The sequence below is a fragment of the Malus sylvestris genome, chromosome 14 (assembly GCF_916048215.2).
Source record: "Malus sylvestris chromosome 14, drMalSylv7.2, whole genome shotgun sequence".
In the NCBI taxonomy this organism is placed as follows: domain Eukaryota; kingdom Viridiplantae; phylum Streptophyta; class Magnoliopsida; order Rosales; family Rosaceae; genus Malus; species Malus sylvestris.
The window spans coordinates 20,467,037-20,593,601 of NC_062273.1; the positions used below are offsets into that span (position 1 = coordinate 20,467,037).

The 126,565-nt window shown below is 36.3% G+C and overlaps 5 protein-coding genes, 1 long non-coding RNA gene and 1 pseudogene across 9 annotated transcripts; 6 read left to right on the top strand and 1 right to left on the bottom strand.

Annotated features, from left to right (window-relative positions):
• The first annotated feature begins 488 nt into the window (after positions 1-488).
• LOC126600757 (uncharacterized) lies at positions 489-9,808 on the top strand. The gene is made up of 2 exons (XR_007615581.1): positions 489-1,307; positions 9,706-9,808. It is a non-coding gene; the product is annotated as an uncharacterized LOC126600757 (long non-coding RNA).
• Positions 9,809-19,795: 9,987 nt separating this feature from the next.
• On the bottom strand, positions 19,796-23,710 carry LOC126600753 (probable lysophospholipase BODYGUARD 3). 3 transcript variants are annotated; one of them, XR_007615580.1, is made up of 5 exons: positions 22,789-23,708; positions 22,367-22,707; positions 21,740-21,939; positions 19,939-20,498; positions 19,796-19,897 (listed from the first exon to the last, which is right to left on the bottom strand). XR_007615580.1 is itself a non-coding variant. In XM_050267400.1 (4 exons), exons 1-4 carry the CDS (start codon positions 23,315-23,317, stop codon positions 20,171-20,173), a joined length of 1,389 nt encoding a protein of 462 aa, XP_050123357.1. In that variant the 5' UTR covers positions 23,318-23,710; the 3' UTR covers positions 19,796-20,170. The 3 variants fall into 3 exon arrangements, 2 of the variants coding, with proteins under 2 accessions (XP_050123357.1, XP_050123356.1); XM_050267400.1 differs by having other exon boundaries at positions 19,796-20,498; positions 22,367-22,698; positions 22,789-23,710; XM_050267399.1 differs by having other exon boundaries at positions 19,796-20,498.
• Positions 23,711-53,527: 29,817 nt separating this feature from the next.
• On the top strand, positions 53,528-54,143 carry LOC126599096 (GDSL esterase/lipase At5g41890-like; annotated as a pseudogene).
• Positions 54,144-59,572: 5,429 nt separating this feature from the next.
• LOC126600755 (beta-carotene isomerase D27, chloroplastic) lies at positions 59,573-61,874 on the top strand. 2 transcript variants are annotated; one of them, XM_050267402.1, is made up of 6 exons: positions 59,573-60,109; positions 60,593-60,685; positions 60,759-60,820; positions 61,121-61,227; positions 61,356-61,451; positions 61,512-61,874. In XM_050267402.1, the coding sequence occupies exons 1-6, from the start codon at positions 59,729-59,731 to the stop codon at positions 61,577-61,579; spliced, it is 807 nt and encodes a 268-aa protein (XP_050123359.1). In that variant the 5' UTR covers positions 59,573-59,728; the 3' UTR covers positions 61,580-61,874. The 2 variants fall into 2 exon arrangements, with proteins under 2 accessions (XP_050123359.1, XP_050123360.1); XM_050267403.1 differs by having other exon boundaries at positions 59,592-60,109; positions 61,530-61,874.
• A 20,289-nt stretch (positions 61,875-82,163) lies between these two features.
• Positions 82,164-83,893, top strand: LOC126600754 (protein CANDIDATE G-PROTEIN COUPLED RECEPTOR 7-like). The gene has a single exon (XM_050267401.1). It carries the CDS (start codon positions 82,303-82,305, stop codon positions 83,626-83,628), a length of 1,326 nt encoding a protein of 441 aa, XP_050123358.1. The 5' UTR covers positions 82,164-82,302; the 3' UTR covers positions 83,629-83,893.
• Positions 83,894-108,599: 24,706 nt separating this feature from the next.
• Positions 108,600-110,072, top strand: LOC126600759 (protein BRANCHLESS TRICHOME-like). The gene has a single exon (XM_050267405.1). It carries the CDS (start codon positions 108,681-108,683, stop codon positions 109,734-109,736), a length of 1,056 nt encoding a protein of 351 aa, XP_050123362.1. The 5' UTR covers positions 108,600-108,680; the 3' UTR covers positions 109,737-110,072.
• A 4,612-nt stretch (positions 110,073-114,684) lies between these two features.
• On the top strand, positions 114,685-117,036 carry LOC126600760 (uncharacterized). Its single transcript, XM_050267406.1, has 2 exons — positions 114,685-115,122; positions 116,448-117,036. Exons 1-2 carry the CDS (start codon positions 114,895-114,897, stop codon positions 116,568-116,570), a joined length of 351 nt encoding a protein of 116 aa, XP_050123363.1. The 5' UTR covers positions 114,685-114,894; the 3' UTR covers positions 116,571-117,036.
• The last annotated feature ends 9,529 nt before the right edge of the window (positions 117,037-126,565 follow it).

Below are 126,565 nucleotides of genomic sequence, written 5' to 3' on the forward strand. Positions count from 1 at the left end.
ACTGCAATTCAATTCAATGACAATCATTCCGTAAAAATTCAAGTTGACCCACTCAAAAACGTCTTAATTCAAGTGAGCACAATTCATTTTCTTACTAAGTTTGTGGTTCAAAGAAGTTTTACATAGTTAGTGCTTGTGATGAAGCAGAATAGAGTTTTCAAAGTTCCAATATTGAGCATGAAATGTGAAGAAGATCGTAGCAAAAGTTAGACATTGATCGGATCATATTTATATATATATTTACTTCGAATTCACTCATCTTTTCTTAGTTAGTTCCTTATATTTTTGAGCTATTTACGTTATTTTTGTGTTTATAGGATTTGTTATGCAAAGAAAATAAAAATGGCACAAATGAGTTTTTAATTATTATCTAGTTCTTAATTACTTGAATCTTGGCTAAATTCATCTTTTTAAATTATTAATTGTCTGCTTCCCATCAATGAAAATCACTTATTTGTTTCTTTAATGGATTAATTAATTTGTGTAATGTCACAGACTAAACAAAAAGTGAGGAGCTGCCTTTGCAGCTAGGAGGAAAACGTGAGCCTTGGCAGTGACAAAAAGATGGAAAGCTTGCATGGACAACACATGTGGAAATATGTTGGGGCAAAGCGTGAAGTGGAAGGCAGCAAGGCTGCCAAAAAGAAAACAGAAAAATAATAGAGGGAGTTGGTGGAGGCGGCAAGCTTGAAAAATGGAGTGGAAGGAATAAGAAAATAAAGAAGTGGGAAGGTATGGGAATAATGGAGAAATAAAGAAGTGCAGTGAATGGAATAGGGTTGGTGAAGTTAAATTGCAGCCTTGAAGAGAGGTTACGGGGGAACAGCAGGGGGCTTCGGGGAAGAACAGAGACAGTGGGGCGCGGGAGAGAGCTGCCCTTGGCAGCGTGAGTGAAAGGAGAAGGCTGCCTTTGGGCAGCGTGAGAAGGACAGGAACAGAAGCAGCTGAGCTGCGTGGAGAGAGAAACCGAGGGAGTCCACACAGACAGCCACACGGACAGAAGAGCGCAGGAGAGCTGAGGGAGGACAGACAGCTGCCCTTGGCAGCGTGAGTGCACAGGAAAAAAGGCAGCATAGGCGAGAGGTCAGCAAGAGGAAAGCTGCCATTTGGCAGCATGAGAATGGGGAGGATGGACAGAGTGAATACTTGCGAGGAGCTGCGGGAAAGAAGGAGGTCAGAGTCAGTACGGGACAGCAAGAATAAGGAGGGCACGAACGCAGCAGATCATCCCCTTTCGGTTTAATCTTTCCAAACTTCTATTTTATTTTTGTTTTAATAATGTGTAATTAAATTTATTTTGGCTAGAGGTTAATCCAAAGCCATGAATATATTTGTAATATGAATTGATTACCTTCAGTTGTGATTTCTGAGTTGTGATTTAATTTGCTTAACTGCTTGATTGATAACTTATTTTTGTATGTCGATTAAGGATGCATACTTAATTTACATGCAGGAATTTGATGCTAGAATATAAGTGAATTTCACCTAATCGTTATGAACTTATATTCACAAGTAGTAAAGGTTGCTAGTCACAATCACGTTAAGTAAATTCTTGGCATAAGTTTCATGCAAATCATAGTAACGAGTGCCTCGTCAATGCTTATGTTTTTCATAGAACTTAATGATTCTTGCTTGTATCTCTATTATGCAATTCATGTAGGGAACTTGTAGGGAATGTTTTGGGTTGTCGTATGCAATCATCCAACCCAATAACTTGTGGAAAAATTAAGGGTTAATTAGTGCAATTCACGGTTAATTTGGGACGTTGAGATTTACAATTTATTGAAAGAACAACTGAAAATCAATTTAGGTTGCATATGTGTCATGTGTGGAGAAGAACCCTCTAGCTAGTCTGTCACCTATCCTTTCACCTTAATTTCATGCTTTTGTCAATTCTGTAATTTATTTAAGTTTAATTTACTTTTCATCAAAACCAAACACCCCCCATTATTAAATTATATTATTTAGTTAGTTTTCATTGTTGTTAGTCTTTTAATTCAATTTCCGTCCATTTCAGTTCCTAGTGTCTAATTTGATTGTTTTCATTATTTTGAGTCATTCTAAGTGTGTTTCGAGTTATTAGAGTTTTTAGCCTAGTTTTGTGTCCTTGAGTCTTATTTAATATTTTTAAATTAATTTAGAATAGATTAGCAATCCCTCCTAATCCCCGGCCTAGAACGATACCCTACTTACATCTATACTACAATTGTCAAAAAGAGGGTTTAATTTGTGTGTCAAGTAATTCTCGCATCAGACATGTATTAATTCCAAATCAAGGCTGATGGAGACAATCAAGACTTAGAAGATTGTAACTGGTTTGAATGAAATTAGATAGTATAAATAGGACCTTCAAAGTCATTTGTTAGGTTAGGTTATCATTGGTGTGATAGATGATGTGAGTGTGAACAATGAATCGCATCAATCCGAACGAACATAAATATAAACTACAATTATCCAAATTAAAAATTAAAGTGTGAAGGGAAAATGAATCTAAATTGAAAATAAAAATACTGAAATAAACTTTAAAGGGTAAATTACATAGTAGCCCCTCAGGTTTGAGGTCTATTGCAATCTTATACAACATCTTTAAAACATTTCACTTTCATACCTCAAGTACTATTTTATTTCAATTTCATACAACCGTTAGATTTTTCATCCATGGATCTGTTAAATGCTGACGTGGCTGCCACATATATGACGCGTGGCTGCCAAATGTCTGCCACGTGGCAAATAAAATAAATTTTTAATTTTTTTTTTTAAAAAAAAACATTTTTGCCAATTTTTTTTTTCTCTTTCTTCTTCTTCTTCTCTTTCTCTTTCTTCTTCTTATGGGTTGGGACCCTTTTTTTTTTTTTCTTCTTCTTCTTTTCCCTCCTCCTCCTCTTTCTTCTTCTCTTCTTCTTCTTCCTCCTTTTTCTGGGTTTGGTCCTTTTTTTTTTTTTTTTTTCTTCTTCTTCTTCTTCCTCCTCCTCCTCCTCCTCTTTCTTCTTCTTCCTCCTTCTTCTGGGTTCAGACCCTTTTTTTTTTTTTTTTCTTCTTCTTCTTCTTCTTTCTCCTCCCTCCTCTTTCTTCTTCTCTTCTTCTTCCTCCTTCTTCTGGGTTCGGTCCCTTTCTTTTTTTTTTTTTTCTTCTTCTTCTTCTTCTTCCTCATCCTCCTCCTCTTTCTTCTTTTCTTCTTCTTCTTCTTCCTCCTTATTCTGGGTTCGGTCCCTCTTTTGTTATTTTTTTTTTCTTCTTCTTCTTCTTCCTCCTCCTCCTCCTCCTCTTTCTTCTTCTTCCTCCTTCTGGGTTCGGACCCCTTTCTTTTTTTTTTCTTTTTTTTTTTCTTCTTCTTCTTCTTTCTCCTCCCTCCTCTTTCTTCTTCTCTTCTTCTTCTGGGTTCGGTCCCTTTTTTTTTTTTTTCTTCTTCCAATTTCAGGTTTTTTTAAAAAAAAATATTTTATTTGCCATGTGGCAGACATTTGGCAGTCACGTGTCATATATGTGGCAGCCACGTCAGCATTTAACAGATCCATGGATGAAAAATCTAACGGTTGTATGAAATTGAAATAAAATAGTACTTGAGGTATGAAAGTGAAATGTTTTAAAGATGTTGTATAAGATTGCAATAGATCTCAAACCTGAGGGGCTACTATGTAATTTACCAACTTTAAATTACTGAATTGAAGTGCTGGGTAAACATGAAATTTAAGAAAAAAATTATTAAAAATAAATAAATTCTCTCTAGAGTAGAATGGAAAGCTAAGTCTTGATTGCCTCCATTAACAAATGACCTAGACGATCCTATTTATACTATTCTACTTTCATTCAAACCTGTTACAAGCTTGTAAGCCTTGATTCCATTAACCTCAATTGCCTCCATCAGCCTTGATTTGGAATTAATATGCTTCTTTTGCTATGATATTCTCCATAGTTCACGCTTAAGATTTGAAAAAAACTCTATTCTCGCTTCATGACAAGCACTAACTTTATAAAACTCATTTGGATCACGAACATGGTAAGAAAATGAATTGGGCTCACTTGGATTAAGAAGTGTTCGAGTGAGCCGACGTGGAAATTAACTACACGTTGAAGTACGCTCGCTCGTCTCGAACAAGGGATAACAAATGTAGCTCATTATTTGGAAGTACGTTGTTAGACTCGATTGCGCGCTCACTCAACTCGACTCGAACGTGTGCTCATTCTACTCAAACGCGCGCTCACTTGACTCGAATGAGAGATGACAGATCTAGTTCCAAACAGTTATATGATAGGTTTTTGCATAATTCTAAAGAGTTCAAAGCTAGAACTTAATAAATTATGTGAGTTGTCATGACTTTTAATGACCATTTTATTAAGTAGCATTTATTATTGTTAAGTTTTCATTAAAATGGTGATCATGATCATGACCAAGTGGTCTTATGAGGTGGTAATGACAATAATAGTTGTAGAAATGGCACATGGTGATTGTTGCAAGATGGTGGGAGTAAAGTTGGTGCCTTTGGTTTTTGTTTTTTTTTTTTGGGGGGGGGGGATATAGTAGGGGTGGTGATTATGGTGGCAGGGATAGTGTTGGGGTGGTGTTGGTGTGATGTCTCATCCCAAAATTTCATTATTTATTTATCTGTTTATTTTACAGTTAAAAAAAATATTTTAAGGGTTTTTTGTCATTTTAAATTTTACTTCGGTGTTTGGAGGTGAGTTTAGAATAAGTGGATAGAGCTCGATCCCACGAGCATGTAGGCAAAAACCTTTCGTGAATCAGAGTTGAAACAAAGAAGTTATTACCTTCAGTGGTGAAGGACAATTTGGTAATTTGGAAACTCGCCATATCAGGAAACCATAAATACCAGAAATCCCACGCCCAAATCGCGACCCACTGACTCCACCGATCCACACTACTTAGATGTTTTTCAACGCAAATTCAATCCAATTCTGACAAATTTTTTCGACGTCACAACCACCATTGTGAAGCTCAAACTTCCCCTACAAAACTTACCCAAGAAACACCATACATGGTGGTTAGAGGTTGCGAAGTTTGAGGTTTCCTCAACCTATCCCACGAGTTTGGTGGCTTCTTTATCTATTTTCCAATGAATCTGCAAAGCTGCGATTGGCACCACCACCTGGGTTTTATAGCTCTTCATCCCAAGAGTAAAACCTAACCCTGACATCATTGGACCAATTGACACCAAAAAGTTTTAGGCACCCGCCACTTTTACTGGAGACTTGACCGTCTTTCATCAACTTTTGCACTTCGTCATAGGTATAAAAGTTGTTGCTTATGTTGAGCTCTACATGCCTATAAAGTCTAGTATAATTTAGAGGTAGTCGGAAAAATGGGTTTGTGGCGATGCGTGGGAAAACTTGAAAACATGGCTTTTGGACTGAAAGATGTTCTCGATGTCCTGAGCCTATATCCAAAGTTCATTTATTGAAATTTGATACGATGGTTTGATTTTCGACTTTGGTATAATTATATTATTGTACGATTTTCGTAATTAACAACAATTTGATAGTTTGATCGTCGTGAAATTAGAATAGAATGTTGTTGAGGCTTGATGGAGGTTAGTTGACTCATCATGATGATTGTCGTTTCTGGTTTACATATGTCTCGATATACTTGCAGTTAATATTATGCCTCATTTTGCATGTCAATCTTGATAAGTTTTCTAAGTGAAGTGTTGTGCACGATGTTAGGTTCTATCAGAGCATTGTTGGCTCATTAGAGACATGTGATGTCTTAGTGACGTGCATCTCGTTTTGCATGATGATTCAATTCTGTTGATTCTGGAAGTGCGTTGGATTCTAGGTGAGTTGAATTTAATATTATATGATGAAGTATTTTGCATATGAAATACTCTTGTTATATACTTTGTGTGTATAACATGGATTTACAAATGGTCATTACCTAGGTACCGATATACTTTACAAAATGTATATGTATGTATATTTGAAATGTTTGCGAACTGAGAGGGCTAGTAAATGACTGATACCTTGTATACTTTTTTTCTCGTTTCATGTGGGGATATGAAATCCCTAGTTTGTTACTTTGCTTCCTGATTCCATGAGTGGTTTCGGGATCCTGCTTGACTTCTAGTAGGTTCCATAAATGGCTTTGGAATGCTACATTTGTTCGGTTCCATGAGAGGTTATGGACCTACATCCTGTCGGATTCCATGTGAGGTTCTGAAATCCTACTCCGGTTCCTTGAGAGGTTTAGGAACTTTGTGCACAGTTTCTATCTAATTCCATGAGAGGTTCTGGAACCCTACTTTTTGTATCCTTGTTATATGATTCCATGAGAGGTTTTGGAACGTGGAACTTTATGATTTGGCATCTAACCCTATGATTTTATTATATATGAAAAAGATGATTTAGTGCATGTGTGAATTAATCATGAAAATACGGTTGGATGTCTAGGTGGATTCAATCGAGAGTTGTGAGTGAAGATTATTTTATATATATAAAGGATTGTAAAATGTTGTTTTTAACTCACATACCTTGTATTATTGCCACTCACACGAGTTTTGCAGCTTATACGAGTTTTTGCTTTGCCTAGTGCATGATTCTCATGGTGTATGGCTGTTTCTTGTAAAGTACATGTAGCGGTTAGATAAAGAGGTTTTCAAGGGGTGTAGTTGGTGTATGCAGTGCACTTGAGAATAAAGTTTATTCCCCTTATTTGTAATTTTTGTTTCTGTTGATTATTTGATATATTATGTATGAGTCCCAACTGACTTTATGTATAATTGTACTCTTACTTTCAGCTGCCAAGTGTCGATCCCTAGCGTATCTCGGGATCGGCGTGACAAGGTTTTGCTGAGTGGTTTGAAAACGTGTTCGATTCGGATTCCATTGAGTGGTCTGAATTTCCTCTTCCTACAACTTTGCCGCCCACTGCCATTTGAATAGTCTAGAACTCTATCTCTATTAGATTCTATTGAATGGTCCAAAATCCCAACTCATATCTGGTTCCATTTAGTTGGTATGAAACCCTGTATTCGTTGGATTCTGTTGAGTGGTCTGGAATCTCTCTACTTCTTCAAGTTCCTTTAAGTTGGTCTGGAATGAGGAAACTTAGAAGTTGTAGGCTTCAGCCGACTATTTTACTCTAGGTCTAGTTTCTAGCATAAGCATAGACCAGAGATTTGAAAACCTTTGTGGTTTGATTTAGAAAAGTCGATGTACGTATAGGCGACTCCTTAAGGATTTTCAGCGCGTTGTTCATGATTTTTATAAAGTATGGTTTTACCATTGATGTTTCTAAATTGTGATCTATGGACCTGTTTTATTATTATCACATAGTTGGGTTATTGACACTTACACGAGCTTCACAGCTTATCCAGGTTTTTGCTTTGCCCGTTGCACTATTCTCACGGTGTAGGGCACAACTGCACAAGTGACATGTGTTGTCCTCGTAGGCGCAATTGTTGCTTATACCTATCCTTGTATTTCTTTTGGACAATATATTAGGAGCCTACATGCATTTTTCCTAGTAAGGGTTAGTTGCTTTTGTTGTACAATTGTTATAATTATTTGTAGGAGAGACCCTACCAACTTATTTTATTATGAATTTCATTATCAGCATTCCTTTATGTACCTTGTTCATATTTCCTCGTACCCCTGCACCTGAGCGTCTTTTGTCGATCCTGGACGTATGTCGAGATCAAAGCGTGACAATTGGGGTGGTGGAAAAGTAAGGATGAGGGAAATGGTGATGGCGGTAAAGGTGGCGGTCACAGTGATGATGGTGATTGTGGTGGCCATCGTTAGAGTGATGATAATGCTCATGGCAATAATAGTTGTGGTGGTGATGATGACAGTGGTGGTGGTGGTGGTGGTGGAGGTTGAGGAGATGACCAAGGTAAGATGGTGGTGGTGACTTGGTGGTGGAAGTGGTGATAGTAAATAGTGATTGCATTAATGGTGGATATAGCATGAGGAAATGAAAAAGGATGAAATCCATCAAAGTCTTTATTTAATACATGGCGACTTTTGTTAACTATTAAGTACAGTTAAATTTGAGATTTAAGCAAAGTATCTATCAAACATTATAAACATTATACTCCCTAAAATAATAGTTTTGAATCATCTCTTCTCTTTAATAAAAAAATAAAATAAAAAAATAAAAATCAATAAATAAAAAAAGCAAAGACCAAAAAAGAGAAATATAATTTTCGTATGTAGCATTAACCTTAATTGGACATGAAAACTGGTTTTATTGACCTTCGCTGAATATATGCTGGAAAATAAATGGCCATCTGATCGGATCATATTTATATATATTTTTACTTCAAATTCACTCGTCTTTTCTTAGTTATTTCCTTATATTTTTGAGCTATTTACGTTATTTTTGTGTTTATAGGATTTGTTATGCAAAGAAAATAAAAATGGCACAAATGAGTTTTAAATAATAAATTCGTCGAAAATTGCTTCAGTCATTCTCATTCTGTCATTCTCCCACTTCTTCCTTTTGAACTCTGGGATAGGGCTTCTTGTATACTACACAAGTACCTCGATTTTGTTGTATTCTAAGAATATCATTTGTAAGAAAAGAATAGTATCAATTACTGGACATCAATCTATTGTGATCTACATAGTGGTCGGTGAATCTTAGCACCTATATGAGTATTCTACACAAATAACATAATGTCAAATTTTCTAGAAACTCCTTGACGTGTAGTTAAGTACATGTCACTTGGCAACATACAAGGATAATTACTTCATAATGTGTATCTGTATGAACAATTTGATATTTTTAATTGGTGGCTTCTGATTTGCATAATTTTCTAAAGATGGTTCATTGACCTCTTTTATTCAGAAACCGCTTCATGATGTGGTTGGCTTTAGAAAAGATGTAGATGGAATCACTATTGATGTAGCTCTCCAGTGTTCAGTTGCACTCAGAAGGGCAGTAGGACATAGTGGGATCAAGCAAAAGCTTTTGATTATTTTCCTAGCTGGTGTAAGAAAAGAAACAAAAAGAAATAAGCCTTTGCAGCTAGTGGAAAACGAGTGGATACCAGCTAGAAGAATAAGTGCAGCGTGGTAGGTGAGGTGGAACAAAAGAATAAAAAAGGGTGACAGCGTGGAGAGGCAGCAATGGGGGAGATATATAATAGTAGCTCCTTGGCAGCTTGCCGGGGGGGGGGGGAACGAAGAAAAGAAATAAGCAGCACTTGCTGCTGTGCAGGAGAGAAAACCGAGAGGAGGCATTAGCCTTGAGGACAGAGAGCAAAAATCTGCCTCTTGGCAGCAAGGTCAGAGACCACGGGGCAGCAACTCGGAGGAATAAAACAGCACCGAGTGGAGGGTTGTTGTCTTGGCGGTGCCGAGGTGACCAGAAACCAAGGCTGCCCTTGGCAGCGCAGAAATATAGGAGAATGGAGCCTCGGTGCAGGTGCCTTGCGGTGCATGTAGCTGGCGGTGCAAAGACAAGAAACAAAGGCTGCTCTTGCAGCAGGGGACACGAGATTGCTGCTTCCTCTCGGCATCTGGCAGCGTGAGCACTTGGAAAGGTTTGTGCAATGTGAAGGACTGAGAGAAACAAGAGCTGCCCCGTGGCAGCTAGTGGGAGCAAAACAGAAGCTCCAAAGCAAGGAAAGGAAAACAGAAGCCACGGACAGAAGCAAAAACTCCTTTATCTCTCGGTTAAATCTTTCCAAACTTATATTTTATTTCTGATTTGATAATAATGTGTAACTAAATTTATTTTGGCTAGAGGTTAATTCAAAGCCATGAATATATTTGTAATATGAATTGATTACCTTCAGTTGTGATTTCTGAGTTGTGATTTAATTTGCTTAACTGCTTGATTGATAGCTTATTTTTGTATGTCGATTAAGAATGCATACTTAATTTACATGCATGAATTTGATGCTAGAATATAAGTAAATTTCACCTCATCGTTATGAACTTATATTCATAAGTAGTGAAGGTTGCTAGTCACAATCACGTTAAGTAAATTCTAGGCTGGATTAACATGCGTATTCCATAGTTATGAATGCCTAGTCAATGTTATGATTTCCGTTGAACTTAATGATCTTTGTTGAATGTCTTTATCATGCGTATTCCATAGTTAGGGACTTTGATGAGGAATAATTTGGTTGTAATGCGTATTCCATTCAATCCAATGAATCTAGGGAAATCTAAGAGTTAATTTAAGCGGACCTAATTAACTTGGAACATTGTCATTCACAATTTATTGAAAGAACAACTGAAAATCAATTTAGGTTGCATATGTGTCATGTGTGGAGAAGAACCCTCTAGCTAGTCCGTCACCTATCCTTTCACCTTAATTCATGTTTTTGTCAATTCTGTAATTTATTTAAATTTAATTTACTTCTCGTCAAAACCAAACCCCCCCCATTATTAAATTATATTATTTAGTTAGTGTTCATTGTTGTTAGTCTTTTAATTCAATTTCCGTCCATTTTAGTTCCTAGTGTCTAATTTGATTGTTTTCATTATTTTGAGTCATTCTAAGTGTGTTTCGAGTTATTAGAGTTTTTAGCCTAGTTTTGTGTCCTTGAATCTTGTTTAATATTTTTAAATTAATTTAGAATAGATTAGCAATCCCTCCTAATCCCCGGCCTAGAACGATACCCTACTTACATCTATACTACAATTGTCAAAAAGAGGGTTTAATTTGTGTGTCAAGTAATTTTCGCATTACCATCAACCTATATAACCAAAATTTGAAATATTTTATTGACCTAAACAAAATTCCTATTTAGTTATTTTATTATGTTTGGGTCTTGTAAACAAATGATTCACATCTAACTTTATAAAATTAACTTTAGTGTTGTATCCTATTTGATGATAATTTTGTGTTTCAATATTTTTTTTTTCATTAAAAACCAATTCCCAAGTCAACTCAATCCAAGAACACACGTATATATGAAATTGAATTGGATTCTAACTATATGTCAGACAGTAATCTATAGTAAAATCTTAGGAAAACTAATGAAAAAGGCTTGAAAACTTTGAGTTTTTACGATAAAGATAAAATAAAGGGTAAAATGAATAGTAATATAATTAACTTTTTAGTGTAAAAATATGAGTTTTCATTAAAGTGAACAATACTACGGGCTTTTCGTTAAAACTCCCTAAAATCTTACATCAAATCCATTTTGGATCAAATGAGATTTTGATTAAAATTTACAGTTTCAAGCTGGTCAACACCCCTAATAGATAGGAGCATCAATATCTTCGCATTACATTTCTATTGTACTATTTGTGATTGGATGAATGTGATTTAATTTATATGCTGTACAAATTTCAAAATTCATATAAATCCAGCGACAATGAATAACCTTCTGTAGTCCTTCCTAATATTAATTGTACCATACGTTAAACCCTAATCAATAGTCCATATGATAACCTCTGTAGTCTTTCGTCGGTGACACGTAAAAAAAACAAAGAATTCAAGCTGATTTAACCTAATTAAGAGGAAATGCAAGCAAAATTTAAGCCGTGTCATTGTGTCAACCTAGCAGATATCCAAAAGGAAACTGTTTCACTTCCGTGTTCTAAAATTTCTCACATGGTGAAATGGAGAAAACCAGTAAACTTTCTGTCAATCTTTCAAATGAAGACAGATACTGGTGACAAACAATTCAAATGCAATAAGTTTTCAGAATATGACTGATGAGACGAGTTCCCCAAGCAACTCACAAAAATCCTACATTCGTAGTCTCTACTCTGTGTGTACATGTTTTCATCACGTGCAAAGGTACTTGTCCTTAGTATGACAACAACATTTCAAAACAGTACAAAGCTTACAGTTTCAGATAGGCGGGCTGTGGTCGCTAAAAATAGCATTAATACTGTCTATATTTCATCATATGTGCAATCAATAAGTGGGTAGATTTTTATACAAAAAACTTCGAGATAATGAGAAGTGAAACTATTTAATATGAGTTGTGATTTGTTGTGTTAGATGAACGATGTAGAATTTTTTGTTTTATTAACACTTTGTGTCATACGTAGGTTTATTCAACTAAAACAAAAAATTGACAACTATTTAAAGTGTTATTTTCGAGTATTTGTTTTCATATAATCTCCTTTACCTCATATAATTTCTCTTTGACATAAAAATAAAAGTTGAAAATAAAATGATATTTATCAAATGGACCACAAAGTCCACTAAAAGTTTGAAATGTCTATTCTCGATTAGCTAACGTACCGTGTATGATGCTTGGAATATGACACCAGAAGTGATAAAATACAATCGTACAATTCAGAAGCTAGTAGGGACGTTGAAAAACACACATGCGTATCCCAGGATGAAAGAAATCAAGAATCATAGAAAGATACTGAAAATATAGATTAAAAAAACATGTGTGATTTGGTTGGGATGTGCTAATTTGTTGGTCTTGATTTGTTGAGCCCAGCATATACAAAACAAAGCCAGAATGTTGAAAAGTTACTTCAAAATTTGTTTGTCTAGATAACTCTATATCTATACTCTTTCGTTAGAAACAATAACTTTTCATATATGGAACATGTGCTGAAAATTCACCCTCGTGGGCTGCTTATGCTCATGCATAGGTGGTTATTGTGAAGCCTCAAATTGATTTTGCAAACATGTGGAGTCCCAATACATGAATTGTTACGACTGTAATTGGTCAAGAGGATATAATTGCTTCCATAGCCCCATATGCTATAGTACATATATTCTAGGGCTGATTTTTGGTCACATCGAATTGGAAACAAACATTTTAATGTCAATCCAAAACAGTTTGGAAATCAACTATTAGTTTCAATGAATTTTGGATTATCAAAATTTATTAAAAATTTCGTAATTGGTTTTATCTTAGAATTTTCATAACATAGTTCGGGTTTCCTATGTTTTGCAAGACTTTGAAAATTTTTAAACTTTTATGTATCCACCATCAATATTTTTTCCTTAATTTTGGAGATATTTGTAGGCCGCTACGTGTAACATCCCACATCGTCCAGGGGAGTGATCCTTAAATGTATATTCTCATCCCTACCTAGCACGAGGCCTTTTGGGAGCTCACTGGCTTCGGGTTCCGTAGGAACTCCAAAGTTAAGCGAGAAGGAGGCCAGAGCACTCCCATGATGGGTGACCCATTGGGAAGTTGCTCGTGAGTTCCTAAAAACAAAACCGTGAGGGAATGGTAAGCCCAAAACAGACAATATCGTGCTACGGTGGTGGAGCGGGCCCATGAAGTGATCCGCCCCGGGCCGGGATGTGACAAAATGGTATCAGAGCCAATCCCTGGCCAGAAATGTGCCGACGAGGACGTCGGGCTCCTAAGAGGGGTGGATTGTAACATCCCACATCGCCCAAGGGAGTGATCCTTAAATGTATATTCCCATCCCTACCTAGCACGAGGCCTTTTGGGAGCTCACTGGCTTCAGGTTCCGTAAGAACTCCGAAGTTAAGCGAGAAGGAGGCCAGAGCACTCCCATGATGGGTAACCCATTGGGAAGTTGCTCGTGAGTTCCCAAAAACAAAACCGTGAGGGAATGGTAAGCCCAAAGCGGACAATATCGTGCTACGGTGGTGGAGCGGGTCCGGAAGTGATCCGCCCCAGGCCAGAATGTGACACTACGGCCTCGTTTGGCAGCTCGGACTGTACCGACTATTTCTATCGGATAGGATAAATAGTCATCGGATAGTACTGACTAAATTAATCGGGCGTTTGGTGCAGTATCAGATTAATGACCGTATTATTTATACTGTGTTTGGTATTATACCGGATAAGAGAAATCAAACTTAAAATAAAATTAAAAAATAAAAAGTGAAATCATCTTTTTTTTTCGGAGATCTCTCTGCACCCCCCAAACTCCATCCCTCTCTCTCTTTCGCAGATCTCTGTGCATCCCCCCCCCCCCCCCCCAAACCCAGTTTGATGATTACTGGAAAAGAAAAAGAATAGAAAAAAACAAAGTTGTCAAATGCAGGAAGAACCCAGCAGCCACAAAGTTGTCCCAAATCTCTCCGTCCCACCCCCAAATCGCCCAAATCCATCAACAAAATCAGGGAACAATTAAGCTAAAAACTCATAAAACATCTCCAGTCCTATAATTCTCTGCAATTCCTAGAGAAACCCAATTCGAAAAGTTAGCGTTTTGCAGCTCGAGTTTTGAGAATTCTGCAGAAAGAAGGAGTTGGGTTGCTGGGAGCGGCGGAGGAGATGTGGAGGTTCAGGGGTCGGTGTTATTGGGGAAGGAAGGAGTGGCAGAGCAATGGGGGGACGAAGGAGGGGGACGAAGTGAGCGAGTGAGAGGGGGACGAAGTGAGCGAGAGAAGGGGAGGATGAAGTGAGCGAGAGAGATGGACATTCTACCCGACTAAATTATATAGAGGTTTTGGTTGGGATAAATAAGCGGGTGGGAGGTGTATAAAATGAGTGGGCCCGGATTAAATAATCCGGTGCTTATTTAATACGAAGCTCACCAAACATCTGTTTCGTACTATTAATACTATCCGGTGCTCTTATACGGTGTGCCAAACTAGGCCTACGTGTTTGTATGGCATAAAATCATGTTAGACAAGATAAAAGTACATATATATGATTATATTCTTTATTTTTAATATATAAAAGTATGATTAAATATACAAATTTGAAATAAAGCATATCTGAATATATAAGTCAACGTGATAAATAAGAATACGTGAGAAATCTCGGATCAGAATTTCAGAATTTAGATTGGATAGGTACATTTCAATTGCAATCCAAATCTTCCGAATTTTCAAGAGTGTTGGGACTCGGAATGGATATTTTTGGTTCAGATTGAAATTTTCATTTCAACTTGCACCCCTAGTACATTCTATCCTTCATTTTCATTCGTTCTTAGAGCATCACTAAGGGGTTCGCAAAATTTGTTGGAAAGTGTAATTTGCTAACTTAATTGACACTTTTTTGCTACCTTTAAAGTTTATGACATTAACCCACTTTTCAACGGTTCTACCAACTCTTTAAATTTTTTTTTCCTTCTTATATATTATTGTTTTAAAGAAGTAGCAAGCTAATGTGATTGGGTGAATAAGTAAATAATACTTACATTAAAATATATTGTGGGAACCGATTTGTCAAATTGAAAAGGTAACAACTCATCTTTGTATATTTTGAAAGATGAGTTATTACTTTTTATAATTTGCTATTTCTGTTAAAAATAGTTTTGTTCTGCATGAAATAGCAAGTTTAGTTTAACTTTGCTATTTCTGTCAAAAATACTTCTTTGAAAGTAGTTGGACATGCGTTATTATCTAATTAGTTGTTTGGGTAAAGTTACCTCCATTAGCCTCAGATAGTTTTGATTAGTTGGTTAAATGTATTTACTAAAATGAAGGATATAATTAAGGTACATATATTGTAGTGCATCATCTATCCATTGTATCCTTCATTTTGGTAGGCCAAAAATTTAGGAACATGTAGCTGCTATGGGCTTGAAGAATGAACCACTCTAAATAGTGGGCTTAGCTCAAGTAGCTACTCAGGAACTTCTAAGCAAGGCCCATTTCTCCTTCGCCGTCCACGGTGAGGTACGGACAATAAAACCAACTTTCTTCTCGCCATCCATCCATCATTTTCTCACTTTTATCCGCTAAATTTTGCAAAAACTAGTAGTTATTGTAGGTCTATTTGACTGAACTGTATAAAGGACAGAAAGGAAGAGGGGCCGGCGGCAACATAGAGAGAATAGAGATATCTAATTTTGAGGTATGTGTTGTATCACCCCTTTATGCTTTTATTTATAGGAAAACTAATGAAAATGGCTTGAAAACTTTGAGTTTTAATGATAAAGACAAAATAAAGGGTAAAGTGAATAGTACCAGGATTGACTTTTTAGTGTAAAAATGTGGTTTTTCGTTAAAATGAACAGTACCAGATGCTTTTCGTTAAAGTTCCCTTTATTTATAGTAGTAGGATATGTAGAATTCTTACCCTAATAGGATTACATCTCTAATAGGAAACTACTAAAGGGAATATTCAATACTCCTAGATACATTAGAATTTACACAATCACATTCCTAATTCAATAGGACTGCAACAGTAGTAGCTTTATAATTCACATTTTTGTGTTATTGATTAATTTGATGGACTTGAACCTCTATATCATGAAATTTTTTTCATGATGTTCGCTGTTTATTAAAGAACACAAGTGTGTTAACTGTATTGATAATAGGTCAATAAATTTATTAGTTGTAATGATATTTACTATTAGTCATTAAAAAAATGAATGTTTCATAGTTGGAGTATCTTTATCTATATCCTTTTATGCTATGGAACTTGCATCTTATCATCAATTGATTAAGATGCTTAATGAATGCGGGGTAGTAATTTGTTTCTTGTCATACTAATGTTGAGAGACGGATACTCATGTCTATATTGCGAAATTATTTGACATAAAAGAAAAGGTTGTAGAACTGTAAATTTGAATACTAATGTAAATCAAATTGGGGAATGGATTGAAAATTAAGTTAAACCATACACATTGGGTAACAAGAATAAAACGGCAGAGCACATAACCCACCATTTCAGAGAAAACAGTAAAGCACGTCAAACTCACTGTTGTGCCATGACATACAAGTATTTTGGCCAAAATCCATCTTTTCCAAGGTTTTATTAAGATTTTAGTTTTAGGGATGTTTTTGGTATTTTAAATAGGACGTTTATGTGTTAAGAATGTTATCTTTCAGTTGTCATTCAAAATTTTGAGATTTTCTCATACTTTTTACATGATTCTAGTGTACTTTTCTTTTAAGTTATCGTTTAATATCCTTTTTCTTTATTACGCTACGTTAAACACTCATTCAAAATAGAATAAATTTATTCAATATTCCATATAAATGCCAAATTATATTGCTAGAGAACATTCTCCATGAAACATAATTAGCACAATGACATTAATTCATAGCATGAACATCACCTTCCTTCATCTTTTTAGCTGATGTACAAATACAATACCCTTCTTAATTTCTGTACGAACCTATAATGCTGTCAATGTAGTTGGCTTGGCCCATGATGATATAGCAACTACGTGCATCAAAATATACAATAAGACTTGCGATATGGTTTCCGTTCTTTCAGATTCTTTCATCAGCGAATAAATTAGGTAATTTCCTTCACCAACCTGCATGAATACTAGCCGTGTGGACAAAAAATACCATTTGCCTCACTATTATTTATGTAAATTCCTATGTTAGTCAACGGCCCACACTTCAGTAACTCAACTACTCACTGCATATTAGAAGCAATTTAACTCTACTGTATGACTCGTTTGAAAATACATTTAAAATGACTGAAAACACTTTTAATGAAAGTTTGGAACCAATCCTTAGTAAATATGAAAGTGAATCTTAGAAAAGCACTTCAAATGTTTTTGAAACCCAAATCAATTTTACCAAAAGTGTTTTCGCTCATTTTAAGAGTACTTCTAAACAAGCTAATAATCTACATATAAATATCAAGATAATACTTGTATTCCAACAGGAAATGCAAATATCCTACATTTGGTAAATAAGATATCTTCACCGTATAAATTCCATAATTGGAATTGAACATAAAGATTATCCTTACAAAAAATCATCTGAATCGAAAATCATTTAGAAGCTGAATGGTTCTGATTATCGAACGTATAGAGTGAATTACCATATTTGCAATATTCTCTCATCCTAATATGACATTTTCTTTGTCACCATGTTAATATGAACAATTGATCACACCAATTTATTTTAGAATGTATAACCGAATTGACAGTATGATAATAAAAACGTCTGTTTCACAATATAATTCTTAAAAAAAATTTTAAATAATAAATTTAAAAAAAAAAAAACATTACTCACCAATATAATGCCGTCAAAGTTGGGCGTACCTGCTCATGTCAATCAGGAGATTTTCTCTCAAACATAAATACTGGGCCATGGAAGTGGTGTTCATTTCAAGATTTGGTGCAGCAAGTCAAAATTATGTACTAGAATTATTATGAACTTGTTTCTGGTTTGTTTGGACTGTAGACGTGTAGTGCTCAGAAATTAATATGCCAACAATTAACATGACCTGGTAAATTATACCTAACAAAGAACCATGCATATTTTTTTACAGAGGATTTCTGAATTTGGTCGCTGGAAATTTGCCTCTCCACATCATCAGTGACTCGTACTCGAATGGGTCGCCATGTAACCACTAAAATCAAATTTCGTTTTTTTTTTTTTTTTTTTTTTGTGTTGGAAAGGGAAAAAAAAAATTGGTACAAGCAATGTTATACATTAAGGAGAGAAATAAGAGTTTGAATATGGAACATAGTGGGTTGAAGTGAAAGATTCTAACTAACATAACAATCCACTACTTGCAATGACATTTTTTATTCAATAAAGAAGGTTACAATCAGCTGAAGAATATAACCCGAAAAAAGATACTTGCAAGCAATAATCTAAAAGTACAAAAATAAAAATCAGAAATGTTACAACAATAAAAAGAAGATGAGGAAGATCGATAAAAACTAATACATCCAATACTTCAAGTTCATGTGAGAGATTAAAATCTCGAAACGATTAGTTGTGCGATAGATCATAGAATCAAATTTCTTAACAATACTTTTTACGTATAAGTTTTTTGGTAATCTAATGAATTTTAAGCAATGTATTAGGAAAAAGTAGGTGTCCACCGGCAAGAAGCAAAGTAGGTACTTTTGTTTTTTTTTGGAAACGAAGCAAAGTAGGTACTTTGTTGTAAAGGTCCTGCATGATTCCTGAAATAGAAAGCAGTGCTTACGTAGTGTTAGATAAATTGCTATATAAGGGGTGCATTAAGTCTTCCACACCTACATAGTCTTTTAGTTGTGTGACATGTCCACATTGATATTTGATGACCTTCACAACAAAACAAAAAGAAAGAGGAGGTTATTCTTTTAATCTTTGAAAAAAAAAGTTCTTAGAAAATGGGAACTACAGTTATCCATTATTTCTAGATCCAGAGTAAGTTACTTGTAAATTGTACCATACTCATGACCAAAATCACACAGATTTACTGCTTACAAAATATCGAACTCAAGATCTCCCTTATTTTTAATTACACCAAATGCCGAAAATTTAATGAATATATTGCTACATTTTAATCTTTGAAACATTTTAAGATTTTAATATTTTATATTAATACATTTATGTATCATTTGTCGGCAATTAGAAGTACATGATTGTGTAGCATTCTTCTAGAAACAATATTTCCCACTTGAGCCTTCCTCGGAGAAGAATGGTTTTTTTATAAGGTAATGTTAGAGAGATTATCTTTTTACACATAGAGCCATATTCAACTATATTTTAAAACAATTGTTCTTATTTTGCAAATAAAGGTGTTCCTTATCCTTGTTCAATTGGATGCCAATTTTGCCAACATTCCCACTTCCTATTGTTATTTTTTTTTTATATACAAATGATTTGATAATCTACACTAAATTCATTTAAACTATAAGCAAGAAAATAGTGTAAAGTTAAAAGAAAAGCTCCGTTTACCATTACAATTCACCACTTCCTAATCTTCCTCATTGTCATAATTTTGATTCCAATGTTCGATTAATCTCACTTTGACCAGTCATATAAATGGAAATGAGAGAGAGAGAGCTAAGAACCAAGGAGAAACCAAGCGAGATGGAGAGAGAAAATGAGAGTTGTTTATATTGAGAATGAATCTCACATTATGAAAAAAATGACCTTGCATGAACTTATAAGTTGCACTACTTCTCCCATATTAATTTTATGGTGGAATCTCAACTTTCTTCAGTTTATTAATTAACTTCTCTTGTTTTTATACTTTGCCCCATCAAGATTCCATTCATATAATAAAACTTTGAAACCATTATTTACCATGTGATCTTACACTTGAAAAAAAAAAAGGCTTTTACTAAATCCTGTGCTCTTTATTATATTATCATCAACTTGCTCATAATTTTATAACTTAAGGTTTCAGGCACGACAACAACCCCACTATTCACAGGGTAGCAATTTTCACATTGTGAAGCTAGCCAGCTAAAGTGCCTATCTGAGACTTCCACAGTTGAAGAAGAGGAATAAATTGAGCCTCCCATTATTTCATATTAACTTAGGCTAGTTTTATATATCGACCTCTAGTCCTCTTTGCTATTTGGAAATTAAGACGTGCAATCATATAGACTCAACATTCCCTCATCAGATTAAAGATCATAATTATTGATCTTAACCGCTTGATGAATTTCTCCAAATCTCCTCAAGCTCTCTAGCAAAAGCTTTCTGTCTTCCGACCACGACAGTAATGTGATCTTTCTTCTCAATCACCATGACACGAGCCCGAGGAATTTTCGATTGCACGCTGTAGCTGCACTCGACCGGGATAAGTTCATCATCTTTTCCATGAAACACATTTACGTCGCATTTTAGATTGTCTCGGACAGCGTCTAGGTATTTCTCCATCTTGCCGGCGGTGCCACATATAATGTTGTGCAATGTGTGCCATGCTGCGTTATGGGTGTGACAGAAGAAACCTTCGAGCAAGAAAGTCCTTATTCTGTAGTGTACAAAAGAAAACGAATTCATTCACTATAAAAGTTGGCATATTTACCGATAACATTTAGGTACACTCTTTTTTCTTGTAAATTCAGAATTAATAACTCAGATGGACGCCACCTACCTATGTAAAAAATGTTAATATTTGAAGTATGTAATGCATGCATGGACAACCATGTTTGACATTGTAGTGTTCTCTACTTTCTACAACCAAGTCTAAACTTTCTCTTCGTATTTAGTTTTAATTAATATAAACTATTTCTTGTATTAGAAAAATAATATTTTGAAGTATGGTGCCTATACTTTTTTATTGAATCATCTGCCATACTGCAAGTATCGACTATTTAGTGACACGTGTCATTATTTGGTATGTTGGATGTAATTATCATTTAATGTATTGAATTATTAGCTTTATTAGAAGTTTGTTATGTTGTTAAGTGTGTTTGTGTGTGTATACCTAGGAAGGCGGGGGAGGGGGGAGGGGGGAAGGGGTTGTTTTGGGGGGGGGGGGGGGGGTGAGAGTACATAAGAGCGGAACCTAGATAGAATGCGGAGCGCCGGCCTGGCTGCCGATACAGCACTTTCATTTTTCCTTTTCAATCTCTCTATATCATCTTCTTCGGTACCAATCTTTCATGCTTAATTAACCTCCACTCTTTTTTAGGTAACAACTTTTGCAGCAGCATTCTCCAGCATAATAAATGACCCGACAAAATTAAAGTCGAACTTCAAATTATCAGTCAGTCTCCATCGTTTTGTGACATTTGGTCTCATATATTTGACTCATGTCCCTCACTCAATGGAGAAGAAATATGAACTTGGACCCATCTTTAGATAGTCTTTTCTATTGCACTACCTTCCCTATTAAATTTAAAGGGCAGTGTTTACTTTTTGTTTTACTTTTTGGTGGGTCAAAAGGATGTGTTTACTTTTTGTTTCGTGGTGTAAAAATCAAAGTTACTATATGGTAGCCCAACCATCACATAAGCTGGTTGCCAGCATGCAGTTACTGGTTACGTATGGGTGGGTTTAGGATGCATTGGCCACACTGTTGGACCAATCAATCTAACACACATAAAAAATCTAAAAAGTTGTCCCACAAGTACCGTTTTTAAGGTGGGGAAATTAATGGCAGATAAGAATAATATAACACGATTTGGTGTGTCTGAAAATAGGCTTTTTCGGTAATTGGGAATGGAACGCTACAATAATATTCTACAATGGACGGTGATGAACATTTACCTGTTTCTGGTGACAAGTTTGGTGAGAAATTCCACAAACCGGTGGTTCTTGCAAATGAGCAAACAAATGGTTCTTGAGATGTGCTCGTACCAGCAAGCAATGGAGGCGCCGAATGCAATCGCCGGCCACACCCGCCGCGGCGCCACCCTCCTCATCACGTATTGTGTTGCTTGTTCACCCTTTGGTATTGGGTAGTATGGCTGCCACGTCATATGTTAAGAAAAAAAAAAAGTACAAATAAGAAAATTACTCAAATCTAGTTTAAAGCAAAAACTTGGCCCAAACAAGTCCACAAATAATAGCCCAAATAAATGTAAACCTTTATTGGATGTGATAACATAATACAACTGTTGAAGAATGTAAAACAATTAACTCGGTAATATTGTGGTTATGTCTAACGAAAATGATTTTTGCATATTTTTTTCTTATTTTCTGTGCAATTCTGTTTATTTCTGTCTTCTGATTGTTTTCGATGTATTCAATTAGATTGCCAAAAAAATAAACAGAAATAAAGAAAAAAAAAACTGTGGTGAAATAAGTGCAAGTTTAAAACTACGCGGTTTTAAACTAGAATCTTATTGTAAGATTTGAGTGGGGTAAGGGTCATAGATATGTTTAAAAACTTACAGGTGCAAGTAAGGTGAGGGACTTGATGGAGGAAGGGTATTTAACAGCAAGAGCAAGGGCAATAATGCAACCCAAAGAATGAGCCACAATGTGGAAGGAATTAACTTTGTTGGGTTCAAGCACAGATCTTTCAATCATCTCCAAATGCTCTCTGAGCGTGTACATGGAGTCGGTTGGCTTTGGACTCCTCCCAAACCCTAACAGATCAATGGCAAAAAGCCTAAAACTTGATTTTGCAGCACTTGAAAAGTTCGGGAACAATGTCTCTGTCCAAAATGCTGATGATGAAATGAACCCATGTATGAATAGCACATCTTCTTGTCCCTTATACTCTGAAATCACTAAAATTAAATATAAAAAATGTCACATATATGTTCTTGTAGAGCTTATGAAAATGCAAAAATATATTTTAGGTTAATTACCTCTAGGTCCATCGGTTTTAACAAAAAGTGTTTCTTTGCAATTAGAGGTCCAAGATGTGCAAAATTTGCAATCACAATCCGACCACCTTGGGATCGGATGCAAATGCTGCCCTCCAATCTTTCCCTGAAGCATTTCAACAATGGTAGAGTTGACCGTGAAGGTGGATCTCACAGTTCCTTTCTTGATCACCTTCATGCTTAACTTTGAGACCTCGGACAAGAGCGAAGGGCGGGTGTAGAGCGTGTCCGAGATCTCCTCAAGCTGCAGCTTGGTTGAGCTAAGGCACACGATTTTTGACTCGCCTTGTTCTGAAACCAAGATTTTTCCACTACCGGTAATGGATTCCTTGGAGGAGGAGCAATAGCAAGGCTTCCATTCGGCTTCGATGAAAAAATCAGCAACCTTGTACACAAAACAAAGGATGAAATCCACAAGGTCGAGAACCGAAAACACAATGAAGCTCACAGCCTCGTTTATAACTCTTCCGACCAGCATTAAAAACGATTTGGTTTTCCTCATTGCAGCCATATGTAGCAAAGGTAACAAGGACCCAAAAAACGCACACACCAAACCCCTAATATTAGTGATGATGGATTAAATAGGGTTTAGGATTAGAGTGAGAAGAGTCTCAGTGTGCAGACTGCAATGCCATAGCTGAGAGCTCCTTGTTCCTCTGATCTCTCACTTAATAGAACACCCAATGGTTGAAATAAGAGAAGAAATATAGGAGGTAGGAGGTGGGGCAGCCTCACTTTCACTATCTACAAATGGCTGATGAAAGCAAACATGGGACAAACTTGCTCAATCTCCCTATCTGTAAGTTAAAAGAGAAAACCCCATGTTACATTTTATTAAAGCGTGTGGGAGAGTTGAAGCGAGAGAGAGAGAGAGAGAGAGAGAGAGAGAGAGAGAGAGAGAGAGAGAGAGAGGCATGGCTTGCATTGCAATGGCGATTGACAATCCAAGTTACCAACAGATGGGAGTTAAAGGTATTGATTGTTCATAAACATGGTCTGCTGGCCACGATAAAAGGTAGGTGGTAGTTGAACCCCCCTGGTATAGCAACAAATTCTCCTCAGCAAAGATTTGGTCTATACTTTTTGTATATATATCCAATGAAAATTTTGTTATATAATTATTTAATTAAATTAAATCAAAAATACCGATCGGCCAAGTTGTTTCTTCTATGAATCACAAACCCGTGCCACAAGAGAGGGGGAAGAAAAAATTAAAATGGTCACATTGCTTGCCCTTGAGGAATTCTAGGGTACAATTTTTTCCCATCCACTAGGTTACGACTCCTCCTTTGTAGCTCAAAGTTGCCCAACTCATTAATGTACCCTAAGACTTATTTATTTGTTTGAAAATGAAACTCCCAAACCTCTAATATTTATAGCATGCCGTACTCTAGACCACATGGCTTCCTAAACCAATAGGTAACAAACCTCCCTCCGCCGTCCTATGATCAAAGAAATTATTCAATCATTTTTGTTAATTGGTCTTGTTGAAATTGAGGCGCATATTATTTTGAAAACTCTTGTAATTCAAGTAATTAAGAGTGTTTATTCTTGTATATGTTCTATTTCTTGTTCACCAATTAATAATATCGGTTAAAAAGAAAGGAAAAAGTGCAAAAGCTGTATTTACAGGACTTTTCTATGCATGTCGATGGAAACAATTAGGAAGCTAACTGCTGGCTAGCACACTTGCACTGTATGGGGACTTAATGAAGTAAAGTACTCTTGGGAGCATCGATCGGTTGAGACATCCTTGTCCGATGAAACCCATAAGTTGATTTATTGTTGGGAGTGTAATACCCTGGATTGGAATCCAGTAATGCAAATTAACATGCATGTATGCATGCATGGTTTTGCTGATCCGAATATTGCATTGATAGGTCGGTCGCGTAATAATAAGGACACATTAGTACTAATCGTACTTTGGAAGTTGATTAAAATTAACACACACATATACGTATAGAGGTGATTAACATTAATTAACTAAGTCGTGCATGGCTCTTTCCATTAATATTAGCAAGTGCTGGCTATAGGTATACTTGCTTGATCGGCTTAATTTATTATAATGATTTTGATGTTATAAAGTTATAGCATATTACACTATATTTCTCAGTCCTTAATTTGACGCTTCATATAGTTGGATGCTTACCAATATAACGTTTGCAAAACAAAATAGCTTTCAAACTTTTAGGCATGCGTGTCTAGTAATTCCATTTTACTAAACGAATTTCGAAGCACTGTTTTGTAAAACAAGGATGATAAATGTAGTTTTGCAAGTTTATGTTCTAAAAATGCGTTTAATAGTTTAATCCGAAAAAAGATTTTATGAGAGAGAAAATATTGGAAATGTGTTTGGTACCCAATCTAAAATGGAAATTATTATTAAATTCGTGTTTGATTGAAATGTTTTTATAATATTAAATATTAACATGGTTGTGGTCGGTAATGTAGTTGCAACAATGATAGTGGTTGTGATGACAATGGTGGTCGGAGGTGTTGGCTGTAGTGAAAATGTTAATATTATTAATTAATGGTAGGGGGCTGTGGGTGGTGGCAAAAATTAAAGGGTAAAAAAAGTAAGAGTTAGTAACATTGATGGTTGGGAGGTAGTGGCCATAGTGGTGAAGACCATGGTGGTAGAGATGGTGACAAAAGTGATGGTGCTGGAGATAATGGTCACAATGGTCCGAGATGGTATGCATATGGTGGTCGTTATTGTGTCATAAATGGTGGTTGGGGTGTATGATTTTTTTTCATTAACAAATTCTACGTTTGTTGTATACTACTTAATTTTATGTTTTTAGATTTTATTCTTGAAAAACATATAAACATCAATTTAAAGCTTTACATAACCTAAACCAAATATTGTATATTGTGTTCAAAACAACATGAACGCATTTTACAAACACTAATATATATGTAAAACGAAAACTCATGTTATAAAACGCTACCAAACAGACCCTTGTATATTTAAGCAAGTAAACTGCTAGTGCGCAATAAAAGTTCGTGAATAGAGTCAACTTACAATTTAGTGCAAGATCCCACTGATTTAATTTGGAAAAAGAAAAAAAACATAATTGTATTCTAGAATCTAGATAAATAACCACAAAGATTTATCGTTTCTATTTTGCAGAAACTTTACAAGATGCGTTAGGGGATTCAAGTAATTGCAAGACAACAGAACAATTGGATAAATTGCAAATATTTTTTCATGGGAAAAAAAAATATGATTATAGCATAATTAACCAAAAACAAAACTATAGAGAGTGGGGAGTAAAGGAAGTTGATGTTACACTGTGAAATTAAATAAAAGTAGGGAAATATCCTAAAATGGGATAATTTCTTAATCTTGGGATAAAAATATGACAAACCGACCATGCACAAGCCATGCATACTATGCAAAAATTCGAAATTACTAAAATATCCACATATAAATGAGTTATTTCCTCCCATTTTTTTATTTCTCACACTCTCTCTCTCACTCTCTCTCTCTCTCTCTCAATTTCTTCTTCACGCACTCTCTCCCCTTTTCAATGTGCACACATGGTGCACTGTCATCCCAACCAACACCGTTCAAATCAAAGCCACCACCAATTTCATCTCGTCCTCACAAGTCCAAAACACCTAACCTTGTCATGAATCTCATCCCTGATCGTTGGGATCGAAACTCAAGCAGGTCGTGAGTTTTCCGGCCATTTTCTGGCGACACGACAAACAACCGAGGCTCGAGACTACCGCCACTGGACTCTCATCGAGGGTGGGAACAAAGCCCAGTCATTAAATGTTGGTGTTTTGTTGGATGAAATTTTCAGGATTTGCTCATTGTATGTACACGACATGCACACGATATGCTCACAGATCTGAGCCAACCCAAAAATCCAGAGCTCGCAGCTCTCCTTTCGAAATAAAAAAAAATGACGTTATCATTTGTGACATCACCACCATATACACTATATGCACACCACATGCACATCATATGTACAGTACATGCACATGATATGCACATAACTAGAGATTGAGCAACGGGCTACTTTTCGCATTAATGAGAAATGTTAACGGCAACCTATTAGCATAGTGGATGCAATTAAAACATAATTTTTACGTATATAAGGTTACATTGGCAGTTTGAAAGGTCTTGTTCTATATAACAATCACAGCTTAACCGTGCACATGGAAAACATGATATTCGTTGTCGTTATTTCATAGACACGCATGATCCTTAACGTCCTTTAAGCTTTTTCTTAATTTGTTTTTCACCGAGGCCAACTAGGTTGTGGTTATATTCGCTAAATTATGGGGCACAACATACGTGCATTATAACTAGTGAACATTCTCGCTTCTCATATTAAGATGTTGCCATACACACCATATGCACACCACATCCACATTACAGAAAAGTTTTCACAAATTTCTGCAATTGGACACTTGAACTAGAAATTGTTCCATTCCAATTTTGTAGCATGTCAAAACTAGAAATTTATTCCACAACTCATAGGCCCAACATGAAACACAAACACTAATTTAACTTCTAAGTATTAGTTCATCTTACAAACAACTCATTTATTCCATAAATCATTGATGAAGGAACTTGGAACTAAACACCCTACCTTACTATGCCTGCCAAAGCTTTAGTCGTCGAAAAAAATGGTTTTTTCTAGCCAAAATATAAAATATGGTACAAAACCCAACTCTCATCTCACCTCTCTCTTGCATCCCTTTGTTCGAAATCAGAGGTATGGGGTCAACCCAAAACCCAACTCACTCTTCTCACCTCTCTTTGAACTTCACTCTCTTCGAAATCAGATGAATTAATACTTAGAAGTCAAATTAGGGTTTGTGTTTCATGTTGGGGCCTATGGGTCGTGGAATAAATTTCAAGTTTTGATGTGCTACAAACTAAGATGGAACAATTTTTTGTTCAAGTATCCAATTGCAGAAATTTGTGAAAATTTTTCTGTAACGTGCATATGGTGTGCATGGCTACATCTTAATATGAAAAGCAGGAATGTTCACTAGTTATTGATGCACGTATGTTGTACCTCGAAATTTAGTGAGTATGACCACAACTTTGTTGGCCTCGGCGAAAAAAAAAAATTAAGAAAAAGCTTAGAGTATGTTAAGGATTATCCGTGTCCATAAAATAACAACACCGAGTATCAATTAAACATTGACTGATATATACGTAACAAAGCCGTTTAAACTGCCACTATAACTTTATATAGGTAAGGAAGTCTGGTGTTACTTAGAATTTCGCTGGAACATTTATAACAAAGATATTTTACCAAATAAAATACTCATATAATGACTCTTGGAAGGTTTAAAATCGTGATCTTCCAAGTAAAACATTTTCACTTATCAAGTCAACTACATCAATTTAATTATACATTATTATGTTTTATAATATTTATATTATTGGCAGAGAATGATGAATGACTGCAAGTCACTGTTCAATAATGACATCAAAATAATATCATCAACGGTAACTTTTTACTTTCAAACATATTTTTGGTTAGAGTTATTGATATTTTAGAGATTTTGAAAGAAAAAAAAAATTCAAATTTACATATTTTCTAAAAATACATATCTTATGTTCCTTAGTAACATAAAAGTGAAGCCGTTTTTAGCAAAATAGCCTGTGCATGTAAACTAAAGGCCACAATTGCTAGGCACAATGATATTTTCTTGTTTATTGAGTGTCTTAGTTATCCTTAACAAACATTACCCGATGTATTTCACATGCATATACAATTAAAATAGATTACATCATGTGTTTGGTTGGTATAAATATTAATGAAAAGTAATACATATCACAAGTGGTTGCTTAACGTAGTGGTACGAGTTGTTCCTTTTATCATGTATATGCACTAAAAATTAGAGATTTTTTACATTTAATGATTTTTAGAAGTCACTGTCTGTGGACTAAATAAATATTAATAAAGGTAATATATATCAAGTCGCTGTTTGGTCTAAGTTGTTTCTCACTTTGAAGTATTTGGGTTCAAATCCCAGTGAAGACATTTTGAAATCATTTTTCCTATGTCGCTGAAAAAATCATCGAAAATTTCATCGGCCGGTGATTAGTTGCCAGAAAAGTTAGTGGGATTAAGTGACAATCAAGTAATTATTTTGAAATATAATTTATAAATGATTTTGGCTGACTATTCCATTGATACCTAAATTAGAAATATATGATATTTTTCGTAAAAAAAAAATATCTTAGAAATGGTATTAAACTAATAGCAATCCAATTTGAGTGGAAAGGTTCCGTAAAATATTAGGTTGAACCATGATCAATCTATCGTTAAATCAAACTGAATTATTAGATTTTTTTTTTTTGTCAAATGATAAATTTTGTTAAATAAGATGTTAGATTAGCTAACGTATGGTTCGAACTCACGCCGTCATGTAAAAGCTCAACACTTTTTCATAACTATAGTAAAGGGTCACTTGCAGAATTTTTTTTATTAGGTTGGATTAAGTAACGTTCAAATAGAAATATGAAATATTGCATTGAAAAATTGTATTTTAAAGCTTAATATAAACAAATATATATTGATGCTTTGGCTTCTAAATTTTGTGCAAGAAAACAACGAAAAAAGAATGAGAAATTTAGTGCAGAATAGATCGCGAACTGATATCTAGTAAAATCGAACAGAACTATTTTGACAATAAAATAATAATAATCTAACCGAAGTATTTGGTTGGTTAGGTTTTGAGAAATCATCCGCAATTAACGCAGTCCGATTTCAACAGAATCTTTATAACTGATCAATTGACTAGTCAACAGGGTTTTTGTTTAAAAGAAAACGAAAGGTTAAAAAAAAAATTAGTTTTAATAAAAATAAATAAATAAAAGTATAGCGAATAATACTAAAAAATATAAAAATATGTTTTTTCGTTAAAAGTGAATAGTATTTCATTAAAACTCCCTCGTTTAAAAGTCTAATGGAGAGGCCACCTAGTACAACCATCTAGTGGTATTCCTCTTCACTTATAAGTGAGAGGTCTTAGGTTCGGTTCACGCTAAAGGCGAGTTTGAACCACATTATTGCTAATTCATTATGAGGCTAAGCTCATCCCTTTCTTGATATAGATAATATCACTTGTTCACAAAAAAAACAAAAAGTCTAATGGAGAGTCAATTTTGGAAAATGTAGACAATTAAAGAATGCTTAATCCAATTTTTTATTTTATTTTATTTTTTTTGTGAATAGGAGTAGCTTGTAGTGGCGTCTTAGGATTTGGAGCATTATAAACCTATGAACATGCAACACCCCTAGTTTAAGGGAATGGAAGTTGGACTTGGAGAAGATAACCATGTGGTTGGAATCAACATTTGTAAAGTAAGAACAAAACGGACATACTTCTTTAATTACCAGTAAGGTAAAAAATCTTCGTTCTCCCCTTAACGTTAGACAAACCAAATTTCTAAATTAAATTTACAAATCAAATAATGTGTCACTAATATGAAATAAACACGTTAATCAACACTTAAGCAACAATTATATCATTTAGTTTACAACATTTGATAACAAAAGTTAGTCTCCCTAGCATTACCCTTCTCTTAATTAACAAAACTTACATTACATCATACATGGACCTTTTTTTAGCAATTAGCATTGCTTGCAACTCATATGATCTTCAAGAGACTCAATTCTCAGTATTCCAAATGAGGAGAAATAAACGATTAATGGGTCCCTGGATAGTCCCAGCTCTTGAATAAAAAGCATCATATTAATTCATAATAATTCCAACGCAGAATCTTGTCACCCATTGGAAGCGGATTTAGTTTTGCTACTTCACTTCTCCGCAGCACAGAGTCGGTGATAGCCCACCAAATCAATCAAACTGAAAAAACTATTGCGAACCCACCATGGTCCATGGCTAACTAGGTCAGGATCAATTCCAAACCGGAGATGGATTGTATGCCCTTCCCATTCCATACCTTTTCCATTTCGTCATATTTCTATGTTCACGGTTAAGTCACGTTAATATTTTATATTGATTTTTTTATAGAAATGATAAGACAAAAAGCAATAGGAATATAAAATGTTAACTTGGCTTAATCCTAACCATAAAAAATAAAAGGGAATGAAAAAAGTATGAGATGGGGAGAGCAGACAATCCATCTCCTTCCAAATATTAAGTCATGCGAACTGATACAAAGACACCTGTTTAGTAATCATGTGACATCAATGAAGAGAAACTTTCCTGACACCAATGCACTATTCTAATAGCATTCTAAGTCCAATAGACGTTTGATATGTGGTTAAAAAGTGTGGAGACGCTTGTCGTGTGGTAAATTGGTGATAAAAAATCTCTCCTATAAAAGATCTTGTAGATAATGCATCTATAATTACCATGAAAGTGAAACTTAATTACAACTTGCTACAATAATGGAAACTGGAGGGCCTTAAGATTTCTCACTTTCTTCTTCTGTGTGTAATCTGCTCAAACATTGTTGTTTGGAGATTCTCTAGTGGATTCTGGAAACAATGATCAGATGGGGTGTTGAGGGACAACGAAAGGTGTAGTTGCCTATGGCTCTAAATTTGAAGGGGCTTCTAAATTTTTGTTATCTAACATTATGTAATAATGTTCTATATTCAAAATTTGATTTTGTTAGCACTTTAAAATAGCATTGTGCATTCTTTATAAAAGTATTTTTTTTCTTTCTAAATATAAAAACTTGGAATACAATAAGATATTTTGAGTGTCAATAATAACATCCCAAAAATGACAGTTTCTTAATTTTATTAAATAACAATGTTATATATTTAAGTGAAACTTTAAAGTTTGAGGTTTGAAGTTTTTTTTCATGTTTGGTTGTTTAAGATAAAACTGCTTTTGATTATTTAGTGAATGTTATGTTTGTAGTTCTTTTTATCATTAAGGACATTTGTAAACATGCAATCAGTGAGTATTAAAGTTTGTTATGATTTTCTTTTTTTTGAACAAAAGATAGTATCTACGCTATGGGGGTGGGAGAGTGGGCTAAGCCTCACAATGAGTTAACAATAATATGATTCAAATTCGTCTTTGGTGAGAATTGAACCTAAGACCTCTCACTTACAAGTGAAGAGGAATACCACTAGATTGTAGTACTAAGTGTCTTTGTTTTGATTTAAGTGAATGTTTTTTAGTATCAATACATTGTCATAATTTAAAAAAAAAAAAAACTTAAAATTATCTTAAGGGAGTCTCTTTTACAAATTTTACATAGGACCCCTAAAATCTCAGAGACGGTCTTGACAATGACTACATTTTCACACTCTCAAACGCTGATTCTTCTCCTTATGGCATAGATTTCAAGCCTTCTGGTGGCCGACCAACTGGTCGATTCACAAATGGTCGAACCATATTGGACATTGTAGGTAAATGCACTAAATGTTGATTTGATCCCACCACCTTAGCCTCACTTGACTCAGTTAAAGGGATTTTGAAGTTGGAGGTACGGTTACTAGTTTTAGAAATATCAGTTTTGGGAAGGAATATTTCCACAGCTAATTGGTTTTGGTTGCTGTCAAAGTATATATTATTCATAACTTATTTGCTAATATCCCGTGATCCGAATTTTGGTCATTTAATGTAGTGAGAATGAACATTTGGTGGTTTAGTATCGTTCAATCATAATTTTATTAAAGAAGTTCTGAGTTCAATTTTTTTTTTTAGATCAACTCAATGAGTTTCAGTAATAATCTATTAAGTGGAGTCCAATCAGACTGCATGAGTATTAAATTGGGTCACATGAGTTTTTGCTATTCATTTCAGTGTGGCACATGATAATGCAGTCGCCATTGATTACAAAGGGTTAGTTTCACAGGGCCCAGAAGTTTAATAAAATTGACTTTTAAATTGGTGTTTATTGACTATCATATTCATAGTTAATGACCAATTTAAGCACTAATTTTAGCTTAATTGCATGGTGCCATCAGGTTAAGCTCTTGGAGCCAAGTCATTTCCTCCACCTTATCTAGCCCCAAACACTCAAGCCAACTCAACCCTCAGAGGAATTAATTATGCTTCTAGAGCCTCTGGAATATTGGATGAAACAGGAGTTTTGCTTGTAAGTAGTACTTAATTAGCACTAATCACAATATATAACATTTTTTATTTTAGATATTGTTTGGGCCCAAAATAATATTATTGGGCCGAGCTTAGGCTTATGCTCGGCCCAGTGCTCTTCGAGAAGTATTATGGGCTGTCTAGCTGTCATTAGTTGTCCAATCAGGTTGGCCAAGTCTTTTTGTGAGAAGGATTGATTTGGATAAGGGCGAAGAAATCGAATCTTGGTTCAACAAGGGGTTTTGGTGTTGGAAGCGCTGAGAGCACGGGAATGAATCTGATTCATTATAGAGCTTGGTTCAGAAACCTATTGAAACTAGGATTGGCCGAATCCTAATTAGATTAGATTTGAGAATTTTGGTCTAGATACATCTCTGGTTCGACTAGGAGTAGGTTTGCTGCTATAAATAAAGAGTCGCAGGCAACATTAGGCCCCCTCCAATTCAACACACAAACTGCCCTGCATAAACTCTCGCTCTACGCCAAACCTCTCAACAATCTTGAGATTTTTATTTTCTTTTTCTACCAACACATCTTCAGTTTGGATAAATAGCATTGTGAAGGCAACCGGTGAACATCTTCAGTTTGGATAAACAACACTGTTGTCGTAGAATCAGCCGACCGCAAAGCATCTTTAGTTTGGATAAACAGCACTGCATTGAGACCCACTGGTTACTTATCTAAGTCTCGGTCAAGAAGGATTTTTGAGTCCTTATTGGCAGAGGTCATCTCATTAGCCTTCTCAGCGAAGTGTGGTGTTACAGATTACTGGGCTCGGCACGTTGAACGCCGAGTTGTTTTATGATTGGGTATTCACAAGTAAGTTTTAGAGTTCGACATTCTGATGGCCGAACCACATTTACCATCAAGACATACATCTCATTCGAGTACTTGTGTCTATATAGTTTGGTGCCAATTCGACGTGCTTATACTCTTACGAATATAATCACTGTGACCGAACCTGACGTCGACGATCTGTGAACTTCGTAAGACTAGTAGCCTTGTCTTCAGGCTCTAAGATCTGAAGGCTGAGATGTGTTCCTTCCTCGGCCGCAATCGCGAGATTCAGAAGTCAACAACATGCGCAACGTAACATCAACTCATTTTACTCACCGGTCAAGCTCGGCCGTCGAGTTGGCATACCCCACACATAACCGAAGGACATAGTTAGCTTTTTAATTATTCGGCCTGTGCGCCACGTAGGCTTGGTAGTTTTTAGGATCAACATTTTGGCACGCCCGGTGGGACCCAATGCTAAAAGCTATGAAGTTCATGACGATTGAGACACGATCAGTAAAAAAGAAAATAGGGATGGGTAAATCATTGACTAACCTTCCACCTATAGTCCAAAACCCAGATCATGATGGCCTGTCACAAGCACAAAATTCGCATGATGCCGTCACACTTGAAGCCACAGGTGCGACACGTCGAGAAAATAAAGTCAGCCTCGGCGGATAGGCTCGTGATGCCGAGATCACCACCAGAGCAACAAAAGGAATTTTTGTCGAATGAATAGTAGAGGATTGTGACGAAGACAGCGATGATGCATCTGACTTACCAACTAGGTCATTTTTTCGAAGACGACTTAAGGAGCAATCTCAACAGTTTGAGCAAACGTTTAGCTGAGAAATAAAAGGTGTTTGTATCATACTTGACCAATCCTGAAACTACTGAGCACCGGTCAATGTTATACCGTCAAAGACCTAGAAGAGTTTCCCTCTAACCAGGAGGCCAATCACAGTGCGACACGTGTCGACATCAGAAGCCAATCACAGCGTGACACGTGTCAACATCAGAAGTTAATCACAACATGACACGTGTTAATGTCAAAACAAAGCTAGAAACTCTTCTATAAAAGGAGATCATTCTCCCACAATATTTCCTAATGTCATTTGTAATAAATCATTCACTAGTACTCACTAAAGGAGAGATTGAACCTATGTACTTGTGTAAACCCTTCACTATTAATGAGAACTCCTCTACTCCATGGACATAGCCAATCTGGGTGAACCACGTACATCTTGTGTTTGCTTCCCTGTCCCTATCCATTTACATACTTATCCACACTAGTGACCGAAGTAATCTAGCGAAGGTCACAAACTTAACATTTTCTGTTGTACCAAAGTCCTCACTGATTTTGTGCATCAACATTTGGCGTCGTTTGTGGGAACGACACTTATTCCCACTCTCTTCAGCTTTGTTAAGCTGGCTTCTACCATTCATACATTATCTTTTGACCAAACATCTCTTTCCAACATAGGGAGCAAAGGAAGCCACAACACACAAAATGACACCCCTCTTGCACCTAGTGCGAAGCAACGAAAGAATGAAGGAAAGAGGGTTGCTCTTCAAGCTAAAGTCGATGAGCTAGAAGCTCAGAACGACAAGATAGCAATGAAGAATGAGGTCTTCCAAGAGCAGTATGAGAAACTCTTTAAGACGCTTCACGAAACTAGGCGTACTCAAACACACGAGCTCGTTGCCTTTGTGGACATCAACCATCATCTGGGTGCCTTTCAACATGGAGGGTCACCTTCCTTCGACATGGGTATCCCTAATGAGGAGCGAGCTAATCATCAAAACATTGATCAACATGAGACTTCTCTCAACCCAGCTGTTTCGACCCAAAACAGGAGAAGTGGAGGAAGACACCTCCTTACAAAAGGGTTGGAATGATCGAAAGCCGTTTATTGTGACTGCCGAGACTTCCTAAAGCAACGTCGAGAGAATCCCCTCCACATATGCTCGAAGATTAATGACCCAAGGGTTTCTGAAAGACTCGGTCCCCTCTCACGACCCAGGCCAGCTGCCAATCTAGGGAAGGAACGACAGGTCCTAGAAGAACATGAAGGTACAGGGGACTCTGAGGTATTCCGACAGACGCGCCCTATAAGTCAGTACGGCGAGTCCAAGGAAAAATCACACGCCCTTGCTCAAACTTTCCTACTTCCAAGAGGCGATGGAGACTTACGAAAGAAAATCCCAGTGGTACATGACTCCACTCAAGACCCTCTTGTCCTACAGCTCATTGAGGAAGTAAACAAGTTGAAGGCTGAACATTAGGCCGAGATACCTGATTGGAACTAACCCAGGCCTGGCCCTCTCACAAGGAGGATCCTTGACATCCCTCTTCAAGCGAAGACAAAACAAAAGCTTGGTTTACAACTCTATATTGGAAGAGATGACCCAATTGAACACCTTAACCTCTTTGAGTCCACCATGGCATATCGGATGCACACCGACGAAGAGTGATGTCTTCTCTTCCTCTCCACCTTCTCTGCTGGAGCTCTAAACTGGTATTGCCGTCTTCCACCTGAGACAGTAGACTCATTTGAGGAACTGAGGAAACTGTTTGTCTCTTAACACATTTTACATTTTGCAGATGACTTGTACACTATTCACCAGAAGTCGGACGAGTCACTACGAGAGTATGCCGGTCGTTTTAGCCATGATTATTCTCACTGCATTGAGGCAGATGATAAGACCGCCCTCAAGGCCTTCACGGCAGACCTACGTGATTGTTTCTTCAAGTACATGATCAATGCCAACATTTGAAAGACTTACTCTAAGGTGATGGCATAGGCTTACAACCATGCCTTTGCCGAGGCAAGGACATATCAAGGGAAACCCCTCATAGCCACCCCTTATCAGCAGGTAAGGAGTGGAAGCCAGATCCAACCAAATGAGAATACCTCGACCTTCCAAACGGTAGCGGTGCCTCCCCTTGCCTTACTTAATACTTTGCCAAGTCAACAAACATATCAATCTCAGGGTAAAAGGAAAAATTTCCATCATCACCAGTCTTATTTTAGTAAAATGAGTAAGGGACACTACCGCGATAACCAAGGGTATCGCCATGATAATCCCGGACACCAGGCAGTCAACACAGTGGGTCAAACACGTGTCAGGACAGCCTCTACCCTAATGTATGAGGCATACATACCTTTGAACGCCACATGCGTGGCCATTTACCCCAACATAGCACACATGATACCGAAGCCAAAGTCGAGGCACCTGGATTACAAGCCCACGAAGAACACAGGCACGTTTTGCTGTTACTACGAGCATAACGGCCATAACGGCGAGAAGTGTATCACCCTTCGTGATCATATTGAAGCTTTGGCACGTGAAGGAAAAATTGATCAATTCCTCCTTCACCCTCCAAAGGGTAACCGTAACCAACACCAGGTGAATGTGATATATTCCATAAGTGGTGGCACACCCATATCTAAATCTTCCAACAGGGTCATGAAAAATAGTGAACAAGTTTTAAGGTCTGGCCACCAAGTGTTTCACGTGGAAGACATCAGGGGAGGTAAGTATCAAAAGCTTAACTGGGATCCAATATGTTTCTACCCTGAGGAAGAAAAAGGTATCATCTACCCTCACAACGACCCATTGATCGTGGAAGCTCACATAGCCAACTTTGAAGTACAACGAATCCTGGTAGACATGGGGGCTTTGGTCAATATCATGTTTGTTGAAGTTTTCAGGGCACTTAATGTAGCTGAACACTTGCTTGATCGCTCAATTGCCCCTCTGATAAGCTTCTCCGATGATATCGTGCAACCTTTGGGGAGCATACACTTACCTTTCACCATTGGTACATGCCCTTACACAGCTACCATTACCACTAACTTCCTGGTGGTTGATTGCCCAACGGTATACAATGTCATCTTCGGACACACATACATCAATGATCTCAAGGCCATGGTATCCACACGTATGTTGTTGATGAAATTTCCAACCTCCTATGGCTATGGTTACATCAAAGGAGATCAACTTGGTGCACGATCATGTTACAACACTTCGGTTAAGCAACAACACCTGTCTGTGCCCAATGAAACCTTTTCTATACATGACCAAGTCATAAAGACCAGCCCAGACGAACCCAACTTGGATCTTCACGGTGGTAACAGTCAACTCGACGATCCTCGAGATGACTCTTTCACCTAGCAAGCATAACCTGCTGAAGAGTTGGAGAAGGTTTCTATCTCAAACGATTATTCGGATCGCATGGTGAAGATTGGCACCACCTTTTTACCACCCATTCGGTTGACATTAATCTCTCTTTTGCAAGAGAACACTGAGGTCTTCGCCTGGTCATACGAGGACATGCCAGGCATTTCTCCCGATATCATCTGTCATCGCTTAACTATTGACCTCAAGACCAAGCCAGTGAGACAGAAACGAAGATCTTATGACGCTGAACGGTACGAAACAATGAAGGCAGAAGTTGAAAAACTCAAAGGCTTAGGCTTCATCCGCGAAGTCAATTATCCAACGTGGGTATCAAATGTTGTCCTTGTTAAGAAGAATCCGACCAAGGAAAGTCTCCTGCTCCAAAAGGTCTTGTGGAGAATGTGTGTCGACTACACCGACTTCAACAAATGATGCTCGAAGGATATCTTTCCTCTTCCTCTTATTGACAGACTTATAGACTCTACGACAGGGTGTGAACTCCTGAGCTTTATGGATGCTTACTCTGAAGGAAATATTGTGAAAAACATTTGAGCAACATCTATAGCATGCAATTAACAATTAAAAGGCAGAATCATGCTTGCATGCACTCAAAAACAAAACATTAACCATGAAATTCAAAGCCTAGTAGATTGGTGAACCAAGACTCAACTCAAAACAAAGTGAGTTGAGAAATTTATACCTTTGTTGATTCCTCTTTGCATAAGCAAAGGATAATCACCCAAGAGATAGGGCATTCATTCCTTACTTCTTAGATCCATGGATTTGGATGGAAGAATAGGTTTCTCCAAGTTCCCAAAATTGAGAACCTCTAAGTCTCTTCACCAAGGTTAGATTGGAGAAGAAATAAGTGACCTTGGAGTAGTAGGATTGCTAGCTAATCCCTCCAAGGGGGCAGGCCTCTTTAGAGAGAAATGAGAGCTTTGTGTTATCTCCAATTTCCTAAAAGAAACCATAAATGAATTTTGGCTATAAAGTCATATTTATACCTTAATTCATTGGAGTGGCAAACTTGTAAATAAGTCCAAAACCCACTCCTTTAACTAAATGGCCGGCCATAGGGTTTCATTGGGCTTTTAAGGCCTTTGTGAATTATTTGTCATTAAGTTGTCATACAACTTAAGTCAATGGGCTTGACGTTCGAAGCCCATTAGGCCTTGAGGCCCAAAACTAAACCGTGGTCTTTTAACGAACTTATTCGTTTGATTAATTAACATATTAATTAATCCTTGCCATAAATAATTAAACCATTTAATTATTCTTACTCATCTCCGTTGTTTCTTCAATCTCTACCTTACATGGTGTAAGATCCATTAGGTTCCTTTTAGCGAGGCAGTGGACGATTAAAACCATTTCAAATCGATTGTGAATTGAAACTTACTTTCAATTCTCCCTTTAGTGATTATACACGTTTAGGGCTTCCACAAACCATGAGTGACACCTAGCAGCATATCATGGTTACCCAAGCTAATCAGAAGAGGTGGAGAACCTATTCAGTTTAGGATTGAAAATGCAATACGGTCTTTCTCTAATACAATACTCTTGACCACATTGTCTGGTTTGATAGTTTATTCATGTCTACTATCCAATGTGATTCGTGTGCTTATATGATTACCTTAAATGTGATTTGGAACGACTTCCTAAATCTCATTCATACTCTGATAAGAGATTCTTAATCATATCATAGAGTATTCTCCCTCAAACAGTTTGAAGGTTAGAGATCCCTTGTTGCGCATTCATTCGCCTCCATGACTAAGTGGCTTAACCCCGACGATGCCGTGGACACCCGTAGATGGGGTGACTTTGACATAATCAAAGATCAAGTACCTAACCACAAGACAACTATGATGCCTCAGGTCAAAGGACTACTTTGCATTATCCCAACCATGAGTTCTCATGTGACATGAATATGAGAACTCTTCGTTGATCGTGTTCAGTGAACTCATTCTCTATTGAGCACCTACGTACTTGTCTTGATGTCACACACACCAATGACTCGAGACTAGTCACTCTCTCTGAGAGAAGACACAGCACGTACTGATCTTAACGGACTGTCAATGCCCAATTGGCAATCTTATGATCAGGAACGTTTAGGATGTGTCTACGAAAGAATGGTCTCATGAATCTAACTTCTTTAGATCGCATTCTCCCAATCACATATTCCTTGGACTTATCGTTTAAGCGTATAACATTTATATGAGACGGCTCAAACAATAATCTTTGCCCTTGATATTAAACTAGATTAGTTTAACATGTGAAATGTCCGTAAAGTATCATCATATGATTGGTTTTAGGGGACATTTCCAACAATCTCCCACTTGCACTAGAGCCAATCAGCTTGGTCATCAGTGATGATACCTCTTCTGTAGTCATTTCATAAATGGCTGAGTAGTAGGCCTAGACAATGGATATCTATATGTTATCCATAGAAGCAACCTTGAGAATAACGACGTCACCATTATACATGATTCTTAATCATGTGGTTCAGTCTCTCATTTGAGTTCGGATCTTGATGAGACCTTGATTCCCTGGCTTGAGCTATCGCCCCATTTGTGTCGTAGTGTCGGTACACTAGAGACACTTTCTGGTTGGAACCGAATAGAGAGTTCATAAATGAACTTTCCCATCCAAACAACATTGTTGTAAGCTTCTATATGGCAATATATTTTGCATTCATAATGGAACACACTAAAGTCATTACTTTTAATGTTTCCATCCAAATATCTCTTTAGTCATAATAAAGAGATATCTGATTATCTCTTCATTCATAATGTAGAAATATCCAATGATGGATTAGATTCATAATCTAATACATTTACGCTTCCATTACGTTACTCTAATTCTTCCTCATTCTTTGAGGAATCTATCCTTTAGTATTTCTTAAATGCTTAAGGACTCACTTGACAGTTGCCGTGGTTCTGATCCTGGGCTTGCACTGATATCGTCTTGTACCTTTCTAGGTACAACTCATATCTATTTTTTTCATACAATATGAAATACATAAATCACCTTTCTGCGTATGCATAAAGGATTATATTTACGCATTATTTCTTTGGGAGTCAAAGGGTACGTTCCCTTTGAGAATGGCAACTTGCTAGTCTCACTAGAGTCATCCTTCTAATTGAAGTTTATCATCATATGAGAAACTTCCTAGCATCTCTTGTCTATTATTAGGGATTGATATAATCGAATTATATCTTGAAATATATCTTTATAGATTTCTATCCCATGTATTTAGACTATATCTCCCATATACATTCTATCGTTATAGAATGTTTAAAGTCATAACTTTAACGAAGAACTATTCTTTTCATTTCCAAAATTAATATATCATATATATATATATTCAAATTTAGGAATTTGATTAACTCCCACTAATCTTTTGTAAACCTAGTAAACAAAAGATTCATTCACATCTTTATGAGAAATCAAACGATTTGATCTTTCTCTCATAAGACGCTTATAGCTCCCACTAGCTTGCTAAGATTCATGATGGATGGATCTCTACAACTTATATGTCTTGTGATTCATAGTTTTAGACATATATATTATCAATACTATCTTAATAATGGTTTCGGAAACCCATATAATGTCCAAACATTGAATCACCATTTAGTTGTAGCTAGCAATCTTCGAATTAATTGAAACCAAGACTACGTAAAAGATGGTTTCTTCAAAGTCAACCAATCTCTTTGATTGTAGTGACCTTAAGCTACCAATTAGCTATAAAGGTTTCATTATTTCGGGTCAAATGGTACTTTACCATTTCCTTGAGTATATGTCGTATATACACTCAATGTAGTCATAAGGATTCTCATTCTTATTTCTTTCGAATTAAGAGGTGTAACTCTATGACATAGTCATAAAGTTCAAACCATTCAACTGAGACAGTTTATAAATCCTTCTCGACTACCTTGGAGCTTGTGGTATAGGAACTAGGTTGTTATATTTGTTGATTATCATCTTGTCTCTCAAAGAACCCATTCTTTGAGTTCTATCTCTCGTTCATTGCTCTATCTTAGGCAAATCATATTGTAGGATTACAATGAACTACCCAACAAAACAACATTTGTTAGTTGGTTTATAGAAGTGATATCCAAAGGTTAATTTAAGGATATCCATAAGATAATTCTCAAACAAATATTGCTTATTAGCACACAACCCCAAATCTTAACATGATTAAGATTTGTCTTTCTTTCCAACTATATCCTATGGAGTCATGAAATTTTTTGGAAGATCTTCTAATTGACAATCATATTGTCTAGAAGTATATATCATATATATGGGTAATTGATAATATCCAACGAACTAAATCTTATTCGAGTTCGTTCTTCTCTTAATGGAGAAATCCATTATCTTATGATGCTTCTTTCCTTGATATCTTTCAAGGAAACTGTTCTAAAGTGTTACCTTATCTTGGATCAAATCTAAGGAGGTAAATATTTTAGACATCTTACTCATCAACTTACATTTCTTGAATTCTTTGAAACCTTTTGCAAAGTATTTGGACTTGTGTTTATTCAAAATAAACTATAGTCCAACCGAGAGTGATCTTCGGTGAATGTCATACAACATGAGTAGTATTATGTTGTGGACAAGTGCCACTAACATCTAAGTGCATTAACCTCAACAACTTTGTGATTCTTTCTTCTTTCCAAAAGAATAAAGATTCGAACATTTCGCCTCTATACAATTTTAATAAGAAGGTATTGGATTCGGATCTAACGATCCAAAGCATCCATCTATGACCAACTCGTAATTTATGTTTTAGAGGTATCACAACTCAGTTGGGATTAGTCACTACCTTGCAACCTTTTGGGTTTTAAGCATCGTTATTTTCTAAACAGTTAACACTACCATATCATCTCTACTATAGAGACAATCAATTAGATTACAATAATCTAATCATTCATTAATAAAGAACAATGTTTTGTCAAACAAAACATTCATCCATCTCTTATAGTGACGGAATTAAGTTCCTTAAAATTGGAATGTAAAGACAATCTTAAGTTTTTCCAATTTCTTTGGTAGTTAATATGAGAAAGTAAGTACTAGCTGCTTTCGCAAAGATCTATATTTTATTCACGTTTCGAATGTGAAGTACTTTCTCTTCTCTCATTAATCTTCTACTTCTTATTAGCCACACTTTTACAACAATTGTAAAACATAGTTACTAATACGGAATCAAGCATTCAAGTAGAAGAACCAACTGTTTTGAACTATTCAAGAACAATTTACAACACCTTCGAAAGGTGTGTTCTTGACACTTGCAAGACATTTCTTGCAAATACACCTTCCAATGTCCATCCTTTCACAAAGAAAGTTTGTTCCCTTGGAGTTTATTTCACTTTCTTCATTTGACTTCTCCTTTGATTACAATAGTCATGGTCCCTAAACTCCCACTATCTCTCTTGAAACTAATTTCAATTGTGTTATACACATCCAACAATTTGGAGAGTGTGTGGTTATTGTTCACTATATAGTTTACAATAAACTTAGTGAATCATTTGGATAGGGACACAAAGGTGAAGTCCTTGCCTAGTTTCCGTTTCTAGAAGTGGTTTAACACTTCAACACTCAATGATTCAAAATCATCATAAGTCCATGTTGATGGACTATTTTTGTCAACCAACCATTATGTTCTAAACATAATAACAAACTTTCAAGAGTTGTTCAAGGAAACTCTCATTTCTTCATACAACAATTTGTAAGTGAAGAATCATGGCACATAAAGTGTCCATGCCCTTGTGCTTTCTTCTCAAGTTCTTTGTTCATTTAACAAAGAAACAAGCAATAGTGTTTGCATTAGCTAAGGGTTGTTCAAAGCAACTCTTATTTCTTCATACAACGATTTGTAAGTGAAGAACTATGACATTAAAAGTGTTGTCCTCTTTATGATAGACTTATCTAACATGTTCTTCCAATGATACATTACCAATAGGAAGATTGTGAGGATTAGACTACTTAGGTACATATACAATCCATTTAAGACAATCTTTGGGATTGTGGTACCAAGTCCGGAAACTAAAGCATTCGGCTTTTCTTAGTCAAGTTTTGGATAGCGTTTGCAAATATATTGGTAAACAAATACATAACGAATATAAATCGATTGATTTTAAGCCATTTGATTCGGGTCTTTAAATCAAATAGCACCACCCACTATTTTTGGCAAATTCCATATCCCTCATTGGAATTCGAGAGTTTAGGAAGAAACTCTTAGTAGGGTATGGGAGGCTCACTATTACCAAGCCCACCTCAGAATTATATCATGTTGGCTAGCGTTAATAATAATGAGAGAGTACGCTTACTCATTTGCATCTCTTGCAAGTACCCATCTTATTTTGGCCTCTAGAAAATGATGCCTCAGAATTATATCATGTTGGCGTCATTGTACTTAGTTAAGTCATTCCCACCATGCCTAGTTCGTGTAGGGGTTCAAGCATAGCCTCAGAATTGTATCATGTTGGCTAAACTCGTTGCCTACCTCACTTCATCATGTATGTATATAGAACTCCTCCTGAGTGTAAGCATGCACTTTGTACTCCCCCATTATAGGGTGAAACTGGTGTACGAGTCACAAACGATCGGAGCCTACCACGGTGGAAGGCCACGAAAGAATGTTCAAAGCACTCTCACGCTTATCAACTTAATAATGGTTTGGTTGAGGGTTTTTAGGTCTCATCACATATAAATATTCATTTTAATCTTTATTAAAACAATTTTGGTCCTATTACAACTATTGGTCCATTTGATTGAATTTAGTTGTATATAATACTCTCACTATGCTTATAAAACGGTTTTTAAAGCAAGAGTATATGATACTACTAACATAAACTTTGCATTCATTTGATGGACTATATAGTTGCCTTAGGGCCTTAGGATGACTATGAACCTTTGTTTAGATTCAACACGAGCCTAGTGTTGAATCTCGGTCTAGGAATGGTGATTGATTTTAGTTACGCGTTTAATCACATTAAGGCGTGTTGTCTTATTGGGCGTTGAACCCTCTACTTCATTTTCATGCATATCAAATAAAGCAAGAAGGAAGTACTTCAAAGTAAAGAAGAGCTTATGCTCTTTTACAACAATTGATCAAAACAAATTACTTTAAAGTAAAGAAGAGCTTATGCTCTTTTACAACATTTGATCAAATCAAATTACAACCAAAATCTAATCTACACATTCCCATGGTTCAAACAAATTTGAGACGGCCTTTCACATAGCTTAATTATAATAGGCTTAGGTTCATAATCACCCTTTCTTCAATTAATTAACGCTTTAACTAATTAAACTTGAATGCAACATTTTCATTTGGTTTTTGTATCCATAGAATTGATTTAAATGGAGCTAAATGAAATGAAAATCCAATTCTCATTTAAAGAGACAAAACCATTTTGTTCTCAACCTAATTTGGGCCAAAATGCAATAACCTCAACATTTGGGCTATGTTGCAAAACTTAAACTTTTGAGCTCACTTTGTAAAAACACAAAAGTTCACTACTTCATGTAATTACAACTAGAACCCAAAAATTTCAACAATTTCAAAAACTTCATTAAGGAACAAAACAATTTGTCCTTTAATGATTTTGGGCCTTTACGTAAATATGTAAACTTTTGGGTCAAAGTGCAAAAACACAAAAGTATCAAAACTTTATGTAATTGCATAAAAGCCCCAAAATTACCCCTATTTTAATAGGGTGGCCGGTTTTAGGAGAGAGGGAGGGAAAAAATTGAAGCCACAAAATTTGGAAAATTCTTCAACTAAGTCATAAAGCCTTGCAAGTGGTTTATGACATAAATTCATGCAAGTGATGTGTGTGTAAGAGAAGAACTTCTTACACACCCATCACCATTTCTAGCACCTTACACAATTTCAATCACATTAAAACATTTGATAAAGCACAAAACAAAGACTTTATGAAATAAATCAAAACTTTGAATCAAAACACCAAACTTTTTGTTCTTGGCTAAAATGTCAAGAACAATGAAGAACATTCATGAAAAACCCATAAGAGCTCCATGAACATTTTTCATCCAAAGAAATCCCAAAACCACTCAAACTTAAGGGAAATAACATATAACCATACTAGGGTACATAGGGGTTCCAAAAGTCACCTTAAAACACTTTTAACAAGTCAAACAAGAACCCAAAAATCCACCCTTTGGATTTGGCCGAATTTCCCCAAAGACATGGCACCAAATTTTAGCTCCAATATTCATGCTCATATGAACTACATCTACAACATTTGAGATGGCAAATTTTCCAACAAAATTTACATTCAAAGAAACAAGAATAAAGCTTGTAACATATTACAACATTTAAATCAAAACTATGAACTACAAAACCCAAAAGGATTCACCAACTACTAGACCTAGGATCTGATACCACTTGAAGGAAATATTGTGAAAAACATGTTCATTTGAGCAACATCTATAGCATGCAATTAACAATTAAAAGGCGAAATCATGCTTGCATGCACTCAAAAAACAAAACATTAACCATGAAATTCAAAGCCTAGTAGATTGGTGAACCAAGACTCAACTCAAAACAAAGTGAGTTGAGAAATTTATACCTTTGTTGATTCCTCTTTGCATAAGCAAAGGATAATCACCCAAGAGATAGGGCCTTCATTCCTTGCTTCTTAGATCCATGGATTTGGATGGAAGAATAGGTTTCTCCAAGTTCCCAAAATTGAGAACCTCTAAGTCTCTTCACCAAGGTTAGATTGGAGAAGAAATAAGTGACCTTGGAGTAGTAGGATTGCTAGCTAATCCCTCCAAGGGGGCCGGCCTCTTTAGAGAGAAATGAGATCTTTGTGTTCTCTCCAATTTCCTAAAAGAAACCATAAATGAATTTTGGCTATAAAGTCATATTTATACCTTAATTCATTGGAGTGGCAAACTTGTAAATAAGTCCAAAACCCACTCCTTTATTACCAACCAGGAGATCAAAAGTACGCCTAGTACTCCAAAATTATTTGGCAACCTGCCGCTATTATCACCCACTAGGTGATCAAAAGTACGTCCAATACTCCAAAATTATACATGAGCATCACTCATGTCAATCAGCTTCGAAAGCTTCATTTACAAAGCTCCAGCTTTAAAAGCTTCACTTGTAAAACTTCACCTACAAAGCTTCAGTGCAGGGTATACAAATACCGCCTCCGAACAACTGCCATTTCGGCCCATACATGGATTCAATTTAAAGTCTCCAGCCAACAGACTCTATTGACTGAAGACTTGGGGGACTACACTATGTACCATATATTGGTCTTCCACAACTAGGCCTCATGATAAATACTTGGGGGACTTAACCCATTATTTATGTATTGAGGAGTAAGCCCTTATTCTATAAAAGGGACTCTCTCACTTCATTAGAGAGCACCCATTATTCATGTATTGAGGAGCGAGCCCTTATTTTATTAAAGGGACTCCCTCACCTTCATTAGAAAGCATCGCCGCCAGTTGAGCAACCGCCTCGCCGCGAGCATCACTCCTAACCCATCACTTATGTATTGAGGAGCGAGCCTTTATTCTATAAAAGGGACTCTCTCACCATCATTAGAGAGCATCGCCGCCTGCTGAGCAACCGCCTCGCTGCGAGCATCAACGATAGCCCATCATTTTTGTATTGAGGAGCGAGCCCTTATTCTATAAAAGGGACTTTCTCACCTTCAACGCCACAAGCCGAGCCAACCAAGGCAACATAAGCCACAAGCAGAGCAGCCTCGCAACATGTGCTACTTCTAGTTGAGCATCATTTTAGATTAGGCATCGCCTCATATCGAGTATCAGTGCTAGATGACATCTAGTTACTTCGGCCCACACATGGACTGAATTTCAAGTCTCCAACCAAAAGACTCTCTTGACTGAAGACTTGGATGACTACTGTTTATACCATACTTAGGGCCTCCATATTTAGACCTCGTATAAATACTCGGGGGACTCAAGTGTAATTATGTAATAAATGAAGCGGCAAATATGTAATAAGTGAGGAGCTCTTAGTCTATAAAAGGGACTCCTCACCCTCACAATCCTCAAGCCTCACTCTCATATTACAAAGCTCTCATCCTCTCACAATCAGAGAAATACAATATCAGTGTGGACGTAGCCCGAACATTGGGGTGAACCACGATACATCTTTGTGTTCTTGGGCGTTTGCATGATTCACGATCTGATTTACGTTGTTCCAAGACCTTCCGGTTTTGTGCATCAACAAGCTTTATCAAAGGAGTTCAACCACAATTGTCAAAAGCTTCACACACGCTTGATCAAGACAGTGTGAGGCAAAACCAATTTATGGTGCCAATAAGAGCTTCATCAATGGAGGGCAACCACAATTCTCAAAAGCTTCACACACTCTTGATCAAGACAGTGTGAAGCAAAACCAATTTATGGTGCCAACAAAAGCTTCATCAATGGAGTTCAACCACAATTCTCAAAAGCTTCACACACTCTTGATCAAGACAGTGTGAAGCAAAACCAATTTATAGTGCCAACAAGAGCTTCATCAATGAAGGGCAACCACAATTCTCAAAAGCTTCACACACTCTTGATCAAGACAGTGTGAAGCAAAACCAATTTATGGTGCCAACAAAAGCTTCATAAAAGGAGTTCAACCACAATTCTCAAAAGCTTCACATACTCTTGATCAAGATAATGTGAAGCAAAACCAATTTATGGTGACAAAAAAAGCTTCATCAATGGAGGGCAACTACAATTCTCAAACCTTCGAAGCAAATTCAAGACTGTTCGAAGCAAATTCAATTTATATGGTTCATCCAAACCTTCGACTTCTACAAGGTGTGGCTTGCATCACAATCTCTTACTCAATAGTGTGGAAGCAAAATTTGTATATGTTGTCTCTCCCACATTTTCAAATTTCTAGTTTCCTAAAAAAAAACCAAAAAAAAAGGGAAATTCAACAAAGCTTCATCAATGGAGGACAACTACAAATTCTCAAAAGCTTCACACTATCTTAATCAAGATAGTGTGAAGCAAAATCAATTCGTGGTACCCAACAAAGCTTCACCAACAAAAGCTTCATTAATGGAGGACAACTACAAATTCTCAAAAGCTTCACACTATCTTGATCAAGATATTGTGAAGCAAAATCAATTCATGGTACCAATAAAAGCTTCAACTCCAAAGCTTCACCAACAAAAGTTTCACCCACAATAGCTTCACCCACAATAGCTTCACCCACAAAAGCTTCACCCATAAAAGCTTCACCAACAAAAGCTTCACCACCACAAAAGCTTCACCCATAAAAGCTTCACCAACAAAAGCTTCACCAACCACAAAAGCTTCACCCACAATAGCTTCAATACAAAAGCTTCACCCATAAAAGCTTCACCAACAAAAGCTTCACCCCCAAAAGCTTCCCCCACCATAAAAGCTTCACCCCCAAAAGCTTTACCAACAAAAGCTTCATCCACCACAAAAGCTTCACACTATCTTGATCAAGATAATGTGAAGCAAAATCAATTCATGGTACCCAACAAAGCTTCAACCTCAAAGCTTCACCTATAAAGCTTAAAATATATATATATTCGGAAATTCGAAAATTCGAAAAGAAAAAAAAATTTATCTAGGCCTCATCTTCTTTGGGCCTAACAACTTTCATAACAAATATATATGAAGGAGGAGTTTTGGGCTACCACTTAGAAAGGAAAATGGTGAAGTTTTGTTACTTTGGAAACTTGGCTACTAGCAAGACACCTCCTTCGTCAACTCCCTCAACCGAAGACTTGGGGGACTTCTACCATATCCTACTGCACCTTGATACTCGGAAGTCTCATGACCACTAAGTGACTTGGATTTTTTCAAGTCTCCAACCGAGAAGTTTTCCTCACTCAAGAAATTAAGGGAGCACTACCTCAACCTACATGCTTCTCTCACAAAGCTTCAACATACAAGCTTCAACAAAAGGAAAAATTCAAAGAACTTAGTGAAGAAGGCCTTGGTGTATTTAACACAATACGTTGAAATGAAGCAAAGCTTGTTTATTGATATCTCCGATAAGTTACAAATATGTACATATACATGAACCAAAGTAAACAAACAATAGGGAGCCTTTACAAAGGTTGCTCAGGAGAAGTCTCAGCAGTCGGCAGAGCCTCAGAAAGAGGAGGTACCAGAGGGTGATTATTCGGAGCCTCAGTATTAGGCAGAACCCCAGAAGGAGGAGGCACCAAAGGTTGATCATTTGAAGCTTCATTACGTGGTACAGCCCTAGAAGACGAAGGCAATAAATGTCTTTGGAACAAACCCACAAACCTCTAATGATCAGTAAAATCTGACCATTAGATTCCTGTAGCTGGTCGAGCTTCCTCTTCATGTTTGTAGCATAGTCATGTGCGAGCCTGTGCAACTGTTTATTCTCATGCTTGAGCCCTCTGATCTTTTGTTTGAGCCTTATCACTTCAGCCGCCAATGATTCAACTTGGCGGGTTCGAGCAAATAGGCGTTGGGCCATATTAGACACAGAATCTGCACACTGAACACTGAGAGCTAGAGAATCCTTAACAGCCAACTCATCAGACCGTTTGGAAAGTAGTATGTTATGTTTGGGAGTCATAAGGTTTCTGGTCACCACCGCAACAGTCATATCATTCTTTATCACATAGTCCTCAACGGTAAGAGGACTAGTAGGGGATAAAAAGGATGGGCGCCATATGTTGGCTTGAGAAGGCATGGCTGCCTCTTCACCAAAGTTCAAGTCAAAACGACGATCAGATGGGCCAGACAATCTCATAAATGATGAAGGAGAAATGAGGTGCAATAAATCTCTGAAGTAAGGGGAAAATTCCTACAAGAAATAACTCTCTAAATGTACTTCTTGCACACAATTGGTGCCATTATAAAAGAAAGGGCAACAGGGCCGTTGGTTCAAAAATCGAAGAGGCACCACTCTCCGGATTCCGAAGAGGCGCTACTTTCCACACGCAACATTAGCTCCTCGGGTACCACAGATAACTTTGCCAAAAATCTCTGACAAAGTTTAGACACATAAATTTTGAAGGTCCAGCTACCCTATTATTACCCACAAGGGTAAAGGAACAGCACCAATGCTTGATAACTAGAAAGTCTCAATGTGTGTCAACCTCCGTGCTCCGTGGCAAGGCAGACTGCCAAAAATGCCCAACCTTTACTCACATTCGAGAAAACACTCCCAACAAGATTGCTTGCTCAAAAATCGAAGAGGCACCGCTTTCAGAATCTTGAGAGCCAGACTCTCAACAGGATTACGTGCTCAAAAATTGAAGAGGCACCGCCCTCTGAATCTCGAGAGCCAAACTTCCAACAGGATTACTTTCTCAAAAATCGAAGAGACACTGCTCTCCGAATCTCAAGGGTCAGACTCCCTACATGATTGCTTTCTCAAAAATCGAAGAGGCACCATTCTCTAAATCTCGAAAGCCAGATCCCCGACAGGATTGCTTGTTCAAAAACCGAAGAGACACCCTAATCGAACTTCGAGAGCCAGATTTCCTTGGATAAAGCTTGTCTGCAATCTTTACACGCAACATCAGCTTTCCAGATACCACAGACCATTTTTTCAAAGTGCTCTAGCAAAGTTAAAACACGTGAAGCTTGCAGCTCCCGCTACATTGCTATGACTAAGAAGGGTAAATGAATAGCACTACTACTTGTTGTTAGGGAGACTCTTATATATGTCGACCTCCATCCTCCACAGCCAGGCAGACCTGCAAATAAATAAAAAATGTTTAACTTTCTTCACATCTGAGAGGGCACTCTCAGTAGAGTCTCTCAAAATACTCAGTTTATTTTCCCCCCGATAATACCTCTGCAAACAAGCCACACCAGAGCAAGAGTATCTCATATCATCAGGGTTAAAAGCAAGAGTATCCCATATCATGCTTTTTCCTTGTCTTTTCCTTTGGCTTTGTTCTTACCTGTAAGACAAAGAGAAAGAGAGCAATCAGTCAGTACTTGGAATCAAGCTTCCAGTCAGGAACTGACTGCCTAGAACCCCTTGCCTGATTACTTATCTGGCATTGCTCTCGAGTACTCATCTTCAACATCTTATGCTTCCAGAGAAGATACCATATCTGCTTGAGGAACAGATAGGGCAAGTGAGAAAGATACAAGGAAACATGTGGAGACAAGCGTAACAGAACACGTGCCGATACATCCACTTCTTTGTCAACAGCAAAAGTATCCCATATCATCAAGGTCAAACGTACTCTAGATTTGATGGACTTGTTTTGACCCTTAAATTCTTGAGTCGGCCTTATACTCTGGAGGAAACCAGAAAACCCTTCAGCCCAGTTCAAGAATAAACATGTGGAAAGTTACTTCTTCAAAAGCAAAAGTATCTCATATCATCTCTTCTCCATTTACTTCTCCTTATCCTTGTTGCTGTTTACGACACAAGGAGAAGGAGAACAATCAACCGGAAGCCGAAGTCGAACCTCTGATCCAGGTTGCTTGCTTGGAAGTCTGATTGCTTACCTTGTCTGTTATCTACTTCGGCAAATCTCCTAGCTGAGCGACTTGGGGGACTCCTACTATAGGGTTTGTATCGCACTTGACCAAGCCTGAAACTATAAGTAAGCTTCAAGTGAAATTGATACATTACCTTATGCATCTTCATCGGTTAAAGATACCACCCCTGGATGGAGGAAAAGTACTTCCAGAGAAGATGCCGCATTTAGATATGAGACAGATAAGACAAGGGAAAATGATACCACACTTCGGTACTTAGAAGTTTCATGATTACTTAATGGCTTGGATCTTGCAAGTCCCCAACCGAGGAGCTTCCCTCACTCGGGAACTTAGGGGAGCATTGTTTGTACCATACTCAACCAATCCCGAAACTACTAAACACTGGTCAATGTTATATCGTCAAGGACCCAGAAGAGTTTCCTCCAACCAGGAGGCCAATCACAGTGCAACATGTGTCGACATCATAAGTCAATCACAACGCGACACGTGTCAACATCAGAAGCCAATCACAACATGACACGTGTCAATGTCAAAACAAAGCTAGAAACTCTTCTATAAAAGGAGATCATTGTCCCACAATATTTCCTAATGTCATTTGTAATAAATCATTCACTAGTACTCACTAAAGGAGAGCTTGAACCTATGTACTTGTGTAAACCCTTCACAATTAATGAGAACTCCTCTACTCCGTGGACGTAGCCAATCTGGGTGAACCACGTACATCTTGTGTTTGCTTCCCTGTCCATATCCATTTACATACTTATCCACACTAGTGACCGAAGCAATCTAGCGAAGGTCACAAACTTAACACTTTATGTTGTACCAAAGTCCTCACTGATTTTGTGTATCAACAAAAGGGATACTTGAAGAAGTACGTGGTTATAGTGCCATGCATACTAGATTGCTCTAGGTCCTGGTTAGCAATACTCAGAATATTGGGCAAGACGATCGATCTAGACAGTCTATTCCAAAGAACAATCTAATACCAGTCAAATTATTGACAAATTTAAAATATGAGTTATATTGAGTGGTTCAACTTCTAATGACACCAATACATTTTGTAATTAATCATCACACATATCGTAAGATGCAGATGAAAGACAATATCAATACGGTTAATAGTGATTCAATAACTTGTCTGTCTATATAATGACAAAAGCTTAATAAATTACCCCAACAACTCTAATTAACCATAATATTTTGATTTGTGAAGCGGCTGCACGAGCTGGGAGCTAGAAAGTTCGTTGTGGCAGGGGTTGGACCCCTAGGATGCATACCATTTATTCGTGCCATCAATTTGAGTGGACAGTGTTTTGCTGAGGTGAATGAAATAATCCAAGGTTACAATATGAAACTTAATGGGGTTTTGGATCAACTTAATCAAGAGCTGGGTCCTGAAGCGATCTTTCTCTATGCAAACTCCTTTGATATCTTCATGATGAAAACTATAGTAAACTATCAACAATATGTTAAGTTGGTAACTAGGGTTTAACAAGAACTACCCTTTATCTATTTTTACTATATGATTAAGTGCATTCGGTTTAGTTTTTATCTTTTGGTTTTTGAATTTGGTAATTCTAGGGTTTGCGAATGTAAATGAACCATGCTGTGGAGGGTACTTTCCGCTGTTTGTTTGCTTCAAGAGCCGTGATGCAAACAGAAGCTCTGCATTGTGTGACGATCGATCGAAGTACGTGTTTTGGGATGCATATCACCCCACAGAAGCTGCTAATATGATAATAGCAGAGGGGTTACTTGATGGAGATTAAAGTATAAGCTCTCCCATTAACGTCCGCGGGCTCTACAATTATAACTCTTAGTGTGAGACATAGTGAAACTGGCCTACTGCAAAATAGTGATAAAAGATTGTGATGTAGGTAGTGAATTGAAGTATAACATATTTATGTATGACCCTATTGTTCAATCATTGAATGATTATGTAGGAATTGGTACGTGTGGGACTTAAAATAACAATGCATAACTAATGTGGTGGTCACACCGCTGAAATTAATTCATGTGTTAGAATATAAGTAAACAATAATATTGAAATTTTGAAAAACTTATCCTTTAGATAAAACTAATATAAAGAATAGAAGAAGACTAGTTAAGTACCAAATACCAGAACTTTAAGGTCGAAGAAAAGCAGAAGATGGAGGAAGAAGAAGCATCATTTCAAAATTGAAAGACAAAGGTCAACTGTAGCTAGTAACAGGTTTTCTGTCACATAAATGAAGTCCAAAGAAGAAAACTCCCTCCCCCTGCCACTAATTTTGAGGAAAAAATAATAATTAGCTTCTCTGTAACACCTATCCTCTAATATTATATTCATCCTTCTTGATCAATGAGAGTATCCAAGCTAGATATCTGTAAGAAATATGACAGGCCACATATGGCCATATATGCATGGTCCTTCCATTACAATTTCTTTCTGTTTCCCAACTACTATCCATCAAACCGTACATAAATGAAAACGAAATAGTCAAACTGCATGCAGACCCTTTGGCTTTGACCTGTAGTAATGGAGCTCAATGAGATTCCAAACCACAGTTCAAGTTTGGGTGGAAATGCACTTATGTACACTGCAACACAGAAATCAGTGTTTAAATATATATATATATATATATGTATGTATGTATGTATAGGTCATATAGGTCATATATTTTTTCATACACTGCAACACAGAAATCAGTGTTTAAATATATATATGGATATGGGATAGGATCAAGGGACAAAGATTTTGACAAACATTTTTACACTCCTTTACAACCTTTAGATCTTGTAACATTCAACGGTCTTGATTAAGAGTTATGTAGAGGATTTTAAACATTAAATGAGGTATAAATTTATAATTAAGAAATTAATAAAAGTTAAAACTAAGAAAAGAATAAAAACTGAGGGAATAATCCTGCAAACGTAAGGAAGAAGCAAAAATGGCCGTCTTGGACGAAAATGCAGAAGCACGACCATCGAATTGCTTCATCCAACCCCAACACCTCAAATTCCTATCACTCACGCTGTCAAACTTAGTATCGTTCCTTCAATTGATCGATACAAAATTCTGATATAAAAGCAGATCAAGTATCAATCTGCTTCAAGTATTCGTTCCTCGCTTTTTCAATAAATTGACAAAACTAAACCCTAAATCAACAACTCTAACTGCCTCCCTCAATTTTTTTTTATACAATTAAATCTGAGTGTGGATTTGAAATAGAATCAAAGAGGTTTATGAGGTTTTTACCCAAAGATGAGAACGAATACTCAAAAGACTTGAAGGTATTTTGCACAAATCAATGGAGGCCTTTGTGCGCAAGGTTGTCTTCCTCTTTTCAAATTTTAATTAATTTTCTAGTTTTTTTTCTTTATCAGTTTGTATTCTTTTTCAATGTTAATTATAATCCACGTAAGCATCCAAGTCATTGAATGATTCATTGAAGACCTTAGATGTTATGTAATCTAACGGCTTAAAAGGAATGTAAAAATGTTTGTCAAAATCTTTGTCCCTTGATCCTATCCCTATGTATGTATGTATGTATGTATGTATGTATAGGTCATACATTTTATCATACACTGCAACACAGAAATCAGTGTTTAAATATATATATATATATATATATATGTCATACACTGCAACGCAGAAATCAGTGTTTATATATATATATATATATATATATGTATGTATGTATAGGTCATATATTTTATCATACACTGCAACACAGAAATCAGTGTTTATGCATTAAGAAAAAAACGTTGACTTTTTATCACCATTGAAGGAAAAATTGGGTATGATGAGATGCCAGTTTCGGGTGCAGTTTATGCAGTTCTGCATGGCATTTACTCCAGCAGGGTTTGGGTTTGGATAATAGTGCAGCCAATAGACATCTCTTCGTTAACAGTACTTTGGTGCTGTACCTAAGGATTATTAAACCGTCGACAATTTGATTATTATTATATTTTTTTTTTTGTAAAGGAATGATTTTAGATATAATTTTAAAAAATTAACAGTTTTGATTATATATAATGTGTCGTTAAAAATTCATTAATAACATGATGGACAAGGAGGTGCACCCAAGGATGGAGGCACTAAGAGACCAACTGGGTGCCGAGATCACCCTATGGAAGACGGGAAAATGGTTTGGAAGATCCTCCAAGAACCCTATGATACGAGATCTGAGACCAGTGGCGAAGTTAGAAATTTTCGACAGTAAAGGCCAAATTTAAAAGTGTAAAAGGTTCATAAAAAATATAGACAACCAAATTTTTATACATAATATACAATATTAATATCGTTCATAACTACCTGGAATACTCGCAGGAGGATTTGGAGTAACCGAAATATTCGAAGAAGGACTATCCGTTGTACCCGGAATATTTGAAGGAGGATTTAAACACTGTTTCTTATAGTATTGTTACATATATTACGTAATTGTACAGTAGAAACAAAATAGATAAAAAGCATATTACGCTAATTCTATATCAATTAAACAACTAATGCAAAACACCACTTACAAATTGTAGGTATTATAGTAGTCAAACAATGTGCGTAGTTATTATTTTTATATAAGTATGATAAATGTTTTATATAAAAAATAGATAAATATACCTAGTCCACATTGAAACATTAAACGATCAATTACAACTTTTTATTCTTAATCTTAATATAAACAGCAATTTGATTCAAACCTTTTTTTACCCTTTATTAGCAACATCACTAATCCCTTACAATTGAGAAAAGTCACTTCTTAAACTCATTAAATGAATATAAATATCAAGTTAATCATAAAATGTATGGGTGGCCTTCGGTTGGGTGGGGTGGGAATATTAGGGAACCGGGATTGGGGACTACGAAGTTAATTTGGGTGGGGTGGAATTGTTTGAAAGTCAAACCCTTTTTGTTTTAATAAAAAATGGTGAGGCTCTCAACCTCCCACGTGACCTAGGATGGTGTTCTCAAACAATACATCAATACTCACCATTTTACTTAATGCTCCACGTGACGCTGTGACCTAGGATGCCGTTTAAAAAGTAAATAGTCTTCTTCTTCTCTTCTGGTTTGGCGAAAAGCCAGAATATTTGTTCAGCCGCTGCTCTTCCCCTCCACCACTGCCCAGACTTGGGTGGTCCTTGGAAGTCCTCACAGCCAATTATCTGAGCTTCCGAGTAGTCTCGAGACCACTCGGGTCCCTTAATAGATCTGCCCCCGATGCTCCTGACCATATTTTCCGACGAGAGGAGGGGCGGGCCTAGAAATTCAGTCCTGTTTTCCGGCTAGGGAAATGGCTTCCGCCACTCCTTGCTCTCACGTGGCTTCGCCACTGTCTGAGACTGTCCACTAAAGATTCGTTAAGATATCTACTCAGCAGATCTCGAGAAGGGTGATGCTCGACACGCCTCAACACCGTTGCTTGGAAGAGGTCAAGATCTGGGCAGTATGACTCGAGCATATTTTGACAGCGCCACCAATTGCTCAACATATTGCCTCAAACTCTAGAGAATTTTGTGCACACCGATAGAATTGTTCCTTTTATGATATTGCAATCATAAAAAAGTACGGTTTAAATGGTCTATTCATCAGACGTGCAGTTCTTTTATTGGGCCTAAAACCAATCATTTATATTTGGTAAAAATGGTGGGCTCAAGTTGAAGTGCTGTTGCGCTAAAAAAACACAGAAGTTAACAATTTCATCCCCAATGGGGTTTTTATGCTCTATGAGGCTACCGCATTTTTAGCCTTAACGAGAAATTTCATCCCCAATGAGCCGAAAAATGGGACTAGATCCACCATTGGAGCTAGCAACATCCTTTATTGGGTAGCATAAAATCGAGCTATATCTAGCCCAAAAAAAACAATGGGTCCCACAAAAAAGTAGCAACCTATGTAAGCAAAATTTTATCACTCTCCATCCACTTGCGAATACCCTTATACTCTCCTTTTATTATTTTTTAAATTCTTTTTTCTTATTTATTTTCCTTGCAATTTGGCTAATTAATGATTGTTTTAAATTCCATAAGAATTAAAATTTCAAATTGATTTAACATTCATGGGCATTGATGGGTGAAATTTTCAAATATTTTTTTTCAAAATTGTGTGATACTAATTTACCAATTGGTGCTAGGTAAATTGTTGTGTTATACATGAAAATCAAGTTATTTCAAGGGGCGAAGTTGGGGTTTGTTTCTTTCAACGAATGAGATTGAGATAAGAGAATCTAATCCAACAAACGATTCATAAGTGATGAAATATAACTTTGTTACAATTTGAACTTTTTAGCTTGAAGGGTTCACAAAAAAAATTTAAGATATCACGTCCAAAAATCAACTTAAGAAAAGCTAACATAAAAGAAAAATCATTGCTTAATCAAATTACAACATAAATAAATATATATAGCCCCATATAGAGTCCGAAAGATATAACCTCTCATTGGAAGAAATTCTTGTATAAAACCCTAAAAATTCCTCGGAGCTTTAAAATAAGCTATATCCACTATTATTCCGATCTCATATAGAGCCTCCCACTGGGGATGCTTATGTGAGGCTCATATGCAGGGGTTCTATGTTTCGTGATTGTGTTGGGCATGCATTAGCTCTCCATGTTTTTTTTTTACAGGAGTGCTAACGTGTCCCCTATTGACGGTCGAATCTCCCTATGAATGGAGAAAGGGATGCCAACGCGCCCCTTACACGCCTCTACTTGTGCCGCGATATAGCCGAAGCTAAGACCTTGGACGGGGCCCTGCCATCCCCCACAATCAACTATTTTCGAACTTCATGAACTTGCCAGGGCCCAAGCCAGCCAGCAGACCCAATCTTATCTGCCAATGTCCAGGATTTTAGGCTCAAAAGCGTGGCGTGTGCCATGACCTCAAATCCACCCACCAAAGCTATTATTATCAACTCTCCGGTCCTCTAGAACCTCATAAATCTGGGACCAGCCAAACAGTTCTCAACCTACTTGTCCGCACTGAATCTACAAATAACACCCTCAATGTGATAGCATATGCAACCTTGAGATATTAACGCATAGGTCACTTGGTCAAGAAAATGTGTTTACTCTTTTTCATCCGAATTTAAAATTCATTTTCGTAAATTAAGTGTAGTTTAGATTATTGGTTATATTAAAAAAAGATCATGCGACACTGCTTTTACTAATAATTTGACAAAAGAGAGGGGCCAATAAATAGGAACGGATAAAAACACATAATTTTTTTTTTCCAAAAAAATGGTATGTGTGGCCATAATTTTTTGTCACGAAAAGAGAGGAAAACTCGACCAGAAATCTATTCAGGTAAATTGTATGAACTAAAAACCAGTCCCATTAAAACTCTGTGTCATGCATTTTCCATTGCCCTTCTGAGTTTCAGTTTCCATTTCTTTTCTTTGCACCAACAAAACTAAAGTGATTAATTTCATGGTGGTTCTAAGCTTTCAAACTGTCCAATTTACAACACCTAAACACTTATCGTTATGTAAACCGAGTGTTTCTGGTTGCTCCGTACGATGTGGTATTGCAGAACCATCGGGAGAGCCGGCTCCAATGGGGCAAAAAACCAAGTACAACGATGGGTTTTTCGAGAGGGGATTCATGACACTGTTTGCTCGGAAAATGATGAAGTTTGCAGCTCCCGCGAAACCGAGAACTGAGACGAAGGAGAAGGCGTGGTGGGAATATGACTACGAGAGCTTTGTGGATGTGTCCAAGAGAGTGATGCAGGGGAGGTCTCGGAGTCAGCAGCAGAAGGTGGTTCGAGAAGTGCTTTTGTCTATGCTACCTCCAGGTGCGCCAGAGCAGGTGAATTAATGCAACATTTTCATTCCTCTAATGTCGGTTTATATCTCATTAATTTGAATGTTTTAGTGATTAATTTACTGTGGGATGATCATATCCATTAATTAACTTGATAAATACCTTCAAAATTTTGATAGTTGGGTATAAATTTTTAGTGTGACGGCATTGTTAATTATATGGTGTTACAAATTTACTCATATTATAACACGTGTATCTATTTATTAACATCATACTTCAGGTTCATAACATGACAACCATGTCGTCTGGACATACTATATTAACACCACATGCCAGTCTCCATGTGAAAGGGATCGGGTTTGGTTTGTTTAGTTCAATTTGTTGTCCACATTATTGAACAAGCATATATGATTAACCACATTAGGCAGTGTTGCTCAAAGTTCATGTGTGAGTGCAATTTAATCTAATCCCAAGTGTTATAAGATCGTTATCAGTAGGTAATTAACTATTAACCTATTGTTCTTGCAGTTTAAGAAACTATTTCCACCAACAAAGTGGGCAGCTGAGTTCAATGCAGCATTGACAGTGCCTTTCTTCCACTGGTTGGTTGGGCCTTCTGAGGTGATTATACTGTTTTACCCACACTCTATATATAGCATGAGTGTACATATACTAATTTATGGGCAACTACCAGGTTGTAGAAGTTGAGATAGATGGGGTGAAGCAAAGAAGTGGAGTTCATATAAAGAAATGCAGGTGGTATTCTTTCATATTTCATTATGTACGAATTGAAATTTGAATATAAATTTGTTTTTAATTAAAATGTACATCAGTTTGAGACACGGGCATAGCCAAGTTGGCTAGAGCAATGTTCTCTTTATTTTTGAACCCAAGTTTGAATCTACATCTTTGTAGTTTAGGTTAGATTAGAATCTCGATGGAGAATTACACATAGCAGTTTTTCATTTTGGAGAACTGCAATGTACGTGTACAGATTAAAACTAATGTGGTGAAGCAAAAACTGGTTTTCTGACTTTAACAGTTTTGCTTATCTAGGTACCTGGAGAACAGCGGGTGTGTTGGAATGTGTGTGAATATGTGCAAGTTTCCTACACAAGATTTCTTCACCAATGAATTCGGACTTCCCTTAACCATGATTCCAAGTACGTCTAATTCTTCCGATTGCAATTATGCCCGAAATTTGGGATATAAGGCTGAAATCTCTATACGAATTTGATCGAATATGTTCCAAGTGAAAAAGTAGCTTTCTGAATTGGATTTCCTTCTGCAGATTTCGAAGATATGAGCTGTGAAATGGTGTATGGCCAAGTTCCACCACCATTTGAAGAGGATCCAGTCTCTAAACAACCATGTTTTACTGATATATGTAAGTTTGTACAGCTTATATATTATGTGATCAATGGAGATATATATTCCTGATTTCTAGCAATGCGTTTATCTGCAGGTTCCATTGCAAATCCCAGCTCCAGTGTTTGTCCAAAACTACAAAATTGAAAGATGTATGCTACTACTTTATTCATTACCATACCCAAGTAGTTCGAGAAACATGCTTTGGTTCAAGTACTATGTCACGGCCATGCTACAGTTCAACGGCAGCACATATCCTTTACGCACGTTGAACCTGGAGATTTGTGGAAGTTACAGTATGTTTATTAGGATGAAAATTCTATCTCATTACAGAAGGGAATTTGTTTGTTAATTTGAGAGGATGATATATCACTCGTTATAAGACTCTAGGCATTGGCGAATCTAATGAAGGGCCAGGGGCACGTGCCCCCCTCTACCTTCTTCCGATCGTCTTATAAACTATACATGCATATTGTTTTATTAACTATAATAATATTGACTAAAGACACAAATAAAAGAGCACTAAATGACAGGAATATACGCTAAACACACAATGGTATGGGTACTCGACAAAATGGCTCATCGAAGAAACTGGAGGAAAAAAAAAATAGATTTGCCGTGCTATTGTTGAGATTAATGAGGATAGAGTCTTGCATCTGCTGCTACTTAGTTGTGCCTCTAGTGAACTAATATTCTAGGTCATATCTCATTTTGAAGAATCCTGTGAACCAACAATATATCTGTTAGGAATGTCGATACTACAAGATAAAGAATGCACAAAATAAAGTAGAAAATGGACACCAAGAATTTATGTGGTTTGGCAATTTATGCCTACGTCCACGAAACAAAGATCAATCTTCACTATATGAAAAAGATGAGTACAACAAAAGTAGTTTTACCAAGCCAAAGACAAGGCCTGATGGATACAAGAAAGTATAACACACTTTCTAACACACTTTCTATCACTCTAAACTTCACTCACAATGCGTAGTGGAACACTCTCACTCTCACTCTTGGAGTGGAACTCTAGCTTTGGACTTGATCCTTTTCTACTCACTTCTTTCTTGATTGGTTACATCACTACAACATCACACTCATATATTATAGGTGAGGACTTGGCACTCTACTAGTTTCTAGTTCCTTCTACAAACTAGAACTAGTTTCTAGTTTCTAGTATATTCGACAAACCTCTAGCTTAATTCTAGACTAGCCATAAAATTGTAGCTTCTAGATCTTTCCATTTGCAACCAAGGAAGCTAGTACTTTCTAGCTTTTTCCACCAATGTAATAACTTGCTAGAATTGTCTAGCATGCTCCCGCCACCTCACTTGCTTACTAGAATAATCTAGAACATTCATCATGGGCTGGACCATATACCAACAATCTCCCCCTCCAGTCCATGAGGGAGGAATTCCGATCATGACTCCAAGTTACTTGGAGTCCATCCCAGCAGCCTTAATGCAGAATTCTAACTTTGATTTTGTGACTACCTTTGTTAACATGTCTGAAGAATTATTATCGGTATGAATCTTCTTCAGCTGTAGCAACTTGTTCTCAATAACATCTTTAATCCAGTGATAATGAATATCAATGTGCTTGGTACATGAATGATATTTAGTGTTCTTGCTCAAATCCAGAGCACTCTGACTATCACAATAAACGCCATAATCACTTTGCTTCAAACCCAACTCTTGGAGAAACCGCTTCAGCCACAACAACTCCTTGCATGCTTCTATAGCAGTTATATATTCAGCCTCAGTTATGGACAAATCAACACATTTTTGCAGCTTGGATTGCCATGAGACGGCTCCCCTTGCAAATGTAAACAATAACCTAGACTTAGATTTTCTACCATCCAGGTCACCTCTCATTTCAGCATCTGTAAATCCTTCCAAGATTGGTTTGGAACCGCCAAAACACAAGCACATCTTCGAAGTTCCCTTCAAATATCTGAAAATCCACTTAACAGCTTCCCAATGGTCCTTCCCTGGATTAGAGAGAAACCTGTTCACCACACCTACTACATGAGCAATATCTGGCCGTGTGCACACCATTGCATACATGATACTTCCTACCGCTGAAGAGTAGGGAACAACTGCCATTTTCTCATTTTCTTCATATGTTTTTTGACACGACTATTTGCTCAACTTGATATGATTGGCTAAAGGTGAGCTTATCGGTTTGGCTGCTTTCATGTTGAACCTTTCAAGCATCCGCTTAACATACTTTTCTCTTCTTGGATTTTTTGTCACGAATTATCTCCATGCCCAAAATCTACTTGGCTGGTCCTAAGTCTTTCATGTCAAAGGACTTAGATAACTCTTCTTTGAGCTTTTTAATCATAAAAGCATCTTGACTAACAATCAACATGTCATCAACATAAAACAATAAAATGATGAATTTACCTGCAAAAAATTGTTTGATATAGACACAAGAGTCAGTATGAGTTCTCTTGTACCCATTATTCACCATGAATGAGTTGAACTTTTTATTCCACTATCTCGGAGCCTGCTTAAGACCATATAAACTTTTCTTGAGCTTGCACACAAAATTTTCTTTACTTTGACTTCAAAGCCTTTGGGTTGCTCCATATATATCTCATCTTCTAAACTACCGTGGAGAAATGCAGTTTTAACGTCTAATTACTCGAGCTCAAGATCCATGCTTGCTGCTATACCAAGGATAACTCGAATGGAAGTCATCTTCACCACGGGTTAGAATATCTCATCAAAGTTAACTCCTTTCTTTTAACCAAAACCTTTGACAACCAAACGAGCCTTGTACCTTGTCATGTTGTCGTCTCTTTTCAATTTGAGCACCCACTTGTTTTTCAATGTTTTTTTTCCATTTGGAAGCTCTACCAGCTCATAGGTATCATTCTTTAATAAGGAATCCATTTCTGACTCCATTGCCTTCATCTATCTGTCACTGTCTTTATGAGCTCTGGCCTACTCATAAGTTTTGGGCTTTCGATAATTAGTCAACATGATATACTCTAATAAACAATACTTGGTAGACAGTTTTCGACTTCTGCTGGATCTTCTGACTTGGTCTTCATTCTCTTGCGGGGCTAGAGGCTTCCCCTGATTGGGTTATTTTTAAATCTACTCTTTAGGCTCATTCTGATCAACAATTTCATGGTCTGGCTCATCTTGATCAAGCTCCTCCTGATCAGCATTATCTGGTTCTACAGGCACTTCATTGGTAGCTGCTTCAGGGATATCATTCTGACTTTCTTCATCTGAAGCTAATGGATCAACTCCTCTGACTGCGCCATCTGGTTGTGCCTCTTTATCCGAATCCCCAATTGTTTGATCTTCATAAAAGACCACGTCTCTACTTCTGATAAACTTCTTCTGGCATAGGTCCCATAATCTATAACCAAAATCTTCACTGCCATAACCAAGAAAGATGCACGGTGTAGCTTTGTAGTCTAACTTCAATCTCTGTTTTTTAGGCACATGCACAAAAGCTTTGCAACCAAACACCTTCAGATGAAAGTAAGACACATCATTACCAGTCCATACTCTCTCTGGAATATCAAGACCTAATGGTATTGATGGAAATCGGTTGATCAAATAGCATGCTATCTTTACAGCTTCACCCCAGAACTGCTTAGATAACTTTGCAGTCCTCAACATACACCTGACTTTCTCCATGATGGTTCTGTTCATTCTTTCGGCAACACCATTATGTTGTGGAGTTCCAAGAACTGTCTTCTCATGACTTACGCCATGTTTCACACAATACTCTCTAAACTAGTGAAATGTGTACTCGCCCCTGTTGTCGCTATAAAGGCACTTGATAGGTTTCCCAGTTTCCCTCTCCATCATGGCATGAAACTCCTGGAATGTCTGAAACACTTGGTCTTTGGATTTCAACAAAAACACCCAGACCCTTCATAAAACATCATCAATATAAGTAAAAAAATATTTATTTCTTCCAAGTGACTCGACTTCCATGGGACCGCACACATCTGAATAAACAAGATCTAACAAATTTCCTTTCTTTGTAAATGGAACAGAAAAACTAACTCTTCTTTGTTTTCCGAATAAACAGTGCTCACAAGAGTTTAACGACGTACCTTTGGCAAATGGAATGTGAGACTTCTTTGCCATAACTTGTAGGCCTTTCTCGCTCATGTGGCCTAGCCTCTTATGCCATAAGTATAGAGATGAGTCATCCACAGCATTCAACTCACCTTTCAAAACCTTGGCATTTGACCGGTACAACGTACAACACAGTTGTGCTCTTGCTACCACCATTAAGCCTTTAGTAAGCTTCAATTTTTCCTTCGCCAATATGGTGATAATAACCTTGTTGATCAAGGGTACCAATGGATATCAGATTGAGACATATATTAGGAATATGTCTCACATCTTTCAACATCAACTGGCAGCCGAGGTTAGTTCTTAGGCAAATATCACCAATTCCAAGAACTCCCATTTGGATGTAGCATGGAAATAAGCTCTATTGTCAAAGATCCATTCAATGTCTCTGTTAGAATCACCCATATGCAGACATTCACCAACATATAATATTTCTGGTACATCACCACATATGACAGCGGTGGTACTGCCAGTATCATTTTTCTTTTGATTGTTTCCTTCTCTTTGCTCTCTTTTCCAAACTCGACAATTTTTCTTCATATGGCCTTCTTTGCCACATGGTGGCATGCACCCCTAAACCTTGACTTAGATCAGCTAGGACTCCTGCCATGACCTCTAGGCTCTCTACTCTTGCTTCTTTCGTGGTTCTTTGTGACAAATACTTGGCTGCTATCTGTACTAAAAGTCTTTCTCCTTGTTTCTTCATTAAGCATGCTATTTTTAACATTATCAAGAGTAAGAACACCATTAGGAGCAGAGTTACTTACACTCACCACAAAGGTCTTCCAACTATCTGGCAAGGATCCAAGAAACAAGAGCGCTTGCAGCTCATCCTCAATCGTCATGTTTATAGTAGCCAATTGGTTGATGATATTCTGGAAATTGTTCAAGTGTTCTGCTACACTTAAACCATCCTTGTACTTAACATTGATTAGTTGTTTAATCAAGAAGGGCTTTCTTGGCTGGGGTCTTTTTCTCCAATAAGGACTCAAGTTTCGTCCAAAACTCGATGGCATTGGTTTCATTAGACACATGGTGAAAAACACAATCGTCCACCCATTGACTAATTGTGCCAATTGCCTTGCAATTTATCTTCTTCCACTCGGCATCGGACATGCTCTCGAGCTTAGCAGCATCTCTTTCAATTGGCTCATGCAGATCCTTGCAATATAGAATGTCCTCCATCCTTGGCTTCCATGTTACCCAATTAGAGTTAGTAAGTTTGATCATAGTGCCATTTCTTTCCATCTCGTAGTACGAGCCAACGGGGCTCTGATACTACTTGTTAGGAATGTCGATACTATAAGATAGAGAATGCACAAAGTAAAGTAGAAAATGGACACCAAGAATTTATGTGGTTCAGCAATTTATGCCTACGTCCACAAAACAAGGATCAATCTTCACTATATGAAAAAGATGAGTACAACTAGACTTACCAAGCCAAAGACAAGGCTTGGTGGATACAAGAAAGTATAACACACTTTCTATCAATCTAAACTTCACTCACAATGTGTAGTGGAACACTCTCACTCTTACTCTTGGAGTAGAACTCTAGCTTTGGACTTGATCCTTTTCTACTCACTTCTTTCTTGATTGGTTACATCACTACAACATCACACCCATATTTCTAGGTGAGGACTTGGCACTCTACTAGTTTCTAGTTCCTTCTACAAACTAGAACTAGTTTCTAGTTTCTAGTATATTCTACAAACCTTTAGCTTATTTTTAGACTAGCCACAAAATTGTAGCTTCTAGATCTTTCCATTTGCAACCAAGGAAGCTAGTACTCTCTAGCTTCTTCCACCAACTTAATAACTTGCTAGAATTGTCTAACATGCTCTAGCCACCTCACTTGCTTCTAGAATAAAGATAATAATTTGATTTTCCATTCGTTTTTAGTGGCGTTTGAGGAGAAACTATATTCTTTCCTCCATGAGGTTTTATGAACTAGCTCTTTGCATTGAGACAATAGTTTTTTTTTTACTAGACGATATTCTATTCTAAACTATTATAATCTATTAGGAGGGTGATTGGACATTAGGTGCAAAGGGGTGGGCTCACTACCTTAGTCAATAGTGACTAAACGTAACTACATCTGCATGAGAAAACTACAACTAATTTTGCCAAATTAAGTGCAAGAAACATGCAAGAACTTGATGGTGCTAAAATTTAGCCTGCCTTTCAGGCTTTAACCCTTTGGTTTACATGAAAAAAAGGCATAAATTGTTAGCTCTTGTAGTTGGGAAAATATGATGAAGTTCATTTCACACCTTTGAAAGTTGGAGAAATCTGAGAGATCCAAGAATACAAGCAAACATCAAGAGCTCCTTAATTTGTGCTAATTCGTTATATTGATAAACCAAAACTCCAATCATCCAAACGATGCTAAATTATAGAACATGAGTTTCAATGTTTCGAAGAGGATGTGGCAGAAATGATATTGGGGATACCAAATAGCAGCCTGGGATGTAATGATCGCTTAATCTGTCACTACATAAAAAAGGGGAATATACAGTCAAAACGGGATACGTGGTTGCCATGGATTTAATGCGAAATTGAGAGTTAAGGAATAAAGGAATGGGGTTAATTGCGCAACTCAATCTAGAAATCTTAAATGGAAGTAAATCTGGCAGTTGGAGGTCCCAAATAAAATGAAGCTATTCATTTGTAGGTGCTGCATGTTGTGCTTATAAATTCGTCATTGTATCCATATTAATTCTCCTTGTTTACATCTTTATTTTACTCTTTTATATAGGTTTTACATTCTATTTGTGTTTTGTAGGTTGTAACAAACGTATAGTGGAAAAGGAGTTAAAAAGGAAGCATTGAGACTAGAAAGGCTTTTACAAATCCTATGTCATCAGCACAGCCTGTACAGATCAGCTGGCTTCGTGGAATAAACTATATTAACTCGGGAAGAATGAGGAAATGAGCCATACACGCTTGGAAAGTTACAGATGCCTATTTTCTTTAGAATTTTACTGATTGCAAATATCATTTTTCTAGAGAGGATTTTGGTAGTTTTAATACATGAAAGTCAGGTTGCGCGCGAATCTAATGCTCTTTACAATTAAGTTTCAATGTGGCAGATTAAAGGAGGGATACAAATCCCATTTTCTTGGGACTTAATATAGCTGAAAAAAGGCTTTTGAGAATCCAAATAAAGTCTGAAATAAATGAAATATTAAGGCCGTTAAAGGAGAATAAAGGCTCCTGACTTGAAAGGGTTTTGGAGGAGTAATTTCATGAATAAGGAGGTAGCGTGCAAACCAAAATACAAAAAAGGAAGAAGGCAGCCATGGTTGTTGTCAGAGTTTTTCTTTCTTCCTCTTTTTGTTTCTTGTTAATGTTTTTGCTATCAAATTTCATTATGAGTAACTAAGTACCTTAATTAGTTAGGGCACGGTTGAAGCCCTAGTCATGTTTTCTTAAAATTTTCGATTACACTTTTGTTATAAAGGGATTTGATGATGTTTATTGATTTATTTCATATTATAGTTCACTCACTCTTTACATGTGTTCATTATGCTTGATCACCGTAATCATCCTTTGTATTGAGTTGGTTACATAGGTAAATCTGGATGACCGAGTCTTGTGCCTCTGCCAAGTGACAAAAGAACTATTTCCAAGTTCTTGGAATTAATTATCATGAAAAACCAGAATAGATACCATGTTCTAGACTTTGTGTGTTTTGTTGATTTTCATTTTATCATGATTTCTCAAAGTGCAACTTAGTAGATACCATGCTAAATACTTCAAGAATGAAAAGGATTAGAGTAGATACCATGCCTAATTCGTTGCTTAGGGGAATCAATAGCTTAAAGAGTAAATATATACCATGCCTTTAGGTTGACAAACATGGAGAGATTTTTCAATGTTACCGGAACACGGGGTGGTACACCACGTGTTACTATGCAAATGGTGAGATATTGTTTGGACCCAAAATTACATCATCGGTCCATGAAATCAAGGCCGTTGAGTAAGCATAGCTCCCAACCGTCAGATCGAAGAGTGAATATTATTTTGTTATTATTGAAGGATAATATTATGATTTTTATCATAATTATCTTTTAATGATAATTAAGATGAAATATGTATCTCCAAGCTGGAAACACGGTAGCACAATTTAAGTTGATTTTGGATGTTTGGTGTCTGAATGTGTGGGTGGGATCAGTTTGGTTAACTGAAAGATTCAAGTGGTATGCTGCAAATTGATTATTATCCATTTAAAGTATGGTGATAATTAGTAAACAAATGAATTTGGAGTTCAGACGGCAGAAGGTTATTATGCATACATGGATAAAAATTATAAAGTGATGATGGAATAAAGAGCACCCCAAATATCCTTAGGAGGATGCCAAGAATCTAGTCGAACAATTGCATTAGGTTGGAACTCGTGGGCTTTGAAAGGATGGAAAAGATGGGATCAAGTTTGAACTTTTTGATAGTGCATGATTGCATCTAGTCAGATTTGGTGGAAAGATAAGTGGATTGCCGTGATGCTTCGGTTTGAAATGCATGGCTAAGAGATAAACATGCATGCTAATTATTTGCATGCCTTGGTTCCAGCACGTGGAGATCATCAAATACTTGGATAATGATGGACAAAATAAGGAGAAAATGAGATAATGATGGAGATTTTAAATTGGTTGGATAATTGCATGATAACTCCATGCATTTAGTTGAGTCTGATCCAAGCCAAAAATCTCATGTAATATTCAAGGATCAAGTCAGCACGTCCCTATAAATACAGAGGCAGTGGCAATGAGAAGAGCCCTTCAATTCAACACACAAACTGCCCTGCGCAAATTCTCGCTCTACCCGAAACCTCTCAACAACCTTGAGATTTTTATTTTCTTTTTCTCACCGACACATCTTCAGTTTGGATAAACAGCACAGTGAAGGCAACCGATGACATCTTCAGTTTGGATAAACAACACTGGAGCTGTAAAATCAGTCGATCAATGAGCACCTTCAGTTTGGATAAACAACACTGCTTCTCGACAGACTGATTACCTATCCAAGTCTCGATCGACAAGGATTTTCGAGTCCTTGTTGGTAGAGGTCATCTCATCAGCCTTCTTGGTGAAGTGAGATGTTACCAGATTACTACATTCGGCACATTGAAAGTCATCTAATATTAAACTTCGCAAAACTGGCAGCCTTGTCTTCAGACTCTAGAACCCGAAGGCCGAGACGTGTTCCTTCCTCGGCCACAGTTGTGAGATCAAGAAGTCAGCAGCGCGCCCAACACTACATCAACATATTTTACTCCCGGACCAAACTCAGCCGATGAGTTGGCATGCCCCGCACATAACCAAAGGACATAGTTAGCTCATTAGTTACTCGGCATGCGTGCACGTAGGCTTGGTAGTTTTTAGGGTCAACAGATATGTGTGTTAAAAGTTAATAACTCAAAAAGTAAAATTTCTCACTATTTATATAAAAACACGTGGTATACCATTCGTATTCCAATCATAATAAAAAATTTCTCACAAACATGAGCATCTTAATATGTTTTATATCATTGTGTGTTCGTTGCTTTATGAAGGTGATTAGTGGTGGATGCTGAAACCTTAACCTATCTTCTCGTTGTTTCAAATCTTATTCCAAATCCATTTGTGCTTAATTATTTTTAGTTTATTCTATTTTTATATTTTTAGTTTCTAATCATCTTCAGTCTATTCCGTTAAATCTCTTGTGTGCATATTTGTTAGCTTTTGTGAATAATTTAATTTAAGTTGTTAGGAATCATAATCTAGATACATATTTGTTGAGAATAATGAATGATTTGGGATTGATTTCCCTAATGTGTATATTGTAATTTATCCTTGATTATAAGAGTGTAGGAAATGAAAGATATTGCATAGGCTAATTTATAGGATGAAGATTGTTTCATGTATAGTATATAACTCTTGTACCAATTTCAACGTGGTAATATATACACACAAAATATTCCAATTTCAATATGGCATCAGAGTAGTAACACTCCTAGTAACCTACTGTCTACATCAACCTTCCGCTCAACAAACCCTAGCTGTTCTCCATGGCTGAACCTACCAAAACAGAAAAGCCCTCAACCAAGCTTGAGGCAAACCCACATGATGATCCAAATCATCCGATGTACCTACTGCACCATTCAGACCAGATGGGTGCCATCCTCGTTCCGTAGCTACTAAATGAAGAACTACGGCACTTGGAGTCGTGCCAGGATGATGGCCCTAAGCACCAAGAAAAGAAAGGGCTTTATTGATGGTTCCATCAGTAGACCAACCAAAGTCCTCCGCCTTTGAACTGCAATAGTGGAATCACTGCAACAATCTTGTCAAATCATGGTTAATAAATTCAATCTCGCAAGACATTCGTGCAAGTGTGATCTACAAATATTGTGGTCACTGACATTTGGAATAAACTGAAGGAACGCTACTCCCATGTCAACAACGTTCGTCACATTAAGCAGGCAATCCACGACTGCACTCAATCTGGAATGAGCATTATAGCTAGACTTGGCATTTTGGACCCGACCCGTTAATATTAGTATTTGTGTGGATGCTTAACGAGTCGGGTTACTAACGGGTGAACCCGTTAACAACCCGTTAAATAATGGGTCACTTTGGGTCAACCCGTTATACCTGTTAGCACCCGTTAGTTGAGGATGTTTTAGTAATTTCAATAAAGTCTTAACAACAAAAAATAACTCTATGTAAAATAATAATAATAATAATAATAATAATTGTTAATGGGTGTTAACGGGTGACCCATTAGCTTAACGGGTCTGGTTCAGGTGACCCGTTTAGCTGACGGGTCGGGTTCGGATGACCCATTAACTTACCGGGTCACGTTGAACCCGACCCAAACCCGATAAACTCGACCTGTTTACAAGTCTAATTATAGCTAGACCTAGCATTTTGGACCTGACCCGTTAACCCAACCCATTAATATTAGTATTTGGGTGGATGCTTGACGGGTCAGGTCGCTAACGGGTAAACCTGTTAACAACCCGTTAAATAACCAGTCACTTTTGGTCAACCCATTAGATCAATTAGCACCCGTTAGTTGAGGATGTTTTAGTAATTTCACTAAAATCTTAACAACAAAAAATAAATTCTATGCAAAAAAAATAATAATAATAATTGTTAACGAGTGAAATGGGTGACCTATTAACTTACCGGGTTGGGTTGAACCCGATCCATTTACAGGTCTAATTATAGCCTACTACACCATACTCAAGGGAATTTGGGATGAGCGTGATGCATTACACGCCATCCCCACCTGCGAGTGTGGAACCACGAAGGAAGTCCTGCAACACGAATTGGGGAGTTCAACTTTTTTCCTAGTTTAACTTTATGCGATAATTTAAGCATGACCTACATGGCAGCTAACTCCGTGTTCCATGCACGTACCCGACACATAGAGCTCGACTACCATTTTGTTCGTGAATGTGTTGAGTTGGGAAGTCATCAGGTTCGTTTTCTACCATCAGTTGATCAACCGGCAAACTTCCTAACCAAAAGACTGCTCAAGGCGCATCACCTGCTACTGTCTTCCAAACTGGTTCATCCTCCAACGCTCAGTTTGCGGGAGAATGTTAAACAACAATCCTAGTCGACCCTGGATTCTATCTAGTTTTTAAATTCAAATGTGAAGTTGTTGATTTGTTTTAGAAATAAGAAGGTAACTAAGACTAGGACTCTATTGTACATCAGCATATTAACACGTTCAACAGTAATGAGAAAGATAACCTTTCATGCAATCAGGGTCGGCCCTGAGGGTAGCCCGAGTAGGCGGCCGCCTAGGGCCCCCACATAAGGGGGGCCCCCAAATTTTTTTTTTATATATAGGGAAGTGTTATTGATACTCTAAAAATCTCATCCTACACTCTTCACAAGTGTATTTTTCTTTCCAAATATAGAAAGTTTGAAATGTGGAATGAGAATTTTAGAGTGCCAATTATAATTTTCTATATATATATATATATTTATTTATATATATAATTTTGTAGTTTGAGTAAAATATCTAAATATTAAATTATTAAAAAAAAAATTTGGAACCAGCCGTGTGTTTTGGGTGGGGAGGGGCCCCAAAATATATCCTTTTAAATATAATGTGTGTATATATATAATATTTTTAAATATATTTTTAAAGTTTGAATTTAATAAAATATTTAAATATAAAATTATATAGTTGTCTTGAAAGTTGAAACTTGGCTGCAAAATGTCTTGGTTGGGAAATAGAAACTTCAGCAACACTTCACCTTTTTTTGGGGAATTTAACGCACAGAGCAAACTGAGTATTGAGCAAGTCTGCGCTGGATCCATTTGCAATACTTATGAGATCTTGAAGGGGCTTCCGTGGTGTCTAGAGACTAATAAAAGTGATGGTAAGTTGGGCTTTTTTTCACTAGATTTTGTAGCTTCCAATTGGGTGTTTGTTGTAATTAACTGGGTGTTCTAATAACTGGCAATTTTTTTTTACAGTGGAAGTGATTTTGGAGGTGAGTCACTCGTGCTGAAGAGTAACCAAGAGAGTGAAGTTTGGGAATGGTGGTCTGGAATCCATTGCTGGTTATGCTGTCATCAAGGTATAAAATATCGATGATATCGGAAATATCGGTAGTCCAAAAAAACGGAAATTTCGATGGAAATATCAGGATATTATCGATATCTATAAATATTGAATAAAAACTACGGAAATTGTAAGAAAAACTTGGAAATTTTTATTGAAACTTTGCAGGATGTTTATTTAGTCAATTATCTATTAGTTTATCACAAAAAATTGGAAGGAAATGCATTGCTTGATAGATATAACTGATTTAAGTTGATTATATAGCGAGCTGATAAACATTGTGAGTGTAGAAAATATGTAGTAATTAATGAAAGAAGTTTAAATACACCATAATCATTTATATATAATGAATTAGTACAATATTTTACACTTTATACATTGCATGGTAAGATACATGAGTGACTTAGTAAGGTCTAAAATATCGATGATATCGGAAATATCGGTAGTCTAAAAAAATATCAGTAGTCCAAAAACACGGAAATTTCGATGGAAATATCGGGATATTATCGATATTTTAGACCATGGCTGTCATTACTGTATTGTAAGTTATTTGTTTTCATTTTCTTATAAGTTCTGCAAATGGCTTTCATGGAATCATGAGAATATGGCAGTTGGTGATTTAATAAATTGTTATCCAACTCCAGCCATGGAATACTAACATTTGGAATATTTATTAATGAAAGAGATTGGTCTAAAAATTGCGAACAGCTTGTATGATTTTGGTAAAATCATTTGAGGTCACGGTGTGATGTATAGGAAAGGCCTCCATATGTTACCTACTACCGTTACTTACTGCCATTGTATAATCCCTAAATCTGTATGAAAGTGTCCTTTTCTTTCATGGATCAATTGTGGCATACCTGTGTTGGGCATGCTTAGGAAGATAACATCCCGGATATTGTGCTGATACTAAATTTACAAGGACATTCACACATTTCCAATTTGTATACTTGCATGAAAACATACCATGTGAAATTCTAAAATATCTACTAAAATAGAAGTTGAAAAATTGTAGTTATTTTCGATTCTAGGGTTTATGGTTTGTTTATTTTAATGTGTATTGTTTATGCGAAATCAAAGTATTCACTTGTCAAGTGTCTATATTGCAGTTATAAAATTCGAACTTGTGGATGCACTTAATAAAGTGGTTAAATCCCTTCAAGAAGATACATGGATTATGGGTGCACTTAACAAGGTTGGTTACTTTTGCTTCCTAACTAGTTTTGGTTCAAGATAATTCAAAGTTTTGATGTTGAATTTTACCATATTTTTTATGTGCCTCATTTTGTGTTGTGTCATTTGTATCAAATTGTTGTGTTGGGTAGTGGGTAAAATTTGAATTTTAGTTTGTTTCTTTGTCAATTTGTTGTTTATAGAATATTGAGTTGATTGTTGATTGTGGGGTTGTGATTTCCTGATTGAAAAAGAGTTGGTTATCATGCCTCCTATTAGAAATAGTAAGTCCACTAACAGAAACAGAAAGTATCTCTCTGGGTCTCAAAAAAGAAGAAATAAGGAAAAGGAAGAAGCATTAATAAAGTCTCAGGTTGGATCTCTCAGTAAGTTTTTCAAGAAACAAGATGATATTTCAGTGAATGAGGAACAAGGGAATCATGACAGTAATGGGGAGAAAGATGATTTCACGATTGAGATTGATAATGAAGAACAAGATGAGCGATATGAGCCTCTATCTAACGATGGTAGTAAAGAGCAAAAAGATGAACCTCTGATTGAGACTGACATTGAAGAACATGATCAAACTAATGAGAATGGTAAGGATAATGAAATTGTCTTTCCTTTGGATATTGATGATCAAGGGACTTGGGATAAGATTGATCAAAATCTTAGGGACATGTTAGTGGAAAGAGGTCCTAAAAGAGTTAATGATGTTGCATTTCCGAAAGATAATTCAGGTAGGCATTTTTCTTCTGTACATTACATTAGAAAATTGCCTAATGGGGAGACGCAAGATAGGAAGTGGCTAGTGTACTCATGTTCTTTAGATATAATATTTTGTTTTTGTTGCAAGTTATTCAAGCAAATTGGAATCAAGACTTACCTGGATAATGAGGGTTTGAAAGATTGGAAGAATATTGGTTACATGCTTACAACTCATGAAACTAGCAAGGAACACATTCACTACATGAGTGAATGGATTGAATTGGAAAGAAGATTGCAAAAATGTAAAACAATTGATGAAAGTGTGCAACAACAAATCAGCAAAGAGAAAGAACATTGGAGACAAGTGTTATGGAGGATAATTGTTGTTGTGAAAAGACTTGCAAAAGTTACTTTGGCATTTCGTGGAGACAAGGAGAAGCTCTATGAAGAGAATAATGGAATTTTTTAAAATGTGATTGAAATGATTGCTGAATTTGATCCTACAATGCAAGAGCACATTCGGCGTATTGATACACATGAGACTCATTACCATTATCTTGGTCACAAGATTCAAAATGAATTGATACAACTGTTAGCAAGTGAGGTCAAAAGTGAAATCATAGCAAGAATCCGAGAAGCAAAGTATTTTTCAGTGATACTTGATTGCACTCCGGATGCCAGTCACGAAGATTAAATGTCTCTTATAGTAAGGTGTGTGGATGTTACAAAAACTCCAATAAAGGTTGAAGAATTCTTTTTAGAATTTCTAAATGTACATGACTCAACAGGGTGTGGACTGTTTGATGGGCTTTTAGGTGCATTGAGCACTCTTAAACTTGATGTTGATGACATAAGGGGACAAGGTTATGACAACGGTTCAAATATGAAAGGCAAAAATAAATGTGTGCAAAGCAGAGTACTTGAAATAAATCCTAGAGCATTCTACACTCCATGTGGCTGTCATAGCCTTAATCTTGCACTTTGTGATATGGTCAATTGTTGTCCTAAAGCTATGTCTTTTTTTGGAGTGGTACAACGTATATATACATTGTTCTCATCCTCAACAAAGCGATGGAAAGTTTTTACAGATCATGTGCAAGGAAGTCACACCCTCAAACCGTTGTCACAAACTCGTTGGGAAAGTCATATTGAAAGTGTTAAACCCATAAGAGAAAGCGCTCAATAGATAAGAGATGCTTTGATTCACTTGGCAAATACTAGTGAAGATCCTAAGTCAAAGAGTGAAGCCGAATCCCTAGCAATCCATGAGCTGGAGAATTTTGAGTTCTTGTTAGGTATGGTTATTTGGCATGAATTGTTGTTTGCTATTAATACTGTTAGCAAAACTCTTCAAAAAAAAGACATGCATATTGATGTTGCTATTGATCAATTGAAAGGGCTTATATTCGTTCTTGATTAGTATAGAGAAACTGGATTTGAAGAGGCAATGAATGAAGCTAAGAAAATAGCAAGTGAGATGGAGATTGAGCCCGTTTTTCGTGAGAAACGCATCATTCGAAGAAAGAAACAGTTTGATGAGAGTGCTAGTGAAGCGGCAACACAATCGGCAATTGAAGCTTTTAGAGTTGATTACTTCATTTATATAGTTGATCAAGCTCGTACTTCACTTCATATAAGGTTTGAACAATTTCAGAAATATGAAGAAACTTTTGGGCTTTTGTTTAATTTGAAGAAGTTAAAAGATGTAGACAATGATAGCTTAAAGAGTTTTTGTATCAATCTTGAAGGATTTCTGAAACATGGTGAGCATTCTGATATTGATGGAAAAGACTTATTTAGAAAGTTAAGAATCTTAAGAGAAACTTTGCCGAAGGAAATAAATCGAGCAATGGAAGTGCTAAAATATATAAGACAAATGGATGGTTGTTTCCCAAATGCATGGGTTGCTTATCGTATTTTGTTAACCATACCAGTTACAGTTGCCTCTGCAGAAAGAAGTTTCTCAAAATTAAAGTTGATCAAATCGTATCTTCGATCAACTATGTGAAGGATGATTTTGTGAAAACATGTTCATTTGAATAACATCTATAGCATGCATTTAACAATTAAAAGGCGGAATCATGCTTGCATGCATTCAAAAATAAAACATTAACCATGAAATTCAAAGCCTAGTAGATTGGTGAACCAAGACTCAACTCAAATCAAAGTGAGTTGAGAAATTTATACCTTTGTAGATTCCTCTTTGCATAAGCAAAGGCTAATCACCCAAAGAGAGGGCCTTCATTCCTTGCATCTTAGATCTATGGATTTGGATGGATGAAATGGTTCTCCAAGTTCTCAAAATAGAGAACCTCTAAGTCTCCACACCAAGGTAAGATTGATGAAAAAATGAGTGACCTTGGAGGAGAAAGATTACTAGCTCATCCCTCCAAGGGGGGGCCGGCCTCTTTAGAGAGAAAGGAGAGCTTTGTGTTCTCTCCAATTTCCTAAAAGAAACCCTTAATGAATTTAGGCTATAAAGTCTTTTATATAGTCCCTTCAAATAAGTGACCTAAAGAACCAAAAAGCCATTCTTCTAACATGGCCGGCCACTTTAAGGGATTTGGGCTTTTGGGCCCTTGTAAATCTTTATTCATTAAGTTGTCATACAACTTAAGTCCATGGGCTTTGATGTTCGAAGCCCATTGGGCCTTAAGGTCCAAAACTATCCCGAGGTCTTTAATGAACTTATTCATTTGATTAATTAACATATTAATTAATCCTTGCCATAAATAATTAAACCATTTAATTATTCTTACTCATCTCCGTTGTTTCTTCAATCTCTACCTTACACGGTGTACGATCCATTAGGTTCCTTTTAGCGAGGCAGTGGGCGATTAAAACTCTTTCAAATCGATTGTGAATTGAAACTTACTTTCAATTCTCTCTTTAGTGTTTATACACGTTTAGGGCTTCCACAAACCAAGAGTGACACCTAGCAGCATATCATGGTTACCCAAGCTAATCAGAAGAGGTAGAGAACCTATTCAGTTTAGGATTACAAATGCAATACGGTCTTTCTCTAATACAATACTCTTGACCACATTGTTTGGTTTGATAGTTTATTCATGTCTACTATCCAATGTAATTCGTGTGCTTATATGATTACCTTGAATGTGATTTAGAACGACTTTCCTAAATCTCATTCATACTCTGGCCAGAGATTCTTAATCATATCATAGAGTATTCTCCCTCAAACGGTTTGAAGGTTAGAGATCCCTTGTTGCGCATTCACTTGCCTCTATAGCTAAGTGGCTTAACCCCAACTATGCCGTGGACACCCTCCTGATGGAGTGACTTTGACATAATCAAAGATCAAGGACTTAACCACAAGACAACTATGATGCCTCAGGTCAAAGGACTACTTTGCATTATCCCAACCATGAGTTCTCATGTGACATGAATATGAGAACTCTTCGTTGATCGTGTTCAGTGAACTCATTCTCTATTGAGCACCTACGTACTTGTCTTGATGTCACACACACCAATGACTCGAGACTAGTCACTCTTTCTGAGAGAAGACACAGCACGTACTGATCTTAACGGACTGTCAATGCCCAATTGGCAATCCTATGATCAGGAATGTTTAGGATGTGTCTACGAAAGAATGGTCTCATGAATCTAACTTCTTTAAATTGCATTCTCCCAATCACATATTCCTTGGACTTATCGTTTAAGCATATAACATTTATATGAGACGGCTCAAACAATAATATTTGCCCTTGATATTAAACTAGATTAGTTTAACATGTGAAATGTCCGTAAAGTATCATCATATGATTGGTTTTAGGGCACATTTCCAACACTATGTCACAAGAAAGATTGAATGAGTTAGCTATTTTGTCAATTGAAAAAGAATTGGTTGAAAAGTTAGATAATGTACATTTGTGTCTAAAAACACGAGACGTGTAATATTTAAGTAATGTTTGCATATATTTCTTCTTTGGATATCAATTCTAATGATTTTTGATATACAAATGAACTTTTTCATGTATTTAGCGAAATCTTTTATTATACATATAAATGTACAATGAGTTGGGTATCAAAGAACTTTAGGGCCCCCACTCGAAGGCTCGCCTAGGGCCCCCAATTTCTCAGGGCCGGCCCTGCATGCAATCTATTCTTTCTGTGCTTCTGTTCTCTATTTTCAAACACCCTGTTCTCTAATTTCTACAACAAGAGACCTGGAACTAAATTCTCCTTCCAAGGTTTTAATATTTTTGTAACTCATTTTTTCTCCATTTGCACACTCTAAATTGACTATTTTATAATTTTTTTACACTCACAAATGAAGCACACGAGACCAAATAAGGTGTGTGAAAATCACTAACCATAAACTCTTAAAGTCAAATAACTTATAATAATTTAATTTGCGCAGAGCTTTCTGGATAAAGACGATAAGGAATTCCAGTTATACAAATCACATTTAGACAACTATATATGCTCTCTACTTACAAGCACATCTAGTTTTCAGGCCCAATATACCCCCGGTAGTAAGCCACCCTGGGATCACAAGTCCGACTTATAGAAAGCATGTTCGTTCTTATTACACATAGAGCGTCTATATGTCATTGATAATACACCAATATAATCATCGTCGCAAATAAAACATACCAACATGCTATTGAAGAAAATTTCTAATAGATTCATCTTGTTATACTTTTGTATCGATATTGTGCTTATCCAAAACGATATCGTTGACAACAGTTCAACAAGGCAAGTGAGAACAATCTCCAATATGTCACATCAGCATCACTCCTCCTAACATATGCAAAGCATCTAAGTTTAAATGGAGGAGTGGCAACATGTGGATCCTCAAAATTAAGTCACAGCAGAAACCCTAATCTCAAAGGCAAATAAGCAGGTGGACTACATTCTCGGTGACAATCCAGCAAAGATGTCTTACATGGTAGGGTTTGGGGACAAGTGCCCGCAACATGTGCACCACAGGGGTTCTTCTCTCCATCAGTTCATGAGCATCCTGATTGAGTTAGCTGCATGCAACGATGGATTTCAGCATCTGAATGCGAAAAATAAGCATACCTGCAAAGTTTAAAGCATCCAAACAATCAAATAATTAAATCAAAACTAAATCGCATATAAATTCATTCAAAACTAAATCGGAACAAAAAGTGAAGAGCAAAACTCAAATTCAAACAACAAAGGTGAAATCGGAACAAAACTTATCTTCAAATATCGAAACTCAAATCATAAGCTAACAAATCCATCAAGAATCCAAAGGAAGCAAGAAAGAGTAGAGTGAACGAAACAAAATTGGACGGAGAAGAACTAGATCTAAGCTAAGTTTCTCCCATCAGTCGCGATTTCAAAAGAAAACGAAAGGGCAATTTCATTACTTAAACACTAACATAAAAAACGCCCTTACACATGCATAAAAATTGTCTATTTTTGAAATAATTTAAAAGTCTTGTCTCAATTAATTTAAAATTAAAAGCTAAAAGTATACCTTACGTATAATTTTTCCAGTAAATAACTACCAATGTATATGCACCAAGTGATCCATTATACTAGAGGGATTATTATCAAATATCAACCCATTCAAAGTCATGTCTTAGTTTGATTATACTTCTCTGTCACAACGCAAAATAAGTAACAAATATTGTCATCTTAAAAGTTTGGATGCAAACTTCCATACCACACGATAGAACGAATTGCACACTATCGAATTAAAACCATAACAAGGTGTTACAAACTTTATTTATAATCCAAGATTCTGCAACATGTGTTATGTGTTAAGTAGGCAATGCATGTCACTTATTCTACCAAGTAACAGAAAATCTCAATCAATCAAAATTATAATGAAATCTCAACAATCGCAAATATGGTAAACCGGACAATAGCATCCCCAAATGAAAGTTAACCTCCAGCTTCAAACCAAGAAATCATACCAACTAAGGTAAGGACTTGTTTGGGCATTGTTTTCAAATAACTGAAAACGTCTTTTGAAAATGTTTTTTTAAACCAATTCTTAGTAAAAATATAAATTAATTATGGAAAGCATTTGAAGTAATGCAGGTAACTGATGCTTCTTCTACGAACCAATCTCAAAAATATTTTCGCTTAAAGCGTCTTCGTGACAGCACATCTTAAACTGAGTCCTTAATTGCAATTAAACAAAAAATAACCCCAACCAAAAAGGGAAAAAAATAAAGAAGAAAGAAAATAGAATATCACAAGAAAAAAAAAAGGGGGAAAGGAAAACAAAGCAAGAGGACAAGTCTTCTTCTCCATTCGACGATTAAATCTCAGCAGTTCACACTCAGAGATTTGCAGTCCCATAACCGACCCAAAACGATGTCGTTCGCCCCTCGCCAATTCCCACTCTTCCTCCTCTTCTCTCTCCTCGCCTTCTTCTCTCTCTGCTCCGCCGAGATCCGATTCTCCTCGATCCGGTCCGACTGGCGCCCAATCATCCCCTTCGACGAGTTCGGCTTCACCCACAAGGGCCTCCTGGAGCTCAATGTCTCCAAAATCGTCCTCTCGGATCTTCCCCAACCGGATCCGGACCTCTCCAAAGTCGGATTCTTCCTCTGCACCGGCGACTCCTGGATCCACGTCTTCCAGCAGCTCGAGGAGGGTGAAATCCGCTGTGCCCTCGATTCGACCCTCGTCAAGCCCGTCTACACCTTCAAATCCCTCAACGGCGAAGATCGATTCTCCACCGTCTTCTCCGAGACCGACGCCGATCAGTACACCCTCCTCTTCGCCAACTGTCTCCAGCCGCTCAAGGTCTCCATGGACGTCAAATCGGCGGCGTACAACCTCGAGGGGAGGAAGAACGACCGCCGCGATTACCTCTCAGCCGGTAAAACCATTCTCCCCAGCGTTTACTTTCTGTTCTCTTTAGTCTACGCCTCTCTCGCCGGACTTTGGGTTTTCGTGCTTTACGAAAAACGACTTACCGTTTTTAGAATCCATTTCTTTATGCTCGCTGTCGTAATTCTCAAGGCCTTTAACTTGCTCTGTGAGGCGGAGGACAAGTCGTATATCAAGCGCACCGGTAGCGCTCACGGCTGGGATGTATTGTTCTATATATTCAGCTTCTTAAAGGGTGTCACATTGTTTACTTTGATTGTTTTGATCGGAACCGGGTGGTCGTTTTTGAAACCCTTTTTGCAAGATAAGGAGAAGAAGGTGTTGATGATTGTGATTCCGCTTCAGGTGATAGCTAACATTGCGCAGGTTGTGATTGACGAGACCGGGCCTTTCGGGTATGATTGGGTTAATTGGAAGCAGGTGTTTCTGCTTGTCGATGTTGTTTGCTGCTGCGCAGTGTTGTTCCCGATTGTGTGGTCTATTAAAAACTTGAGAGAGGCGGCCAGGACCGATGGGAAGGCTGCGGTGAATTTGATGAAGTTGACTCTGTTCAGGCAGTATTACATTGTGGTTATATGCTACATTTACTTTACAAGAGTTGTGGTTTATGCATTGGAGACCATCACGTCGTACCGGTACCTTTGGACCAGTGTGGTGGCTGCGGAGTTGGCCACGCTTGCTTTCTATGTGTTTACGGGGTACAAGTTCAAGCCAGAGGCGCACAATCCATACTTTGTGATCGATGACGAGGAGGAAGAGGCTGCAGCTGAGCAGCTGAAGCTTGAGGATGAGTTTGAATTGTGATTTAGTGTAGAGAATAAGGAAGATGGTGCCCTTGATCCAATTGGGAAGACTGAGGTAGAGTTTCGTTCATCACAGTGGGATATAGTTTGTGTGTTTATTTTTGTTTCATGTTGTTGACTGCCTGTTTTTTCTTATAATTGAAGTTAGTAGTCAATAGGATAATGTCACACCCTCGTAAATTTTTATGTGAATCGAAGAATATGTGTAACTACCAAAAAATAATGTCTGGCATGAATTTTTGCAAAAAGGGTGCGTTATTTCATCATTTTTTTGTTCGAATTTTACTTTTATGGAGCCCTTTGATTCTGCATAAATTTGGTTCATGGTGGAGTGGCTACTTCTGCAAAGTGTTATAGTTTTCATGTGGTAGAGAGGGGGATATGGAAAACACAAACATGATCAATCTAGGCTTAATGCAAAAGAATAGAGATTTTAAACTACACAAAGTGATCAAAGATTAATCGGTCCAATCATTTGCAATTTGGGATTGTTGTATGGTGTCGTTTGCGTTGGTCTTCTTGTGTATCAAATGACGGCATCATTTACTATTGTGTCCTTTGATATTGCAATTTTTGTTATAACTGATTTCTGTATATTAAGCATCGTGAGATATGGCTACTGTCTAACTTACCTGCGTACTAGAATTACTGTTGAATGCAAAATTGATACAGGTTAGTGGATGAAAAACGTATTTTGGAGTATAAGAGCTCGAGTATTTTTCTCGGTAAGGTGTTATCAGTTCTTTCTTGAATTGTGATAACATATTTGTATCAGTCAATTTAGAATTTGTGCAACTTGAAATGATTCTTCTGTGCATGACTGTTACTATTAGAAGGCATGTTCCATCCTGTGTTATTATTCAACTATATAAAATTATAACACTAATCTACCCAGAATCAAGCCCTACTTATCTCTAGTTTCATATTATGTTTATTTCGTTTTCGGCATCTTTATTTTAGTAAATGCTCTTGGAGTTGATCTAGATTTCGAACCTTCGAGTATGTGTGTGGCACTACGTCAATTGCTTTTATTTTTATTACAAAAGCGATATTATCACTGCACTCAGTACTACGGTATGGTGGTATTCTTTTTCAAGTGAGAGATCTTAGGTTCGAATCTCAACATTTGCACTTCAAAATAGTCGTCCACTCGTCTGCTATTGTTCTCCAAATAAAAAATTGAATAACAAAAGTACATCCTTACTATTTTGGATTACGAGTGATGGCTCCATCCAGGCTGAGACTTATTTATAACTGGAATCATATTAGGTATCATAATATCAGGAAAGGGATCCAAATCTTACCAATCAACAAATCCAGATCCATGAAATTTAATTAAATCGTTAAAAAAAGGAGATCTTTATCAAAGTTATAATAATTTTAACCGTTAAATTAAATTTTAAGGGTTTGGATTTGTTGATTGGTAGGATTTAAAGGAAGGGATCCGGATCCCTTTCCATAAGATCATGTCAATTTTAAAAGAGAGATTATATTCACACACCCCAAATTACTTCTTCCACATCTTTTTACTTTTTTAATATTTTCTACACACCACTAACACTTGATAGAAAAATATTAAAAAATTAAAAATGTGTGGAAGAAGTAATTTGGGGTGTATGAATATAATCTCCCTTTTAAAATGCAGTGTATGTGGTATTTCTTTTACAGTTTTTTTTCTTCTTTCGATATGTTAAATTTTAAATTATAATAAACGCTTTAAACCAATAAAAAGCATAGTCAATCAACAACCGCTTATAATAAATATTTAAATTAATAAAAAAACATTTAAAAATTATTAAAAAAATATTTAAAGCTATTGTCAAATTTGAGAGATAGGGGATTGTTGTTAATGCATGTTATGCCACATAAGAATGGGCATTTGGGTTGGAAAACACGTATGTTGTCTTATTTTATTTTATTGTTGATTTGAACCTTTTAACATCTCATTTAGAGATGTTCTAAGTCTTGTGTGCGTTACTTTAAGAATTATATTTTTCTTCCTAAAAAGCGAGGAATGTTCCACAGAATTTTTAGGATCCAATAGGTATGTGTACTAATGGACCAAAATAACAAGTCATAATTGAGCAAACATCTGAATTTTGGAAAATAAGGGCATGTGAACGTGACAGTGCAAAAATTTGAGCATAAGGGTTTCTCCTTAAAACATGGGAATATTACTAGTGTACATGGCATCGCCATTTCATGGTCATCATATTTAATGGAACTCTTAGAGCATCTCTAAAGGAGATGTTAACTAGGCAGAATAATACTTGGCTACTCAAAGATGAGTAGGAAATCCTACTTAAGAGTCATAGAATTTTGTGTTTAAGATCAAAACTCTTCATATTATGAATCATATTGTGAAAATTATCTCTGCAAAAAATAAATTAAAACTAAGATCGTTTAGTCAATATATTGTAGCAAATACATAGACAGTTTGTAATGCTTTTACCAATACCGTTCATTTGTTTTAAACAGTTTGATGACTAAACGACCTTAGTTTTAATTGATATTTTACAGAGCCGATTTTTATATGATGATTTATAATATAAACTGTTTTGATTATAAACACGAAATTCTCTAAATAGATAACGAACAATTTTGAGAAATTTTAAGTAGGAATTCATACTTATCTTTGAGTAGCCAAATATTGTTTAACTAGGTATAAAAGACATCAATGATTTCTCAAAATGAGATGTCATAATTGACATGACAGCCTAGTTATTTGACTACTTGCTTTGTAGGATTTTTTTTTTTTTTTTTTTTTTTGCAACAAACAAAATGAAGTCAATTTATTATTTAATGTGTGGTGTCCATAATTCACCAATAGGTTTGGAACTTTTAATTATTTTAAATTACTTTTTCTTAAAAACTGTAGTAATGGTGACCAATATATAATAAAATGGTAAGTTCACACACTCATTGGAATAAAAGAAATATGACATCACTTTCAAAATGTCATATCAACCTTCAAATTAAATTTTGACAATTCATATTCGAGCCTCTCCAAATGAGGTGTCAAATATTGAATACCAAATTTCAATTTGGTGATCTACATGTTAGTTTGACATCATGTTAAATTTACACTCCAACTAATGTGTATAATTATTATTTTATATTTTAATATATTAATTTTTCAAATCATAGCAAATGACAAAAGAAATATAAATAGCCACACTTATACGAATGAGGATCCTCTTTGGATCCTCTTTGTAAGTAGGCCTGGCAATTCCTGACACGACCCGATAACCCGACACGACACGACACGAAATTAACAGGTGTTCGGGTCGACACGATAACGAAACGGGTCGTTATCGGGTAACCCGATAAGCATCTGTTAAGATAACGGGTTGGTTCGGGTATACACGTGTGTAACACGATACACGATAAGCAGAATATTAATTTAATAATTTTATAACCCTAAAAAAATACTATAATAATTATATTATATATATATATATATATATTAAATTAACTATAATAATTATAATAACTACATATACTATAATAATTATACCCCCAAAATATTAACTATAATAGTTATATATATATATATATATATATATATATATTAAATTTTAAATTAAATTTTATACCCCTAAAAACTATAATAATTATACATACAAAATAAATAGATTTAAATCAACTTAATAAATAAATAAATATATATACACACACACACACACCATTGAACTTCATGAGATACGAATTAAACGAAACTAATTTCAACGATCAAACCGTCAAACTTGTTTGTATATGCTTTGAGATCGCATCAGCAAAAAATTACAAAAAACAAACATTCACAGATCAAGTAACGAGACAAAACTTTTCGACGGTTATAAACGAAAAATCACGATTTAACGGTTATTTTAACTCCGATTTTGATGATTTTTTACAGCTGCACTCCTTGACCCTATATGAATACAATGAATGAATTCAATCTTCAATTTAAAATATTTACACTAGGGGATACCACAAAATCTTATGTTATACTTGATGAAAGTATGAATAAACTCTTAAGTGTTAGTGAAGCTATTGTTTTGATGGGATACGCATTCTACGAAACTAATTTCAACGATCCAACCGTCAAACATGTTTGTATATACTTCGAGATCGCATACGCCAAAAATTTCAAAAAACAAACATTCAGAGATCAAGTAACGAGACAAAACTTTTCGACGGTTATAAACGAAAAATCACGATTTAACGGTTATTGTAACTCCGATTTTGATAATTTTTTACAGCTACACTCCTTGACCCTATATGAATACAATGAATGAATTCGATCTTCAATTTAAAATATTTACACTAGTGGATACCACAAAATCTTATGTTATACTTAATGAAAATATGAATAAACTCTTAAGTGTTAGTGAATCTATTGTTTTGATGAGATACACATTTTACGAAACTAGTTTCAACGATCCAACCGTCAAACTTGTTTGTATATGCTTCGAGATCGTATACGCCCAAAGTTTCAAAAACCAAACATTCAGAGATCAAGTAACGGGACAAAACTTTTCGACGGTTATAAACGAAAAATCACGATTTAACGGTTATTTTAACTTCGATTTTGATGATTTTTTACATCTACACTCATTGACCCTATATGAATACAATGAATGAATTCGATCTTCAATTTAAAATATTTACACTAGTGGATACCACAAAATCTTATGTTATACTTGATGAAAGTATGAATAAACTCTTAAGTGTTAGTGAATCTATTGTTTTGATGGGATACGCATTCTACGAAACTAGTTTCAACGATCCAACCGTCAAACATGTTTGTATATACTTCGAGATCTCATACGCCAAAAATTGCAAAAAACAAACATTTAGAGATCAAGTAACAAGACAAAACGTTTCGACGGTTATAAACGAAAAATCATGATTTAACAGTTATTTTAACTCCGATTTTGATAATTTTTTACAGCTACACTCCTTGACCCTATATGAATACAATGAATGAATTCGATCTTCAGTTTAAAATATTTACACTAGTGCATCTTATGTTATACTTATGAAAATATTAATAAACTCTCAAGTGTTAGTGAATATATTGTTTTGATGAGATACGCATTTTGCGAAACTAGTTTCAACGATCCAACCGTCAAACATGTTTGTATATACTTCGAGATTGCATATGCCAAAAATTGCAAAAAAACAAACATTTAGAGATCAAGTAACGAGACAAAACTTTTCGACGGTTATAAACGAAAAATCACGATTTAACGGTTATTTTAACTCCGATTTTGATATTTTTTACAGCTACACTCCTTGACCCTATGTGAATACAATGAATGAATTCGATCTTCAATTTAAAATATTTACACTAGTGGATACCACAAAATCTTATGTTATACTTAATAAAAGTAAGAATAAACTCTTAAGTGTTAGTGAATCAATTGTTTTGATAGGATATGCATTCTACAAAACTAGTTTCAACGATCTAACCGTCATACTTGTTTGTATATCCTTCGAGATCGCATACGCCAAAAATTGCAAAAAACAAACATTTAAAAATTAAGTAACGGGACAAAACTTTTCGACGGTTATAAACGAAAAATCACAATTTAACGGTTATTTTAACTTCGATTTTGATGATTTTTTACAACTACACTCCTTGACCCTATATGAATACAATGAATGAATTCAATATTTAAAATATTTACACTAGTGGATACCACAAAATCTTATGTTATACTTAATAAAAGTACGAATAAACACACCAGTGGGTCACTTTCATTAAGCTTTAGTTCCATTGGCAATGTTTAAACTTTTGAGAAAGGCTTCACAACCTTGAAAACAAAAATGCTTTCATTTTGCATATCCTTGCACATTTAATATTTGTAATAGATTAGTAGTGTATAGATGTATTTTTTATGATACTCTTATTTTCGAGTGTAGATGTAGTACTTAAACGACAAATGTGTTTTAATGTTTTGAAGTAATATTTATGTGACAATGTGTGGTATGTGCAAATTTAAGAGAAAAAAATATTTTTCTTAACGGGTCATAACGGGTCGGGTCACTTTACCCGTTGGGTAAAGTGACCCGACCTGTTAAGGACCCGTTAAGATAACAGGTGTGACACGACACGACCTGTTAAGATAACAGGTGTTACACGAAAACGACACGAACACGACTGACACGACCCGTTTGCCAGGCCTATTTGTAAGTATTCTGAAAATCCTCAAATCGTGTCTGTTTATCGTATATTATGCTATCAGCTTTCGTGAGATACTGTTCATGTTTAATTTTAAATAAAAATAAATAATTTATGAATGCACAATGTACGATAAATATACATGATTTGAGAATCCTTAGATTCCTCACACAGAGGATCCAGAAATGATACTCATCCCACTTATACCAACCATTTAATGCATGGCTAATCCAAAAGTTTTTTTAAAAAAATAAAACAATTAAAATAATTAGTTGGCATATGAATTTTTAGGCGGCACTTTTGACACCTCCCACCAAACCTTCAATCCACATCAACTTTTGTATGATGGGTTGGAATAAAATAATAATAATAATTAGTATTATAATAATCTATATTAATTAATGAAATCATATATGTCAACTAAAAGAGAGTAAAAAGACTATTAAGTCTTTTATCACACAAAAAAAAAGATGGACAATAATGAAATTTCACAAGTCTAAATTTTACTGTTTTTTATTGAAACCTCACCTACAGGTGATGTTAAAATACCTCCAATATTTATAAAAAATTAAAAAATAAAAACCAAAAACGAAAACGAAAACCTCGTATTCCCTTCACATTCTCTCTCTCTCCCGCTCTCCTCATTTTTTAAAAATGTGTTCATATACATAAAGTGTGTAGACAAATGCTAGTAATAATATTAATCATCTTGTTGTATGCCTATTTGATTGAACGATCTAAAGTTTAGAGAAAGGGAGGCTAGCAATATTGAGGGGGAAGAGTGAGTGATCTAATTGTGAGGTATGTTTGATTCACTCCATTGTGCCTTTATTTATAGTAATAAGATAGGTAAAAACCTTTCCCTTTAGGATTACAACATTTAATAGGTAATTTACTCCTAATAGGAATATAAGATACATTCCCAAATCTACTAAGATTTACACAATCACATTCATATTCTAAATATGACTGCAACACTCCCCCTTAAGTGTGTAAATACTCAACAAATCATCGCATCAGATTTTCAACAGAAAGGTAGAATAGTTGATGAAGTCATCGGCACAACAGGGTGATCACGAGTCTCAAATTTATTTGAAGTATGCATTTGTAGTAAAACTCACAAAAACCTCGCTATGGTAAAACCCAAGGCATGGGGAAAACCCATAGACTAAGAAGAAAAGTGATAAGTATGCATAATGTATTAAACAACCGTCAAACAGGACGAAAGTAGTGAACTCAACGGAGTATGATCATCCTCGGATAGGTGCCTCATTAAAATCTCGTTAAGTAGCAAAAACCCAGTGGAAAAAATGCTCCTAATCGTAGGAAAAAGAGTATATTAAGATCATATGAGTATGTTTCTAGATATTCCCCCTAAGTTAGACATAACTTTTAAATAAAAGAACTACAAGCGATTCAACTCAGATAATTTATGCATATTGATTCCATGAACGAGCTTCTGAAAAGTAGACTTGGGCAATGACTTGGTGAAGATCGGCCAGGTTGTCCTAGGAACGGATTTGCTTGACTTCAATGTTCTGATTTGGCTTTTTATGTGTGTAAAAGAACTTCGGCGCTATGTGCTTGGTGTTCTCTCCCTTGATGTATCTCTTCTTCAATTGCTCGATACATGTTGCATTGCCTTCAAAGATCGTCGTAGGAAGGTCAACAATTGATGTAAGACCACTAGTGCTTCGAATGTGTCCCATAACTTCTCTTAGCCAAAAGCACTCATAGATGCTTCATGCAGGGCGAGAATCTCAGCATGGTTCGACGAAGTCGCAACTAGCGTTTGCTTGGTAAACCTCCAAGATATAGTTGTGTCTCCAACGGTAAAGACATAACACATTTGAGAATGTGCTCTATGTGGTCAGACAGATATCCAACATTTGCATAACCAATAAGGCAAGAATCGATCTGAGGACCATAGGGGGCGGCAACACTCGAAGATTCATGGGTATAGAACAAGCCCAAATCCGTAATACCCTTGAGGTAGCAGAAAATGTCTTTAACACCGTTCCACTACCTACGTGTGAATGCATTGCTATATCTTGCCAGAAGATTCACAAGGAAAGAGATGTCGGGTCTAGTCCACTGAGCCAAGTACAATAAAGCCCTAGTTGTACTTAGGTAAGGAACTTCGGGTTCCAAAATCTCTTCCTCATCCTCATTTGGACGGAAGGGATCTCGTTTAGCATCTAGAGTCTGAACAACCATAAGTGTACTCGAAGGCTTTGTTTTATTCTCATTAAAACGACACAACACCTTTTGGGTATAGTTCGATTGATGTGCTAGGATTACATCTGAACAATGCTCGATCTCCAAGTCGAGACAATATTTAGTTTTCCCCAGATCCTTCATCTCAAATTCTAATTTCAAGTGTGCAGCAATTTCCTCAAGCTCTGTGGGAGTCTCGATGAGGTTCATGTCATCGACATAAACTGCAACGATTGCAAATCCAGAATATGACTTTTTTTTAACATGCATGGTCATAATTCGTTGTTCACATAACCCTAACTTGTCAAATATTCACTCAGACGGCTATACCACATCTGTCCGAATTGTTTCAATACGTAGAGTGACCTTTTCAACCTAATTGAGAGAGTGTTTCGTGGTCTAAAACTATTTGAACCAGTCAATGGAAGACCTTCTAGAACTTTCATGTAAATTTTCGTATCTAGATCCACATAAAGATACGTGGTTACCACGTCTATAAGCTGCATATTCAGTTTCTCGGAAACTACCAAACTGATTAGGTAGTGGAACGTTATAATGTCTATTACGGGGGAATACGTCTCCTTGTAATCAATCTCAGGGCATTGAGAGAAGCCTTGCGCTACGAGGCGTGCTTTGTATCGCACTATTTCATTCTTTTCATTACGCTTCCTCACGAAAACCTACTTGTAGCCAACGGGCTTCACATGTGGTGGTGTAGGAACGATAGGTCCAAACACTTTATGTTTTGCAAGTGAATCGAGTTCGACCTGGATTACTTGTTTCCAGTTTGACCAATTGGTTATACGTCGGCATTCATCGACGGAACGTGGTTCAGTGTCATCGCTAAGCATGATGTCAGTAGCTACTGAGTACGCGAATGCACCATCAACGATTATCTCATTCCTATTCCAAACCTCATCCAATACTGCGTAGTGGACCGAAATCTCACGATTCTCAGAAGGCCGACATGTTTCGTCTGAAGCATCACCGTAATCTAGAATAACATCATGCATTAGAACAGATGAGTGAACGATGGTCGAATTCAAACTAGGGTTATAGTTGGTGCCATATTTCTCTTCTGAGGTTATGAATCCTTTGAACCAAGGGGTCTGCCATGCTTCAGGGTCGAAGCAGATGATTGGCTAGCCGCCAATGTACCTTGCTGAGTGGAAGGTACGGCCTCCCCACCTTCGGGGACGGTCCATCCTTCCCAGGCGGGTTGTGGACGTACGTGGGGTACATATATCCTTGCAGGTGCGTTTACAGAGGGTATATGTGATCTTGTCACCTTTGCTAGATCATTAAAAGCATCTGGCATGCTTTGAGCAATGCTCGGAAGATCTATAATTTGTCGCACCTCAGTTTTAGACTAGGCAATGCAGGGATCTAAATAAGACATAGTGGGAGCATACCACGACAATTCGCGACGTTCTACATGAACGTTAGCATACTTATTTCCCCATAACGACGGGAAGATTGTCTCATCAAAGTGACAATCTGCAAAACATGCGGAAAAGAGATCTACTGTCAAGGGTTCTAAGTACCGAACTATTGATGGCAAATCCTACCTGAAATAGATTCCCATTTTTCTCTGAGGACCCATTTTGGTACGTATCGGCGGTGCTATTGGCACATAAATGGCGTACCCAAACACCCGTAAATATGAGACGTCAGGCTCGTATCTAGTGACCAACTGTAACTGTGAATGTGGTTGAGTAGCGATGGATCTCAGACGGACTAACATAGCTACATGCAATATTGCATAGCCCTAGGCAGATACTGGCAGTTTGGTTCTCATAACCAAAGTCTGAACTATCAATTGAAGGCATTTTATGAAAGTTTCTGCCAAGCCATTTTGGGTGTGAACATGGGGTACAAGTTGTTCCACATCAATTAATACTGACATGCAATAATCGTCAAAAGTCTGTGACATAAACTTTCCAGCGTTATCCAGTCAAATCGACTTAATCAAATAATCAGGGTGGCGAGCTCTAAGCCTAATTATTTGAGCTAGGAGTTTATCACACGCGGCGTTGCGTGTGGATAACAGGCAAACATGTGACCATCTTGTCGATGCATCAACCAACACCATAAAATATCTAAATGGTCCGTAAGTTGGTTGGATAGGTCCACAAATGTCCCCTTGAATCCTCTGAAGAAACTTAGAGAGGTTATGAATAATCTTTGTATATGAGGGATGAGTATTCAACTTCCCTAAAGAACACGTTTTGCATGGCGGGAGTCCAACATAGGGATGTAACTTATGCTCATGTGAAGATTTGAGGATACGACACAATATGTCACGTCCAGGATGTCCCAAACGGTCATGCCAAAGCAACAAAATGTCCTGGAACTCATGCATAGGGCTGGCTACACTGTGGGCTTCTATGCCGCGAATGGTTGTGATGTACAACCCACTCGACAGACGTTCCAACTTCTTGTGAATACGCTTCTGACCATATTTGTATGAAGTAATACAAAGAAATTCAGAACCATTATCTTCAGTGGTTTCAATATGATATTGATTATCTCGAATATCTCTAAAACTCAGCAACGTTCTTCCGGAACGTGGAGAATAGAGTACCTCCTTAATGGTCAAGATTGTACCATTGGACAACATGATACGTGCCTTTCCATATCCTTCAATCAAGTTGGATGAGCCTGAGAGAGTTGTCAAATGAGCTTTCTTAAGTTAGGAAAATAGTGTCATTCAAGCAAAATGGTGTGCATGGTTGCATTATCTGCCAAACAACCAACTTCCCCACTAGACATACCGAGAAATAAATTAATTGAATTGGTCACATGTATAAATATAAGTACATTCATTCAATTAAGCAATTCGAGAAAATAATATCCATTCAAATAACAATCTATAATTCAAAACAAATCAAAACCAAACAAATTATTCCAAATACTTAGAAAAATTGTTCAAAATTAAACAAAAAACCTAGAAAAATAAGGGGTAGGGTCGGCCACTCTTAGTGGTTTCGGCCACTAGGGGTAAACACCTTAAAAACATGTCTAATTTATTCATCCATAGGAGCTGACGCCTCTTGAAAATCTGATATCTCCATTGATGTAGTTGCATCTTACGGATGATATACATGTGCAAAGTTAGACTCACGACGGGAATGATACTTGGCAATAGCCTCAGGGGAAGCTCGGCATACTCGTGACCAATGATCCCTTGATCCATAGTGATAGCACTTGTCCAGTTCAGTAGAAGCAGGTTGAATGGGAGCTTTGCCCTTGTTTTTGAAGTTTGAGGCCTTAGGGGCGAGTGGTGGACGTTGTTAGGTCACATTTCGTCCCTTAGGTGAGGCAATCTGTTGACCTTGGGCCCGTGATGGGGCTTGCCGCCCATTGCCATGACTACGACGATTCTTTCGTCGTTTATGGCTGCTAGAATTAATCGCATGCGCTTTAGGCGCAATGTTCAAGCCAATTAGTCGAGCTTGATGATTCTTCATCAAAAGCTAGTTTTGCTTTTCAGCAAGAAGTAAAACAAAAATGAAATCTGAAAACTTTATGAATTTATGTGCCCTATATTGTTGTTGTAAGACAATATTGATGGCATGGAAGGTCGAATAGGTCTTCTCCAGGAGATTTGATTCGGTTAGTTCCACTTTTCAGAATTTCAACAGTGAACAGATTCTACAAACTTCAGAGTTGTATTCATTCAAGGACTTAAAGTCCTGGAAGCGAAGATGCGGCCAATTGTGTGTTGCTTCAGGCAAGTATATGTCTTTATAGTGATTGAAATGGTCGGTTAAAGCAAGCCAGATGGTGCGTGGGTCCTCCTTAGCGAGATACTCAGTCTGTAGTGCATCATGGATGTGTCTTCGAATGAAGATCATTGCAATAGCCCTCTAAGCTTCATCAACAGGTTTGTCGACGATAAGTGTCTCGATGGTGGCTCTAATACCCTTTGCAGTCAAATAGAGCTTCACGTCTTGAACCCATTTCAAATAGTTTCTTCCAGAGACTTCTAGAGCTGAGAAATCAAGCTTGTTCAAGTTCGACATGTCCCTAAAACAGAGGGAAAAACGTGATTAGTCATATGGAAGCCATTGACATATATCGTAGAACATACAGGTTCTATAGACATGTATTGGTTTAATTTATACATGAAAACTACATGTTTCATGTGGTATGTTTTGAATGAAAACTTCAGGTTTCAAAGGCACTAAATTTGAAACCACAGGTTCAATTTAGTTTTTATGAACAATTAGTTCATAATGAGAGGTTCATGTAAGAAACACAAAATGTAATATACTAATTTAAATATAGTGGATTTGAGGTTCTTCAGGAACTCAAGTGTGAGAGCTTTCTTACTATGAAAGTATGTCACAGTTCAAAGTATAAAAATAAATTATTGAATCGCTAATGTCCAATAGTGATCTTTAAGTCAATTATTTTGGATTTATTATCAGATTAATGGACTGCATGTCACTTTTAATTAATTCAATAAATCAGACCATACGGGGTTGATTGTAGAAGCTAAATAATATCAAAATAATATTATTGGATCGAAAATAGAGCCCCAAAAAATATTTGGGCTCGGGTTGGGTGCCTTGAGAAAAAGGTAAGGTCTAAAAGGGCCCCGGGTATGGGCTGCATGCCACATGGGGGGCGAGAGAAACCCCAGCCGTAACTGAGTTTCAATTTTTGGGCATAGAGGAGGACACGAGACAAGGCGCAGCGAAAGCTGGCCTATGGGTTTCGCGCGGGAAGCCCAACCGCATGGGCTGGCTGCAGGTGATACGCGGAGTGGGCCACAGGGACCAAGCCCAGCCTTGTGGGCTGGCGTGAAGGACACGGGTCGCGACGAGGGCCAAGGTTCAGGCTGTGGGGGGGCAACACAAAACCCAGTAACCATAAAAGTTGGTACATGCAGGGGGAAAAACCAAGCCAATCTGGGCTGGTTGAATGGCGCGGGCCATGGTGCAAACGGGCGAAGGGCTTCAGGCCCATCAGATTGACCCAGGCCGAGGCTTGGTTTATGCATGCACAGTGATGGTGCGGTGGGTGTGCCGCACCATGTCTAATTTCCTTTTTTTTTTCGAAATCCCTTAGGGTTGAGGAAACCCTAAATATGCTTCTAATTTAATTTTATATATTGACTCACATATTCCACATAACAATTTAATTGTGCGATGCATGAAACAAATATAAATTGACAAATATATGAACATATATATATATATATATATAGGGGGTGGATCCGTGGCACCATGTTTTTTACACAATTTTTGACACAAGTATCTAGCCATTAGATTAGTCCTCTTTTAATGGTTGAGATGATAGGTTGACAATATGGCAATTAATTTTATTTCTATTTTCCCAAAAATACATATTAAATCTAAATAAAACTTTACAATTATAATTTTCTTTCTCTCTCATCTATCTTAATAGACTTTCACCAAATTGGCATAGTCTAATAATTATCTTTGAATTCTCGCTGTCATCTAATCTTATTTTTGAAGAAAGTATTTTAATCAAATCTCATAAAATTCTATGATTTTTTTGTCGTGACTTTCACCAAATATATTGGCATAGTCTAATAATGTATTTTAATCAAATTTCTTCACGATAAAATTGGCATACTCTTAAAAAAAATCAAATCTCATAAAATTGGCATAGTCTAATAACGATATATTTCAGAAACTCCTTCCCTATTTTCTTCATAATAGGTGAAGAACAAGAACAAAAATCCTAATTACGTTTCTCCTTCTTCCTATGCAAACCTAATAAGCTTTTCTTTTTCATCATCACTCAATTCATTTCTAATCTATTCTCGTTCAAAATGGCAGAGAGCGTGGCAGATTTTGCATCAAACTCTCCCTCCATGTCTCCAGTATGTACTCAATTGTTAATTTAATATCCCTTAGTATTTATTTTAATAAAAGTTTATAGTTGCTTTTTCTAATAAGCGTTTATGTTCGTAGTTCATTAAGCATATATTTATCATGTATTTTTTTAACTTTGATCATTAAGCATGATTAATAAACGTTAATAGGTACAAGACACGGTTCAAGTCGAGAATGATGAAACATGTATTCCAAATGAGAATTCAAAAGGCTTGAAAACTCCATATGTAGGGATGCTTTTTGACACAATGGAAGAGGCTAGAAACTATTATCAAGATTATGGCCGACAAAAGGGATTTTGGATTCGAACTCGATCTTCATCCAAGACAAGAAGCCGTTTAGACGATATAACAAGCAGACAATTTGTTTGTGCACATCAAGGGAAACATGTCTCGAGAAATATAGTACATGAGACTTTGGAAGAGAATGAAGATAGGGAAACATGTGAGACTGAGAATATGAAGAAAATGAATAAGAATTGTTCTACAGTGAAATGTGGGTGTAAAGCAAGTATGCGAATCGTACATGATAGATGGTCAAACAAATGGAAAATTTCAGTGTTCAAAGACGTTCACAACCACAAACCAGTTACACCAGAAAGAAGAATGAAAATGAAGTCAAATAAAGTTATGCCCAAAGCTGCTAGAGTTCTCACTGAAACATTTCATGAAGAAAATTTGCCAATTGCAAAAGTTTCTTCAATTTTTGGTGGCACACATATTGGCTTTAACAAAAGAGATTGCTATAACCACTTGAGAAATGTCCGACATAGACAACTAGATGGAGGTGATGCTCAGTCAGTGCTTACTTATTTCAGGAAAAAGCAAGCTGAAAATCCTCATTTTTTTTATGCAATCCAATGTGATGAAAACGGAAGAGCAACTAATTTCTTTTGGGTGGATGCTCGGTCTCGCATGGCTTATCAGTATTTTGGTGATGTTGTTACATTTGATACAACCTACAGGACAAACAAGTACGACATGCCTTTTGCACCATTCACTGGAGTAAACCACCACTGGCAGTCAATACAATTTGGATGTGCACTTTTACAAGATGAGACAGAAGTTACCTTTTTATGGTTGTTTGAGACATGGCTTGAAGCAATGGGAGGACGTCATCCGATTACAATTATTACTGACCAAGACTTGGCAATGAAAGGAGCAATTGCGAAGGTTTTTCCAAACACTCATCATCGATTATGCCTATGGCATATCAAGAAGAAGTTTGCTGAAAAGTTATCACATGTGTACTTCAAGAAGTCCAAGTTCAAGATTGAGATGAAAAAATGTACTCGAAAGACATATAAGATCGATGATTTTGAAGTAAAGTGGAAGGCCTTGATGAAAGAATATGGGTTGGAGAATGATGAGTGGCTAAAAAGTTTATATGAGATGCGTTCTTCTTGGGTTCCTGTTTATAATCGTAGAATATTTTTTGCAGGAATGAATACTACTGGACGTAGTGAGGGTATTAATTCCTTTTTTGATGGATTTGTCACACCAACAACAAATCTTAGAGAGTTTGTCGTCAAATATGAACAAGCACTGAAGAAGATTATGGAAAGAGAAAGTGATGAAGATTTTGAATCGGAACACAAGTATCGCATTGTCAATGAAGGAGAATTTCTTTTACAGCATGCAGCAAGTTTGTATACTAGAAATGTATTCAATAAATTCAAGGATGAATGGAGTAAAGTCAATCGGTACAAAGTTGAAGAAATGCCACGTGACAACGAAGATCACGCATACGTAGTGAAATCAAAACTCGGAGAGCAAGAAGAGTTTGTGGTGAAGCTAAATGCGCAAACGCACAAAGGTACGTGTGAATGCCAAAATTTTGAGTTTGTTGGAATACTTTGCAGACACTTGTTGAAAGTATTTGTCTGCTTGGATGTTGATACAATACCTGAACATTTTATTTTGCCAAGATGGAAGCAAGAAGCAAACAAATTTAGGATAATGGATTTTAAAAGTTTGGTGACGAATGATGGTAAGGAAGAATCAGAAGCTTTGAGACTTAGCCATATGTGTCATCAAGCAACTAAGTTGGCTTGTACTGCAGCTTCTTCAAATGAGGCATACACAATTTTCATGGAAGCTATAGATGAACTATCCAAAAAGTTGTCGGAATATTCTTGTCAAGATACAACCATTGCTTCTTCTACAAAAGGTGACACATGTACTAATATTGATTCTTCTGTACCGGTACTATTGGACCCATATATCTCACAAACTAAAGGTAGAAAGAAAGATAATATTAGTAGTTCGAAAAGAAGGTTGGCCGAAAATTCTTGTCAAGATGAAAATGTTGCTTCCTCAACAAAAGGTGACTCTCTACTACTACTTTTGGACCCTAATATCTCACAAACAGGTAAAAAGAAGGACAATATCAGCAGTTCGAAAAGGATGAAAAGTGGTATTGAGTTGGCTCAACAAAAGAAGAAAAGAAAATGTCGTTCATGCAATAAGTTAGTACGACACGACACAAGAAATTGCCCATCAAATCCGAAAAGAAGAAAGATCGAATCAACTAATGAATGTAAGTCGAATTAACTTTTTTTTATTGATATTTTTCAATATTTGGTTACCTATTTATGTATTTTTTTTTTTATTTTGTAATCTATTAGGGAATGAGGAACAAGAAGACTTGGGCGAATATGTGGAGAGTGATGACCAAGAATATTTGGAGAGTGATGATGTTTAAATTTTGTAGGATAGATTAGTCACTTAATTGTGCTATTTTGTTGCAGTTTTCATAGTTTGGAAAATTGGGTGTATTTTGTTAAAGTTTATGCCAACAATGTTTTGAAATTAGTTGTGTTTTCTTAACGTTATTGAGACTTCACAAATTTGATTTCCGTCAAGCTTTATGAGAGAGAAATTTGATTTTTTTTATAGCTTGACAGAATTCACCTATTATGAAGAAAATAGGGAAGGAGTTTCTGAAATATATCGTTATTAGACTATGCCAATTTTATGAGATTTGATTTTTTTTAGACTATATGCCAATTTTATCGTGAAGAAATTTGATTAAAATGCATTATTAGACTATGCCAATATATTTGGTGAAAGTCACGACAAAAAAATCATAGAATTTTATGAGATTTGATTAAAATACTTTCTTCAAAAATAAGATTAGATGACAGCGAGAATTCAAAGATAATTATTAGACTATGCCAATTTGGTGAAAGTCTATTAAGATAGATGAGAGAGAAAGAAAATTATAATTGTAAAGTTTTATTTAGATTTAATATGTATTTTTGGGAAAATAGAAATAAAATTAATTGCCATATTGTCAACCTATCATCTCAACCATTAAAAGAGGACTAATCTAATGGCTAGATACTTGTGTCAAAAATTGTGTAAAAAACATGGTGCCACGGATCCGCCCCCATATATATATATATATATATATATATATATATATATATATATATATATATATATATATCAAAAGGAAAATATAAACATAGAGGGGTTCATGCATCATGGGAATGTTTTCATACTTTGTGGACATTTCAAATATCTTCTTTTATTTTAAGCGTACCTGATTAGCGGAAAACAAAATAAGCCTTTGAATTTGGTGGAAGATAGCCTCCTCCAACGATGCGTCAATTCCTCAACTTCTGACAAGAGCATGCTGATAACGTGTTGTATGCCTACTTGATTGAACGATCTAGGGTTTAGAGAAAGAAAGGTAGCCATCAATATTGAGGGGGAAGAAAGAGTGATTTAATTGTGAGGTGTGTTTGATTCACCCCATTGGACCTTTATTTATTGTAGTAGGATAGGTAAAAACATTTCCCTTTAGCATTACAACATTAATAGGTAATCTACTTCCAATAGGAATATAAGATACATTCCCAAATCTACTAGGATTTACACAATCACATTCCTATTCTAAATATGACTGCAACAAATCTCTACTAATTAATAAAATCTTCTTTGTCAACCAAAAGAGGGTGAAAAGACAAATTAGTCTTCTATCATACAAAAAAAATGATGGGCAATAATGTAATTTTATATGTCCAAATTTTACTATTTTTTATTGAAGCCTCACTTACAAGTGATGTTAAAATACCTCCAATATTAAAAAACAAAAACAAAAACAAAATCTCCCACTCCCCCTCTCTCCTTCTCATTTTCTAAAAAAATGTGTTTATACACACAAAGTGTGTAGGCAAATGATAGTAATAATAATAATAATAATAATAATAATCTTTACTAATTAATAAAACACTCATTGTCAACCAAACTCCTATGAAATTACCAATTTAACCCTCTAATTAAAACATAACATGATTAAGAAATATAGGGCAGAAATGTAATTTCACACAACCAAATTTTGCTGTTTTTGTTTTCAAAACCTCACTTACATATAATCCTAACATATCTCTAACTAAAAAAAATTTAAAAAAAAATTCCCACTCCCACATTCTCTATCACTCTCTTCCCTCTCCTTCTATTTCAAAAACAAAAATAAAAAAATTTCTCACACTTTGTGTGTGCCATTCTAGTAGTAATAGTAATAGTAGTAGTAGTAGTAGTTGTTACACCCCACCCCTAACATTAAATGATTTTTTGGTGTTAAATGGTGTGCCTAAGGGGCCCACCCCTGTTTTGGTTGTCCTCGGCCCCCTTTCCTAATCTGCCACGTTGCAGTTCCTCCCACTCTCATTTCTTCTCTTTTCTTTCTCCTGGTTCTCTCTTCCTTCTCTCCTTGAAACTCTCTCAATATCTATCTCGATCACCAAGCCTCAAAAGGCCAAGAATCCCAAACCCTCACTCCTCTCATCCCGGTCAACACTACAATTGTGCGTGCAGGGTGGAACACCAGCTATTTAACTTGGAATCCGACGAGCAGGATGTGAGTCGATGTGTTTCAAGTTGCATCCTTGTTCTAGTGAGTTATTTCGAGTTGTTTAAGTGACTTTGGAGATGAAAACCGAGGGTTTTTAACCCTGTGCATGCATGTTCTTCTTTCCTCAGTTTTTCGACGAGCACCGCCCCTTTCAAGGCAATTTCCGGCCAAACCATGGTGAGTTGGCTAGCGTGTAAGGTATCAATCTCTTCGTCTCCCACTACAACTTTTCTTTTTGAATCACCCAATTTCGTTGAGTATTGAAGAAGTTATGTCCATTTAAATCTTACCTAGTTTCCGACGATCTCTGAGGCTTTCGAGGAGTTTTCTAGCCAAACCAAGGCGAGTTAGACATCGTGCGAGATACCATTCTCTTCGTCTCATCGAGAACTATAATTTTCATTTTTGAATTACTCAATTTCGTTAAGTATTGATAAAGTTATGAGCATTTAAAGTTTGTCCAACTTTCTGGCCGAAATCTGGCCTTCCCTTCTGTTTAGCTCCAACGAGATCAACCACACCAGGCCCTTTGGGCCATGCCAAACCCAGGGCTTAGGCCCATTTAAACCCAAACCCTTTATTTTAAATTGTTTTTATTTTATTTATTAAACCAAGGCTTTTGGGCCTTATCTAAAACCCTAAACCCTTTCGAATTAGGCCCTCGGGCCATATGGGTCTGGGCCTGAGCCCAGAGATCTCTTAACCCAATCCTAAAACCCCTAAGCCTAACCCACCTATTTATCTAAGCCCTAAAACCCAAATTCTAAGCCCTTTTCCCTATTTCCCTTAAACCCATTTCCCTTAAACCCTAAACCCCTAAGTCCAACCCTAGACCCTAAAACCCTAAACCTAAACCCTAACCCTAAACCAGCCAACCAAGTTTGACCAAACCGATTGACCTGTTGACTTTGACACGTTGACTTTGATATTAACCGATCAACAGTCAACGTTGACTTTTCAGAATTTCGTCCAGGACCCCTCCAAAGCTAATTTCGACGTCCTAAATCCATTTCTGACATCCGTTTTCCCAAATTCAATTGTTATAGTAGATTTTTATTAATTGGACCCTTTATGTGCTTAGTGGCAATTATTGTGGCATTTCCGTCTTCGCTAGTTTGCGTGGCTCTTCAGCGGCGAAGTATTTGTGAGTGGACCCCTTCAAAAATGCATGTTTTAATATTAGAAATGCATACATGAAAAGCATGATTTAACGATTATGTTTTATGAAATGTTTTGTGAGATAACATGTTTACTAAGGCTAGATTAAAGTATTACTATTTTTCCTATAACTCACGTCCTTATAGAATATATGATGGATGACGATATGATATTTAAAACATGTTTCAAACATCTCTTTATAGTATAGATGATAAATGACTTTATACTATGAAGTTGCTTTTCAATATATATATGTTCAATGGTTTTGTACTTACCTAGTGGTCCTTTCTGCTACGGGACATAGAGATAGATTCCGGTCCCTCCTAGGCGACGGTTTGGTGTTGGCATAGGGCATGGAGTGTGTCTCCTCTAGCTATTTAGCATAGGGATGAGGAGCCGGCATGGGGCATGAGGGTAATTTTCCTCTGACTGTCTGCTCAGAGACGGGGAGCCAGCATGGAGCCTGGGGGTTATTGGACATTCACTAGTGATTATTATATATACAAGTTATGATTTGAGGCATTGCATGGTATGCTAGGCTTCGGAAAACCTATGTTTATCATGATCAAGGTCTTAAATACCGATAATATCGGCGATATTTCGCCGATATTATCGATTTTTCAGGTTACCGATATTTTAATAGGTATCCAACAGGTTTTCGTCAAAATATCGCAATATTATCAATAATATCGATAATATCGCGATATTTCCAAAACTATCGCGATATTTTAGAACTGTGCTAATTGGAGAAGAACGCTGGAGCTTCTACAACTCCGGCCGACTGTAAAAGAGCACCCTAGACTCCGATCTAGGTATGAAAATGAAATAGAAGACGAGATGAATGTTTTTATAAATTTTGTTTGCCGTGAAACTGTCGGAGGTGTTCGGAAAGTTCGTCGACACCCACGGCCTCGCCGGAGATGGGTGTGCCTATTTCCGAGCCGATTTCGTCCCAAAAACCTTGCAAAAACACGATTTTGAACTTAAATTTCACATATAAGCTTCAATCTAGAACGGAAAGAGGCAAACCCGAAGCTTACCTAACCGGAGAAATTCAAGAAACTCGCCGGAGTTCCTGCGTTCGCCGAGTTGCAGAGACGAGAAAGAGAGGGAGAAAGACGCGGTTGCTGGTGATGATGGGTGTCTTCCTGAAGCAGGTGCGATGGTGTGCGTGTGTGTATGTGGGTCTCGGACCCTCGGTGCAGAGAGAAAGGAGAGAGACGGCGCCGACGAGAGAAGAGCAGAAGGAAAGGTGGACTTATTCTTGAAGATTTGAGATGAGAGAAGCTAGAATGAGGATCGGCTACAAAAGAAGTGGAGACTAGGGTTGTGCTTTTGTGCACTGGAAGGAAAGGTTCTGGAGGCGGCAAGAGGAAAAGATGGTAGAGAGTGAGAGTGATAAAAGTGAGAGTTTTAATGGGGAGAGGAAAAGATGGTATGGAGAAAGAAAGAAAAGTAAATAAAAATATAAAAAGGGATGACAAAACCAAGATCAAGGCACACGAATTAAGAGTAGAAAATTAAATAAAATATTAAAATGATTGATAGAAAAACTTTACAAAAGAGAGAGATGGAGAGAGAGATGGAGTGTTTGAGTCTGATTGATGACTACACGGGGAAGAGGAACCGAGAGAGTGGGTCACACGGACCAACGTCCAACAGAGAAAGAATATTAAAATAAAATTACTACATATTTTCTATACTAATAATGTTTGACAGCTTGCTATATAATCAACTTAAATCAGTTAAATCCATCATGCAATGCATTTCCTTCCAATTTTTTGTGATAAACTAATAGATAATTGACTAAATAAACATCCTGCAAAGTTTCAATAAAAATTTCCAAGTTTTTCTTACAATTTCCGTGGTTTCCATATTATTTTTATCGATATCGATAATATCCTGATATTTCCATCGATATTTCCGTGTTTTCGAACTACCGATATTTCCGATATCATCGATATTTAATACCTTGATCATGATATATATGTGTTTTCATAAAACTTGGGGGTTAGTACGTTGATAACTGTTTTATTATTTATATATATATATATATATATATATCAATTTAGTTCACTCATGTTTGTTTTGCACCCCCTTCAGGACTCAGAATCGAGGCATACAATCCCGGCGTCAAGGCACTTCCGCATGGGCATCTTCGAGTCCTCTCGGTGTAGGACTCACTCCTTTGTTCATTCAATTTTATATTATTTCTTTTAGTGTTCTAGTTAGTTGAACACATTCCTTAAATGCATATTCTTTATTCTTTTATATTTATAAACCTTATCTATTCTTTGTTTTCAACATTTGCACTCAATAAATGGCTTTTGTCACCCTCGGATGTCGGCCAGCACGTGCCTATCCTGGTATTCGGGGAAATATCGGGATCGGGGCGTGTCAATAGTAGTAGTAGTAGTAGTAGTAATATTAATATTTTGCAAATGGCAAGGATACCTCTACATATTTTACAAAATTATAATCTTTGCCCCTACATTATTGTCTTTGATAATTATTATATCACATTAAATACCATATCATTTTTAGGCATTCAATATATTCACATCAATTTATATAAAAGCACAACAATGTTTACCAAACACTCGGACATTATTTTTTCTTTTTTCTTTTTTTTTTTTTGTTAAAAACACTTTTACAAAAAAAGAAATGTTTACGAAATATTCAAGAACTTTATTTTACAACTGTTTATTATCACAGCACATCATAAGCAGTTTTTTCTTTTTAAAACACAATAATAACAAACTAGCCCTAAATGGGAAACCCCACAAAAGGGCTCCTGAAAATAAACTTTGATGGTTCAGTTATGAACTCCACAACTACAATTGGTTTTATAATCAGGAATGAAGATGAAACTTCGATTGTGGTTGGAGCTCGTTGTCTTGGGGATAACACAATCTTCATTACTGAAGGTTTTGCCTTGACAGCCGCTCTTTGGATGGCAAACGGAAGAAGCTTTAGACGGGTCTGTGTAGAGAGTGACTCAAAACATGTGATTGATGAGGTCAAGGGTGATTGTGCTATTCCTTGGCGATTAAGAGATTATTGAAGATATCAATTGGTTGGCTTCTTCCTTTAATTCTATTAATTGGGCTCATGTTTACATAGAAGCAAACTTCTTGGCAGCTCTATTACTAGTACATGGTTTCCATTTAATGGTTTTTATATTTGGGATAGGTCGTTGCATGTTGTGCAAAAAAGGCTATTTATTTTTATTGTATTAGAATTGGTTGTGACCGTAGTCATTCTATCTAATTAATTATCTTCTTTCATTAAAAAAAAAATTGGGCTAAGACGAAAAAGCTTGCATATTGCGATGCAGTAATTTAGTTAAGTGAAGAAAGATATATCCTCAACCTCAAGTGTAGCATAGAACAAATAAAACATATCGTGAAGTTGAGTGAAGAGCAATGCAAGAGGCGTAAAACAAAAAAATTCAGCCCTTGCATATTTGTCCTCCGACCGCCGATTTGGACCCGCAATACACTGTTCAAGGAGAAGAACATCGAGAGCTAAAATTTTGTTCTGAGGGTGTATTGGAAATTTTATATTTCGTGTTTTTCTAGAGTTTGAAGTAGGTTATAAAAGAAAGTGCAACAATAGAAGTACGTAAGGAGGGATTGAGACATGCTCATTATCCCGTTACAACCCATATAAAAAGTTTTGAAGGTGCAGGGTACATCTGTGTTCTTTTTTCTTTTCTTTTTTTGAACAAAAGGGTACATCTAAGTGTTAGGTTGGGAGTAATCAAATAACTTGGTTACTATTGAAAACCAAAGGAGGGGGCCATGGATTGAGTAAACAATTAAACAAGCAACACAAAGGGAGACCAATCATGTAGAGCTTGTACAATGTTCCTTTTCCATTAACTTTTACTACTAGTCGGATTATATGAAATTGTTGTTGATAATTAAATTATTACTTAAGTATAAATAAACATATTTATTTTCTATTAATGACTTATCACATAATTTACAAATGTAATTTAAAAGTTGATGAGCCATGCATTACTCCAAAAAAGTAGCCTATCACACTATTCAATTGTGCTGACCATTTGGACAGCCTGGCATGTAGGTGACCTCATTACATTGCACCACTATTTTAAGTCACTCCGAGTTTAAAAGAGAGGTAAACCACTAATAAGGGGAGAGAGAGAGAGAGAGAGAGAGAGAGAGAGAGAGAGAGAGAGAGAGAGAGAGAGAGAGAGAGAGAGCAATTTAATTAGAAGTTTTATCATTATGATTTTTGTGACATCGCTATGTAGAATTATGTATCAAGTATACTCATATTAGCATATTTAATAGTGATGAAAGTTGTTTTAGAATGGGCATTTTATATTCTTATTGTTCGAAAATTCTCTAAAAACTAGTACATAATCATCTTGGTCCAAAAATGCAAGTAAAAATACAAATCAACACCTTTTTTTTTATTTGTTAGTATCTTTACATATTTATATTAATTGTAATACTCATATTATAACATATCAACTAATAACAACACGCAAGAGTGTGATTATCACATTTAAAAATTTCTCCAATTTAAGGTCACCTTAAATGTGATTTGATATTAATTTTTTTCTTTGACACAGTCCATCCTCATCTCCAAAGTAACCTCTCTCAGATTAAATGGGCCTACACCAATTGCCTTCCTGGCTGAAATAGTCCCCCTAGAAGTAAAAAAAAGAGGTAGAAAGAAAGCAGCAAAGAAAGGGATTTGAGAAGGAAAAAGACCACACACAAAATAAAAGAAGATAGGTAGGAGGAGATGTTCATGATGATGGGCACCAGTACTACTACTCCTCCTAGCCCAGAAAATATCAGAAATATTGAAACCACCACCTCCACTTTCCCAACCTGGAAACTTTACGAAAACCCTTCTTATAATTCTCAAAAACTTCATCAAAATCCACTCCCACGACAACAAAACCAGCAGCAGCAGTGCCGAAACTTTAGCAACAAGCAACAAGAAGTCCACCACTGCCTGCACCTCCCCATCTCCGCCCGCAAGCTCGCCGCTTCCTTCTGGGATCTCACCTTCTTCGAGCCGGCAATGGAGTCCGAGATGGATTACACGCGAGCCCAGATCACCGAAATGAAAGCGAAGCTCAAATACGAGCGAAAAGCGCGCAAGAAGGTGGAGATTTCAAACAAGATGCTGGCAAAAGAGTTGGGGGAGGAGAGAAGGTTGAGAAAAGCGATAGAGAGGGTTTGCGAGGAGCTTGCCGGAGAGATTTCTTTCGGGAAGTCGGAGATCATTAGGATCAGGAAAGAGATCGAGGAGGAGAGGAAAATGCTTCGAATGGTGGAGATGCTGAGAGAGGAGAGGCTTCAGATGAAGCTCACCGAGGCGAGGCTTCTGTTCGAAGAGAAGGTGTTAGAACTGGAGGGGTGTAAACAAATGCTGAGCGCTGCAGAGAACTCACATTTCAAGATCAAACACAAGAGTGAGGACGCTAATGTTGCTAGTTTTAACAATTCGAGTGAAAAGTCTGGTGCTTTTAGCGGTGATCGAAACAATGACTCTGTTTCCAGTTTTTCTACTGCAACTTCAAGGGAAGTGCTTTTGGGTGAGAAAGCAGCTTTTAGTGAAAACAGTGGAGGTTTTTCATCAATGGCAGTTCAGAAAAGATCCTCACCAGAACCAGAAAATCCTCACATAAAGAGAGGGATCAAAGGATTTGTTGAATTCCCAAGAGTTGTCAGAGCAATTGGATCAAAAAGTAGGCATTGGGGTACAAAGCTGGAATGCCAAAAAGCTCAGCTCAGAATTCTGATGAAGCAAAAGAGCCCCATTAGATCCAATAGTTTCATTATTAGTTGAAAGATCATAATGTGAATTGGAAAATTGGCCAAAATAATCGTTTTTTAAATTTTAATTGCTGGAAATGATTAGTTTCTCGGTATGTCTCAATATGTCGTCCATATCTATTTGTTTTGCCGTCCAATTTTATGGCTATGTCGTTGATCAATCCAGCAATTAAGATTTGATTTCTGATTACTTTAGCCGATTTCTCATGTTAATTTATTCTTGATTATCTTTTTCTTATGTGGATTATTGAAAGAGTGGTATGATTTTGTGCTTATTGTACATTTTATTGTATGATAAAATTAGTCTGAAAAATAAGTCTTGTTTTGGATCTGATCCAGTCTTCAAAAATTTTGTAGACTTCTATAGTAAATGTGTGATGCTTTTGACTTGTGAAGAACACATGCACATGCTTCAATTTTAGTCCACTCAGGTGTGTGTTTGTACATTTTTGAGTTTTGAAGACACCTACACATGCACTGATATGCACAAGCTTCACTTTTTATTTCACTTGAGACTCTGCATTTTTAGTACATGAATAAGTATATGGTTTATAAAACAGATTATATGGAAATGTTTTAGGTCTTGGATTTAAAAGAGGTGGAAAGTGCCTGAGGGTTACATAGAAACAGCGGCAATGGCAGCACGTTATTCTGCAGAGTGATGCCTTACAAGTGGTTCAAGCTATTAGCAGTCCTAGCTGTGGATTTTCGGCCATTGGTTTATTAATTGAGGATGTCAAAATTAGCTTGCGGAACTTCTCTACTGTGAGTGTAAGTCACAAACGTAGATCCGCCACTTTAACGGCGTATAGATTGGCTATGTTGGCCTTAATTTCTACCGTTTCTAGTCATTGTTTCGAGATGCCTCCGACTTCTATTCAGGATGCCATCCTTCTTGATTGAATAGGGACTGTGCATTGCCTTTATCTATTCAGGATGCCTCCGGCTTCACGTCTTGAACCCACTTCAGATAGTTTCTTCCAGAGACTTCTAGAGCTGAGAAATCAAGCTTGTTCAAGTTCAACATGTCCCTAAAACAGAGGGAAAAACGTGATTAGTCATATGGAAGCCATAGACATATATCATAGAACATACAGGTTCTATAGACATGTATTGGTTTAATTTATACATGAAAACTACAGGTTTCATTGGTAAGTTTTGAATGAAAACTTCAGGTTTCAAAGGCACTAAATTTGAAACTACAGGTTCAATTTAGATGTTATGAACAATTAGTTCATAATGAGAGGTTCATGCAAGAAACACAAAATGCAATATACTAATTTAAATATAGTGGATTTGAGGTTCTTTGGGAACTCAAGTGTGAGAGCTTCGTTACTACGAAAGTATGTCATAGTTCAAAGTATAAAAATAAATTATTGAATCATTAATGTCCAAAAGTGATCTTTAGGTCAATAATTTTGAATTCATTATCAGATTAATGGACTGCATGTCACTTTTAATTAATTCAATAAATCGGACCATACATGGTCGATTGTAGAAGCTAAATAATATTAAAATAATATTATTAGATCGAAAATAAAGCCCCAAAAATTATTTGGGCTCGGGTTGGGTGCCTTGAGTAAAAGGTAAGGCCCAAAAGGGCCTCAGGTGTGGGTTGCAGGCCACATGGGGGGCGGGAGAAACCCCAGCCGTAGTTGAGTTTCAATTTTTGGGCCTAGGGGAGGGCACGAGACAAGGCGCAGAGAAAGTTGGCCTATGGGTTTGGCGTGGGAAGCCCAACTGCATAGGTTGGCTGCATGTGATAAGCGGAGTGGGCCGCAGGGACCAAGCCCAACCTTGTGGGCTGGCGTGGAGGACACGGGTCATGACGTGGGCCAAGGTACAGGTTGCGGGTCTGGGCAACACAAAATCCAGCAACCATAAAGGTTGCTGCGTGCAGGGGAAAACCTAGCCAATCTGGGCTGGTTGAATGGCGTGGGCCATGGTGCAAACGGGCGAAGGGCTTCAGGCCCATCAGATTGACCCCAGGCCGAGGCTTGGTTTCTGCATGCACAATGATGGTGCGGTGGGTGTGCCGCACCATGTCTAATTTCTTCTTTTTTTTTCGAAATCCCTTTGGGTTGAGGAAACCCTAAATATGCTTCTAATTTAATTTTATATATTGACTCACATATTCCACATAACAATTTAATTGTGCGATGCATGAAACAAATATATATTGACAAATATATGAACATATACAATATATATATCGAAAGGAAAATATAAACATAGACGGGTTCATGCATCATGGGAATGTTTTCATACTTTGTGGACATTTCAAATATCTTCTTTTATTTTAAGCATACCTGATTAGCAGAAAACAAAAATAAGCCTTTGAATTTGGTGGAAGATAGCCTCCTCCTACGATGCATCAATTCCTCAGCTTCTGGCAAGAGCATGTTGATAACGTATTGTATGCCTATTTGATTGAACGATCTAAGGTTTAGAGAGAGAGAGGTGGCCGTCAATATTGAGGGGGAAGAAAGAGGCATTTAATTGTGAGGTGTGTTTGATTCACCCCATTGTGCCTTTATTTATTGTAGTAGGATAGGTAAAAACATTTCCCTTTAGGATTACAACATTAATAGGTAATCTACTTCTAATAGGAATATAAGATACATTCCCAAATCTACTAGGATTTACACAATCACATTCTTAGTCTAAATATGTCTGCAGCAAATCTCTACTAATTAATAAAATCTTCTTTGTCAACCAAAAGAGGGTGAAAAGACAAATTAGTCTTCTATCACACAAAAAAAATGATGGGCAATAATGTAATTTTACATGTCCAAATTTTACTATTTTTTATTGAAGCCTCACTTACAGGTGATGTTAAAATACCTCCAATATTAAAAAAAAAAAAAACAAAAACCTCCCACTCCCCCTCTCTCCTTCTCATTTTCTAAAAAAATGTGTTCATACACACAAAGTGTGTAGGCAAATGATAGTAATAATAATAATAATAATCTTTACTAATTAATAAAACACTCATTGTCAACCAAAATCCTATGAAATTATCAATTTAACCCTCAAATTAAAACATAACATGATTAAGAAATATAGGGCAGAAATGTAATTTCACACAACCAAATTTTGCTGTTTTTATTTTCAAAGCCTCACCTACATATAATCCTAACATATCTCTAATTAAAAAAAAAAATTTTAAAAATTCCCACTCCCACATTCTCTATCACTCTCTTCCCTCTCCTTCTATTTCAAAAACAAAAATAAAAAAATTTCTCACACTTTGTGTGTGCCCATTCTAGTAGTAATAGTAATAGTAGTAGTAGTAGTTGTTACACCCCACCCCCAATTTTAAATGATTTTTTGGTGTTAAATGGTGTGCCCAAGGGGCCCACCCCTGTTTTGGTTGTCCCCGGCCCCCTTTCCTAGTTTGCCACGTGGCAGTTCCTCCCACTCCCATTTCTTCTCTTTTCTCTCTCCCGGTTCTCTCTTCCTTCTCTCCTTGAAACTATCTCGATCACTATCTCTGTCTCTCCCTTATCCCTCCCTACATCTCTTTACAACTCCCCCTTCGAGACCACCAAGCCTCAAGAGGCCAAGAATCCCAAACCCTCACTCCTCTCGTCCTGGTCAACACTACAATTGTGCGTGCAGGGTGGAATATCGGCGATTTAACTCAGAATCCGACAAACCGAATGTGAGTCGATGTGTTTCGAGTTGCATCCTTGTTCTAGTGAGTTATTTTGAGTTGTTTAAGTGACTTTGGAGATGAAAATCGAGGGTTTTTAACCCTATGCATGCATGTTCTTCTTTCCTCAGTTTTCCGACGAGCACCGCCCGTTTCGAGGCAATTTCCGGCCAAACCACGGCGAGTTGGCTGGTGTGCAAGGTATCAATCTCTTCGTCTCCCACTACAACTTTTCTTTTTGAATCACCCAATTTCGTTGAGTATTGAAGAAGTTATGTCCATTTGAACCCAGTTTCCGGCGACCTTCGAGGCTTTCGAGGCATTTTCCAGCCAAACCACGCCGAGTTAGACATCTTGCGAGGTACCATTCTCTTCGTCTCGTCAAGAACTATAATTTTCGTTTTTGAATCACTCGATTTCGTTAAGTATTGATAAAGTTATGAGCATTTAAAGTTTGTCCAACTTTCTGGCCAAAATCCGGTATATGATATGATATGCCCAAAAATTTCTTGGTATGTCTCAATATGTCGCCCATATCTATTCGTTTTTCCGTCCATTTTTATGGTTATGCCGTTGCTCAATCCAACAATTAAGATTTGATTTCTGATTACTTTAACCGATTTCTCATGTTAATTTATTCTTGATTATCTTTTTCTTATGTGGATTGTTGAAAGAGTGGTATGATTTTGTGCTTATTGTACATTTTATTGTATAATGAAATTGGTCTGAAAAATAAGTCTTGTTTTGGATATGATCCAGTCTTCAAAAATTTTGTAGACTTCTATAGTAAATGTGTGATGCTTTTGACTTGTGAAGAATGTGGATGCAAATTTCTTCCTCTTTGATCTTACACAATTTTGCACCTACAAAACAATTAACACCTTAGGTTAAGGCCAAGAGCCTCACGCGCCCACGATGAATGGTGGGGGCTTTGGCCGAAGAACCTCCGATGCCAAAGTTAGAATTTAGAGAGAAAGAGTGTTAAGAGAATTTTGGGATTTTTGCCAAAGTGTTGGAATGAGTTTTTGGTGAAAATAGGAGCCTATTTATAGGGCTAGTCTTGGCCACTTTTTCCAAGGAATGGCCGACCGTTGAAGGAGTTTTTGTGGTTGAGATTTTGGTTTAATTAGCCAATTTATTGGCTAATTAAACCTTAAAGAATAAATTGGTGGTTACATATTTATTTAGAATAAATTGATAATTAGGTTATGAAAAGGTTATAAAGAATAACTAAATAATTAGCTAAAAAGGGGAGAAAAGGGTAAGGAAAGTTAGGAAATAGGATGGATCCCTATTTAGGTCAGGTTTGGGAGTGAGGTGATTAAAAAAAAAGCTGGAGTGAAAAAAAGCTGGTAGCAATTTTGGTGTTTGGTAAACTTTGAAAAACAGCTTTATTTCAAAGTTGAGGGTGAAAAAAAGCCCAAAACCTGAAGCTACAAATAGCAGCTTCAGAAAACAGCTTATTTTCAAAACACGGAGCTACAGTAATTCTTTTAATGAAAATTTCAAATTACCAATGTTGCCTTCGTTTCTCTCTGCCTTCTCTCTCGCACGCCCTCCTAGAAATCACAGAACATTCACACCCTCTTCTCTCTCGCACGCCCTCCTGAAATCGCCCTCTTCTCCTCTGTTGCCTGCAGTTGCACCTCTTCTCCTCCTCCTCCTTTTCCTCTCTCTCCGTCGGTCTCAGCGCCAGCTGTCGCCTTCCCTCCTTCTATCGCCGTCGCCTTCCCTCTTTCCTCTGGTAAGCTTCTCTTCTCTAAAATTTTGTTATTTATTTGTTTGGATTTTTTAATTTGGGGATGGGGAGAGTGAAAGAGGGGTGGGAAAGAGCAAAGGGATGAGTGTATGGGTGTCAAGAAAACTGGGGATGGAGAAAACAATTGGGGAAAAATTAGGGAAAAAATTAGGGTTTGTGGAGGAAACAAGAAAATTTGAGAGACAAGAAAATTTGTGCGCTGGGGAGAATGTGTATGCTATATGTGCAGAGTGCTCTGTGTGCTAGGGAGAATCCGGTTGGCTCACCGAAACAGAAAAACGGGTTCAGTGGTAGATTCATGTTTAGACCCAATTTTTAGATTATTGAATATATATGTCCAAGAAATCTTTGTGTTAGTAAGATTCCGAGAGTAGCAGTAGATTTCATTATCTTCTTAGTTAAGCGGTTTGATCTTCTTCTTCGCATCGATTTGGTTCTCTACCATCCCTCTTTCATTGTCTTCCGCAACTTCCTATCTTTTCCCCTTGGTTTGGGATGGTTTAGTTCCCGATTGGAGAGATTTTGAGTAGCTGTGAAAACGTACTCTTGGAAAAAATGAAGAAATGACCTTAAGGTGTTTACTTCTTTAACCAAAATGCCCTTCAAAATTTGGTCAAGTTATTTGTGTAATGGTAGAAAGTTCATGTGTCGAGCACCAAAAAATGTGTTCAATCAACACCTACAGCTGAAACTACCCTCGATTGTAAGTTTAAGACAAGAAAAGATGTGGACAGCCATCGACGTTTAGCCTCCAAATCAGGATTTCCTGTTTTGTAACCTTCACTTTGAGCCTTCAAATATATTCAATAACCATTCGAATATTTCATCTGTCTCAATCCCATTACACAAAAAAACTGGAGAACAATTGTAGCATAGCATGCGTATACGGTGAAAATTTCTTACAACACATTTCATTACCTCTGTTGTGTGCAAGAATTCTTTTGCACATAAGGTGCACTGCATGAATCTTAACTTATATTAATCTAGAGAAAACTTCTAGTAACTAGGCCTTATTACGTACAGCAGTAATGTTAAATTAATCTAGCCATCCTTAAGGAGAAAATATGCTATCACCGCAGGCACATTTCTAAACCTGTGGATAGTACTTGTTCTCTTCCAATGCCATTGCTCGGACAGATACTTGTATTGTATATCTGCACTGTGGTTTAAATGACACTCACATATAAGCAGCTTTAAGCACATATTGAAGCTCCAACTAGTTTGCAATGTTACTCTCTTGAAGTTTGTTTAAGGTGCTGTTTCTTGGTTATGAGATATAGTCTGAATGCTTTTGTTATGTCTTGTTGCAGACGAGTCTAATGTACAAATTGCACCAGCTTATGCCAAAGAGGGAAAATTTTCGATTGACTATATTTCCTGGACCTGTGGATCGTGCTTTGGTAGCAGCCTTGATTGTAATATTTCTCGATTGATCCCGGATTATAGAAGACCTGGCATTGAACGTTTTCAAAATTCTCAACGTTACAATACAACCTAACAAGGGTAGAATCAACGAGACGCGAAGACATGAAGTAGTTAAAGCCCCCGATACTTATCAACAGACCGATTGGTCAGTAGTTCATGATCTCTGGAACCATTTTTCCCGTTCAAGAGTTGGATTACATTTTGTTGTCAGCTATTAGGCACAAAACGGTGTACTTCAGCATCACTTTTTAAAGATCTATGATCAAGTAGCTTAGGTCTTTGCTGTTCTTTCAAAGAAATTGTGGTCTTCAGTGCAAATTCTATGATTTTTTGAAGTTTGCGAAGGGTTGAAACTGGCTAGGATTTTCCAGTTACTTGTCTTAGGTATGAACTTACATGTTTCAAGTCGAGAAGTGCAGCAGTGGCAGTAGCTGCAACCTCTCAACCTTCTCTTACGATTTCTTTTTATTCCTACTCAAATTCTCTTTCACAGAATTTCGTGCTTATAACCGACACTTCTACGACCAAACATGCAGCAATCTCTCAATCTTCTCCTATGATTTCTTTTTGAATAATATGGTTGCTCAATGATAAGTATGAAATTTCTACTCAAAATTTTTTGTTTGCAGAATTTCGTGCTTATGATCCCGATCTATCATATCATACATTACTTTGTAAATATAATCTTTGTAAAAAAAAAATCAATTAAAACTAAGGAAAATTAACGAAAAGTTCAAAAAAAACTTCTCTTTTAATGAAAAGCTTTTTTTAAGGGAACTTTAACGAAAAGCTCCTGGTACTGTTCACTTTAACGAAAAACCACAGTTTTACACTAAAAAGTCAATCCTGGTACTATTCACTTTACCCTTTATTTTGTCATTATCATTAAAACTCAAAGTTTTCAAGCTCTTTTCATTAGTTTTCTTTTTTTTAAAGGTATAGTGAATAGTGCCAGTTAAAAGTAAAAATGTAGATTTTCGTTAAAAGTCAATAGTACCGGAAGTGTTTTGTTAAGAAAATTAAATTAATAGCACATCTAGTATTATACCTTTTTTGGACATTTCACACAGTCACAGCTGTTTTACATAAAAGTTTACCAAACACTATCATACAACTTTTTTTTTCCAAAAGCACTTTTACAAAAAAGTTTACCAAACACTTTGCTGCTTTATTTCACAGCCGCTTATTCTCACAGCACAGCCGCTTATTCTCACAGCAGCTTTTTTTCAAAGCACAGCAATACCAAACCAGCCCTTAGATGGGAATGGTCGGCCATTGATGTGGTTTTGGGGGTTTATTTGATATAATGGGTGACTTAATTGATATTTAATGGATTAATTGGGTAATTAATCCATTAATTAACCAATTAACATAATAATTTGGAGGTTACCTTACAAAAGGGAATTTGATGAGATAGACTTTGAATTGTTTACCTCTTTTGGAGCATCTTTGACTTTGTTGAAAAAAGATTGTCGATTGCTTACGCGTAGAGATCCCGGTGTACCTCAGGGGTATATTGGTCTTTTTTGTCCAACAATCCACGTGTCGCCTTGTGATTATTTTTGGCTCCACAAAGAACACATGCACATGCTTCAATTTTAGTCCACTCAAGTGTGTGTTTGTACATTTTTGAGTTTTGAAGACACCTACACATGCACTGATATGCACAAGCTTCACTTTTTATTTCACTTGAGACTCTGCATTTTTAGTACATGATTAATTATATGGTTTATAAAACAGATTATATGGAGAAGTTTTAGGTCTTGGATTTAAGAGAGGTGGAAAGTGCCTGAGGGTTACATAGAAACAGCGGCAATGGCAGCACGTTATTCTGCAAAGTGATGCGTTACAAGTGGTTCAAGCTATTAGCAGTCCTAGCTGTGGATTTTTTGCCATTGGTTTATTAATTGAGGATGTCAAAATTAGCTTGCAGAACTTCTCTACTGTGAGTGTAAGTCACAAACGTAGGTCCGCCACTTTAACAGCGTATAAATTGGCTAAGTTGGCCTTAATTTCTACCGTTTCTAGTCATTGTTTCGAGATGCCTCCGACTTCTATTCAGGATGCCATCCTTCTTGATTGAATAGGGACCGTGCATTGCCTTTATCCATAAGGAAAGGACCACACATATGGTATATGATATGCCCAAAAATTTCAGATCATGTCAACTTGGTCTATAGGGAGGTTGGACCATGACATAGAGATGTCAAGAACCCACGATCAGTGAAAGAAAAACCGACAATAGTCATCAACATTAGTTGCATAAAATGAGAGTGAATAAAAGACCTAACAGTGATAATCATGTAGGTAAAGACATATTAGTGGCTAATGAAATGGATAAAAAAGATACCAGTGGTTAATGAGAGTATTAGGCACGGCCAAGCCTTTTACCCACCCTATATATAGTTAATATTATGACTAATTTGGAACTGTTTTTAAAATGACTAAACGCGTTTTTTGTGAAAAAGTTTTCAAAATCAATCGTTAATAAAAATGCAAGTGAATTCTAAAAAAAAACACTTGAAGTGCTTCCTACAAGAAACACTTAATTGGTGCTTCCTACAAAAAGCACTTAATTGGTGCTTCGTGCATGACACATTTAAATGCAAACGAGCCGTTAGTGATTATTGTCAATTTTTATCCTAGTAAATGAGAAAAAAATAACTGTCGTCTATTGGTTGTGTCTATATAATGTAACAGATGAGGGTTAATCTTTGATAGATTATCATTTTGCGTAGGGAAGATTCTTTGATGTTTAAAGATGATTACCATCCAATTAAACAGATTTTGTGGGAAGCAGAAAAAGTATTTAACATGTATGATTAAAAACCATTCACTTGCCACATGAGAAGAATGCATCATTACTTGAATTTGTGATGGTATTACACCCTGGAATCTCTGCACAAAATTGTTTCTATTTTGAGGGTCCATAACTGTTAGGAAGACTAAACCGGGTTAATACAAAGATTAAAAGACAATTAGTTGTTATCAATTCAAACTTTCATCCACTATGTCTGTGTATGATTCTGTTTGGAAATTTTCCCTTTTACCTTGTCATTTCTATTCTACAATATTGTGTGATGATCAAAGCTGTTCATTTTTCGAACTATCTTTAAAGGATCATTACTATTTAATCAAAGCAATAAGCTCGTCTATTAATTGATAACAGTAGGGATAAACAATTTACTTGATTGATAATGAGTCTAACAATCACTTGTTCTTTAAGTGTCTGTATAGTGCCAGTATTTGATCTCATGTGCTTTCTAAGTGTGGTTGTGATCCCCCACCTTTGGATTGGCATGAGTTTATTACTTGGAATGCTAATAATTGGACGAGCCAGTCGTTGGATGTTACCATTAAGAAGTTGTGCCAAGCTATTGTCTATGCTATTTGGAAGGAACAGAATAACTGTAAATTAAGAAACGAGCACCTCCGCTCCATTGCTATCTTTAAAACCATTGTGATCTCTATACACTTGCGGTTATGTTATTTGCAAATTCCACTCTCTATTGCAAAAAAATGTGCCTATTTTTCAAGAATGGTTTCAGATTTTGATGATTTTTGGTAGACATAATTTTGAGGAAGACTTAAAAGCTAAATGTTTTGGATCGTTAAATTATATTACAAAGTGGGCCTCACAAAAAACATGTGTCGAAAGTTGTGTAAAAAAAGTAATGCTACAAATTCATCTCTTAACATTATATCATAAGTGCATGACATATCAATCATGTTGTTTAACACCTGAATTATTAACACTATCTAAACAAGATAAACGTGTATTTTTCGACCAAATCGTACAACAATTGCAATTCACCATCTAAAATCATGAGACTACAAATTTACAAGGAGATGAGATTGATGTCTAAGTCTAAAGCAAGAAATACAAAACAAGTACTGGTTCCACATTGTATGTGAATCTTATCCTGTTAAATTAATAGAAATGGTACCGCGTACTACACTCCCTGTCCAGATTACCCTACTCATCTCTTTCACGGTTGTACCGTGGACGTGAAAATGTACTTTGAAATCAGCTTCAGTATTTGATGCCTCTTCCAATGAAGTAAAGGACTAAATTGTAGTAATGTTATTTCAACTTTAATTAAATTGAAGCAATGATCAATCAACTAAAAATCTATTACTATTGGTCCCTTAACTCATCAAAATGTGTAGCTATAGTCATTTTCGTCAACTTCGTCAAAATTTTATTAAAATGAGTTATATTAGAATGATCATTGCTACAATTAAGGTCCCTCAACTCATCAAAATATGTAGCTATGGTTCTTTTCGTCAACTTCATCATAATTTTGTCAAAATGAGTTATGTTAGAATGACCATCGCTACAATTAGGTTAAAGTTGAAAGACAATTTCTCTAGTTTGATTAAAGTTGAGGGACTGATGGTAATGAATTTTTAGTTGAGGAACCATAACTATACGTTTTGATGAATTGAGGGATCAATGATAATGAATTTTTAATTAAAGAACCATTACTCTAATTAAGTTAAAGTTAAAAAATCATTACTGCAATTTACACGAAGGAAAAACCTCAATAATACGGACAAGGATTGTCTGCCCTCCTAGTTGTAGTGCCCTTCCATGCCCTCCTATTTTGTACGGTCACGGTTAAGCCACGTCAATATTTTATATTTTTATTATTTTTTGTCTTATTATCTCATTAAAAAATTAATATAAAATATTGACATGGCTTAACCGTGACCGTACAAAATAAAAGGGCATGGAAGGGCACCACAACTATGAGGGCAGAGAATCCAAGTCCCAATAATACATGAGACATGGAAATATAATTGTACCTTTTAATTCAGCTCTTCATGTTAAACCAAAGTACTATGTACCCATATAATATTTTTCATGGGTCAAGTCACATTTTCGCTCGCGACACGACACAAATAAGAGGAATCTTTGCATCTGGGTTTGCCAAAATGGGTTTTTGTAAGATATGATTTCTTCTTAGTGGACGAGTGACGTGGCATGACAAGAATTTCTCATAAATTAGATCTCATTTGGTCGAACGACTTGGATAACATTGGATTGTGATTTGATCATTGAATAAGACTAACTGGAATCTGACTATAGACTTGTTATGTCTCGTCTCTTTGACACTCAAGTCTCAATTAAGGAACAAATTGACCTTATTTATTTGAAAATTATTCCACAATCTTTGTGACACAAACGGCCATACTCAAGAATCTTTTCTGAATTAAGTTTCGTTTGATAAAGCATTTCGAATAACATTAAATCAAGCTTTGAGTATTGCATACAATTAACTAAAATCCAACTAGACTTGTCATGTCTTGTTGACACTCAAGTCTTAGCAAGGAACAATTGGACCTTATTTTTTGAAACCTTAATCCAACGTACAAGTCCGGTCCACAATCCTTATTAGTGCAACAAAACATCTACCATGACACTAGTAAATAAGTTATCAACTGGTCACAAATCTGAGAGACAAAGACATGCATGATTTGGGATCCACCCAGACATATAACAACATATCACACATAACCAAACTAAGTAAATTATATGCTCCAAAAAAAAAAAAAACTAAGTAAACTATATTAATTATTCACATCATGACATTAAACTTTTTATGCTACATTTTTGGTAGAGAGAACGAAAGGTTTAAAATCAATGTGTTTGCAAGAGATAATGTTGGGGATACTAAATTTATAGACAAAATTTATAAATTAAATGATATGTCATTAATATGAATGAGTACGTTTGTCAAAGTTTAAGTAATAATTCAATCATCAACTTTCATGTATTTAGTTTATAAAATTTTGTCTATAAATTTAATCTCCCTAGCATTACCATTTCAATGTATCTGAAACATGAGACGGTACATCAAATATTATTATACAAGTGAGGAAATTTTTTTTTTTTTTAAGTGTCTCTCTACTTGTATACGATATATAGTGGAATTCTAGACATACTAAAAAATTTATTGTGTTTTGTGGGGTCCAAATTAATAGGGAAGTGGGATGGACGAACGTCAATTAATTAACCATGACGAAATTGGTTAATGCATCAACATCTTACCAGCCTTTTTCTATCTTGGGTTCCCAAAACCCTACACGAAACCTTGGGGCCCCATGTGGCGCTTTCCAGTGCTTGACATTTGTTAGCGGCGAGATGTGACGCCGTCAGTCAATCTGGTCAAACTTACGTCAGACTACACAACTCTGTCAGTTGTACAAAGTGACGGAGTTGAATCCCATCCGGATATTTTAGCCCTCATCATAAAAAATTATTTGATTTTTCTATTTAAAATTAAATATAAATAATATTTGATAATAACTGATCGCACAATGTATTAAAATATAAGAATTTTTAAGATCCACATCCTCTTTCCAAAATGACAGCCAATGCTTCTGCACCGAAGGCAAAAAGTCAAAGCAAGTGAGCGTTTTGCTTTAAAGCAAGTCTGCTGTTGGACAAATAGGAGTTGTTCTTTTATTTATTTAACAAACTATATTATCTAGAGTAGATTAGGATAGAGGTGAAATTTTTTACCAAATTACCATATCAACTGAATTACCAATAGTATCATACTAAAGTTATGTCAAAAAATTTGTATCATTGATAATGGTACGGTATTTGTACCATACCCTGCATTTTTTGTACGGTAATGGTATTCAAAACCATTACTAGTTGTATATCATACCGTACAATTACTATTAATATTATATCATTTATTTATTCATTTATATATAATTAGGCATTATTATCATTCTATATGCACTTTATATTTTTTTTCTAATCATTTATCCAATTATCTCACGCTCTAACCTTTACTTTCCAAATAAAAAAACTAAAGCCTTATTGCGTTGCGACTCTTCATCTTTTCACTCATCTAGCCACCGACTTCATCTCTGTTACTCCAGTTCTGGCAACTCTCTCTCTATAGAGTCCATCTCATCTTCTCCTTCATCAAATTTGGATGTCTTTCTCTCTAGCTTCGTCTATCAAGTTAATTTTTGTACAATTTTAAAGAATATAGGAATGTAATTTAGGAATCTTTGTACTATTTTTTTTAGGGATATTGGGTTCTTTCAACCATTCTTTCATCTATTTACTTCTTGTTTTTTAAATGAAATCTCTATAAATTCTCATAATTAAATAAAAAAGTTTTAGAAACCCAAAGGGAGTGCCCAAAACACGTTTGAGCGTTGAATTGGGTTGGAAAAAAATCAAAATTTGGCCCAAAAGAATGGCCCAAAACAAAGTGGTAATTACCATTACCATATCATACCAACCGAACTATTTGGCATGCCGAAATTCGGTGTACCGAAAGTTTGGCACGGTAATGGTAATAGATTTTGTCATACCAAAAGTTTGGTATGGTAATTAGTACATGGATTTTGGTACAGTAATCGTACCAATACCACCCCTAGATGGGAGTAGGCTAAGTTCATAATGGGTTAGTTAATAATGTGATTCAAATTTATCTTTGCGTAGGAATTGAACCTAAGATTTTTCACTTACAGATAAAAATGAATATCAATGGACTGTAGTATTAAGTGAATGACAAATTGAAGTTGAATCAAAGATTTAAATCTAATCGAAAGTTTTCTAGAGCAAAAATTCTCTTTCAAAATTTCAAAATTTTATTTTAATTTATTTCATGAACTCTGAACTTTTCATATTTTTTGCACTACAAAATTCCAATATTTTTTTACTGAATTCGAACAATACACTAAAGGAATGGTAGCACAACAATCTCTCCAGACACGGTCATCATAAATGATTAGTGCAACAACATTGGAGGCAGGTTCAAGCTCTTTCTGGTTATTTTTTCTTCCCATGGAACTAGTGAGTGGTGCGGGACTAGTAATCACATTCAATTAGGGGTGCAAGTTGAATTGGAAAATCAAATACAAATCGGAATTTTCGTTTCAAGTCTAAATATTTCTGAATCCAATTTTTTTTTGAAAAATTTGGAATCCGAAATGTCAATTCGAATTTCTCAAACTTAGTACTATAGAACAAAGCCATGCATCATTTTATTGTTAGATTTTATTTCATATTTTGTATATTTAATCATACTATTATATATTAAATAAGGAGTATAGCCATACATATTATTTTATCTTGTCATACACACACGTAACCTACAAATATGACATACATACTATTAAAAATGAAGAGTGTGATTTTATGTCATACACACATGTAACGGCCTACAAATATAAAAATTCATAAAAGAAAAAAAAATTGAATAGTGGATACATAAAAGTTTCAAATTTTCAAAGTCTTACAAAATGTAGAAGCTTCGAATTATGTTCATAAAACTCTGAGATAAAAGCGATTTTAAAATTTACGTTAAATTCTGGTAATTCAAAATTCTGAAATAAGACTAATATTTGATTCCAATTTTTTTTTTTTAGATTGGCATTAGAATGCTTGTTTCCAATCTGATCCCACCGAAAACCACCCCTACATGCAATCCAATGTTGTTAATCCGCATAGAAAAACTCATTTTTGTTTACTTAGATGTTGAAGAATGAAGTCAATCATTGCGGGTGTAGAGTTCAAGCTCAAAAATTCAATGTATTTCGGAGTTTGAAATTTTAGGATTATTAACAGAAATGCAGAAAAACACATAAATGCAGAAAGAGCATGTATCGAAGAAGAAGAGAGAGAAGAGAATAAGAGAAAGGGAGAAAGTAATTGATTACATTGATACTGAATTCATCTTTACAACTATGAGAATATAGTTTATATAGCCATCATGACTAGCTTGCAGCCTAAGCTATTTAACTAACTAATTTGATAACAGCTATAACAACACAGCCACATTCTCAACTGTCTAACTAACTATTGTTGAGCTGAAATGATATATTCAACAAGGATACACTTCAATTCTAGAAAATTTTGGATTTTGAGAACTTCGAATGTCAAATTTGAATATTCCAACGATACAAACATTTGGGGTTAGAATCACGGTATTTCTAATCTATCTTGCACCTTAAGTCATATAAGTTGGTCACAATTTGATATGTGCACAAAAGTACTTACTGTGCTTTTTTAATAAGTTATGTATGAATATTTGTTAAACTATGATTCTGATCTCTGTAATTTTGGCGAAGACCTACTTTAATTTATTTAATCATAATAGTCACTTGTTGCGACTTAAATCTATGTTTATGAGGTCCAATATTCTAGTGCATAGAATATTTAATTTTTACCCATGCATTCGGCATTTGAAATTCCCCACTCACCTAAATTAATATAATAAATTCAAATCTTCCCTTCTTAATAATAATTTTTTTTTAATACAAGCACATATACTAAATTAATCTAATTACAAAAAGAGATAAGTGAACCTATATTTTTTATATAAGAGGTATCCTATCACACATTAAATACAAACTAAGCCCCCTTTGAATAAAAGCCCGGTATAACATGAGGTGACAACGTATCTTTGAGTCTTAAGTCAAACGGTATGTCAAAGTAGAGTCAACGGCCTCAAAAAATGCAGGCGTAGAAGTTTGAACTTGGGTTGGAGGCTTCAAACATTCACTCGCTTTTCAATATACCACCCCTTGGGGTTAACTATGTATACCTATACAATAAGGATAGAGATTTAGACTAAGCTACACAATAAGACACAATAATAAATTGGTATCAAACTCACCATCATAAAAACATCACACTTATAAATAGAGAGATTACTAGCAAGTATGCCCACGCGTTGCAATGGGTTTTAAAGCAATATAAAACATGTAAAAGGATATATATATAATGAGGAACAGAATAGGTGTCCAAGGTTGAGGTACTATTTACATAGATATGAAAATTCATTTTCAACCTTATTTACAATGAGGAACAAAATAGTCCAAGGGTGGAGTAATATTGCATACATGAGTAACAAAATAGGTGTCCAAGGGTGGGGTTCTGCATTTCTTCTCACATGTAAGTTTTCTTTTGTCTGTTACATTACAGATTGGGAAAATGGAAGTTGTTAATGTAAATAAATGAGAGTCT

Excerpts from the sequence above, each read along its gene's own strand:
- LOC126600754 (XM_050267401.1), top strand. The coding sequence starts at position 82,303 with ATGTCGTTCGCCCCTCGCCAATTCCCACTCTTCCTCCTCTTCTCTCTC.
- LOC126600759 (XM_050267405.1), top strand. The coding sequence starts at position 108,681 with ATGTTCATGATGATGGGCACCAGTACTACTACTCCTCCTAGCCCAGAA.
- LOC126600760 (XM_050267406.1), top strand. The coding sequence starts at position 114,895 with ATGTTGCCTTCGTTTCTCTCTGCCTTCTCTCTCGCACGCCCTCCTAGA. Across the intron at positions 115,123-116,447 it reads CGCCTTCCCTCTTTCCTCTG|ACGAGTCTAATGTACAAATT; the intron begins GTAAGCTTCTCT and ends GTCTTGTTGCAG.
- LOC126600755 (XM_050267402.1), top strand. The coding sequence starts at position 59,729 with ATGGTGGTTCTAAGCTTTCAAACTGTCCAATTTACAACACCTAAACAC. Across the intron at positions 60,110-60,592 it reads CTCCAGGTGCGCCAGAGCAG|TTTAAGAAACTATTTCCACC; the intron begins GTGAATTAATGC and ends TTGTTCTTGCAG. Across the intron at positions 60,686-60,758 it reads GGTTGGTTGGGCCTTCTGAG|GTTGTAGAAGTTGAGATAGA; the intron begins GTGATTATACTG and ends GGCAACTACCAG.
- LOC126600753 (XM_050267399.1), bottom strand. The coding sequence starts at position 23,317 with ATGGCTGCAATGAGGAAAACCAAATCGTTTTTAATGCTGGTCGGAAGA. Across the intron at positions 22,708-22,788 it reads TAAAACCGATGGACCTAGAG|TGATTTCAGAGTATAAGGGA; the intron begins GTAATTAACCTA and ends ATTTAATTTTAG. Across the intron at positions 20,499-21,739 it reads AAACTTGTCACCAGAAACAG|AATAAGGACTTTCTTGCTCG; the intron begins GTAAATGTTCAT and ends TGTACACTACAG.